The sequence below is a fragment of the Thalia democratica genome, chromosome 7 (assembly GCF_965202585.1).
Source record: "Thalia democratica chromosome 7, ktThaDemo2.hap1.1, whole genome shotgun sequence".
NCBI classification, from domain to species: domain Eukaryota; kingdom Metazoa; phylum Chordata; class Thaliacea; order Salpida; family Salpidae; genus Thalia; species Thalia democratica.
The window spans coordinates 37,539,528-37,683,706 of NC_139171.1; the positions used below are offsets into that span (position 1 = coordinate 37,539,528).

The 144,179-nt window shown below is 26.8% G+C and overlaps 5 protein-coding genes across 7 annotated transcripts in view; 3 read left to right on the forward strand and 2 right to left on the reverse strand.

The window, feature by feature from the left end:
- The first annotated feature begins 31,358 nt into the window (after positions 1–31,358).
- Positions 31,359–45,812, forward strand: LOC145840346 (Fanconi anemia group D2 protein-like). 2 transcript variants are annotated; one of them, XM_082947579.1, is made up of 24 exons: positions 31,359–31,740; positions 32,181–32,310; positions 33,146–33,273; positions 34,911–35,060; positions 35,382–35,513; positions 35,792–35,959; positions 36,313–36,528; positions 36,901–37,164; positions 37,268–37,374; positions 37,863–38,052; positions 38,259–38,458; positions 38,645–38,781; positions 39,313–39,536; positions 40,374–40,599; positions 40,706–40,965; positions 41,260–41,384; positions 41,789–41,958; positions 42,335–42,484; positions 42,749–42,964; positions 43,332–43,447; positions 43,742–43,831; positions 44,715–44,843; positions 45,190–45,337; positions 45,504–45,812. In XM_082947579.1, exons 1-24 carry the CDS (start codon positions 31,402–31,404, stop codon positions 45,590–45,592), a joined length of 4,104 nt encoding a protein of 1,367 aa, XP_082803705.1. In that variant the 5' UTR covers positions 31,359–31,401; the 3' UTR covers positions 45,593–45,812. The 2 variants fall into 2 exon arrangements, with proteins under 2 accessions (XP_082803705.1, XP_082803706.1); XM_082947580.1 differs by having other exon boundaries at positions 41,810–41,958.
- Positions 45,813–55,366: 9,554 nt separating this feature from the next.
- Positions 55,367–69,354, forward strand: LOC145840355 (uncharacterized). The gene is made up of 15 exons (XM_082947593.1): positions 55,367–55,577; positions 56,136–56,319; positions 56,384–56,563; positions 57,488–57,607; positions 57,811–57,960; positions 58,294–58,472; positions 59,218–59,421; positions 59,913–60,023; positions 60,958–61,172; positions 61,544–61,649; positions 61,707–61,840; positions 62,025–62,208; positions 63,403–63,631; positions 68,071–68,282; positions 68,805–69,354. The coding sequence occupies exons 1-15, from the start codon at positions 55,393–55,395 to the stop codon at positions 69,070–69,072; spliced, it is 2,661 nt and encodes an 886-aa protein (XP_082803719.1). The 5' UTR covers positions 55,367–55,392; the 3' UTR covers positions 69,073–69,354.
- A 2,535-nt stretch (positions 69,355–71,889) lies between these two features.
- Positions 71,890–97,026, reverse strand: LOC145840139 (general transcription factor 3C polypeptide 1-like). 2 transcript variants are annotated; one of them, XM_082947280.1, is made up of 46 exons: positions 96,794–97,026; positions 95,126–95,240; positions 94,012–94,091; positions 93,555–93,624; positions 93,110–93,213; positions 92,395–92,481; positions 91,907–92,066; positions 91,371–91,499; positions 90,871–91,003; positions 90,050–90,168; positions 89,567–89,690; positions 89,142–89,337; positions 88,933–88,981; positions 88,658–88,796; positions 87,487–87,596; positions 86,955–87,065; positions 86,726–86,839; positions 86,560–86,666; positions 86,385–86,493; positions 86,015–86,106; positions 85,730–85,829; positions 85,081–85,139; positions 84,491–84,700; positions 84,098–84,212; positions 83,981–84,010; positions 83,080–83,158; positions 82,171–82,211; positions 81,702–81,740; positions 80,954–81,103; positions 80,653–80,822; positions 80,155–80,248; positions 79,741–79,847; positions 79,465–79,606; positions 79,104–79,173; positions 78,546–78,645; positions 78,043–78,170; positions 77,784–77,835; positions 77,679–77,718; positions 77,304–77,431; positions 76,355–76,587; positions 76,005–76,125; positions 75,725–75,778; positions 75,256–75,355; positions 74,225–74,314; positions 73,360–73,517; positions 71,890–72,311 (listed from the first exon to the last, which is right to left on the reverse strand). In XM_082947280.1, exons 1-46 carry the CDS (start codon positions 97,018–97,020, stop codon positions 72,218–72,220), a joined length of 5,079 nt encoding a protein of 1,692 aa, XP_082803406.1. In that variant the 5' UTR covers positions 97,021–97,026; the 3' UTR covers positions 71,890–72,217. The 2 variants fall into 2 exon arrangements, with proteins under 2 accessions (XP_082803406.1, XP_082803407.1); XM_082947281.1 differs by lacking the exon at positions 83,981–84,010.
- Positions 97,027–124,222: 27,196 nt separating this feature from the next.
- LOC145841344 (thioredoxin-like) lies at positions 124,223–124,522 on the forward strand. The gene has a single exon (XM_082948706.1). The coding sequence runs from the start codon at positions 124,223–124,225 to the stop codon at positions 124,520–124,522; it is 300 nt and encodes a 99-aa protein (XP_082804832.1).
- Positions 124,523–143,914: 19,392 nt separating this feature from the next.
- The window catches only part of LOC145841345 (kelch repeat and BTB domain-containing protein 12-like), a 1,431-nt gene continuing 1,166 nt past the window's right edge, over positions 143,915–144,179 (reverse strand). The window contains exon 1 of the mRNA XM_082948707.1: positions 143,915–144,179. This exon is cut by the window's right edge and continues 1,166 nt beyond it. Within this exon, the coding sequence (XP_082804833.1) occupies positions 143,915–144,179 (265 nt within the window).

The following is a 144,179-nucleotide window of genomic DNA, read 5'->3' on the forward strand; positions in this document are numbered from 1 at the left end:
ATTTGTAATTGTGAGTGACTAGTTTAAAAAAATCTAAATGCAATTACAATAAATACAGCTATTTTATTTTTTAAACAATTTTTTTAAACCACGAATAAAAATAAAACTTAAAGGGAGTGTATAAAGTATTGAGTTAAGTTGATTTAAATTTAGTGTTAGACGCTCTTCCGTTTTATAAAAACATCAATATAAACGTCATACTTAAGCTAAAAGCTAATAAGTTTTATACTTAATAGTAATGTAAAAAATTATACGGCTAAATGTTAAACTTTATATTCTTTAGACACGTGTTTTTATTAATTATGCATTTGATGACAAATGTTTTGAAACTATTTGTAAAAAAGCTCCTTTTTGAAAACATATTCAAGTATTATAAAAAAACCTCAAGCTTACTTAAGTTTTATGTAACTAATGTATTTAAAAAAATAGTACTTTATACCATATGGTATTATAACATTTGTAAAACTCTAGCGTTTTATTTTTTTAGGCTAGAAAGTTTGGTAAAACAACGAAAAGCCTTCAAGTATTTGTAAAAAAAAATAATACTATGTTGTTTTTTTAATGACACTCAGGGAGCGTTAGACGATTGTTTATCAAATACAAAATATAAAATTTTACAATATTTGTTTTTATGCTCAGTTAGCCATAAGACCGTGCAGAAGGCACATCAAAATTAAGACGTTAAGACACTAATTGAGTTTACGAACCTTTTTTAAGGACTTTAATTTTATAGGACCTTTGTGTTTACTTGTAATATTGTATTATATAGTGCTCAGTTTAGCCATCTTTGTGCAAGAAGCACATCACAATTTAAGGCACTGTAATATTAGTAAGTTCTTTTTTTTTACGTTTAAGCATTTTAAGAACATTAAAAACTTTTTAACTTGTAGAATATTTGTGTTATTTGTTGTATTAAATCTACTAATATATTAGCTGCTTTATCACTTTTTCAATAAACTATTTTTATTAAATAAATTATATATATTAAGTTTTTTTTACATATTTATTAGTTACTAAGTTAAACCTATTAAGTCAGGTAAATTCAGTAAAAGCCTTAGGAGTTAAATACGCTAAGTTTTTAGCCCAAAATAGGGGCCACACCTTCTTTAGATACTAACAGTAGTTCCCACAGGCCGTTTAGTACTACAAAATTAACTTTAATATAATTAATTTAATTTACCAAAAACTTGAAATTTTTTATATTTTTTTTTGAAACAACAATATTTTTTTCAAGTATTGAATTTGATTTCGTACAACACCATTTTGTTTTAGACTAGATGTAGTCTGTGACTTTCAACGTTAAGGTAAATGTTTAAACTTTTAATTTTAAGTAAGTTCATAAAAAACGTGTTGATGAAATGTTAGTTTTAAAACTTCATAAAAGAAAACAACAAACATATACGAAAATTAATTAATTGTTTATTTTTTATTGTTTTTATTGAATAACATCTTTGATTTTAGTTTTGTTATTTCTGCAACATTTTCTTTATAATCCTTTCATTAAATAATAAAAATATATCAAAATCCGTGAAAAGTGAAAAGAAAGGAGCTCAAGTTTTTTTTATTCTTTTACCAGGAACTTTGATTTTTAAAAAATTGAAAACAAATGTGTCAAGCTAATATAATTTTAAAACATTAAAATAAGTTATTTGTTAAAGTAGTTAATATCAAAACTTAAAATTATACCATCAAAAATTTGTTTACAGAAGTAAATTTAATTTTGCTTTAAGTTTGTAATATTTTTACTTTACAGAACTGAATAATAACTAGAAAATAACTTATTTTAGTATCTATACCAGTAAAGCTAGTTACAGGTTCAAAAAATATTTATAGTGTTTGATTTATCTGTTTAGTTATATTTCTTAATTAAACTTTGCTATATCTACTTTTACACAGTTGTCAAAATACTTATGCACTACATCTTAAAATTATAAATACCATAATAAAATAAATTTGTAAATAAAACTTGAATTTTCTACGAACATAATGCGAGCTTACTTTTAATTTTTAAATTTAGTTTTTTTACACGTGTTTTGTATAACACAAAGTTCTAAATATTTATAATTACAGTTGTATTACTAAAAAGTTTTCAAATGAAGGTTTTCAAAAGGTTTGGTTTGTGCAAAAATTACGCTCAGTGCAAAAAAAAGCTGCTAAAAAAAGACGTAACAAGCAAATACATGAGAGTAAAAAATAAACGGTGATAAAATGACGCTCGGTGCTTAAAACACCGTGCAAAAGTGACGCTACGTGAAAAAAAGGCTCTCTGTGCTAGAGCGATGCCATGCCAAAGTGCTAACATGACGATGTGAAAATACTTACTAACATTTATAAAAAATTATATAATTTAAGCATTTTAAAATAAAAAGTTTTAAACTTTTAATTTTAAGAAAGTTTCCTTACTATATGTTTTTTTATCTCTGGAAAAGATAGATAGTGAGCCAACGATAAAAATCATTTAACATTTTAGATATTTCTTTAAATTTCGGTTAACGTTTTTTTTTAAAATTTCGTTGTGTGAAGTGTATTTATTTCTTTCCTTGTGATGACACTTAGTCAGTGTAAATTGGCTCTTTTTTGTGTTATATTTTGCTATATTTATAACACTTAAAAAGTGCAAGCATTCATTATTAAACCAATAGTCCTAGTCCATTATGGAAGTCTTAACCATAAAAACAACATTATACCACACAATACATTTTAATGCACACATTTTCCCTCTTAGAGTTGATTTGTCAGAAATGAATTGACCGAGCAATTTTCTGTTGCTCTTCCTATAAGTATTTTAGCAGAAATAAAAAACATAATTGTAATTGTTTATTGAAAAAAAAAAACCAAGCGCTCAAAAACTTTGGCTTTAAGACCTTTTCAATTTAAAGTACCTCTTAATTGTTTTGTAGTTTACTTCATAGATATATTTAAGCTGAAAACAACTCTAAGAAAGTAATTTACAGTAATCCATATAAATTATTAAACTTATTTTGTTATTGTTTATGTTAAACGACGCTGTTGTGTATACATTAAAACTTACTATACTGAACATATGTTTATCTATATATTTTGATGCACTTTTTACACCACTTTAGCTTTATAATCGGTTGAACATAATTAGCATAAAAACACAAATAAAAGGTTGCGAGAATAGGTATAACCTATAACCACAATGAATTCAAACTAGGCGTTTATTTGCTAGTATGGATTTTTTAGGCCAAGATTCCTTTAAAATATTTGATACCTACTATTTACAAAAAAAAATTAATAAATAACAACATTAATTTCAATATAGAAGCTTTTAGGTAGCAAAAAAACTTTTAAGAGCTTTAAAAGAAATATCTACAACTAAATCTTAACACTGTTAAAATAATTTTGAACTAAATATTAAAAAGTATTAATAATTAATTTTTTTTACAAAAGCTTATGTTTTACAATCAAAGTTTTTTCAATTTGATATTTTAAAATTTATTTAATGAATAACAAATACAAATAACAGTAGTTTCAGTATAGTATATTAACTCTTTGTAAACTTCTTTAGTCAATAAGTTATTGAAAATTAACCTCACAACTTAAATATCCTTCAGTGAGCTGTTTGCTTTCCATTCAGATTTGTTAAGAAACTAATTTTTAAGTGATATTAAGTGATAAACTTATTGACTAGTATTAGTATTTAGCCAGTGTAGTAATCAACTTGTTAAACAATTAAATAAAATATTTTATGACTTTTTATCTGCTTAAAAGTGAGTTTTTAAGTTTTTATCACCTAGAATAAAGATAAAGAATCAACAAGCATAAACCTTTATTGGAGTAATTTAATATTTTTCACCTAACAACTGTGTCATACATTTCTTAAAACTAAACAGAGCTACATTTTTTGCAGGTACTAGACGAAAACTTTTTTCACGGCCTTTAATGATCAGAACTACTTTTAATTAATTTGATTTAGCCAAAGTGTTTACATTCAACCGAACATGTCTAGCTAACTATTTCAGCATTTTATTACAAACACATCACTTTGTTTGAACAATGAACACTATAGGTTATAAGCTAAAACAAGCAGAATAATTATAAAATAGATTAATTGATTTTCAATTTAAGTGTTAATTTTAAATAATTTGATTGAATTAAGTAGTACTTTTTTATCATACACGTTTAAGACCTTAGCACTAAGTAAAACACAAAAGCTTTTAAAGTTATTATTTTTGTTAACAATTATGGAGTTACTAATCAAACGTAAGTAATTTATATATAGATATGTATATAATCCATAAATAAGCTAATCATCTTCGTAAAGTTTATTTAGAAAAAGAACTAAAAAAATTAAAACCTAGCTGGGAATAAAAAGTTATTATGCTGTATAAGTATTTTCTCAAACAAATTATTGTTCAAAATAGAGTAAAAATAAATCTTCTTAACAACTTCTTTTTAAATAGAAGCTACTTGTAAGGTTAGGTAGATGGTAATTTTAACCATGAAAAAATAACACTTTTATTTATTAACAATTAACGGTATTACAGTAATTTTAAAGTAAAGTTCCAAAGATATTAAATTTGATAATCAACTCAAAAAGAAAAGGTAAGCAAATTTTATGCAAATATTTTTTTTACATATTACTTAAACGATTTTATGTCGAATAAAACAGGACATCTTAAAGAGGTAGTGACGTAACATGAAATTTCTGAAACTTTAAAAATAGTTTCAAAATATATATTGTATATAATTTTTGGGGTGGTTGGGACGGAAAACATATCAAAAACTGCAGTTTGAAGTAAGCAAAGCTGAGACCAAGATCGCACAATCGCGCGCAATGCGCGCTGCAGTTCTTAATTTGCGAAGCAAAACCGAAAGAAAGCGGAGTTATCTGAGGTTGGGAAGTACAAAAAAGCAAAGCTTTCGAAGCATGGAAGTTAAAGCAAGATCGCGCGCTGTTGTGCTTATTTGCGAAGCAAAACCGAAAGTTAGAGAGCTTTCTGAGGCAGGAATTTAGGTTAACGAATTCAGATTTGTTTAAAATTAAAATACTATTTTTTCTATTTTGTAGAGTAATTATCTTTTAATGCTTAGCTAAAACAGTAGTTTTTAAAGCGGGAGTTTAAGTTCTTAAGGCAGGAATTTAGGTTAACGAGTTTAGATTTGTTTAAAGTTAAAATTAGTGGAGTAGTTATGTTTTAATACTTAGTTTAAACGGCAGTTTTAGAAACTTGAAGTACTTTTTAAGAGTATTTAAAAAATAGTACATAATTTAAAAATTTCTAATATTTGTAACATTTTAATTATAATTTTATTTACCTAATTGTTTATTATTAATTATCATTTATTAGTGTTTGCTTTATTTGGCTAGCACAGGGGTCGGCAGGCAGTTGGTGCTCGCGGGCCAAATTTCAAGTTTCAAAAAGCTTCGCGGGCCGCAGTTTTAGTTTTAGTTACATAAAAATAATCTTCTGGTTTTAGTTTTAGTCACACTTTAAGTTAACTTTTATTAAGTTTATTATTTGGATTTGCTTTTATTTTTACATAGACTATTTATTAAAACAAAAAGGATTTACATTGACTAATAAATTTAATTCTTAATAAACTATGTACTATTTTTTTCAGTTAATAGTTTAACTTAATATTTACTTAACTTTTTATAAAAACCAAGCTTGAATTACTTTATGAGTGACTTTTATACATTCTTTTATGTTATCAACTAATTTTTCATATAAAAAACTGTTAATTATTGGAAATAAATTTTAAGTTTTTAAAAATTTGCACTCTTTTAAAAATTCAGTAATTAGTTTACATAAAAATAAAATCTATTTGTATTGAAGAAACCTAAAACTTTTTTTTACATAATTATTGCTAATTAACTAGTCTTTTACATAGTTGTCACTTTAACAACTAAAAATGTTTGAGTAATATAAAACCAGTCTAAGTTTACTAAAAGTTAAAAAAGCTTAAAAATTGCTGTTAATCAAGCTTAAATAACTAACTAAAATATTATCATTATTAATAAGTACAAAATATGTACGTAGCCTAGAATAAATTACAATAAATAAATTACACTACAATCATAAAACTATTATGAGTATTGATAGATTTACTTAAAGTACTTGAAAAATAAATTTCACACAGACCTGAGTTTTCAACAATGTCTTAAACAGGTTTAATTTAGTCTGAGTACACAAATTTCTAAACTAGGCTTTTTTTTTTTGCAATCCTGTTTATAACAAAGTTTACAAAAAAAAAAACGAAGTCTATTAACAGATTAAATATAAACAAAAAAATAAACTTTATAAGTCAGCTTGAATGTAAATTTAAGTTTTTCAAATATTTATAACGAAAAAATGAAAAATTATTAACCCTTTAATAAAAAGAATTTTTTTTTTCAGCATTATAACAAATCTTTATCGCAATAAAAATTTTGCATTTATAAATAGTAAATGTGAAATATAAGACGAACTATAAAAATATAAAAACGTTGGTTAGGAGTTATTGCAAGAAACGAAAAAATGCTTACGTCAGTTTTAACAAAGCGCATGATTATCTTCAGTAACTACGGACTGATCAGAAAATTTTTTCAAGGCATTTATAAAGTAGCAAAAGTAATTTATAAAAAGGAGATACCGTTTGAACTGAAAACATTTTAAACAATAGTCTTAGCAACTTAACTTCGTACTACAAAAAAAACAAGTTATCTATGAAATATGGTGCCATATAATGACACTTGAAACAAAGTCAAAACTTTTGGAGTTTCAGATAAACGAACCTTTGAAACATAAAACTAATAACAGATTTTGACTTTTTAGATGCAAATAAAACCCACAGACAATTTTTTTTCTACAATTTTTTGACCTTCAATAGTTATAAATTAAATTTAGATTCTAAAAAACTTACACAAAAAAAATTAAGTTAAAGTCTAACGCACATTTACAATCAAAGTTTTCTGCGTGCAATAGCTTGATTGAAGTTGTTATTTTTTTTGTAAATTAAGTTGTATCCTAAGTTATCAAATAACGCAAAAAATGGCAAAAGAATTAATAATGAAATTAATGAATGGAAGGATCATTTGAATCACATACGAAAAAATTATATTGTTCATTTATGCATCTGTAGCTTTAAAAGAAAAGAACATTTAAAACTCTTTTTTTTTTAATCTCAATTTCCAGGTTTTTGTAAGCAAATTGTCAAATTCAAGGTATTACATCAACACTGATTGTTCACACTTATAAATTAATATAAATAATATTTCAAAGTATAGCAGCTGCAAGACTTAAAATATATTATAATCATAACCACAACTAAAAGTATAATAAAACATAAATCATAAGTTTGTTTGCCACTCTTCAAAGAAAAAAAGTTTTGAATGAGTGCCAAAAACTAGCCTGATAACTTAGATTTAAATTTTAGAACAAAAAAGCAATTCAAGGTAAATACTAAAAAAATGTCTAAATTAGCCTGAAATTTGAAAAATATTCAATGACTGACTTAGTCCAATATTGTGGCAAAGTTAAGTTGCTTAATTGCTTGAATTTAAACTATTTTGATTAACAACTTTTAAATTTATTAAATTTACCATAACTAAATATAATATATCTTAAATACGTAGTTACAAAAAATAGCATATATGTATATTAGGGTGGAAAGCAAAGAAATAAATTCGATCTACCAAAAACTTTTGTTTGAAAAATGAAACTGTATACCTACCAATTTACATAACAAATAAATTTTTATTTCTGCATATATACTGTTTTAAAAGTGTTTGTAAACACTAAGATTTTCAAGTAGAAAAAAAAATTATATATATGATTAAACTACACTTAATCTAACTTAAGTATTTAAAAAAGTGGTTTAAAAAATGGTTCTAAACATCTGTGTACATTGGTGTTTATAGCAATTAATTTAAATTGCACACAATCCTTCTAAAATTTAATATGTTTTAAATGGAAAATAAAATAAACCTATTTATTATTATGCTATTTCAAATGTTTTTGTGCACACTTAGATATAAATTACTGTGATAAAACATTTATAAAAGAATTTAGGTACTAATTACATGTTAAACAAAATACCTGAACTATACAGAAAGAAATGTTAGTTAAGTACTGTGCATTACATGGAAAGCATTTACGTTTAGTTTGTTATATAGATAACTAAATAAATGTTATATAAACAACCTACTGCATCCAAGCACTTCTTTTTTCAGCTAAAAATTTACAGATGCAATAAGAAAGTTATTGTGAAACTGATAGAAAATCACTTGTCAAATGCTAATCTGTCTTTTTAACAATTTCAAGTCAAAACAATATAGTTTTTAGTTGTTTTAAAATGTTATTCAGGGACTTAAAACGATATTAATCAATCTAAACCAAATTCCCGAAAAAAAATTCACCAAAATTTATTTTTGCTCAGCGGGCCACATTTAGTAGCTCGCGGGCCGCAGAAATTTCTCTCGCGGGCCGCATTCCATAACAATAACATCCGCAAACAACGTGCTCGCAGGCCGCAGATTTACCCTTCGCGGGCCGCTTTTGGCCCGCGGGACGCAGTTTGCCGACCCCTGGTTTAGACTTTAGAGTTAGGCAACGTACGGCCTGCAGGCTTGATCCGGAACGCTAACGGAAATATCTGGTCCGCGACGTGCTTTTTAGTTTAAAACATCTTGGAAATCAAATACAATTGAGCTTTTTGATAATGAATATTTTGAGATGTGCACCAATATGACAATAAAAGTACAGTAATGTTCGTATAATTACTATTTCATTTAAATTTTAGTTATGAAAAGTTTTTTTTTACTTACATATTGCAATTTTCGAAAATAAAAACAACTCCGAAAGAATTAACCCTACTAAAAACTTCATACACCAAATAATATAGAGTAAGTAAAAGATCTATCGAGGGATAAAATTAAAGATCAAAAATTTATTAATCAGGTATATTAAAAAACATGGTAGTAATTATTAAAAATCACCCGTACACATAAGACTATGTAATAACCTTTGTTCTGTATTTAAAAGGTACTTCAAATTTGAAAACTGTTATAGTTTTTAAAAGATACTTTTTAAAGCTAAAGCGACAAAAATTTATATTATTCCAATTTAAAAAAGTACAAATTGATATAATATTTCGTTGTTATAATAATAATATTTAGTCATTTTTGTAATATGAAGTAATTTTACACGTAATCCAGTACTTTATAAACGTTAAAGTTATCAATGCTATAAATCTAATACAAACGTAATATGAACAGAATGACTGGTCTATGACTTTTATTGTATGAGTAACAACTTAATTTATACTTAAACATACTGCAATCAATGTTCAGTTATTGTATAAAAAGAAAGCTAAATGTTTCGTTTATAGGTTTAAACTTTTTTACGAGTATTACAAGTTTATTTTGCTTTTTTTTTGCATATCTAAATTAAGTTGTATAAATTGAGTAGTGTGCAACGAAATTAATAAAACTAGTTCTAAATGTTACAAAAGCTATATTTTTGCGTAATTTTTATTTAAGACAAAATAACAAAATAAAAAATGATCAATTTTTACTATAAATTAATTAGTATATATGCAAGGATTATTCCTTGGGCACAACAGGTCTCGACAATTTTGGTTTTGGAGACAAAGTTAATTTTTAAATTTATTTATTTACAAAGGCAACAATGTTTCTCCCCTAAGGGATCTTCAGGCATGTAAAACAAAATAAACTAAACATAAGACGATGGACAACTTAAGAAAATACAATAATGCAAAAAATTATAATTGAATTCAAATTAAAATTTTAAATTTATAGTGCTATTATTAGATAATTAGTTAACAAAATTAAAAGTTTTATAATAATGAAAAAGACTTTTTAAATTTTAAATATGATTTATACTTACAATAGATGATTTGTTCTATATAGATTTGGATTTAGCTTATAACAACACAAAACAAAATGGCGGTTAACAAATGAGGGTACAAGTAATAACAAAAATAGAATTAAGTGATAAAAGAATTAATACGCTAAGTTTTAAAATAAAATTTCCTAAAGTGCGGGCAGGTGTAGAAGAGCTCTTGTCTTTTGTTTAAAATTTTAAAATTCGTTTCTTATTAGCAAGTGCTATTTCTATTTTTTCCAAATTGCAAGTCTTACAGATTTTACCTATATTCTTCATTTCTCTGATCTTGTGCATTATGCTCCATTTGTGCAACAAGGGAACAGAGCTTTCCAAGTACATCTGGAGACTAAAAAACAATAACACCAGCTACGATTTAAGATGGAGCATAAGCCTTAATCTTATCTATTATGTAGTTTATAACATATTTAACTGATCAAATAGTTGTTTAAAGATGGTAAATTAAAAAATAAATAGATTTTATGGTTATTAAAGCTAAATAAGGTATGTCACGAAAAAGTAAAACTTTTAGTTTAAATTTAAAGTTTAAACAAGTTCTTTAAAACTTTTAGAATATATTCTACATATTGTTTAAATTTCTTTTGTAGGTTATTAAACTGTATAAAACTTTTATTTTTATAATACTTGTAAGCTAACACAATTTTTTTCTTTTTTTTTCAATTTAAAAGGACAAAGTTTATTTTTTATAAATTTATTAAGCTAAAATATATTTGTTAAATATCTAAAAATTCTAACAATAAATTTTGTACTTTTAGCTTACCTTTATAGTATAAGACTAAACAATAGTAATCTTGTGCTTTTAGTTCTTTTTTTTTTATGTTTTACTTCTAAAATATATTTATTCAACAAGTTTTATTCCCATAAACAGAAGTTGTTATAACTTAGCTCACTTGAAATGCATAGAATAATTTTAAATTTATGTACATAAAAAAGTGTTATAGTGTTATGTAACCTTTTAATTATTAATAAAGAGTTTTTAGAGTTTTAAGTTATTTATATTTTAAATTCATTTAATTTTTTAAATACCTATTCTAAGTATCATAAGAAATATAAAGTGAAGCTAATAAAAAAAATTATTTAAAAAAAGGAATTTTAATTGTGTAAGCCTTTATAAGTACACTATTTAAAAAATGTTAAGTGAAACATACTAAAGCATTTTATATTTACAATTAAGGTCACTTAAAAATGAAAAATTATGTAGAAAGTAAACTGTTTATTTTTTAATAACAAAAAACTTATTTTTTTGTCTTGAATTTTATTACTTTTTAAAATATACTGTTCTGTAAAAAAGTTTTAGAATCCTTACTGCAATAACCTTTTACGTACTTTTAATTTATTAAAATTGTAATCGAAATAATTTTTACTAACTTTGTTAAAATATTTAATATCTTTTAGTAAAATACTAATTAAATTAAAGGTATTCCAATGTGATTTGTATAAACTTTCTTAATAAAAAGTCTAAATAACCAACAATTTTTTTACCTTGATTTAAATCATTCTACAATACAAAAAGTCTTGTCCTGGACAAAACATTAAAGGTATCCGTGGTGCGCAAACCGAAAACCGAAAGGTTTTTTCGTCCACCAGGTCCTAGGACCAAATATTTCGAGCGTTTTTTTGTCGTTCAAACAATGATGTTTATCAAATATATAACATTTATATAATAACTTCAGCCGTAAATGTTATATTCCTTATGGTTTATACTATTGTTATTTTACAACTAAAACTGTTATACATAAATAAACAACAAAAAACATCGGCGAAAGTCTGCAGAACATAAGTCCGGATTTTCGTTTGCCGTGAGACAAGCTCAAACTTAACAAAAGGGTTTTTCGGTTGTGACTGACTGATGAGTCCTAATAAGGACGAAACCGGTCTCAGTCTACCGAAACTTGTGGTCTGATGATCGAGTTGGCATGATCAACCCTTTTTTTGCAAAAAAAAACCAATTAAAATTATGTAATATTTTATCTTTTATTAAATTTTGTTCAGCAGGAGTTCAACTTTGGCAACTTGAATCCGGAATACTTTCTGGTGTACTCGCTTTTATACGGGTCTTTTACAATCAGCAGCCTGCCGGGTGGCTTCTTCTCACGAACCCATTTCTCTACAAGCATGTCTCTGTCGTGAATCTTCGAAACTGGAGTTGGTTGCACTGTAGAAGAAAAAAATATATAAAACCTAGCGAGCAGCAAAAACTTAATTTATATGGATAGTTGTATGGATTTAAAATTCAGAGTTGTTTTCTTTATCTAATAATAAGTTGTTTAAAAAATGCTACGTTTTGAAATAATAAAAGTCTTTTTGAATAGCAACCTAATTTTTTTTGCATAGTTAAATTAAATTTGTTTGAAGTATTAAAATAAGATTTTTATACAGCTCAAAACAAAAGTTGTAAATTAGGAATTTTTTTTTTTAAAGAGTAAATTTTTCGCATCCCCTAACAAAAATACCACGCTACGGCACTAAAATCTATTAAAAATTTGTAGGCTTCAGCTCTAAAGTCGCTTCTGATTGGCTAACTTTTACTTATTTTAGTTTTAAGTTTTATTTAAGTAATAAAACATTTTTTCGGTTTATTTTATTTATGAATAGGTAAGGGGGATTATGATTAAGGGTGTAGATTAAAAATTTTTGGTAAGGTAGGTTAGGAATAAAGATAAGAAGGTTTTCTTAATATACTGCTGTATTATAATTTTACCTCATTTCCATAAAATTGCATAGTGCTATGAATGAAAACATACTAGAACCCAGGCACGTGGCTTGGTACGTTTCTGTAAATCTACAGAAACGTATACTTATATGCAAAAGAACTTACTTTTGTTTCAGCTTAAAAAGACTCTGCTTTCTTAGTTTTAAGTATTCATTTAAACTTAGTTATGCACTCCTGAGACTTGAGAGATAGTTTCGACATGTATGTACTCACTAGCATTTTTAGTGTCGTAAAGATTAAAGGAGTTAAATACATCCAAATTGTAACATTTAGCGCGTTAAAGCTTTAGTTTGACAAAAAGCTGCATTGCAAAACTGATTCTAATGGAAGCTGTAGCTTCAAAAATAAAAATCATTCAATTCTATGATACAAAAATTTGCATAACCTTTTGTTACTATTGACTACGTTAAATGTTTGATTTTGAATATAATATAATTGTTTTAGTTAAATTGGGAAAGTAAAGTAGAAGCGCAGTGGGTTTCAAAATAGGTAAATTCCCTTTTTATTTTGTTTACATAATTTTGATATTTATATCAATGTTTACAAACTTATATTCAAATTGTATCTTTACCAGGGCCTAAATTTAAGATAAAAATTTAATAATGTAGTTTATCAAACGACAAAAAAAAACGCACAAAATTTTTGGTCCAAAGACGTGTCATACGATACAAAGAACCTTTCGATTATTGAGTCTTGCACGACGGATATCTTTTGTAATAATCATAACTATTATATAACTGTAATTATTATATATTATAATAATATGCAAAATAAATTTAAAAAAATAAATTGATATATTAAACATTAAATTGCATTAATAGTTTTTAAAATATTGCGTTTTAATGACTATAATATAACGGAAATTGAATATCTCAGTTTAATTTATTTTATTAAGACTTTAGCGGCATGCAACATTAAAACGTAAAATTAAATTAAAATATTGCAATTTATATTATACAGTTTAAATTTAATTTGCTTATAATATAATATTAATATATATAAAAGAAATATACAAATAAAAGTATCTTTAAAAAATATTTAATTGACCTTTTTTTTTATTAAAATTTTACCATTTTTATATGCTGCGAATTAAATTTATAGTTTTAAAGAAATATATTAAAACTTAAGCTGCTTAATTCATTATTATATTAGATTAAATTAAAATATTTCACTTTAAATTTAATTTACTTATAATACAATACTAATATATGTAAAAGAAATATACAAATTAAAGTAACTTTAAAATATATCTAATTGACTTTTTTTTTTATTATTAAAATTTTACCATTTTTACATAATGCCATTTAAATTTATATTTTTAGAGAAGTAAATTTATAACTATTGTAACTTCAGCTGCATAGTACATTATATATTTGATTGAATTAAAATATTTCAGTTCAAATTTAGTTTACTTATAATATAATATTGATATATATAGAAGAAATATACAAATTAAAGTATCTATAAAATATATTTAATTGAACTTTTTTTAAGTTATTAAAATTTTACTATTTTTATGTAATGCGATTTATATTTATAGTTTTAGAGAAATACATTAAAACTTTAGCTGCATAATACATTATATATTTGATTAAATTAAAATATTTAAGTTTAAATCTTATTTACTAATAATATAACACTAATACTAGTATTATTTTCATATTTCTATTATTTATTTAAAAATACAAATAATATAAAGTAATCTATCGCATATAATCATTTTATTTAAAACATAATAATATGAAAACAAATAGACAACTTTAGTTTTTTATATTTAATATTAAATTGTTTGTATTTTTTACAACATATTGCATATAATCACTTTAGAACAACGAAAATTGCATATATAAATTTAATTAGCAATATTAAAACGTTAGCAGCAAAAAAACATTAAGACGTTAACCTAAATTAGAATAATGCAACTCAAACTTAATTTACTAGTAATATGATATAATATCATTATATAAAAAACTATACAATTTTAAGTAACTTTAATAAATATTTAATTCCGTATGTTTTATAATCATATTGCAATTAACATATTGCAATAAAACTAAATATAGAAATTTTAATTTAATATAGAAACAATAAAGTATTAATTAACAACGATTATTAAACTTATTGTATTAATGATTTGATAAAGAAACAATGAATATTAATCTACGTTAAAGTATCATTTTGAAAACAACTTTTGAAATCAATAATTACTTATTTTTATTAATATACATAAATTTTACTCAAGTTTTATAATTTTATTAAGAAAATAAAATTTTCACGTTTGAACTCAATCAAACGAAATCATCAGTTGAAAAAGTTCTGTAGTTTTTTTAATATAAACATGTAAGAAGGCATTAGGCTAAACTATTCATACAAAATATAAACCGTCAACCTTTGGTACAATATACTTTAACAAACTATATTTTATTGAAGTATATTAAAGGGGATAACATATACAAAGTACAATTAATACTATCTAAAAAATAAAGCTTAAATCATGTTTTTTAAAATTAAGTTCATAAAAGTCTTCACATGTAAAAATATTACTTGAATGAAACTTAAACAACATTATTTAATGTATGATTCAAACTGGTACATTTACGGTGAATATATATTTACGTATTATACAATTTAATTCACATAAATCTTTAACTTTGAGTATGTTTTAACCAAACTATATTTTGTTCAAGTTCTTTAAACATGACCACATTTGTAAAAACAGTTAATATTATCAAAATTTTTGTTGTTGATGTTTCAGATAATTTCAAGTGTTTTTTAATGTGATCACTACTTATAAACTAAGTAAAACAAAAAGATTTCAAATTTTTTATAAAAATTTTATCTTTAAAAGTTTTATTTAAATTTCGTGTTTCAAACCGAACTTATAATTATAAATTAAAATAAGTCATTATTTTTTTTAAAAATTGTGCACAAAAGGATAATAAATATAAACTAACTTATATTATTTGTATATTTAATATAATATACTCATTTAATCTGCTTTATATAAACAGGGTTGCCACTTGTTTAAAAATTCCAGGATTTTCCAGGTTTTTTAATAAAAATTCCAGGTTTTTCCAGGTTATTTTTGCCTAAATTGTCGAATTCCAGGTTTTTCCAGGTAAAGTGACAACCCTGTATAAATATTTTTTAATTGCAATTTATCTTAAAACATATGCCAAAATATCTAGTCAACAAAATTAAGAAAATTGAATTAAATTTATATTTATTATGTTAAGTTAATAAATTAATTGCAACATTTTAGTATAATTAATTAGATAAAAAAACTTAATTTTCGTTCTATTTAAAGTGACAGAATTGAAATATGTTGTCAAAAATACGGGCAATTTAATTTTTAATATAAGAACTTAAAATTGTATATTCTTTATATGTTGATGTAATATAAATTATATTATACTAATATGTTAACTTTAATATTAAATTTACGATTGGTTTATAAATAATTTGAATATAAATTTGAAAAATTTAATATCAATATCAAAATATAATATATAACTAGAAATTCTCCTTTGAAAAAGTTTTGATACTGAAAAAGCGTTTTTCTCTTAAGATGGCCATAAGATAGGGGTGGGGAGAAGGCTAATTTCAGCTTGATATTGGTCAAAATCAATAATAATTCAGCAAATATCACCAATATTTCATATTTAATATAACAAAATTGTTTTTAATGCGCTAAATTAATAGTTTACTTTCCACATGTGATGATGTGACAAAACAGAGTGCTTGTATTCAAAAAATATTTTACATAAAAAATACGTTATGAACACATTGCAGCCTGAATTATCATGTAATAGTGTAATGGTAATCTAACTAAAAATTCATTAGGATTAATTTTATTTTTGTACTTACAAATTATAAATTTTTATACACTTTAATTATGATTGAAAATAAATCAATTATAATTTCAGCTTGATATTAGTTCAACATCATCTTAGGTAATTACTTATATTATAGTTTATAATCAATATAATTAATTCTGGTTATGGTTAACTTTAGGTGAGCACCAATACAAATTGAAAATATAATATATTCAATGTCTAATTGAACCATAATTGTTGGCTAAAATAATGATTCTTTGTTTCAAACAATTTATATAAATACATAGAAAGAAAACTAAAATAAAATACTATAGACTTAAATATTTGACCAATTTTATTTTACAATATTATAATCAATATAAATTATGTATTGATATAATTATTTTATATTGTAAAAAATAAACAATTAAATCTTAAGTTTATTAGTTCTAAAAGATCAATTTTTAGCCTAAAATTGTGACTAAATAAGACATCAAATGTATTATAACTTCAGCTTGATATTGGTGCTCATCTTAAGTTAACCATAACCTTAATTCTTCCTATGTATTTATATAGCTTGATTAAAACAAAGTACCTTTTAATATTAAACATTTAAGTCTAAAATTTTTGATTTTTAGCTTGAAATTATGGTAAAAAAACATATTGATTATTATTGAATTTCAGTTTAATATTGGTGCAACATAGTACTAGAAAATTTCCTAAAAAATCTATCTGTAACAAAACACTTTGAAAATAGTTACTCTGACCTGCAACAGTGTTACAAAAGTTTCTGTGAAAATGATTGTTAATGTGTGGTCTGATGGCATAGGGGCCCTAATGACAACTTTAAAACCAGGGTTGCCACTCTTTTAGCCAAAAAATCTTCCCTGAGTGACCAAAAATTTCCCTGAGTGACCAAAAATTTCCCTGAGTAAACTTAAATTTCCCTGAGTATTTTTTAAATCTTAAAAAAAAAAAATCTCTTCTAACACAAGTTATTAATACCTCATTCTCATTTTTCTTCTTTAATAATAAAAAGAAGGTTGTATGTGTATGCTTCTGCATTAAATTTATGAAAAAAACTGTTTTCAAAAACTCAATCTTAAAAGGTTTAAGCCAATTAAAAATTAAAAACTAAATTTTTGCACAACTTTGTGTAAACTTGTTAGTTAACTTTCTACATAAAAGAATAAAGTTTAATTTGTTTGACATTTTAATTGACAAAAATTAATTATACTATAATAATAATTTCACATGAAGAACTCACTTAAATGCATACATAATAACTTCATTATGACTTGTATGTCTTTATTAGCAACTGTTCTGAATTCAGTAAATAAAACTTAAAAGCTTAACATTATTGTAAAAAAACCTGCAAAAAGAAAGTTTAAAGAAATAGCTAAAGAAATATCTCATATCAAAGTACAACTTAATACCTAACAACTGATACAAAATTATCTAAAATTAAAATTTTTTTTTTGTCTTTTAGATGTTCATACACAATCTATTTTAAATAACTGAAAACATAATTTCCTTGAGTTCCCTGAGTGTGTGGCAACCCTGTAAAACTCTCTGAGTTGCACTGGAAGATTGAAACCTAGTGGTTGACAATAAAAAAATTTGTAGTATCTAATCTATTAATAGAATTATAGTGATTTTCAACTGATATCAATAAAAAATGTATATAACATTTGGTTATGCTCCAGGTCAGCACCAATATCAAACTGAAAATACAATCCATTTGATGTGTTATTTAACTATAATTATAGGCTAAAAAAACAATACTTTGTTATAAACAAGCTATATAAATAAATAGAAAGAACTAGACTAATATGTTATAAACTAAAATATTCAATCAATTATATTTTATATTTTACAGTATCATAATCAATATAAATTATTGAATTGATATAAATTAATTGTAATAAATAATTATAATAAATTGTAAAATAAAAGCAATTAATTACTTTAGTTTATTAGTTTATGAAATATAGATTAATTTTATTCATGTATTTTTAAAAGATAAATTTTTATCCAAAAACTATGATTATATAAGACATCAAATGTATTATAATTTCAGCTTGATATTGATAGTCTACATAAATTCTTGTATTGAAATAATCATTTAATACTGTAAATTAAAAGCGATTAAACATTTAAGTTTTATTGGTTTAAGATGAATATGTTTAATTTTGTTTATTACTTTGCCTAAAATCATGCTTAAAAAACACATTGAATATATTACAATTTCAGATTGATATTAGTGAAACATCATTCTTGGTAATTACCAAACTACAAATTAAAACCTAGTAGTTGACACATATACAAAAAATTATTTAATTGTATCTTATTTCGGATTTAAAACTATTTTGTGTATGTAAGTGATAATTTAGAACACTTACATATTGACTTATAGTAATATTACTATAATATTAGTAATAGTAAACATCACCATAACAGATAAAAAATTAGTAAAATCTAAACACAATATTTAAAACTCTTGTGTGTAGCTATTTGTTTCTTATTTCTGTTTTTTTGTTGATTTCTAAATATTTGAATTTTGAGCACCTTTCTCTAGCTTGCATTTTTTCAACTGAAAGCGCAGTGTATTACTGACTAAAACTAAAAACAGACTGCGGGTACCCTTTAGTTGCCATTATTTATCGTACTCTATTTGAAATATTTCAATTTTTATTGATAGTATCCTTGTAATATTTCGTACAGCTAATCTAATAAGCCTTTTCTCTTTGGATTAAAAGTTTCAAAAAATAAAAACAATTATTGACGTCATAATCGGCTGTTTAAGATGAAAATGTTGTATAACCATTATTTATCGTACTCTATTTGAAATATTTCAATTTTTACTGTTAGTATCCTTGTAATATTTCGTACAGCTAATTTAATAAACCTTTTCTCTTTGGATTATAAGTTTCAAAAAGAAAAAACAGTTATTGACGTCATAATCGGCTGTTTAAGATGAAAATGTTGTATAACCATTATTTATCGTACTCTATTTGAAATATTTCAATTTTTATTGATAGTATCCTTGTAATATTTCGTACAGCTAATCTAATAAGCCTTTTCTCTTTGGATTAAAAGTTTCAAAAAATAAAAACAATTATTGACGTCATAATCGGCTGTTTAAGATGAAAATGTTGTATAACCATTATTTATCGTACTCTATTTGAAATATTTCAATTTTTACTGTTAGTATCCTTGTAATATTTCGTACAGCTAATTTAATAAACCTTTTCTCTTTGGATTATAAGTTTCAAAAAGAAAAAACAGTTATTGACGTCATAATCGGCTGTTTAAGATGAAAATGTTGTATAACCATTATTTATCGTACTCTATTTGAAATATTTTAATTTTTACTGATAGTATCCTTGTAATATTTCGTACAGCTAATTTAATAAACCTTTTCTCTTTGGATTATAAGTTTCAAAAAGAAAAAACAATTATTGACGTCATAATCGGCTGTTTAAGATGAAAATGTTGTATAACCATTATTTATCGTACTCTATTTGAAATATTTCAATTTTTACTGATAGTATCCTTGTAATATTTCGTACAGCTAATTTAATAAACCTTTTCTCTTTGGATTATAAGTTTCAAAAAGAAAAAACAATTATTAACGTCATAATCGGCTGTTTAAGATGAAAATGTTGTATAACCATTATTTATCGTACTCTATTTGAAATATTTCAATTTTTATTGATAGTATCCTTGTAATATTTCGTACAGCTAATCTAATAAGCCTTTTCTTTTTGGATTATAAGTTTCAAAAAAAAAAAACAATTATTGACGTCATAATCGGCTGTTTAAGATGAAAGTGTTGTATAACCATTATTTATCGTACTCTATTTGAAATATTTCAATTTTTACTGATAGTATCCTTGTAATATTTCGTACAGCTAATTTAATAAACCTTTTCTCTTTGGATTATAAGTTTCAAAAAATAAAAACAAATATTGACGTCATAATCGGCTTTTTAAGATGAAAATGTTGTATAACCATTGTTTATCGTACACTATTTTAAACATCTCGCTTAAAAGTTTCTAAACTTTTTCTTTAATATAACAAACTAATATAAAAGTTTATCACCTTTCTCTTACGAGTTTAGGTTATAGACTTATTTGTATTAGACGGATTTCCAGGAACTTTAGATATAAACTTAGTTTTAAGGACGGATTTTAAGTCTAAGTAAAAAAAAAATACGGTTGAAATTAGATCCGGTTCCATGTAGTAACATTGGTTTAAAATTATTGAACAAAACTCATATAAAACAATTTGTACTATTTATTTTGTACTATTTAATTTGTACTTATTTAGTCTAAAGAAAACCAAAGTAAAAGTAATGCTGTAGTTCATTTGAAAGTAGTGTGCCATTTTATGTACAGTACAAAAAGTTATTTTCTTAACTATTTTACTAAATTTTTTTTTATTATTACGTCATTATAGAAATACTAATATTTCCGGTTTACCATAAACTAAATGCTACATAAAAGTTATACCTATCAAATACGGCTACTAAAGGGTACCCGCAGTCTGTTTTTAGTTTTAGTCAGTAATACACTGCGCTTTCAGTTGAAAAAAAGCAAGCTAGAGAAAGGAGCATATTTTTATGGTCAGTTGTTCATTAAAGTTTAGCTCAAGTAAGATTTAAATTAAATCAAATATATAATGTATTATGCAGTTAAAGTTTTAATGTATTTCTCTAAAAATATAAGTTTAAATCGCATTACATAAAAATAGAAAAATTTTAATAATAATAAAATAATCAATTAAATATAATTTATAGATACTTTAATTTGTATATTTCTTCTAAATATATTAATATTATAAGTAAAATAAATTTGAACTGAAATATTTCAATTCAATCAAATATATAATGTATTATGCAGCTAAAGTTTTAATTTATTTCTCTAAAAATATAAAATTAAATCGCATTATATAAAAATTGTAAAATTTTAATAATCAAAAAAAAGTCAATTAGATATATTTTAAAGTTACTTTAACTTGTATATTTCTTTTACAAATTTTGTATTTTATTATAAGTAAATTAGATTTAAAGTGAAATATTTTAATTTAATCTAATATGATAATGAATTAAGCAGCTAAAGTTTTAATATATTTCACTAAAACTATAAATTTAATTTTCATTGTATAAAAATGGTAAAATTTTAATAATTAAAAAAAAAAGGTCAATTAAATATTTTTTAAAAATACTTTAATTTGTATATTTCTTTTATATATATTAATATTATATTATAAGCAATTTAAATTTTAAATGTATAATATAAACTAAAATATTTTATTTTAATTTTAGGTTTTAATGTTGCATGCCGCTAAAGTTTTAATAAAATAAATTAAACTGAGATATTTAATTTTCGTTATATTATCGTCATAAAAATGCAATATATTAAAAACTATGAATGCAATTAAATGTTTAATAGATCAATTTATTTTTTTAAATTTATTTTGCATATTATTATAATATATAATAATTACAGTTATATAATAATTTTTATATATTTTAATAGCTATCCGTCGTGCAAGACTTACTAATCGAAAGGTTCTTCGTATCGTATAACACGTCTTAGGACAAAAATTTTGTGCGTTTTTTCTTTTGTCGTTTGATAAACTACATTATTAAATTTTCATCTTAAATTTAGGCCCTGGTAAAGATACAATTTGAATATAAGTTTGTAAACATGGATATAAATATCAAAATTATGTAAACAATAAAAAAGAGGGAATTTTACCTAACCTGAAACCCACTGCGCTTCTACTTTACTTTCCATAAATAATGGTTATACAACATTTTCATCTTAAACAGCCGATTATGACGTTAATAATTGTTTTTTCTTTTTGAAACTTATAATCCGAAGAGAAAAGGTTTATTAAATTAGCTGTACGAAATATTACAAGGATACTATCAGTAAAAATTAAAATATTTCAAATAGAGTACGATAAATAATGGTTATACAACATTTTCATCTTAAACAGCCGATTATGACGTCAATAACTGTTTTTTCTTTTTGAAACTTATAATCCAAAGAGAAAAGGTTTATTAAATTAGCTATACGAAATATTACAAGGATACTATCAGTAAAAATTGAAATATTTCAAATAGAGTACGATAAATAATGGTTATACAACATTTTCATCTTAAACAGCCGATTATGACGTCAATAATTGTTTTTTCTTTTTGAAACTTATAATCCAAAAAGAAAAGGTTTATTAAATTAGCTGTACGAAATATTACAAGGATACTATCAGTAAAAATTGAAATATTTCAAATAGAGTACGATAAATAATGGTTATACAACATTTTCATCTTAAACAGCCAATTATGACGTCAATAATTGTTTTTATTTTTTGAAACTTATAATCCAAAGAGAAAAGGTTTATTAGATTAGCTGTACGAAATATTACAAGGATACTAACAGTAAAAATTGAAATATTTCTAATAGAGTACGATAAATAATGGTTATACAACATTTTCATCTTAAACAGCCGATTATGACGTCAATAATTGTTTTTTCTTTTTGAAACTTATAATCCAAAAAGAAAAGGTTTATTAGATTAGCTGTACAAAATATTACCAGGATACTATCAGTAAAAATTGAAATATTTCAAATAGAGTACGATAAATAATGGGTATACAACATTTTCATCTTAAACAGCCGATTATGACGTCAATAATTGTTTTTTCTTTTTGAAACTTATAATCCAAAGAGAAAAGGTTTATTAAATTAGCTGTACGAAATATTACAAGGATACTATCAGTAAAAATAAAAATATTTCAAATAGAGTACGATAAATAATGGTTATACAACATTTTCATCTTAAACAGCCGATTATGACGTCAATAACTGTTTTTATTTTTTGAAACTTATAATCCAAAGAGAAAAGGTTTATTAGATTAGCTATACGAAATATTACAAGGATACTATCAGTAAAAATTGAAATATTTCAAATAGAGTACGATAAATAATGGGTATACAACATTTTCATCTTAAACAGCCGATTATGACGTCAATAATTGTTTTTTCTTTTTGAAACTTATAATCCAAAGAGAAAAGGTTTATTAGATTAGCTGTACGAAATATTACAAGGTTACTATCAGTAAAAATTGAAATATTTCAAATAGTGTTGAATATGAATCTTTGCCTTCGAATATGGAGCCAACTATAGAATCGTCTCAAACTCTACCCCTTGCAATAAACGTTTTCTTGGGAAAAGTAGTATTATATCATATGTAATTTTACCTGCCCCATTAATATTTAACTTTAACTATCCAAAAATAAAATAAACAAAAAACTATCTTTTAAACAAATAAAAAAAACCTTGGTGATACGCCATTTGGAGAACACTCACAAGGCTAAAATCTCAACACTTAAAACCACTAAGTGTGGGAAAATCATGAAGCTCAAATTCTTAAGTAAGTGTTCACCGGTGCTACAACAAAAAAATCACACCAACAATCCAATTATGTGATCACTGCCACTATTGTGAACCCACAATCAGTTGTTGAACAAATGCATAAAACTAGTATTATAACGAATACATTAGCATTAAATAACTGTCTTAAAGCTTGATATTTTATCTATTTTACTGAAATGGTACTCAGAAAAAAAAATCTAAAAAAAAAATCTAAATTAGAAAAAAAAATAATTAAAAAAAAATAATAATAACAAAAAAAATAAAAACTATTAAGAAAAATGTAGTTTCTGAAACTTGTATTGGTAGAATTAATTTTAGTCTAATAAAAGTAAGAAGAAAATAACTTATATTTATGCAATAATAATTAATATATACAGCTAACAAATAAATATAACAAAAATATAATAAATACTGGATAGTAGCAAATAAATAATCACGCACAACCATATAATATATTTCCCCATCAACAGACCAAAACCAGTCAATCATGATCAGAGTAGACACAAACAAAATTGACCATACATATATTTAAGAGAAACAGATAAAAATAACAACCAAAAGCAATTAATTAAAATCTGCATGCAACACAAAATACTCAACCACAGCACTCTAAACCTACTCAGTATACTGGCTCAACAAGAATTTTTTGTAACTATATTTAAACTGATCCTTTTTTAGGTTTTTAAAAATTTCAGGAACACTAGACCACAACTTTGGGCCTAAATACTTGGAGGAGTTTAGGCCAAGTTGTGTTCTAGGTCTTTCAATAACAAAATTATTATTTTTTTAATGCCTCGTATAGTGTGTATGAACCATACTTATTGTAGTAAAACAACTGTGGTCAACCTCAAATCCTCTCAAAGTATTCAGCATCAACTTACAAACTTGCAAATTAAACACCTCATTAAATTTCAGAGTACCAGTTTTTAAAACAATGAATTTGTTGGAGTCAGTGCAGGTATGCGACAAACATATCTTACAATTCTTTTTTGCAAACAAACAATTGGTTTCAAATGACAACTAGCAGCACCACCCCAAACAGATATACAATACAGGATATGAGGATAAAACAAACTATAATACACCATTTTCAAAGTACTCGTATCCAAATAATATCTTAATTTTGACATCGTAAAACAACTTCTTGAAAGCTTAGACTTGAGGTATTTTAAATGTGCCTTCCAATTTAAATTAGCGTCTATTACCACACCTAAGTATTTAATATTTTCACTCTGCTCAAACACAAAACCATTTACCTTAACACTAAATCCATTCTTTTTTGCAGTTCTATTAAACAGCAAAAACTTAGTCTTTGAATAATTAATAAACAATCTATTTTTACACAGTCATTCATCAATTTTTTTCAACTCCATATTTATAACAGCATTAACATGGTCAATATCACGATGTCGATAACTAGAAAAGCATCGTCTGCAAACAATCTCAATTTAATATTTGTAGCTGAAAATATGTCATTTATATATACAAGAAACAACAATGGACCAAAACAGGAACCCTGAGGTATTCCAACATTTAAAGTTTCACGCTAAGAAACAACATTATTTACAACAGTAGACTGACTTCTATCTTTTAAATAACTTTCAATAAAATTTAACATTGAGCATTTTATATTATAACATTTAAGTTTTGATATTAAAATTTGATGATTAACAGTATTAAAAGCTTTAGCAAGATCCAAGAAAACTGAACAATTTACCTTTTTTTTCACCAGCCTCAATTAGTTCCTCAACAATCTGATTGACTGCTAACTCAGTCGTACTATTTTTTCTAAACCCAAGTTGTTTGCAGTGCAGTAAATCATTTGACAGAAAATAATCACTCAGTCTCTCACACACCAATGACTCAAAAATTATAGAAAAAGGAGACAAAAGAGAAATAGGTCTATAATTATTTACATCGTTTTTTTTACCATTTTTATAAATTGGCACTACCTCAGCATGTTTAAGAGAAGTAGAAAAAGACACCATACTCAACACAACTATTATACAACATAGAAAGGTAGGGAGAAATTATTTTTGCACTAAGCTTCACAAAACGAATACTAGGGACATCAGAACGCACACTCTTGTTAGGGTTCATTGTTTTAATATAGTTTTCAATTTTGCTTGCTGATATATTCTTAAAAACAAAACCATTTTTTACAGAACCTATTTAAAACTCATCATAATCACAAGCAACACGTGTTCTTTTTTTATTAAATCATCAGCAATTGACACAAAAATTTTATTCATAACATTACCAATTATTTTTGGTTCAACAACAACATTACCATGCACATCAAGAACACCATTGATTTTTGAATGAGAGATTGACTTAGTAGCAACAATATTGTTAATTATTTTCCTAAAATTTTTATTGTTTGTTTTGTTTTTGTTTACAACCTATTTAAAATAAAGTATTTTAGATCGTTCAATAACCCAATTCAGAATATTTCTATATTTTTTGAATGTATTTGAAAACTTTTTTGTTTTATTTTTGATGGCAGACTTTTACATTAGATTTTTCTTTTTAATTTAAACAATAATCCCCTTTGAAATCCAAGGTTTAGCTTTTAGTTTTTGATCTTTTTTATTTAAAATTTTAATTGGTGCTTGATAAAACACTGTGCTACCAAACACACTCTCGAACTCATTCCAGCACTTATTTATATCCTCACCTTTTGTAATACTCATTTTCAATTTACCAAAGTTCCTTCTTAGATCATTTAAAAAAATTCCAACATCAAACTTACTAAAATCTTGAACTGATTTTTGATAACACAATTCATTTTTATTCATTAAACATTTAATTTCACAAACAACAGGCATATGGTCAGATATATCATTATCTACAACATTAACATTTAGCTTCTTACGCCCAAAACTAGAATAAACATGGTCAATCAAAGAACTAAAGGAGCAATCAGAAGAAAGTCTAGTTGGGGAATCAACAAATTGTTTAGCACCAGCACTAGAAACACAATTCAAATAGTCACAAGTACGCTGATCTCTATTAAATAAGTTTATATTTACATCACCACCAATTATAAAATCTTTTTTCTTTTCATTTAATATATCTAAAACTTTAACAATTTTTTTTTTAAAGTATTAAATGTAGAGCTTGGGTGTCTGTACATATTACCAAGTATAAGATGTTTATTGTTTCCAAGTTTAATAGAGATCCACAAATCATCTACATCACACTGTTTAAATGACACACCTTCTTCAACCTCATAAGAGTGACAAGCTCTTACAAAAAATGCAACACCACCAGATTGATTACTATTAGACAGCTTATTTACAAAATCATACCCATGCAGTTTACCCATAAAAGGTCTCAGACTAGTCAACCAAGTTTCACAAACACAGATTATATCAGGTACATTTTTCACTAATTTTAAAAATTCCTAAATTTTATTTAGATTTGCATTTATGCTTCTAATATTCATGTAAACAACACTAGTATTTTCTTTTCCAAAATTCACACAATTTAAGTCTAAATATTGGTCAACATCTCTTCTATTAATATTCATCTTAATAGGTTTATTAAAGCAATCATAGTCAAGATCATCAACATTCTGAAATGGAAAAACAGATTTTTCACATAGATCACAATAAAATCTAAAACTATTGCTTTTAAATTGGTACAGAACATTTTTACTAGTTGTACATTCAAAATGACATTTTCTATTACATAAAAAATAAATAAAACAATTTTCTGAGTTTTTACAAGCTAAACTACATCTATAACAAACAGACATGTTCAAATCACTATTTTTACAAAAAAAAGGTAAATAATTTTTACATATCTTATTAAGACTCTAGTTTGGTATACTGACACATTTGCAATGCATCCATTTAAAACGAGCTTCACAGTACACACGTTTATATTTAGAGGAAAATCTTTTAAAACAAATTTTACAAAAGTCTTCACTCCCAACAATGTCAAACTTAAAGTTATTTGTACAATTTTTACAATAAAATAAATCACTGTTATAAGAGTAGAAGTTAAAATTAAGCTTAGATAGCCCAGAACAATTTAAATGTATCCATCTTTTACACCCATCACAATATATGGATTCAAAATTTGGAGGTTTAAAATCATTTTTACAAACTCTACAAATCTCAAAAATAGCAGTTTTAACTAATTTTGTCTTATATGAGCTCATTTAAAGTACTAAATAAAATCTCAACAAAAACTTAAATATAAAAAAAACAAATAAATACATAAAAATATTAATATTTAGAATTAAGTGATAGTTTAACAATCAATTTTAGAATATTTTTTTAACTCATCTACACAATGAACTACGACAGCCTTGCTTGTTTCCTTCTCTCTCATCAAAACAACCCCACCAGACGACCAAGAGAACTTCCAGCCATTAGCCTTTTGGAACCTTCTTGTAGGGTAAAGAAGGTCCCAACTAAATTGTGATAGGTTCTTGTTGATGTAAATCTTCTCAATATTTTTACATATTGAGTTAAGATTAGCATTTGCAAACTTTTCTTCTCTTTCATGATCTTAACCTTCTGCTCAAAAGATCGGATTAAATACTTTCTTCCTATCTTCAGCCTTTCCAGTTGGTTTCATCCTTCTTAATGAAACAATATCCTTTCTATGAATCAGTGGGTCAACTATTTTCAATGTGTTCATCACTAAACTTTCCAGATTCTCATTTTCTGATACCGGTATCCCTTGGACTTCAGCATTTGACCTTCTAAGAAAGTTGTCCATCTGGTTGACTTTTTGGGACAACTCACCACCTTCTTTAACTTCATTAGCAATCTCAGATAATTTTACATTATCTGATTTTAGCACTTCTATTTGATTTTTCATGGCTCTGTTTTCCTTCTCCAGCTTGTCAAAACCACCACTAATAAATTTCACAGACTTTTCAAGCTCAACAACTCTATTCTTCTGGATCATTAGCTCCTCCTTCAGTTCCCTCATATCGTTTGAAAGACCCCCCAGACCTTTTGCAAAGTCCGCCTTCACCTCCATGATCAACTTCTCCATCAATTTTTACAAACTCTTCAAGGTTGTTGTTTTTTGCATTGACATTTAATTTAATAAAATTACACCTTATTCAAATAGAATGTTATAAATTCTATAAAAATTAAAAATAATTTGTAAATTATTTTGTTTTACAAAATTTATTTTGAATCATATAGTTTGATTGAAATAAAATTGACAATTTAAACAAAACAAAAATGCTAAAACTAAAAGAGTTTAAACTTTTAGTCAAATAAAATGTTAGACTTAGATTAAATTATTATTATATTTAATAAAAATATTAATAGCTATTAAAATATTACTCTTGATTTTTTTTTACTGTACTAGTAATTTAAAGTAAAGCAAAAGTATAATTAAAATTGCTACGTCCTATACTAAACCAATGCCATCTAAAACAAACCAACATTTAAACACAAACTAGCCTTAAAGACAAAAGTAGTTGTGCAAACACCCTATACTAATGCAACTATTTACATTTTATTTTTCAATATGTATTTTAGCAAAATATCCCTCAGTTTAAGCTTGAATAATTTAGATGCCTTTAGTTTTTTGAGTCAATAGGTAATTCAGTCTATTTTAGATAAGCTATAAAAAAAAATCATCATAGTTATTCTATTAGTATATAGTGATTTAAAAAGTACTCAACATAAAACTTTATGAAAAAATGTTAATAAAAAAATTATCAGATGGTTATGCTCATAATATTAAAAAATATTGTAAATAGTTATGTGTTAACACTTTTTGGAAAACTTATGCATAAAGCATCTAATTCATTCATTTAGCATTTTATAATTTAGTTTGTTTTTTGATTTTTATGCTATCAGTACTTTCATTATAGCTACTATAATGTATTTAACTAAAAGTTTAAATATCAAAGTACTTTATAAGTTTATTTTTTAAATTTTTTCCCCAAAGCAACAATCTGTATCTAATAAATTTTTTTTTGAAATATTTCTTTGCCTTAAAAATATCATTTTTTTTTTCAAAAATTAAGTTTTTACATGTTAGTAATTATACTAATAATTATTTCTGAGCAGTTAAGATATGATCAGTTATTATTAGTGGTCTACAACATCTTAAACATTTTGATCTATCTCATTTAAGACTAAAAGTCTGGTCAGATTCAGATCCAGCTAATTTATGATTCAAAATTGACTGACATACTCAAATGAAAGATAAAATTCTGTGAACCCCAAACTCAAAACTCCCACAAATATGCTGAAAACCCGTTTATTTTTTGCTCTTCATCATAAATTCAAGAATATCTAGTGTAAGTTTCAAAAACTCCCTGGAATATCTAATGTAAATTTCAATACTAAAACAAATATGCTGAAGACTTTTTTCTGCTCTTCATTATGTACTGTCTAGTGTAGGTTTCAAAATTGTTTTTACACCCCAACTTAAATTTTGTGCCATCTAATTTGCATTGGTGCTCTTTTTTGAATCATGTATTCAATTTAAGTATTTGCAGAAATTAGTAGTGTCCTACAGGATCAACAAAATAATGATCCAACCAATTTTTAATTTGGCTAGATCTGTATCCAGATCCATTTAGATTAATTCCAGATAGATCCTGGTTTAAGTGACTGGATCACAATCCATTTTAAATTAGGGTCCAGATGGAAAACCATTTAATAGAAGTTTGAAAATAATTTTGCTACTTAAACAGTTGGAAGTTCTACCATTTATCAAGTAATAAAAATTTGAAAAAAAAAAAAGTTTTATTAATTAATGGTTTGGGAAATTGTACTTTTAAATGGGGTTGCCACCTAAACAGGGTAGGCCACCTAAATAGGGTTGCCACCTAAAAAACACCTTTTAATTTTTTTTAATACTCAGGCTAACTGGGGCTAATTAAGGCTAGTTTGGATGTTTTTCTTAAATCTCAGGCAGTTAATTAAAATGCTTTAATTTCTAGTTTTTAAAGATTGTGTTTTTTATAAATAATTTTCTTATCAATTTAATATTTAAAGTTTTTAAGCTAGATTTTTTGTTGTTTTTTGTTTGCTTCTGGTTCATAATAATGTTTTTTTTTTTAATTTTCTCTTACACTTAGGCTGATTCAGGGTAGTTTGAATGTGTATCAAGCTGTTGGTCACTGCTGGCTTTTTGTTTCAAACTGGCAAAACTGTTAAAAGCTTATTAAAAGTTGAAACTTAAAAAAAAAAGTATGAATTTGTTACAAAGTAAATTAAAATGAGTTTTCATACAAATACTGTTTACACCTTTAAATAATTCAGATTGCAAGAGTATGTCAACCTTAAACAGAATTGAGTAAAATTGTTAACAAAAAAAAACCTTAAACGTTTATATAAGAAATGTTTCAAGTTGTTTATAAAATATTTTTATAGTATTTAAGTAAAATTTATTTTGGATATTAATGTACTTTAATTTTTAATTTTTCTGTATTAAAATAGGTGAGCTTATTTTTTCAAATACTCTAATATCTAGTTGTAATTTTATAAGAAAAATACCTTATTACTGTAACTAGACTTATTAAAAAAAATAATAAGGAATATATTTATAAGTAAATTCAACAATGCCTAATTTAAAACGAAAGTCTGGTGCTGGGAAGTATGGCAGCACCAAACAGAGAAAACAGTCAAAAGATGATGAAATTAAAGATTGTTTGTTTGCTAGTGTGATGAAAAAATGTAAGATTTGTCTCGATAAGAAAGGAAATAAAAGTGATGTTGAAACAAATATCGTAACTAAAAGTTTTAAAGAAGAAACTTCAAAGAACAATTTTGACCTGCAAACATTTGTTGAAAATACTGAAACATACTTTGACATTGATGATGATGTTTTTATATCAATGTTACTGCCAACTTCAGTTGAAACTTTTGATTATCTTTCACAGTCTGTTTCACCTTTGCAAGTTTGTCAAGAATTTATTTTTTACAATTTTTAGTAATTTCCGTTTAAACTACAAACAAAAGGAATTGTTTAACGATTTTTAAGTAATACTTTTCAAGCTTTTGCTTTCTAAAAAAGACTAACAATTCATTTTCATGAAACTCTGACTTTAAATTATAATACTTTTAAAAATTTAATAGTTTCATAAAAATTAAGAGTACTGGTATAAATTAAATCTATTGCAGATTTTTTCAAAGAATATAATTTATAAATCTCTTTAAGAGTGATGATTGAGTAAATATACAGTCAGGAACTTATGGGTTACCATAACAGAGGAAACTGTATTATAATTGTATTTTGTTTTTAAAATAATGTTAGGCATACTTTCATATTTTAAACTTTTCAACATTCAGTTAATTTATTACATTAAATATGTAAATAAATAGTATTGATTTTTGATAGGATAGTATTGTGACAATATTACTTCAATGTGACCAAACTCAAATTCCTATCATTGAAATTCTTCTGAAAAAAATGCCAATTTATGCAGATGAAGAAACATATCATTTTAAAACAAACCCTATTTTAACAGGTAAACTTATAACTCTTTTTGATCACTATTATTTTTTAATTTTTCTTTATATTTATTCACTAACAATATCAGTTATGTTAAATGTTGTTTTCCGAGTAATATGATAGCTTTCATTAGTTTTTATTGTCAAATACTTCTATTATAAATTATTATTTAATCACGTTTTTCTTTAATGTTTATCAATATTTAGCTTCTAAAAGTGTGAGTTTGATAAACAAATTAAAGTCTGAATTGTTTTAGGTATTAAAACAACTAAACATTGATAGTACACATTAATTTTCAAACTATTGTTTGACATGTTAATTTATTTCATTTTTGAAATGTCTGTACACTCACAGCACCTTTATATATACATTTACTGTATATAACAGGGTTGCCACACACTCAGGATATTATGGATATATTTTTTAAACTCAGGCTTACTCAGGATAGTTTTGTTTTTTCATAAAAAGTTCAGGATATGATTTTATGATTTTAAAAAATCTCAAGACAAATTTAGCTGATCCGATTTCAATGTTTTTATTTCTATATACTCAATATTGTTTAAGAAATTGATTTTGAATTTTTTTTTTAGCCATTCATCTAGTTCTTTACCCACTCTAAGAAATAACATTGTGTTTGCGCCAGAGGCAAACAACTTTTTTAACGATTTTGAAAAACTCAGGATGGATAGTTCAAGGTCACTCAGAATATAATTTTTGACTCAAATATTGGCAACCTTTATTTAAAGTTTATTATTAAATAGTTTACAAATCATCTAAGTAATTAAGTATATAAAAATCATATTAGTCTTAGCGCTTTATTTATTTGTGTATAATGTGTAAACTTATTTAAGGTGACCAGAACGGAGTAGTGAATGTACCGAGATTAATTTTAAACAACATGAGGTGGGTCAACTATTTTGTTGATCCAAGCAACGTTGCTAATCAACTTCTTGAAACTTGCCAGGTCATGCAGCCGCAGGTAGTCCTTTAAATTTAATTATTGTCTTATTGCTTTTATTACCTAAATTAGTAGTTTTGTTTAAAGTAATTTTTGATTAGAATAATGAGCAGGGGTAGTTTTATCTTTTTATGATGTATTGCCAAGTTGATGACCAATATTACTTAAGAAAAAAATTATAAATTAAGATGAAATAATAAAAAAATACAGTACAATTTGTTATGAGACAATAAATGTATTTGATATCATGGTCTGGACAGAATAACAGTTTTGATTTCTTATTAATCTAACTAATTGGTGATAGTTAAAAGAAGAAAGTTTGAAATGTAATAAATTTTTAAAAAAATACTGTTATATTCAAAAAATTGTGAAAAATTAACACAATAGTCAAATTAACTCGAATCTGGATATTTTTAAACTCTAGAATACTCATGCAAAATAATTTTGAAATTTTTAGGTTTGCTGTTTTAGTGACTTTCTTATGAATAATTTTAGTAGAAAAAATTGAAATAAAAACTATTAGTAGTACTATTTTTATCAATATTTAATGTTTTTTTTGTATAACTATGGATTAAAGAATAAAAAAAAAGTGTATAAGTTTAAAAGAAAACAAACAACTAACATTCTCTTACCTGCAACTTTTTTTTATTTTAAAAAAATTTTACTTGTTAATTTTTAAACATTTTTATGATATTTTTTGCCTATTTGAAAATTTATTTTTTATTGGTTGATTTAAAAGATTTTCTTGTTAACTTGAAGTTTTAAAAAAATGACTTCTTTTTTAACAGAATAAGTCTAAACTTCTTTGAGTAACGTTTGTAGTTTTACTAATTTATTATACTTTTTACAGTTCAACTTATATATCATTGAAATGTTTTAGCATTTTTATCACTTTAAATTCTTTTATTTTATATTTAGTTCTTGGTACTTATTTATTTTGAGTTCCTTTACTTGTTGGTTAACTATTTAAAATACGGAAACTATAGTATAATTTTTTTTTAAATATAAAGTTGATTGAAAATCTTGTTTTTTTTTGTAAGCAGTTGGAAGCCGATGATTTAAAACTAGTTTGTCGAGTTTAATATTTCACCAACACGTTTTTAGCTAAGTACTTTAAATTTTATATAAAACTTTCACAATATTTATTTATTATTATTGTTAAGGATTTGAAAGGACTGAAATATAATAGTAATGATTAAAAATTACTTCAAATAAAAGTAAATGGTAAAAAGTTCTAAATTATATGCACTAATAAAAATTTAATGCTGATATATACTTGTTGATATATGAAAATTGTAGTAGTTGTTCTGTTACTCTAAAAAAAACTGTTTAGTCGATATCATAACTAGGTTTAACTTTACACCTAAAGTTAAACCTATTTATGAATTTAAAACTGTTCTTCTCAAAAGTCTTTTTCAACGATATCTCTAAAACCTTCTAATAATAGTTTATATTTTGTTTTTGATAGTCAAAGAAAAGTATAAAGTCGAGTGGTATTGAAAATTAGTCTACTTCAATTAACTTTTATTTTAAGCTTCAGTTCCAGTAACCTTCTGGACATACAACTTTCAATCTAGAAGTAAAGCAAGAATAAATTTACAACAATCATAAATTAAATATCGGCCTTTAAGTTTTCATTTAAACATGAAAGTTTACAGATAACTTGCGACGTGATAAGCTTCCTGCCCGATGTCCTGATGAGCGTCGGAGATCATTCGGAGTTGGCGGCCAAGTTGTGCCAAATGCTGTCCAGTTGCGAGGAACAGCAAACACAAGCTTCGCTGTTCGAAGCGCTTTCAAACTTGCAGGTGCTTGATTAAAAAAAAGTTGTGCCAGTTTTTGATTGATTTACGAGCAGTTTTGTTTGTTTTAACTTTATAATACGCCTGTGCGTTTTTTGTAAGTTTGTACACGTGTTCTGAAATAAATAAGTTATTTTCACATTATGTAGTCCTAAACATATGATGTCAAGTTTATTAAAATTTGATTTGACAAAAAAAATGATCTTATATATAAATAAAAATCTAATATCAAATTTTAAAATGTCTTTATCATACACTAATTGTGTTGAAAATTCTGGCCAAGTGTATACTTATCATTTGAATAAATTTATTAAATATTACACTCAGGTGAACGACGACGGATGGGAGGAAATTCGTTGCGCCGCCGTGGAATTTCTCTCGACCGCCGAGAGCTCGCACGTCTTTCACGCGGCCAAGTTCCTGCTGGACAGCTGCAACGACACCGATACCGCTAAAAAGGTTTAAGCTGTTGTTGTGAGCATCTTGTTTTGCAGTTTGTTGATCTGTAACTCTAAACAAACTAATTTAGCTACAGTTATGAGCTTGCATCAGAGATGGCATAAAGCATTTCGATTTTACATTTTCTCCTAGCTTTTCAAGGAGAACACAAATGTATTTTTTAATTACAAGCTTTCGATTAAAAAAACTAACAAATTAAGTCAAGGCTGAGTAAAAAACTCAAACAAATGATTTTCTACTCCTGACAAGTATGGCTTATATTATAAGTTAATATTCAGATCATAATGGAGTTGAGGCCACATTTGGACTACCCGGAGCTGATGGAGTCGTTCGAAGAGGACGCGAAATCGGCGCGAATGGTGACCAAGAGGCTTTCGTCGCAGGTGTTCAGCTCAATCAACACCAAGAACCACTTGTTCACATCGTGGCTGTACAACCTCGAATCTGTTAGTAATATTATTCGTTATGAAACCCTTACGACGTTTTGTGCACATTTGATACGTAGTCTTAAGTGTTAAATTTATATTAAAACTTATTGAATATGTGATTGAAAAAGTTTTGACAAAGGAGTCAATACGAGATAAAGATACATGTATTAAAAAAAATATTGTAAAATTCAAACAGAGTTATAATTTTTATTGCACTTTGAAAAAACACTTTGAAAAATCCGTTCACGCTAAAACTCAAACTGTCTGAATTTATAAATAAAAATTTTAATGTTAAAACTTATTTAATTTTCTGCTTTTGAAATAGTAAGACTATCATGTAAATATAAAAAATTAGATTCGCTCGCAAACAGCTGAGTAAGGAGCAGTGGAATTGCGGTGACGTCATATCGTCGTTCCAACTTTGCGACGTCGTGAGTGGTCAGCAGCGAAAGCAAGCAGCCAATCAGCTCATCGGAAAGTTCAAGTCGATGCACATCAGCAAGTCGGTGCTGACGAAGTGCTTCACAGACGCGGGCCACATCCTGCAGGACCACCACACTTGCATCGCGAAAATCGCCCAAACCATGGTCAGTTGCTTTTTTATAAAAGACTTTTAACCTGGTTGTATGAATTCATTTGTTAGTTTGTTTACTTAAACTTTTCGGATAAATTAACTATTTTGTTTTACATTTTAACGACTAGTTACTTGAAAAATTATTTGTTTCGAAACCTGTTTGTTGTGTTAAGAAATTAAAGAAAAAATTAGAGTAAATGACTGAAATGTTTTAAGACATCGTGTTAGTTATGCTATGCGTATTTAATTTCTAAGGCACTAAAATGGTTTCACAACCATTTTTCACATTTTAATATTTGGTTTCACATTCACATACAAAACATTAAGACTGAAGAACTAACAAGCAGTTGTTTGAACTAATTTTGCACTCAAACTTAATTTGCAGCTGTGGAGCCCCGACTCTAGACTGAAGTCGGTCGCCTCCAAGCTCTACACCCTCCTGCTGACCCACGTCCCGCCGAACAAGACCAAGCAGGTCCTGCTGGTCGTCCTCGACCACGTCACCTCCAACCCGCGCCCGCTGGAGGTCGACACGGCGCTGAAAGTGCTGTTCAAGGTGTCGCGCGACAAATGCGAGCTGCTGATTGGCTACTGCGAGCCGCTCGTCGACATGTTCGCGAAACACCTGGTGAACATGAACCTCGCGCAGGTAATGCTGGTTTTGTTAAATAATGGATTTTTTTTTAATTTCGACTGAGTTAAACAGTGAACTAAAGGAAGAGAATTATTTATTTACAAAAGAATTTAAACAGGTGAGATTGTGCCTTTCAGTTCTTGCCACGTTGAGCTGTTTCAAAAGCTCGAAAACTAACGATTTGTATGCTAAGGTTAAAAACAAGCTGCCTTCATTTACTAACAGGTCAGTCATTGAATCAATCTAACACTTAATGGTTTAAAAGTAGCTGTATTTAGTTTGAGTTGAAGTTTGTTGCTGATTTTTTCAGATGCTTATTGTTTATTTAAGAAAAAAATTATGCAGTGAGGGATAAAAACTATGGTTTTCAAATAAAAAAAAACTTCTAAAACTAAACTTAGTATGTTTTGCTTGCAACTTTTTACTTAGATAAATATTTTTTATAAACATATATCTCCTGTTTGAATTAAGTACTGATTTTTTAAGTGATAACATTTTTTTAGATTATAATCTCCAAAAAATTTACTTCAATATTATTTATATCATAGTTTGCCAGCTAAAATAACTGCTTATACCAAACTGAATCTGTCCTGCTCGCGATTATTCAGTTATGATAGGTAACTTTATTTAAAACTTATCTCCTGTTTGACTTTAGAACTATTTAGTTTTTCAATTTAGTTATTATTTCATCACGCCATTATGACGCAACACAGCAAGGTGAACGTGATCGCGGTGTGGAAGTGCATCAGCATGATCACCAAGTCGTCGTCCACGGGCGTCGGCAAGATGCTGAGCAACCTCGGCTTCGTCTACAACCTCGACGTGCACCTGTGGAGCTTGTTCCTGCAGGAGTTCTGCGTCGCTTGCGTCGACGAGCAGGCGTACCACCGGGTCGACGAAGAGGTTTGTTGGAAAGCGAGAGAAGTTGATTTAATTTCAAAAGCGTCTTTTCATGTCATGCAGATTTTTTGTTTTGTACTTGTGTCTGAAAACGTTATTAAACAAGTTTAATTTAAAATAGTTCATTGTTATGCAGTTTGTTAAAAATATTTATAGAAATATTAATTTAACTCGTATTTATCTAAATGGTATACACAAAAAAATAACAGGTGATTTCGGCCGTTAAAGATTTTGCAGTGGACAAGTTCAACCAAATTTTAGCCAGTATGAACCAAGATCAGCCCTCGCCGTCCCAATTAGACATGACTTCCAGGTACGAAGGTGGCGAGTCTTTGAGGACAGTGTGTTTCCATGACAACAGCGGGAGAGTCGACACCAATTTGCTCGTTGCTATGTGCAGAATGGTTAGGTAGGTAGTCAGATAATTCTTTTGCCGTTTAATGTCATTCTTTGAGCTACTGCATTAAAAATATTATAAACTAAAGAGTGTATATGCATTTTTTATTTTATTTTAAAATTCAGACAAAATCAATGAGTTGTATTTTAGAAGCTATTTAGTTGTTGCTAAGTTTAATTTTTTTTTCTTGTTAAACAGATGCGTTGCCGGTCTGCATTCAGGTGTTAGCGGTAACTTAGACGACTTCAAATGGTTGTTGGACCATCCGGTGTTGATGCACAGTGAAAAGTATGAAAAAGACGACTGTTTCGAAGATTTAGACAAAACTGAAACCGGTAAGAAATGTGTAATGTTCAAACTGTGGCTAACAAATTTTCTTAGTTACAAATAGTCTTTTAAGTCATGGTAATTCGTACATATTCCTGAGAATATTGAACTTCAAAGTTATAACATGTTCGAGTTAATTTTGAAATTAGCTTTACAGCTTGCTTATAAAAAAATTAAAATCGTATTCATAACTGAAAAAAGTTTTTCTTTTTATAGGTAACTTTGTACAAAAATTTTACCGAAAAAAAGTTGCTTGTAATATTTCTCGCCCCTGTTATAAATGTACATTAGTTTATTTTCAACTGATGATTATAATTACCAACTTTCAAAGTTTATTTAAAGTTCATTGAAGAAGGGTTTTGAACCTGAAAGCTTTTTAAACTTATACCTTTTTAAACTTAACCTGCAATGAAAGTTTGTAGACTTTTCTAAACAATCAAATGATTTTTTAAATATTATTGATACCGTATAAAATCACAAACAAAAAATTGACTGTGACTGATTTAAGCGTCGTGTTCAGTTTATAAATCTTTACAAAGGCATGGTCCTCGACAACATGTTCGCCGCCATCAACTGGTACCGGGAGCTCGTGTCGGTGTTCGCCGCCGAACAAGCGTGCTTGGGTCACGTGCGGAGGGTTTGCGCGCTCCAGTCGAGGTGTATCAGGCTGCTGCTGAAGAGCCAGTACCATTACACGCCCGCGCCCCTCGACGACACCAACCACTACCCGACCGGGCAGATGTGCTCGAGCATCAAGTCTCAGGTAGAGAGTTTTCTTTGCTAGCTTAGTTGTGCCGTTGGAATTTAAACGTGTTAAACTGAAAAGTAGCATGAGTAAGAAGCAGTTAAAAGTAATCTTTGCAACATTGTACTACATGATGGATTTGACTTTCAAAATTATTTTTATAATTAAAACAGTTTTTTTTTTTATGTTATAAAATTCTATAAGTGTTTTAAGAAAGTATAAATAAAAGTGTATGTAAAATTTCTAAAAATTTTTTCACTTACTCAATAAACACTATGTTCCTAAACTTTAGTAGTACATTTTTGTATGAAGTTTAGAAAAAATAATAAAGTAATACTTTTGACAAGAAAAAGTTGTATTATTTTTCTATAGGTAATACAACTGTTTAAAAGATGTTTAACATACCTTTTTTGTTTTAAAAAACTAAAAGCAATAATAAATTTTCTGGTTTGTTAACTTAAAACAAAAAAAAAGACGAGTATATTTAGTCACTAAATCGTCAATTTATTCTAGAAAAAGCCTTAAAAAGCTGAGAACTATGCATTCTTTCTCATGTTTAACAATAATGTTTTGCTATTTTTTTTTTTTTGTAAAAAACTGAAATGTAAATTCAAACCTAATAAAAGTGTTGCATTTTTTTTTCTGTGCAACGTTGAATACATTTAAATGCACGATTTGTTTTCTCATTGTATAAATAAGTATTACTTTTTATCTAATAGTTTCGATACATTCAAAAATAGTTAAATACCTCTTTTAATTAGCAAAAGTTTAGCTCTAAAAGTTTGATTCTTTATTATTATAACATGCTTGACAAAGTACACATGTTTTACGAGTTACAAAAAAATGTCAATACAGAGCAAAGGAATGATGGAAAGCCAGGAAAGCATCAACGGGGACTTCACCATACTCGGCTCCAACGCCAGCTTGAGCTCTTCTGCGAAGAAAAAACCGGGAAAGAAAACCGCCAAGCAGGAGAAAAACGAAAAGTTCGGCTTCTACTCGTACAACGAGCAAGTTTGCCTGACCGAGTTCAACATGGACGTCACGGCACTTTTAAAAAGAAAACTGGATCTTGAAAATGGTCAGTGTTCGTTAAAACAATTTTTATCAAGCAGTTTGCTTCATTAAAACAAATATTGAAATTTTCTACAAATATGGCTATAAAAAAGTTTGAACTTGCAATTCAGCGGCCGCCGAAAACTCGATCGGGCTGAAAGAGCTGCACCTCCTCCTCTGCGACGTCACCAACAAGATGAGTCACGTGGGCAAGCGCGCGAACAAGGCGTGCCCGTTCCAGAAGAGCGCGGACGCTTCGAAGGCGTACTTGAAGCTGGAGTCTGTGAAGAGCGAGGAGTTCTACCGGCGGGTGATCGATCTGACCGCTCCCCTCTGCCGCCACCTCGACTCCCTGCTGGAAGAAATCAAGTCTCCCGATAACGTTGATGAGGTGGATATGTATATATAGTTATTTGTTATATATATAAACATACAGTTATTATTATTATAAACTTACAGATATATGTATATTTATTATTCATAATTTTAGTTTGATAACTATTTTACTTTGCCGTAAATTTTTTTTTGCTTTAATTATTATACGTATTTAGATTATAAAAATGTAAACTTTGTTAAAAAATTATTGTTATTTAATTTAAATGGAGTTTAAAGAAAGTTATGCACGAAGTTGTTCATTTCTAAATAACTGCCATAATGATTAAGTTACAAAAAACAAATTTTACAGGATAGTGAGAACAGCCAACCATCTTCAAAAAAGCTCAACAACGTAATAATAACCCGGTGTTACCAACTAATCTGTGATATATTTTACAATCTTATGCTTTGGCTAGAATCTGATAAACAAAACGGGTACTTTTTTTCATTCGAATAAACATTGGAATTCTAGTTAAATTTTCATATCCACAAATTTTTATAAATTATATTTGAAATTAGTTCCCCACGTATCAATTTTTAACAACAACTCTAACATAGCTCAACTTCTAGTTTCTTTTATATCTTATAATGTACGGCAATCAAAATGTAGATTAGTTTCGTACTAAAAAAATTTGTAGTATGTCTCTTTTCATCAGTTAAATAACTAAGTTAAATATTTCTAATACTTTTCAAGTGTTTTTTAACAACATTCTGTTTGTCGATTAACTTATCAAAACTCATGAATTAATTTAAACGTTTTTTAAACGAAAAAAGATAATTTGATTGCAATACAAGGTAAAACTGACACGATTTTTTTGTACTGTGCTCTTGAACTGTAGATTTTTACTCACGCAAAATAGGCTGACAAACTTCAAGAAGTTTTACAAGCAAGTGGCTGCCCACTACAACGAAAAACTTTCAGAGGAAGATGAGAGTTACGAAAAGGAAGCGGACTTGAAAGTTTTCATGGCCTACCTGCAAATACTGCTTCAAAATCTTCCCACGACCGGTAATTGATTGAAATTTGTAGTGGTTTTCTCGAGCTTGTTAGTTCCTTTTTCAACTATAAGTATAATACATTGACATCAGAACATTGCTATTTTTTGGGTTAAAAGGTACAACTGTTGAATTTTTTGGTTTTTATATATATTATAAAAATAAATTTACCTGGTGTAAGCTTAGAATTTACCTTAAACATTATTTGAGAGACTTAAACCATGAACAATAATAAAAGTTATGAAGATGTTTTAAGCTGGAAATTAGACAATAAAATTTAGCTTGGCAAAAGTACTTTAACTTGGCATTAAACATAAATGAAGACAGTTTGACCATAGAAAAATAAAAAAAAATTGTAAAAAAGTTTGAATTGGTTACATTGTTATCAGGGATAGCGTCGAGTGTGATGCAGCTTCTGTGCAGCGTCCTGCGAGTTGTCGAGAGTTTCGTTGAAGGGGGCGCCGATAAAAAGTTCAAGAAAATTGTCTGCGGCGGCTGCCATTCGATACTGCAGAAAGACTGGTCCAAGCTCGACACGGGTGTGTTTTATTGATATGTTTTAGCCTGCATGGGCGCTATTGACAGCTGTCAAAATATTTTTAACTTTATTTTATTTACCCGATTTAGTTTCTTTTGATTATAATAATCTTGTATCAACAAAACTGATTTATTGCGCTATCACATCGTATTTTTTCGCATATTTTTTTATAATACACCGTTTTAAAATTTAAAAGACATAGTGTAGTGTAAAATACTTACATAGGTTTATAAATATTATGTACACAAGTCTCGTTTCACAACAGCTTCATCGATTACTTCAATGATGGCCAGCGTCTTCGACGTCATGCTGCAGAGTAGCCCGGATGTTCTCGACACGGTTGAGCGCACATTGAAGATTACTTTGTGCTCGCTGCTGCCGTCCAGCGGTAACATGTTGTTCGGCCAGGACGACGACGAAGGCGCCGAAATTCCGGTTTACCCGTGCGTAAACAAAAACAACTTTCACGTTGTTCACTCAAGTCGGTGTTTTTTTACGTTTCAAAAGTTTGTAAAAAATATAATTGTAGTAAAGTTCAACTTATACTTTATAAGATGTGTTTTAAAATAATTAGATATTAAGTTTACTAAATCAATTTAGAACTAACTGGCTAATTTAATAAGAAGTGCTTAAAAAGGTTAATAGCGTGTTGAAATTAAAATTTCTCAGAATAAAACTTGAATTTATGTATTGTTTTTAGTAAAAGTATTAACTTAATTAAAATATCTATAAAACTAGCTTGTGATTTTTCCAAAAGTAGTGTGGTAAAAACAGGGCATAAAATCAAAAGATTTCTAAAAAATTATTGTTGTAATGTTTTGAGTTCACAAACTTTTAACAAAACACAGAAAGCTTGGAAGTTATTACAAAAGTATCATCAAAGTTCGCGCAAGTGAAACAAAGTACTAAACCTAACAGTGATTTGCTAGTTGATCTCATATTACAATGGAGTGAAGTCGTAAAAGTTTCTTTCTGTTATTAATTAAAAAGTTATGTTAAGTCGGAGCTTACAGCAGAAAATTATTGTTAATTAAAAAAATTAATTAAGATGAATATTGAAGCAAATACATGTAATATATATTTCGGCATTTCGATAATTTTCATTCGATAACTGTAGTTTAAAATAAAACAGCAATTTATAAAATATGCTGATTTTTTTAAAGCTCTATGTTAGTTAAATGCAAATGTTTGAATTTAACAAACTTTTAATGTTTTATTAAGTTTTTTTTTATGTATTAGCTTTTTTTTAAATTTACAGGTGTTCGATTTATTGATCCGAGTTTTAAAAGTAATATCAAATAAAAACATGTTGTCTCCGACGCTGAAACATTCCCACTCATTTATCGAGGTTAGTTTATCAAGTATTTTATATTTCTGTTTTGGGCTGTTTCTAATTAGTTGAAAAATATGTTAATATGGTTTTGCCAATTATGATTCACACCATTGAATTGATCAATGTTTTCTGATAAAAAAAGTAATCAGTTAAAAGTTTAGGAGAGTAGAACTTATATATGCAGAGACCAATGCTAAATAAAATATATTTATCTTACTAATGTTAATATTCTTTACTTTTAAAGTTTTAGTGCAACTCCATAAAAATAGTTATATAATACTTAGATTTTACGTTTGTAGCTTAAAAGTATTTTAGTATTATAGAAATAAAGTTAATAACATTTAATAACATTAAATAATATTAACAAAATTGTAAATGATAGTTTATATTTCAGAAAATACCAAGATAATACATAATTTCAATTTCAGTTCATTTTTATAATCAAATTTAAATGAAGTTTATGTTTACTTTAATTTATTTTTGAGTTTGTGAATAAAACTTACAAGCTGCATTTAGTTCAAAAAAATTATTGATTTAATCATAGGTATGTAGAGTTTTAATGTTTGGTAAATTTTTGAGCTTTTTTTAAGAAAAAAATCTATGATCAACGCTAAAATTTTCATTAATTTCTCAAATTTCGATTAAAATAAAGGTTTGTATAACGTTAGATAATACTAATCAAGTCATAAACAAATAATTAGTCTGTATTTGAAAAATCTTTTGAGTTTGTTTGAACATAATATGCTCTATTGAATTTAAACAAAGTTGTTAGTCTACTTACAGATGTTTTTTTTTTGAATTCTAGTAAAATTAAAAGCTTTTAACATGAAAAGGGTAAAAAAGCGCCAAGTTCTTCAGCAAATCTTCAAATATAAAAAAAAAATTTAAATGACAACAGAACTTCATGAAGCGAGGGATACTGGTGTGCGAGATCGCGTTCAAGCACCACCAGGATGACGTCATCAGGGTTTTGAAGAGCATACAGAGCGCCACCAGGCAGCTCCAGCACCTCACCACTCACTCCAAAGTTTGTTGTTATCAGCTGTCTCGTTGGTGAAATTTTTACATGATTTCATTGTTTGTCGTTTTAGGTAAATGTGCATTTTGTTAAAGGTTTTTCTAATTTACTGAATTTAAAAATTGTTTAGTTTTTTTCAATGACAATTTTATTATCATCCGCACACTTTATATTGAAATAGCTAAATATTTACAACTAACTATAAAACAAAAAAATATAAAACCGTAAAATTATATAAAAAGGAATTAAAGTATGTATTCATAATTGATTTAGTACATCTTATTGACAATGCAAATTGTGTACAGTTTAAAAAAGAAAAAATATTTAATTTAACCATCATTTAACATGAAATTAGGTAACGAAAAATGCAGCATTAACGGCAAAGGTGCCAGCTGTAAAAAGAACTTTGGAAAATTTCGTATTCAGAGTAAAAGCTCTTCTAACATTCCATAACTGCCATCAGGCTTTCTGGCTTGGAAACCTGAAAAACCGAAATTTAAAAGGTGAGTACTTTAAAATCTTATTTAATTAAGAGTTATTAGTTTTTAATTTTTTATACCAAGTACATATTAACTTTGAAACTAATTGACAATATTTAACTGTATAACCTTATAAGAAAATTCAAAAATCAACTAAATAAACTGTATTTTTCCACATTTTTTGTTATAGGCGATGAACTACCTTCGCAAATAATGGATAGCTCTGATGATAGTGATTTGAACAATAACAGTGAGGAAATTATATCTGACAACTTTTAGAACAATATTTGCCAACTATTTTAAGCTTTTTTTTTTTATTTTTTGCTTTAATGTTCAACTTTTATATCTTTTAAAGTAGTCTTAAACACTTTCATGCAATTAGTTCTTTTACTTTTACTGACGTTTGATTTTAATAATATAAACAAATCGAAGTTATTTCATATTTGATTTTCTAAAAGTGTTTTATTTTTATGTCCACCTCTAAGACTGTTTGACTTTTTAGCTCTTACTTTTTCGAAAATCATTGAAAACTGTTCCATATAGTTTTGTTAAAACTATAAGGTTTATGAAGCTTTTGTATACATTTTTATTTTTATACTGTATCATAAAATATATTATTTGATTCTGTGTAACTAAATTTAGTAAATTTTTGTTATAGAGTTGTTACAAATTAAATAATAGTCAGGGTTGCCACTCGGTCAGGAAAAGTCAGGAAAAATTTAAAAAAATGAAAAAAGTCAGGAAAAAATAGGGGGTTTTGAAAAAAAGTCAGGAAAAGTCAGGAAATTTGATTAAAAAAAAAAGTCAGATTTTGTCAGTTTAAATTTACAAAATTCCTTGTTTTCCAAAGCCTTCAAATGGTAAAAATTAATTAAAAGTCCTTTAAAGTCAGAAAAAATTCCAAAATTTTCCTAGAAATTTACAAAAATATTTAATTTTATTTCCAATGCCTTCATCATGTATAAATTATTAAAATATCCTTTATAAAACTGCAAAAATTTTCTATTAACATATTGAACAAGTACACTACTTGAACAATTTGAGTATCAGATTTTGTAAGCTTTTTAGTATTGATGATCTGTAGCAAAGACACTTCCATAGTGAAATTGTGATATATACACAAAAGTTTATCTAGCATAATTTTAGAATCAAAGTGTTTTTTGTTTAAGTAAATAATTGAGTTCTTTATTACTAAGCAGTTAGTTTAGTATTTTATGTAACAAGTTAATGTTTATACTGAAGCGGAATGCAGACCAGATGAAAGAAACCATATCTTAATTAGATGAAGAGGTTGAAGTGCTAATAAAAAAACGGAGAAAACAAATTTTAGTACATACATTTAAAAAACAGTATTTGATTAAGTTTTTTATTGTTTTAACTGTAAAAGTTCGTTATTGTTTTAAGGTTTGAGTTGTAAAAAAGTCTTATTGATTTAAGGTTTTAATTGTAAAAGTTCCTTATATGTCGTTTTGTTTAATCAGATACATTTATGCTAGGAAATTCTAAAAAATTGTGTTCTTTATTGTTTTAAGGTTTCAACTGTAAAAATTTGTTATTGTTTTAAGATTTTAATTGTGAAAGTTCGTTATTAATTAGTTCAAGGTTTTAATTGTAAAAGTTCCTTATATGTCGTTTGTTTATCTAGATACATTTATGCTAGGAAATGCTAAAAGATTGTGTCTTTTTTCAGACAAGCTGTGTTTATAAGGTAATAAAACAAGTATTTTGCTGATAGAGATGTTTATTACAAACATCAATCATACACAGATGGTTTAAGTGATGTACTGGAAGTTTGATGATAGAATTGAGCAAAAAACTGTTGTTTTTAACCTGTATTAAAATTAGATTGAAAGCTTTATATATTTTTAAGTGTTAGATTATGTATTTTAGAATTAAGTTTAATTTAAGAGTTTGATTTAGAAAAGTCAGGAAAATTTTCGTAAAAAGTCAGGAAATTTTTCTCAGCTTGATCAGTGGCAACCATGAATAGTTCGTCTTCTTATAATATTGAATGTTTATTAATGGTTTATAGACTATTCATAATTTATATGCCTAAATAAAAAAAAATAAAATCTAAGCATTTTTCTCAGGTGTTTAAGGTCAAACCGTAGTTTTAGTTTTAAGGATTTTTTAAATCAGAGCAATGACTAAAAAAAAGAAATTAGTTTATAAAAAGTGATATGAACGAATTATTTTATTAAAAGCGTAGTTAAATTTTTTGATATACTTAAAGTTCCTAACTATTTATATAAAATATAAACTGTAGTATTTCTTGTTCAAAGCTTTGTTTGAACTCGATTGAATATGTCTGAGTTTTTCGTTGAATCAAATATTTTTAGACAAGATTCGTTTTACATTTCGGTTAAAAGTTTACTTTCTAAGCTTTATTTATTATTTTCAAGAAATTGTTTTAATTAAGATTGAAGTATAAAGGATAAAAGATATATTTGAAATTAAATATTTTTTTTTTATAATTAAACAGTTTAGTTTTTATACCAATAAGTTTATAGTCACAATACTTAAGAGCGGACCAAGGTGTTAACTTGATAATTTTTTCAAAAAAAAAGTATGTGTTTGTTGAATGAATGAAGCTAGAAATTCATTTTTTGTACAATAAAATTACAAGCGACTCTAGTCATTTTAATTTGAGGTAGAACGACAAGCAACCTGACATTTTGCGACCTGATTTCCTCCTCATTAGGACTCGCCAGGCTGAAATAGTCACGGTGATGAACCGTTGTGTTGAAGACTGCTTACTTTTGTTATATAAAAAATAACTTTAAGTTATGATAGTTATCTTTAGAACGCAAAACATTTAGCTAGAAAGCACTAGTTTAAGTCATGCGCATTCTGTAAGTTAATCTACTAATTTATAGGTGATTTGTGTGTTTTTAAGATATATTTTTTAGATTGTAGCAACTGTTTTATAAATCAATATATAGCCTTTAACTAATTATTTTTTAGTATCTGAAAGGTGTCGAAAAAAGAAGTTCACGAAAATAACCTTAAAAAATCAATTACAGTTTTACATAAAAAACTAAAAATAAAAAATTATGAATAGTAGATTCTATAAATACATTACTAGCTCATTTTATTGAAATTAAAATTTTGTATAAAATAGTTCGTTATTTTATATTGCTAATAAGAACTGTTGTTGTTCTGGTGTATACTGTTAATGTTGTTATTTTGTAAAATATGCAAAAACTTATTCTGTATCTTCGGAAAAGTAGTTTTAAAAACATATTAGGTTACTCTATAAACAACTTTTTTCTAAAAAACGACATTTTAGGTACAGTTGCGTTGCATACTTTGATTAACAAGCCAAGTTTGATATTTAAAATACAGGTAGTTTTTGAAAAACTACAGTTTTCTATATGACTTTAGATGCAGTTTTAAGTAGTGATCTACCGGACCCACTATTTAGGATGTGACCGGTTCCGGATTTAAGATCCTAAATAATTTATGTAGCTTCAATAGACAACAAACTTATAAAATTTAGTTATTTTATACCAATAATTAGTAAAAACTGTTTATTGCAATTATTTTGTTAAAAAACACAATGTTATTGTCTAAATATTTTATTTTAACAATAGGAAAAAAAAACTATTTGTATGAAATCTCACTTTAAATGTCAATTTCAAGCTACTTATACGACTTAACTTGAATTTTGTACCTTTTATGACGTTATAGAAACTTATTGTAGCAGTGCTTTAAAAAATAACGAACTTTTTTTTTGATTATTTTATTAAGTTTTATATAATACTTTTATTTATTAAAGTTCAAACTATAAGATGAACAATAACTTCTTTAACAGCTGTTGATGTTTTAAAATATAAAATTAAGTAATTTATTAAATAACATTTACTCATATTAACGCCATTAAGCTACAAAGAAACTTTTTCTTGTTTTTTCAAGTTGTATAAGTTTTTTCGCCAGTTTTTGGAAGCAATCGATTTAGCTTTTGTTCGTAAAGTTGCCAGCTTCTGAAAATAACCTTTCAGAATAAACAGAAGATGCTGACGCCGAAAGATATCTTCTTGCATATCTGACAAAATGTGTGTATTTTTTCTCGTTTGATTTCCACCAAGACAAGACTTCAGCTTCTTTAACTTCTTCAGCAGATAAATGTTTTTCAGCCAAAAAAAAAATTAATTTCTGTCACAATCTCTTGATCAACTGAATCTTGTTGCTCACTTTCGTGAGTGTTGCACTTGCTTCCAATTTAAATGTAGAATAGAACAAAAAAAAATTCGGAACATCATTTTTAGGTAGTTGAGCTTTAAGTTTATTAGGCGGTACTAAAAGAACTTGACCACCTTGACCAGTCTCATGACAATTATGATTTTTTAAATTTAATTTTAGTAGCCTTAAAACCTTCTGTTTGAGATTAGCAGGGAAAATGTTAAGTCGATAGTGCGGATGAACAGCTGATGTGAGTAAAAACAAGTCGTTATCATGAAGGTTTATTAGTTTGCTGGTATAAATAGTTTAAAACCTTCTTTCAAAAGCCTCTTCTTTATTTTTGCTAAGGCTGTAGAATTACTTTGACCAGGTGGACTATAAGCTTTATGATTAAATTCTTTTTTAGTACTGCTGCATGCGGGATTACACTTGACAGCAATGCGTTGTTTTTGCTACACTGCTGCGTTACTATGAAAAAGGGTTCAAGCAGCTCATTAAGGAGACTAAAAAGTTCCCATTAAAATTTGTTGTTAGCCACACAGTTCTGGACACTTGTTTATAATTTGTCTAGTCTTATCAGCATAAGGTAGGATGAGTTCCACCTTGTTTTAACATCTTGCACAAGTAGCATAATTTTTACATTGACACTGATAAACCTAATATGACTTGGGTTTTTTAGTTTCCTGCACGCTGTAGAAGAATGATTTAAGTTGCTAACAGTTTGACGGACTTTGGCTATTAACACACTTATGTTATTTTCTGAAAACAGTTCGTTAATTATCAGTTATAGCGTGTGAATGAAATAGGGTGCAGAAGAGATGCTTAGAAGAACATACTTCATCTTAAATATATTGTCGCGCAAAAAATTTGTTAAACTATTGCTGTCTCTTAAAGTTTTAGTATCCACAAATTTAATGAGCTGTATTTGTAGAGTTTTTGCATTATATAACATGATTAAATGGGAATAATAAAGTTAGAATAAAATTGTAAAGACTTTAAACAAATTGAAACACATCAAAATTTAAATGCATGTTTTATATTAAAAAAGAAAGTATTTAAAGTTTGTAAATAGAACTAAATTGTAGAGTCAGTAGAATCAGTAGAATCTGCAAGAAACTTTAAATTAACAATTTACTACTTTTACTTCAATGGATTTATGTACCTGTATGTTTACTAAAAATAGTTGAACTACTTGATTAGTCTGTTTCGCTTGACTAATTTTCTAAACATTAAATATTCAAAAAAAAAATTATATAAAATTGAAAGAAGCTAATCGTGGAAAATAAAGTCTTTCCGAACTAACTTGATCCGGAACTGGCCAAATCTCAGCTAAGATCCAGCCGGATCCGAATCTTTTTTGAAATTTGGAACCGGCCGGTTCCATTTCCGGTTCTTTTTTTAAAACAAGGATCTAGCCAGTTCCGGATCCCGGCAAAAAATAGCCGGTACCGGGCGGGTCCGGATCCGGACCTTGGATTTGGTAGATCACTAGTACTAAGTATAAACTAGATCCGTTCCATTAAAAAGCTCGTCAAAGGTGTATATTTTCAGTTATAATATTAATCGTTTTTATAAAGCATTTAAGAACTACAAATAAATTTGTTTGATTTTAAGATATTTATTAATGTTTATATATCTTCATAATGTGTTACAGCTTAACTTTGTAAACTAGATACACATTTATAATATTTTAGGTAGCGAGTTATAGAAGAAAAAAAAAAATTATTTTTTTGACATTAGTAGAAACAACTTTAAAATAATAAGCGTAGAAAATATATTTCACTGTTAATCAAATAGTTCACTATAATTAAAAACAACACTTGCGTACCAAACTGATAAAACTTAATTAATGACAAAACTTAAACTAATTTGTTAATATTATCATAAATAATTAGTAGCTTTTAAATATACAGAAAAAGTACTTTGCTTAGTGAAATGGAAATATGACAAAAATAATTAAATATTTAACACATAAACAAAATATTGTTAGCGGTATATATTTATAGATAAAAAATATATACCAGTTTTAATGAAAAAAAACAGTTAGATCAATAATTTTACAATACAAAAAAAATCAGAGTTTGAAAAAAAACCTAATATTTAGTATTTACATTTATTTTCTTATAACTGAAGAGCTTTAAAAGTTTTCAGATTAAAAAAGTAATCCAACAAAACGGCAGTTTCATACAAATAAAATTGTTTTAAGTTTTGGTAGCTCCTGATGATACTACGGACTATTTTTCATTTTCAACAACAAACACAAATGGTACTTTATCTTGGAAAACATAAATCTTAGACCCAACATACAGTGCTTTTCTAATATTTGATAATATCGATAAGTTTGGATAATAACAAAATTTGCAAAAAAGGTTAGGGACGAATGTTAAATGTATGTGTAGCAAAGTTTAGACTAAAGTACTTTTAATTATTTTTTAAAGCATGAAATACACAAAAATATGACAAATTTCGAAAAAAGGTATGTGCAATTACTTGTTTAAAACCATTACACTTAATAAAAAAAAGATTTTTTTGAGGCTTTAAGTATAGAAAATGTTAACTTTTTTTTCAACGTAAAAAATTAAAGGTTAGACAAAACCAAATGAACAAAAGACAACATATTTACAGGGTTACCAAAAAACCTGGAACTTTAGAAAATTTGAAAAAACCTAGAATTTTGAACAAATATCACTAAAAAACCTGGAAAGATTTATAATTTTAAACTATTTTTACATGTTAAGATGTGAAATGTTAATTTGACTCGAAAAATCTACAACATAGATAAAACATTTTATATAATGTTATCATTAAATATTTTTCTATTAAAAAACACATTTAAAGTAGCTTTACATTATCTTTTCAATGTTGTTATAATTTGTACTTAAAACAGTTTTTAAACTTAGCTTTAAACTAATAATAGACCCAAAAACGTGTAATTTTAAAAACTTGGAAGAAATTCAGAAAGCCTGGTAAAAACTTTAAAAAAATTGGCAACCTTGTACTTAGTAAAGATTTATTAGATAATTTTTTTAGATAAAAGCAAAAAAAAAAAAAAAAATTAATTGAAATACCTTCTAAATTCTTGGTCAGTCCTGAAGTTTGTTTGTCCTGGACAAGACGTAAAAAAGTATCCAAGTGGTGTACGACTCGATAATCGAAATATTTTTTGTACACTAGTGCCTATGACCAATTATTCTAAGCGCTTTTTTGTTGCTCAATAAAATGTTATTGTTATCTTAATCGTTGTATAATTTAAAACTTTTAAGTGGATCAGGTTTTGATGCCTGAGTCTAACATTGCACAGTAAACAACATAGTAATAATAAGTCTGTTGATTAACATAAAACAAAACTAAACATATTTTGATTCGATAAGTACTTCTGCAGTTGAAGAATTAAGTTAAATGTTTATAATCATTATAACACAACAAAAAATATTTGTAGTAACATATATGTTATTATCTAACTTCTTTATTTTTATTTCACCTGGAAAAATTAACAAGTTTTAAAAAATTGAATGATATATTTATACACATTTATGTTATTCTATGTTTTACTTTTATATCGGAATATTTCAATACTTTTAGCTTTAAGAAAAAAGTTGTAAAAGTTTAACCTTATTTTAAAGTGTTAAGGAAAACAATAACCATTAATAAATTTTTCTATTAACTCGTTAAAAGATGTTATCTTTTTTTGAAAACAAAAAAAGAATTTGAAAGCTTTCTTATATTTTATCACTCATAAATTCTTATTTGCTTTCTTAGAACATATTAAAATCGATAGCAGTTTTTTTTTTAATAAGTATAGTAAATAAGTTTTTGATAAATTAACTATTACTCGGGTGTTTTTGAAACTTTGTATTGTACAATAAATAAGCACTTAAACATTTTGTCAAAGTATATATTGTATCTTAGATGCAAAAAATATTTTTTATGAAATCTGTGCAGTCCATGGTGTCTTTTTTTGTAAAATATAAGTTAGTAAGATTCATTTTGTTTACAAATTTTTATAGTTGTTTTAATAAAACTAGTCAGTAAGCTATAATAAATTACAGATTGTTGTTTCTTTAGTCTTTAAACATTTAATAAAGTTGTTTATTTTAAAAAGTACAAAACCTTCAAAAAATACCTTTGGTGTTTAAAACAATAAGTATAAAGATAACAGTTTTAAATACCAAAGTATTTATTTGAAATAGAGAAACATTTAAAAATGTTTTTATTTGAGCGTCGTTTTTATTTAATTATTTTTTTAAACTATCTTAATGCTTATTTTGGCAGTACTGATTCTTTTTTATTAACAAAAAATAAAAAAAGCTTATCGTAATTCAAAAAAAACATTTTCATTTAAATGAGTGTTTGCTTTAGTTTAAAGTAAAATTAAAGTTGTTTTAAAGAATTCAACATAATTAATTGGTAAGCCCTACTTGGCGAAACATTGTGTTATAAGAAAATTAGAATAAACAATATATCGTTAGGATATCTTTGCATATTTTCTAAGTAGGTGCGTAAATATTTTCCAGAAGTTCAAAATTTCCTTACATATAACTGGCTAAATATTATTCTATTAGTTTGTGTAAGGTAGAGTATAAAATAAAATATAAAGACATATTAATTGAATAAGATGACAACCAAATTTTAGTTTATATGAAAACAGCAGTTATTTTAAAAAACTCGAACTATTGATTAACTTAAATGTGTTAATGTACAAGACTATAACCTCTCAAAAATAAAATTAAATACATTTCTTTATTCATATCAAAAATGTAAAAAAAGCTACATTTCCAAACTTCAATTAAATTTAGTAACATTTTTTTTAAACGTTTAAGCAAATTTGTGAAAGTTTTCATGCTTTACATACTTTTGTATCGTGTGTTTTATGTAGGGTAAATTTAAATTTTCGTTTCTTGAATTAAATAATTTAAAACTATGATACCAAGAGACTAAAATTATATTAAAACAAAAAACAAAGTAGTTTTTTTCATTAAAGTAATCAGTATAGTACTATGGGAAACAAATAAATTTATTTAAAAAATACCGTTTAGTTTGGTCGAGTAGTGAAAATTTTTCAGCTTTTTAACTACATTAAATATAAAATCATTATTAACCTACATTTTTTGGTTTTTAAATTTATTTGGTTTTTGAACTCAACATAACTGATATATATAAACAAGTAGATATTTAAATAGGTAAACATTTTTAGGAACTGATACCTTAACTTTGCTTTGATAAACATATAGGTAAAACTTTGCTTAATTGGGTTTGTACAATGAGCTATGTATCCAGGCAACTTGAGTACCTTATCATGACGTTTACTATTGTTTGGCAATTACTACTTTGTAATTCCGTTATAATAAGTTTGAAGTACTTGAAATTAAATTTGACCGCCTTTATAAATTTATATCAAAATTTATTTGGTCGCGAAAACGTGTTTCAATTTTGCAATAGTATTAGAAAAGCTGTAACATTTGACTTGCATATATGTTTTATTTTGATAATTAAACAATTTTTATATAATTGAATTTTTATTTGTTTTTATTTTGTAGATGTTTGATACAGAAGGAATTTTGTTTAAAAATAGATTACTATGTATAAATATTTTTAACAAACAGCTTGTTATGTGTTATTTCTAAGCAAGTGTTTTCAACTAAAAGCACGTAAAATATATTATCTTAAAAGTAAACTAAAAACAAATTAGTTGATATACTGCCAACAAAACCAACTAAAAAGAAAGATAAAAGTCAGTGCTTAAGCTTAAATGATTTTTTTTCCAGCTGTTCGTTGTTTTTTGATAGTAGACTATAAATAACAAAATAAAAGTTACACAGTAAAGTTAAGAAAAAAATGTTTTATTAGCAGGGAAGATATAAAATTAAAATTATCATTGTAGCATACATACAAATAAAATGGCACCGTGTATTCAACTGCACAGATTTATACAGCTACAAGACAAAGAACGAAGTCATGTGTTCACCTTCCTCATTGAGAATCCTCACGAAATTTCAACTTTTGACGTTAGATCGAGGGAATTCAATTTTGCCGGCCACAGGTGGTACGTTTACACGGGAAAGCCAAACAATGAATACTTTAGGTTTGTTTTGATATTTTTTTATATATCTAATCAAAAGATTAGATATAGTTCGGAAAGTTCTCATCAGAGGAATACAAAGCTAACATAAAATAAGATTTTCAAAACTTATAAAAAAAGACGAATCTTTAGTAGTTTAAAATAACTTATCTTATAGTATCTTTGTGTTCTACTAATGGGAATTGCTCGAAATACATCTAGTTTATTGTATTATGTGTCCTGATTTTTTAATTATATTTCGAGTAAGCAATTTTTCAACTTATTAAATTTGTCTAAATATTTTATTACGACATTTAAAAATAAAACATACTAAATGAAACTTAATTTTAGTCAGTTTTAATAAAACTCGAATATATTGAGACATTTTTGTATACATGCTGATATACGTTTTCAAAATGTTTCGATGGCTGATAAAACAGAATAGTGAGTTGATATTTTATAAAAACTACACGTACTGAAAAAACACACACTTTTTACCGTCTACCAAAGATAGTAAACTCTTAAATCATAAAAACGAAAAACTATTTGTCATGCGTAATAACGTACCGCTTCACTTTCCAGCTTCTACCTGAGGATAGTCAACCTGGGCAAGGACGTGCGAGTGCACACGGTTTACTCCTTCAACGTGATCAACCTCATCAATGCCGACAACAACTACATCTACTACAGCCCGCCCCAGGGCCGCATCTTCAGCCGCAACGATGACGCGTTGTCGTGGGGATGGAAGGAGTTCATCCGTAGAGAGGTAAACTCAAAACATCCACAGCTCGATTAATTATTTAAAAAATAATGTGTTCATTTCTTTCAAGACTCTACTGAAACCGAACGGGGGATTCTTGTTTGATGGAAACAAGGCGTTGGTCGAGCTTGAATGCAAGAACTTCAAGACAGTCATCGAGGAAACGGTGCAGTTACCTCAGCTGTCCCCGTCACACCCCTTCCCCATGGTCCACACTTCTCCTTTCAGCGTCGGCGGTTTCGCTTGGCAGGTGAGAATTTTCTGAAAGCTTTTGGGTGAAATTTAGACAAAAGTTGCCGTTAACTAGGTCTTCTATGGATTTAGCAGTTCAGCATGTTTTACTTTAACTTTATGTTTTCGTATTCTTTCACAATAGATTAACGAAATTCAAAGTTTAAATCTGCTAGGTTGGGAGAAATTTTTGTTCATATGACCTCTGATTAAGAGCACTCAAGTTGATGCCAATATTTTAACTATGATTTATTTAAGACAAAATTTAAATTTTTTTACGCATTTATAACTTTTTAAAGACAAAATTATTAGAGTTTTACCATTTTATACTATTGTAAGCTGACGATAATATTAGTTATGGTTATAATATAGTTGTTATTGCTTTAACTCGTATTTTTTTAAACAACAACAAGCTGTCCCACTCTTTTATATATAAAGGCAGACTACCGACTAACCTTTAACTATCATTATATTGTGACAAGGTTACTTAATAGTAATGTTATTCATTGTTTAATATTTAAAAAAAATTAAGAACTAACATATTTTTACATATACGGCACGGCGTATTTTTACCTGGGAAACAAATTGTACGAAACAAACAAAGTTGACAGTTTATAAAATAACTGTTTAAAAGTTCGCTTTTAATTTTATTTTGAGTTATTAGTAGCTCTTAGCAAATAATTATTTTGTTGCAGTTTTCTTTAGTTTTCTTTTTTATATAATTTTCAAGCAACATTTTTAACTATGGTGGATTACGACGACTTTTTTGTAACAAACCTAGCCTGAAAAAAACACTTAATCTAATAAGTTTGGTCAGCTACTTGAAAAAGGCTGCCGATCCATGACATGTAACTTTTAACTACAACAGTGATATATATCAAATCTTGAGTTTAGATAAATACCAACCTTTGAAAATTTTAGGTTGACTAAATTATATTGACAGATCCGAGTGTTTCCTGATGGGCCAGACGAAGAAAACCAAGGAAATGTCGCCTTGTTTCTTCACGCTACGACGGCTAATCACCTCGTCAGAGTTAAAGCCCGATTTTTGATTGAAGGACAGGTAAATCTTGTTTTTGTTAGCTGACATCCATTAGCTTTTTACTGTAACTTAGATCTTTAATAATCGGATTGCGTAAGTAAAGGTTTAAATTACTTATAGAATAATTTTTTATATTAAATAAAGTTATGTTTTTTAGGATAAAATATATCAATCTAAGACAATTAAAGTATTTATATTAAAATATAACATTAAATCTTATACAGCCGTCTCCAGTTGTCTACGAGCACACTTTTCCTCCGAACTGCATCAGCGAAATGCCGAGCGGAGTGGCTTTTCCTAACGACAGCGAGTTCATGTCTTCGCTGACGGACAACAAGTTGAGGGTGGGAGTGGAGTTCATGTCCGTCACTGAAGTAAGATGCCTGTTTTAATATATATATATTTATTTATTCATATTTGGCTTATATTCATACAAGCCAACCAGCTTCCGTTTGTTTAGTAACGGTTCAAAGTTGTATAAATTAAAAATTGAAAAAATCTAACCTTTCAGTGTTTTGGTTAATAGCTTCTAATTTTTAACTAGAACCAGTTAGGTTTGGGAAGTTTGTTTTTGTTTTGGCAAAAGTTAAATTAATTGCAAGACTCTTGAAGCAACATAACTTTAGCACTGTTGATATTTTCAGCCGAAAACTAAAAAATCACGCAAAAATAAGATAATTTTGAATTAACTCTACATTAATTTATAGGTAAACGAAGTGCACATAACGCTTAGTGAGCCAACGAACCTACCGACGGTTTGCGTCACTCCTTTCGAAGATCTCACAGGGTGTGCCTGGGTAATAAAAACCTTGCAAGCTAGTAAGCTGAAGTTGAAACTCGACCAAAACGAAAAGACAGTGACAGGGCTGATGGAGTTTTATCACAGGTATACTTAAGCCACCTTTCATTGAGTAAGATAATACTAAAAGAAAATGTTTCTTCAAGAAAATGTTTAAAAGCGACAAAATAATTTTTCAAACAAAATTTAATTTATATACAGTTTATAAACGCTAGTTTTTATATTTGTATACGCTTTTAAAGAAATGTAAAAATATTTTCAGTTGTTTTTTGATCTAAAATAACTTGAACCAAGTTACAAACATATGCTAATCTAAAAATAGCATAAATAATTTTTGATTCTACTAAAACAAAAACCGATGTTTTAGTTTTACTTTATTTTGTTTTGATGGAATAAAAGACTTAATTAAATCAATGATTCATTATCTAAAACAAAATTAAGCTATTTTAAAATTAATCTTTTAAAGATTTCATTAATGGTGTGCTTTCTCTTTTATAAAAAAACATAGAAATATACTCGATCTTAAATTCTTGATAAAAACAACTTTTACCTATAAAAATTTTGTAAAATAAACATTAATCGATTTCACTTGTTAAGAAATAGTCATACTGTAGTTTTTTTAATTTTGAACAAAACTTATGTAGAGTATTTCTAACTATAAATGGGCTTTAGTATAAACCGAACATTGAATTTTGAAGTCAAAAACAAATAGAAATATACTAAACTTTATAACAACTCAAGGTAGATAAAAGCTTAAATGTACAACTATTTTGTCGACATCAATTTTTTTATTAAAAAGTCAACTTAAAATTTAAAACAAGTCAATAAACAGACAAGTTGCTTGGAATGCTACTTTGGTTTCTCCCGCCTGCGATGACTGCAGCATGAATATCGAGCTGAACAAAAAAGGCGTCCTAATTGGCTATTTCGGTGACCATTGGAGCGATGCTGACGTCATAAAGAGCGAAATAAACATCGCGGAAATGATAAACGACGACAACTTGTACCGAACTGACGTTGATGACGGTTACGAGAGGTAAATATAAACAATTTTGTCCGATAGTGTATGTTAAGTGTTAAAATATTTATAACGGTTATATCCTATTAGATAGGCTTTATTTTTACTTTTAATAGCAAAATGTTACATTTGGTTTATTTATATGTAATCCTTTAACCTCACCAACTTCTAAAAGTACTTAGCATAGTCAAAAATTGTACTTGAGGTTAAAAACTAAAATAAAAAGTTCCTTTTTTCTTTTAAAAGTTACATTTGGTTCATTTATATATAAACCTTTAACTTCACCAACTTCTAGGTGTACTTAAGCATAGTCAGAAATTGTACTTGAGGTTAAAAACAAACTTATCAAACATATTTTTTTAACGAATTTGTTTTTACGCATAAATTAGATTGGAAATATTTAAAAAATTAGTATTCAACTGTTATGCGCACTTTTGGTACTTTAATTAACAAAACTTACATAAATGTTTAAAGTTTCATTTATTTTATAAAACTAATGAAATTCCCAGGTATTCATATATATCTGTTCACGTAGAAATATTGTCAAATCACCTGCTTTACAAGACTCCGGCACCATCACCTACTGGGGACAGGGAGAGGAAATTACTCTACAACGCAAGGTTGTTTAAAAAGTTTTAGTTTAAAAATGTTTGGTTATTTTCATTCTAAGACAATCTGTTACAGCATTGCAATTATCCAGAGTTTGTTTTACTTTTGTTCGTAATTAGTTTGTAATAATCTAAACCTTATTATTTAAGGTACATGAATTTAAAACATCTCTTTACTTGTTTGTATATAATACAAATTCTAGTATGTTAGCACTAGTTTATTTGTTGTTATGAATTTTACCTAATACCTCTGATTGAATTATTATGTATGAAAACAACTAAAGAAAACACAACTAACTTTTGAAAATAAAACTAAAGTTTAAAAGAACAAGTTTTAACTTAATATAAAAATAACTAGGGATGATAATAATTTAAATTCTCATAATTGCTTCAACCGCACTTATTTTATTTTTTTTAGCCAGGATTTATTTCGGCCATCATCAACAAAGTTGAGATGTTTTATGCCATCGATAATAAATAGTGAACCGCACGACCAACAACAACAGCATCTGAGACAACCTACGACCAGTTTCGTCTTAGGAACCGTGAAGCTTATTATCGATGGCATAAAACATCTCAACTTTATTGATGATGGCCGAAATAAACACTGGCTAAAACTGATTAAACGAGCGTAGAGACTAAAATCTCACATTAAGCTGACAATGTCTTAGACGTTGGGCTGTGAACAATTTGGCGGCGTCAATTTTTCAGACTTTACCCACAAACGGTCGCTTTAGTGCATATGCACTTAAGCCTGCTCGGTTAGTATCACAACAGCGGTTTCACACGACTATGCCTGCCTGATGAGTCCTAAAAAGGACAAAACCGGTCGTAGGTTGTCTCGGATGCTGTTGTTGTTGGTCGTGCGATGAATTTCAATGTTTATTATTTTATTTCTAAAATAAAATGAGTTGTTAAAAAGTTATTCAATGTAAATTTGTCACAGAAAAGAAAAAGGACAAATTCAAACTAAGTATCAGGAGCTTCTGCGGCAGAGGGCAAGTTTGGAGCACAAGTGTCAGCATCTGGAGAGAGAAAGGTCGGAGTTGATGCACAGGACTGAGGGCAGGACCGCAACTGCCGAAACAATAACTCCTGATTACACGAAACTCTTGTTCGACATGATGGCAGAACTGTCTCGTCGCGCTGGATTTCAAAACAGTCAGTATTTAGAATTTTTTCATGAAAAAACATCAGTTTATTGCAGTAGCATGATTAAAACAATTATTTTGTATGTAACTAAAGGGAGTATTAACTAAAAGTGAAATATATTTCTATTATAAAAAGTATATAAACTACCTTTATTATGTTCTCTTACAGATTTTTTTTTGATTAATTTTATTATATAAAGCATCCATCATTTTAAATAATTCAAATGATTGAAAGTTGTTAAATATAGACATTAAGTTTATAAAAACATTTTTTTGTTTACACTAAAGAACTAATGTTTACGAACTGCAATAAAACTGAGCATTTAAAAGTAAACTGTGCAAACTTAGTAAAACTAAATAATAATAATAAATTCAAAACAGTGGTACAAAACGAAGAAAATTTTTCAAAGCAATATCAACCACCAAATAAAAAACCAGAAAAAGAATTGCAAAATGCTTATGCAGTCTATAGAGCTAATTTCGAAATGTAAATGTTTTTTTTTTCAAAAAATTATGGTCAAAATTTTAACAAAATTTCTTTCAGGTTAGTAAAAGACTCTAGCTTTGATGAAGATAATGTAAAAATTCTAGAAGAAAAAGTAGAGTCTTTAAGTATAAGTTTAAAAAATTACTTGCAATCGAAAACAGGACTACGAATAACCAAAACTGTTATAGGAGGTAAAAAGAAAACAGACATTTTTTGGTATAAAAAATTTAAATGTTAAGACTTTTCCATCATTATATTTTGATTTTTCCACAGACAAAAATAGGTTTAACTTAATTTGTTCTAAAACAAAGTCTAATTACTAGTTAGTTGTAGAACCTATTAATTTGTTATAAAAAAAAAAATATATATAAACAGGTTCAATAGGAACGGGCACTTGTACTTGTAACAGAATCGATGCAGATATTTACATCAGCTCACCGGACATTCCGTACAATGGTCACTCTACGTGGCTTCCTTCTTTCATAGTTGCCATCATGACTACGTTGAAATCCGGGTGTGAAGACGGAGTGTTGAAAGATTTAAGCGAGTTTTATTGCAAGTGAGAAACGCATTAGAGAAAGTATTAGTTCAAATATCTTGATATCGGTTTATCATTAACAAATTATTATGGTAAGTTAACAAATAACATGGCACTTCAGGTTAAGAATTAGATGTTTGAGTTAAGTATGAATATATTGAAAAATGTTAATATTTACTGTTTTTATGTTAGAACTGACTATTTTCATTTATTTAAAGATTAATGTTATCTAAACTTGCATTCTTAGTTTAATGCTATTTAATACTACTTTGATTTTGTTTTTGATTGATGATATCAAGTTTTATTTTATTAGTTAATATACTATTAAAATGTTATTTATCTTTAAAAAATTAACGTTACTCAATGTCTCAAGTTGTATAACAGGGATAATCATACTTAAGTGTTATTTATAACTTAATATAAAACAATTTTAAACTTATTTCTAAAAGTATTTGCAAAAAACATTAAGTTACAAATAGAGCATTTGAAAAGTTGACAAAAAATGTTTAAAAAACATAAACTTTTGTTAAGCATAAGTTTCACAACTTTGCTTTCAAACCGTGATAAAAGAATAATAGCAGAAAAAACTAAGAAATACTGTTTTTAGTCCATAGCTGAAATAAACGGTACGAGTTTTTACAAAATTACAACGTTTGTAACTGTAAAAAGTGCTTTGTAATGAATGTATTTTCATACGCAAAATTACGTCATTTGTTTTATACAGTTGTTTTTAGCAATATACTTAAAGAAACTCAAAATATTCAATGTTTGTTACGAGTTATAATTGAGTTACACCATAAAAGTTGACTTAAAAATGCTCATTTTTACCATTTAGAAATCGGAATAGTTATAAAACCCGCCAAAGAATTTAAAAACCTTGCTTTGGAAACCAAAAAGTACTTTGAAAAAAAAAAAAAACTTTTCATGCAATTCCTATACGGTTGCTTAATAACTAAATTGTCTATATTTAAAGAGTTTTAGTAAATAAGCAATTGTTATTGAAATTTTATTAGTATTCAACAGGCTTATTTTTTAAAAGAGTATTAGATATAAATTAACAATAAACGTTTATTAAGTGATAAACAAAAAAATGTTTGCAAACACGTGTTAGAGTACACAAATATTTAATTTATTTTCAATTCGCTTGATTTTTAAAAAAAAGTCAATACCTACTGAAAGTTAAACACAGTTTTTAAAAATAAACAAACGAAACAGCGATTACTCGATACAAATGATGCTGGAGGGCACGATAGAAATCGACTTGTACCTCTCCTACGACTGGACGCACCGGTCGGAAAGTAGGGGCGACCAAAGTCCGACGGGGTTCGGGTACGAAGTGATGTACGAAGAATTGTTGCGTCAGAGGACTTCCGACAACTTGTGCTGGTTCGCTTCGGACGCCGCCGAACTGCAAGTCAAGTTCGTCAACGAGCAGAGTGAGGAGGTTTTGTTTTTTTGTTTTATAAAGTGCAAAGCTTCGATTTTATTTTATATAAACATTAAAAAAAATTTACTTTACAACCCAACAAAAAATTGCGCAAAAAAAATTGCACATGTTGATAAAAAAAAAACTAAATAATCTCTGGCTTTGAAAGTCTGTAGTATAAAGGATTTTGTCTTAAAGTATCATTTTATTTGTTTTGACATGTTTGTATTTATGAAGTAATAACCAAAAGTTTATTTGGAAAAAAAAATGCCAATTTTTGTTTTATTAACTTTTTTTTATGTAATAAATTTCACATAAATGTTAAACATAACTTCATACTTGCAAAAATTCATATTGATAAATACTAAAACTATGACTTGAAACATCAGTAAAATTTAAAACCAAATTACATTAAAAAAAGGCTTTTTTACAAAAAAAAAATTGTAGAATTTCCAGTAAAAAATTTACAAAATTTTGCAAAAAGTCATTGTAAACTTTTGATTGTTACGTCACTCATTTTTTTAGTTTTATTCTTCTTAGGTTTTGTTTTGTCGGGGTAGTAAGAGACATCTTTTTAGTATATTAATTTTTAAATAAAGAAATAGATCGACATATAATTTTGGTAAGATATTCTTAAAATTTCTAGTAGTTTAAGTAGATAACTTTGTCCGTGGACGTGTTAGCAAAATACGTAGTTTTTTTGCATTTTTATACATAAATGTTTTATCGCATAAAAGTTGTAAAGCAAAAAACAATAAAAGTTTCAGGTCTTACCTACTTTAATCAAGTCCATTGACCATACAAACTTATAAGCTTCGAGTGTTGAAAGTTAAAACACTCGTGTCAACAACAAGCTTTACTTTTATTATACTCAACACACAATTTACTCCCCGTACGCGGAGTGTATGATCCTCCAAAGCTCCCTGATCGGATCGTCAATGCCGACGTCGTTCTCTCCCGTCCCGTTTCCCTGCTGGCCCCATATAAGCGCGCCCGTTATCGTGTGGCAGTTGTAATTCTCAACACCTTCCACATCGCCCTCCTCGTAAACAACTTCATTTTCAAAACCCACCCCGTCGTCGTTCCTCCCCACCTGCACAGTCGAGTTCTTCCCCAAGTTCGTGGTCACGAACAGCCGGGCGTCGCTGTAGAACCCCTCGGTCGACCCGCTGTGCCCGAACACCTTCGTTATCCTCGCCCTCAAACCTCTGGTGCACATCCACTCATATTCCTGCTCCCACCCCATGCTGTACCCCGCGGTGTTGCTCTTCGTGGCGTTGCCCTCACCATCTTGCGTGGTCATCAGCATCTTCCGGAAGTTTTGGCGGGAAAGCGGCCCGGCGAAGTCGTGGTTCAGGTCGCGGTGGTACATGGTGGCGTAGACGTCGAGGAACTTTTGCAGGTCGCCCGACGTCGAAGTCACGCCTTCCGAGGGCTGCTTGTAGCCGAAGTCGACTTTCTCGGCGTTGAAGGCCTCGAAGTTCCTGGTTTGTTTTTTCGCGAGAACGGGCACGGAAAAGGTTTTGTCGACTTTTACTTTCGGGTCGTACTCTTTGTTTAGCAGTTCGGAAAACTGCTGGGCCTTTTCGAGTTGCCATTTCTCGCTGACGTTACCACTTTTCAGAGGTTCGAAAAACCCGTACGGGACTTTGAAATGATTTGCGTCATAATTTGTGTTCAGAAGGCCGATGTTTAAAATTTCTTTTGTGGCCAAGTCCGTGAAGCTCTCGTTTTTTATGTGGCTCAAAATCAGGCCTGCCAGGTTGAAACCGTTGTTGGAATATTCAAACTTTCCGGGTACTACTTGCAACTTCTTGTAGTCGAGCATGGACATGAGCTTCTCCTTCTCAGATTTGCTGAACAGGTTTTGAAGGTGCCAGCTCTCCTCCTGGTACACGAGCCTCGCCTCATCGTAGTAATGCTCCCACCCGGACAAGCACGACGGCAGCAAGCGGTAGGGCCATCTGTTTCTATCAGTCCACACTCTTACACGGTTCTCAGGTTCACTGCCGTCCTCTTTTTCACCCTCGTCTTCCTTATCCGGTGGTGGCAAAATTTCCACTTCATTGAAAGAATTGTCCTTCAGCTCTTTGACGTACCTCCACGTGTCTTGCTGCAGCAAACCGTTTTGGCACTCCTCCTCAACCCTTCCAATCACGTGACTCGTGAACGGCTTGCTTATGCTGGCGATGTTGCCCTTGAAGTCCTTGTCGGCGCTCACGGGGTTCTCGGCGCTGTGGTAGCCGAACCCCTCGTGCAGCACCCGCTTGCCCTTGTTGGCGAAGCAAAGGGAAAGTCCCGGACCCGCGAACTTGTTCCTCAGATGCTGGGCGAAGAGCTTGCACGAGTCGATGCAGTTCCTTCTCTCGTGCTTTATGATTTTTTGAAGGACTTCGTCGTTTGCTTGCATTTTGGGGCGGGCGATTTTGGAGGTTTAACTTGTGCTACATAAGAATAAATAATGTTGTTTAGTAAAAATAAGTGAAAGTTTTCAACTGTGGTATTGGTTGTCAGGCGCGTTAAATTACGTGTTTACTCATTTTTTAATGAAAAAAAGTATTTTACAAAATTAACAGATTTTCATTGTCAAAGGAAATATAGCTGCTAACTTTTTTTGTCAAAATAAGTGATCAAAATAATTTTAACTTAACTTTCACACAGTTTTGACATTAATTAAATAACGTTCTTTTATTACTAGTTAAAAGTATTTAAGTCTTTTTTAATAAGCATTGAACTGAATGTTTATAAATTTATGTTTCTAAACTCTTATTGAAATTAGTTTCAAAACAAGTTCTCTTCAGAAAAGGTCTCATTCTACCCAATACCTTATCATCTGGTGATCAAAGTGGTACGATCGAACCTCTGTGTTATCTTGAGCTTTTCTCACGACAGATTAAAGGCTAGGATTTGGTTAAATATTAAACACAACCGTAATGGTTAAAATACTTTTACAAAATATAAGTTTCGCTTTGCAATACTTAAAGTTTTGAAACTGAAATTGACTAGTAATACTTTTAAAATTATTAAAAAAAAACTTTGCTAACTAACAAAAATAACTTAACTAGTATTTGTTTAACGGAAAATTAATGTTGAAAAAAGTAACTGCATTATGATAAAATAGTTGTACTAACTGATATCCTTAATATTTTTAAGTGAACAAAATAAGATTAACAAGTACTTTCCGACAAATTCATTAGCCAACAAAATAAAGTAAAATTCAATCTAATGATTTTTGCAAAATAAATACTACTATATTTAAGTTATGACCTTTAATTTTACCTTAACTGAAATAAGTTAGTCTTTTTTTAAATATTCTGTCAAAAAACTATTAAAAAGTTGAATTACTTTAAACAAACTCAAGATTCTTTATATTACAACTACATCAATTTGTAGATGTAAAGAAATATTTTGTTTCTAAAATGGTCAAAATAAGTAAAAAAGTGTTAATGTATAAAGTTACAATTTTTTAATAATTATAACTACTTTTTATCAAAAAAAAAAGCTATTCTATTGCCTCTGCTCGAGTTGCTCCCGCTCGAGTTATTCCTGCTCGAGTTATTCCTGCTCGAGCTCAACTTCTTACTACCTGTCTTATTGTTCTCGCATTGCAGTGAATTCTATACAAAGATCGTGATTTTTAACTTACATGGTGCTGAAAGTTCATACAGCTCCATCATTAAGCCATTCAACAAATGTCTGTATTGAAAAATTTCTACATATTTAACATGCAGGTTGAGCTTGCAGCTCCAATTTTACAAAAATTTCAAATATAAAATATAAAGATTAAAAAATAAAATAGTAGCAGAAAAGTATAGAACGGTCATTTCTACATTTTGCTGTATTTTTTGTACAAGTTCTTGATTATATATCTTTCTTGTTTTTTAAATTAAATATTAAATTTATATATTAAACATATAAACTTAACCGTTTGTTAACAAAAGGTTCTAGCGTAACTAGTTCGCTGGAATATATAATAATAACAAGTTATACAGTAATAAAAGAAGGATACTGTAAGCGTAATAAAAGAAGGATACTGTTTAATTTGTTATTATTATGGTAAATTTTTTTATTAATATCTATAAATTTAATTGAAATAGTTTCAATTTAGAAAAAACTATTAACTAATAAAGCAAATTTTTAGGTCTAATCGTTTACTGATTTCAAAATTAACTAAATTTTTAAAGGTTATTGCTTGGTTTTATTTGTTAAAATTAAACTATTAAGTTTTACAATGTATTTAAGCTGTAGAAAAACTGAAATAATTTAGAAATAAAAACAAACTGTGCATTACAGTTACAAGTATAAAGCAATGAAAATACATAAAGAAAGAAAAAATGTTATTACTCGTAACTGCATCCTAATTATTACATATTTCACTATTAAAAACAACAAATGTAGCATTTATTAGAAAATCAACATGAGTAAAAATTAATTCATAGTTCAATTAAAAACAACAGGTGAAGGATGTCATAAAAATACTGAAGCAGTGGCGCAACTCGTGCGACTGGAAGCAGGCCAAGTGGAAGCCACCAAGCTACCTCATATCCCTGCTTGTCATCCGTTGCCATGACAGCATGATGACGCACAGCTCTTCGCCAAGGAGCAACTTCAGAAGATCGCTGCTGAAGAACTTCGTCAAGCTGGTGCTCGCGACGTCGAACAGCAACAAGTGACATTTTATTTTTATTAGAAATAAACTTTTAATGTTATGTAAGTAAAGAAAAGCGTCTACTTTTTTTTAAGGTTTTTCACTAATAAATTTTTATAATTTTTGGTTGCTTGTAAATTAGAAATTTGAATATTAAAACATATCATTAACTTAGGTTGTACTTTTTATTTCAATTAATTGAAGGTGCTTGAGACCAAATAATGTTTTCAATAAGCCGCCTTTATCCCCACACAAAAACTTTACTTTCAAATGTTACTAATTTGATACTTTTTATAACAAAGTTTTACGTCTAACTTATATAAGCATAAAAGTTTATTGTGTGTTAAGGTTGAAAGTGTTGTAACTAATCGACGTTTTCAGTCGTACAAAACTTTTGTTTCATTCAGTATCAGTTTAAAGTTTTTCTATAACAATCATTTATTTTTGATAACTCAATAAAAAAATTACTTTATATAGATGAAAGTTAACTGTATGTCTGTAAAGTTATCATATTATTTATTGAACAAACGTTTTAACTCCCAGCGGCTCGTCGTCGGTGGTCAAGCTTTCCTGGTCCCGATTCTACGACACGGACGACTTCAACATCGAGTACAGCGGCAACACCGGCCACGACTGCCCGCCCATCGTGCAGGACCCGGCCAACCCGGCCAACAACGTCGCCGAGCGGCCCGTCAGCTGGATACCGTTCAGGAAGAACCTGGAAAAGTGGGCGCAGAACCTGCAGCTGGTGAAGGAGCGACCCCAGATGAGCTCGGCGTCGATAGACATAAACCGAGTGAGGATCAAGTGAAGGTTTTGATGAAAGATGCTGGAAGAACTTTTGAAACAGGGTTGAAAGGATGGGGATTTACATTTGTTTCTTTCATTCGTTGATTGTTTTTAACAGAGGCTTATCTACGTTTTAGTTAAAAGTTAAAAAAATGTTATAAATGCTTAACACTTTTAAAAATTTTTAGTTAACAGTTTAGTAAAAAATTATTGAAAAAGTTCAGTTTAAAACATAAAAACTTAAATCTTTTATTAAAAATTACTCATTATACTACTTTCTTTTAATAGCAAGTATTTGATAGAAATTATGAACCTCATATTTTGATAAATATTTTATTCTAATTATTTCCTTAAACAAAACTTTTCTATATCCGAAGTAAACAATTTAAACTTAGTTGCTTCGATTTTGATAACGCTTAATATTCAAAAATGTAATGCTAAAAATTTTTCAATTGATTTTTATCAGCTATAGTAGTATATACTTGAAAAATAGATTATCTTAAACAATTTATAGTCTTTATATTACAAACCTTAGTAGTTTAGTAAACTGTTATTGCTACAAAAGATTGTTACAAGTCTATATATGACTATATACTGAATGAAAATTAGCTAGTCTGAATGTCAATCAAAATTAAGTACTTTTATTATTAAAAAATAAAATACCATTTATAAAAGTTATTGAAGTAAACAAAAACAACTACTTAAACTTATACTTGTCTTCGTACTTAAATTGTGTTTTTATTTCAATACTTTTTAAAAAGTTTTATTGTCAGCAAATATTAGGTAGTTTCACCATCATACAATATGCATAGTACACCGAAAAATTTATCAAGTTTAAATTTTTGAAATACGAGTTACTCTGTATACGGTGTAGCGTTTACGGCTTTTACTAAAGCTCTTTAAGTTTTCAACCGCATCCTTATTTTTACTTCTACAACAATGCTTTGTACATAATTTTTAAGCTCAATGTATGTAGTATCCAAACTATATATATTTTTTTAATATTGGGAAAAAATAGTGATGTAGCCCATAGTAAAGTGATAAACTATGGCCTTTTTTAGCAAATTTGACGATAAAATATCATTTATTACTTAAGTATCATTTATTAAACAACAAAAAAGCGCTTAAAATGTTTGATTATTAGCGGTTATCAAGTCGCATACCACTTGGATACAGTTTAACGTCATTGTCAAGTACAACAAATATTTTATTAATCTTATAAAATAACGTTCTACATATTATTTCGGCTCAAGTTTTTATAAAACTAACTATTTATAAATAAGTCGTTGATTCACTGATCTTTGTATATCAATAAATATTAAAAATAGGAATTACAGTAAAACTAATTAGTATGCATTATGCCGATGCACAGTGTTTTTTTACAAATAAGTTTACTTTTTAGAAGTAAAATAATTTAAGTAAACTACAATTACTTTTTCAAAGTTGTAGCATTTTTTATTCATTAATGAACTGAAAATTTAAAGTATAACTTTTACAGATTTTTATAAAAATATTTAAATTTCACCAAACTAGCTTCTTTATTTTAAAACAACTTTTTTCACATCATCTTTTAATTTAGTGTATCTTGTTTCATAGTTAATATTTCTTTTTACATTAGTTAGTATAGGTGGTGCTGCGGACCAGAGAACATTGGTAAATTTTGTCCATTTTTCAGTAAATACAACAAGTCTTTCAAAAAGTAGTTCTCTTTAAGATATAGTTCATTTTATTTAGCAAAGTATTTTACTGGTGAGGTCAAACTGGTGATAATAAAAAAAAACCGCAAACTGTTAAATTTTTGTACTTAAAGTAGTTAATCATTAAAGTTTTCTAATCAGTTTTCAAGTTAGAGAAATGTAATATGATAAATAAGTAGATAAAAAACTGCTTTAATGCTACTCATATAAAAAAATAACAAGTTTTAAAATAAAACATCTGAAAAACTTAAATAAGTATTTTTCCTTATAGTCAACTAAATAGTTTTTTAATTTAAAAATCCAAAACTGATGATTGTTTCTTTTAATTTATTTAACTAAGATAGTAAATGTTGTCCCAACCATCTAGTTTTAAACTATTAAAAAAAAATATTTTATATTATATTACAACCTCTAATTATACTTTAACCATAGTTTACTATAACCTAGTCGCGACATTGTATTTTATGATATTATCATTGATATATTACAGAAATATTTAATCACTATTCTCAGTTTAAATTAAATATAAAGTTCCTATTTAATTAGTAAGTATGACTTTGGTCAAAGTTAAAAATACACATACATCTATACTTTTCAGTAAAATATGTTAGCAGCTTATAAGTTTGGTTATTTTTACTAACAAAAAATTGCTCGTGTATTACATTGTATAGAAAAAAGTCTTTGCGGACCGCGGTAACTTTAAAATTTTTTCATTAATCAACATAAAAATACTACATGAAAGAAGTGCGTAAATTTACAAATATAAACTAAGATTCTAACTGAATACTTAAATCAAAAAAAACTTTTAATGTTTGAAAAAAGTATGTTTTCAGCCTACAGTGGCCGCAGATTTAGTTTCAGGGCCAAATTTGGCCCGCAAATTAGCTCAACAATTTTCAGATATATAAGCTTCATATGCAAATAACTACTTAGAAACATCAAATAACTTTGATAACTTACTTTAATTTTTTACCTTATGTAATCTTTCAAAATAATACTTGCTTGTAAATACTATACTATTCTTTTGAAAAGAACTAATTTATTTATGACAAAAAAAAAGATACTTTTCCATATTTTTAACAGAAAATAAAATTCCTTTGCTTGTTTTTGGTATGGACAATAAAAAACATTATCGCTTTGTGTATTTAACCTTCGCATAAAACTAAAAAACCTAACTGAAAACATTATAAAAAAGTGTAATTTATATTAAAATTAGATAATAGTTATACAAACTATATATAAATCAATTCATTTTCAAACAATAAACCTTTATAACTGAATTAATAAGAAATTCATCTTAATAAAACGAAAAGTGTTAAGGTAGTTCTCTAAAAAATAATCAAACTAGACTACATTCTTCTTTTTTAAGTTTTCATAGTGTGATAACTTCTACAAATGCATTTTAAAGTAAAAAAAAAACACTTAAAACATCAACATGCTTGTCAGCAAAAGCTCATCCAACTTTTCGTTTTAACGAAAAATACTGATAAAGTTGTTGGAAGTGCAGTGCGGGTCGTTGTGGCTTTTCTCCATCGATTCGCACTTCATCAAAAAGTAGGACAACCTGGAAATAAAATTTCATGAAAATAAAAACTAAAACAGGTTTTAGACGTTGCTTTACTCTTTTACTTTAAGAATCAAAAGATTATAAAAAAAAAACAACTGCTGTAGAAAATTTTAAGACATTTATAAATTGGTGAGATAAATATGGAAATAACATGAAAATTAAAATTCTTTGTAATATGTTTATGGAGCCACATTTCGAAAAGTGATACTTTTTTTTAAATAAATATGCTTATGCAGGTCTTAAGAATAAGATTATGATGGTAAAAACTTTAAAAATATATTTATAGAAACAGTTAAATAACTAAAAACTATCATATTTAAGTATAATTTAATTGTTATTTTAGCCATATCTAAAGAAATTGTTTAAAGTTTTAGAAATAAAAAAGCTCACGTGAGTCTAATTAATAAGTTTATAGTGATAGAAAACTGTTTAACATTATTTATTAGATAATTAAGAGAGATAATTAAAATTATGTGAGATAATTAACAATAGTTTTGACATTTAAGTTGTCAAAATTTAAAAAGTCATGCACCCAATAAATATTCACATTATAACTAGTTAACTAAAAAAAGAGAGTTGATTTTATCTGCTCAATGTTTTAAAAGAATTATAAATAGTTTCTTAATTTATTCTAACATATCATTACAGCTTATATCGAAAACAAATTCAAAGTAATCTTTGTAAGTTTAAAATTTTTTTTTTGTTTCTTACAATAAGTAGTTATATAATTATCTAGTTTGAATAAACAAAATTCTGAAAATATAGCTGGATAAAATTGAAAAAAAAAACATTTTAGCTTTTAGTTTAAAAATTTTCTCAAACCAATTTAACAAAAAATGAGTAATTTTGGAATACATACCAAAATTAAGCATTTTTAAAACAATTTAAGTCGCTTTTATAAAAAGCAAATAAAAACCAATCTCACTAATTATACTCTACAACATACAAAAAAAACTTTATGTTTCAAATTTATACTAAAAGTACACAACAAACAATCAACGTAATACTAGTGCAACGTATTAAAAGGCTATTAAATATTTTAAACCTGGGTATGGCTTCTCTAGAAGGCTTCAGAACATCGTCGTTTTCTGAAATGTAACATCGTTTTTGGAAATGCCTGGAAACTTTGCTCTTGAAGCTCTGAAGATATTTGTCTTCTTCTCGACTGCACTTTCTTTCAACAATCTTCAAGTCGACCAAAACCTGTAAAAAAATGTATATTGATACTTAAACATGATTATTACACATAAACTTAAGATTATCAATAAAACTGGTTTTTGTAGATTATAGTATTAGTTAGAAGTAAAAGTAGTTTAAAAACTTAATTAAAGAACAAATTGGGAATAGTTAAATGGGCTTTGCTGTTACAGATTGGTACTAATTTGCTTTAACAGATTGCTATAATTTTTAGGAAATTGGCTTTAATAAATAAGTTCTTTATCATTATTTCAAGCGTAATAATGAAGTAATACAATATTTTCATTAAAAACCTACTTTGTTCGTAAAAAACACTCTAGGACAAATACCAAGTTACTTATAAGTAAAAGTTATGTTGATAGCAAATAAATAAAGAATAGTATGTAAATAAGGTATTATAAATAGTGTTGTTTAAACAAGTAAGTGGCAATAACTTGACCTAAACTCTCTTTGAAATTAATAGTTAGAAAAAAACTGTAAAAATGTCTTTACACCAAAACTTTGACATTAATTTTGTAAATTAATAAAATAATGGAAATTTGATTTCCGAATTAATACATCAAAAAAAGAAAATAAGCAACCAGAAATCTAATAAATTTAGTAAGTAGCAGTTTTATCTGCCTTTTCAAACATAAAAACTTATTTATGGTGAAGTAGAAATTTAAGACACATTTGTCTTTAAACTTGTAATAAATAAAAAGTTAAGAACTTACATCAATCATTTCTAACACCACAACTTTTTGAGCCATACTTGGCATTTTCCCAAACAGATACTCGATTGTACAACTGGGATTGTTAAAAATCTGCAACATTTATTAAATTCAGTTGTTGATGTACAATTAAAACTTTGAAAAAACTAATTAAATTTAAAAACTAAACAGTTAAATATAACTAACTAAAAAAATATTTTAAAAACAGCACACTAAACGTAAATAGTATTTAAAAAGTTAACGTATTGATAATATGTTAATTAAAGAATTTTAAATAGAAATGTAGTATTAACATATTAAACAATAACTATTTCGCGTATACTCATCACGACAGTTCAAATAATAACAAGTTTAATTCTCATAAAAGATTATCTAAATTGAAAAAAAGTCTGGTTAATAAGATTAATTTTTTTTTTTTTAAGTTAAAAAAGTACTTGTTAAAAAAGAAAATTCACAACCAATAAAAAATAGCCACATTTTAGCTAGTAGCTTCTTTTAAGCATATGTGTTTTTAATTTTGAAGAAAATAAAATAGTTCATGTAGGTGTACTTAAAAAGATTATAATAGTAAAAAAAATAGTAAGAAACATTTGTAAAATCATATAATTCACAATAATTACTAATTATTAGAATTTGAATTGTCGGAATTAGAATTTCAGTTACTCTTATATAGTCGTGCATCCGTGTATATTATGTTATGAAATGTTAAGAAATTGTAAAAATACATTAATTTTGTTTTAAACAAATTACAGCTAGATTTAGTTGTCATATAAAAGTTATATTAATCAACTAAAAGCGAGTAAATAAAATTCAAAAATGTAGAGTCTAAAAAATAAAAATTTACGTCAGATTTCGTTCAATTTAGACATATTGTAGTTTTATTACTTTTGACGAAACCTTAAGCAAAGTTGACGACATATATGAGTCTTTTACATAATTGATATAATAAAAATCAAGTTAAATTTCTTTAATTAATCAAACTGATACAAGATATACTTGATTAAGACTTTAAAGATATTATTAAGACAACTAACATGTTCAAACAAAGCAGCAAACATTTGCTTGGCAGGTCTGTACTGCACTTCACCCGTGTTCAGAACGTGCCACGGCCGGCATATAAACTTGTTTTCATCTCTGCAAGCATTTCGTATTTTTAAAAAATAATTAATGACATTGTTCAAAAAAACGCAAATACTTTTCAACAGCGAGCCATTTTCACTACTACATTTTTTAAATAAATTTTCAATTGAATTTTTAAGTTTTGTTTTTCGATGTTTATTTTCATAAAACTAGTTCATAATTTTCAACTTGAAACTTAAATTCAAAACAACAAAATCAAGTGAGAAAAAACTGTTTAAGTAAATTTACACTTTAGACTTCATACAAAAAATTTAATTTCTATCCAAACTGATAGGATTTAGTAACATTAGTTTATGTGATGTTATATGCTGTACGCAGTTTATTAAAACATTGCAACTATTATTAAAAAAATATATCGCTAACTTGTTTGGAGACACAAACCAAGCTGAAGCGTGTTCGTTCAATACAAGTCTCCGCCTGTTGTTTATTGTTCATTTATTTATTACTTTAAATAAACTAAATATTTTAGAATAACTTTAAAAATATACTGATCAAAAAAAAAAAATTAAAACTAAATATTTTTTTAAACAAATCTCCGAAACCTGATTAAACTCTTGAAATAAGAGATCTAGAATAAGGGGTAAAGTTTAACTAAATTAAAACTACCACGAACTACAAACCAAAATAGAATTTAAATACTCACACAAAATTTCCAACGCTGAAAACGGCTTTTGATTGGACGAGCAGGTCTATGGAACGTGTGACGTCGTCGCGGAAAACACCTCGCTTCGCAATTATATTCACCAGTTTGTACTGCGGATAACCTTTTTGCAAAAATGTTTTTTTGATAGAACCGTTTTTTCAATATTTCAAAAGTTCTTCACCCAGAACAACGTTTATTAATAAAGACATAGCAATGAATACACAACACAGACCACTTTGATGATAAAAAGCATTTTTTTAAGCTAAAGCTGGTATAGCATTTTTTCCAAAAGTAACATAACGATGACCAAAAAAACGGTCAACAGCTTCTTAATCAACTGCACCACTCACCGATTTCCGGCTCGTCTTTCGTTTTCCTCTCGAGAACCTTGAGCAGGAGCGGGGCGACGTCGTCGTGCTTGTGCACCGCACCGTCTTCCGGCTCGTACTTGACCGCGCGCAGCTTCTGCAACGCCTCGTCGGTTAATCGAAATAGGTCGTTGTGCTGGAGCATGCCGGTCGAGTCGGCGCCGCACAGAACTCCCTCCATGCCCGACAAGCTGAACTCCCGCTTCGTAGTCGAGCTGGAAATTTACACTTTAGTGTTTGCAGTAGTGTTTGAAATGCATTCGTTTCAGTTTTTAGTTGTCAAAATACTTTTACTTTATTCGTATAATTAATAAAAAAAATCTTTGCTCCACTTTTTGCAATTACATTCGATTACTGATAAAATGTTGCGGAAGATAAAGTCGTATGACACAAGTTAGAAAACTTATGGTCCATAATAAATAGTTAAGATTTTTGAACTTTAAATTCTTATTATCAGGCACAAATATTAGTGAGCATTGAAACATAGCTTTAAAAGACGTATATATTTTAATATATATATGTAAAATACTTTTTATTCTATATGTTGCCTATAATTAAAACTTTTTCTAGTATTACAGACAATCTGACTATTGAGGTGGCATTTTTTTCAAACTATTTTTGTCAAATATGCCTTATGATCTTATGAGCACAGATATTTTGACAATCACCGATTTATTAAGACTGAATCAGCCTAAAACCATTTTTATCAAACAGTTTGGACTGATAGTAGTATTGCTGGTATCAATAATTAAGTTTAAAAAAGAATTAAATTTTGTAGCATCTAGCATTGTAAGATTTATATTAAGATGATATTTTACTCAAAACTTAATAAAATACCAGAGCTTGGCAACAATATCAACTGATAATTGTAAATAAAAATAAATATACTTATTAGATAGATCACACCTACTTTTAAATTAAAACAACTAACCTATAATGCGAGCATTTGTTGGTTTTTCCACGCAATTTACCCGCTTTCTTGTTTTCAAGATAAAGTTCAAAACTGTGAATTGGGGGTCTCTTGTGATTGCCTTGTAATTCCTTTGGCCATTCAGGCGTCTAAGTAACAATTTATTTTGTTAAGAAACTATGCGACTTTTAATTAAAATAAATATAAAAAGAAATCGTTTAAGCCAGTAGCTTATTACTTTACATGTTTTATGTTAAGTTTTGCAGTGTTTGTGAGTTTTTACCAGATAGTGAAGAAAGATTTAATTTAACTAATACTTACTCAAAAAAAAAAGTTATATACAAGTGACTACAACAAGATTAAAAATTTCCATAATATTTTTAAGTGAAAACTTACCTTCTCCTTTAGAATCTTCTTTTCCAGCTCAGAATTATTTCTAAAATAATTTAAATTTGTTAACTACTTGTGTTTTTAGTTAAGGTAATACTTTTATGTACTTACTTTTTACTTTTGAAGTCGATGAAAATATTCAGAGCTTGTGAAAAATACAAACCTGAAATAAAATTAGTTTGCAAGGTATACAACAACTCTGACAAAACTGCTATCTAATAAAATATGTTATTTAATGAGTACAAAACAAACTAAAAAAAGGGATTAAAAAAATAACTTGTTTATGATAACGTAATAAATTGTTAACCACTACTACTCATAACAACTTGTATGTTATAATATTTTTATTTCAATATTGTAACATACTAACCGACAGCAACCGGTAAAAATCCTGCATCTTTGCTCCTATGAACTTTAACGTGTTTGCGATCGTTCATCAGGTTCAAAAACTTGCTGGAAGCGAAAACCACGTCTTTTATGACGTCAAAGTTGTACATTCTGGTGTCACAATAACTATTTAGAATAAACAATAGACCCAAATAAATTAAGAACTATTTAGTTCATTGAATTAATCTTAGGTTTCTTAAATTGTGGTTCAATGAATATTTAAAACAGTCGATATTAAGTTATAAATTGAGTTATTTCAAAAAAAAAGTATTAATATTTAAATTAAATTAAGCGTTTATTTATGATATTTCAAATCAACTTAAGTAAATAAACTGTCTATTTTTTTCTTTATTTAACTTTAAGCAAATAGTTTAAATTTAGTTACAACTAAAAAAATGGAAGATCATCTACGAAAACTCCCAAATTAGCTTCGTTTAAATCAGAACCAATTTTATTTATATAAATAATAGCTTTAAATAAGCATGCCTGTAAAAGTTATAGAGTGGGTATGATCTTCTATGGAAAGGAAGATAAATTGCTTTTTTGTTTTCTTCGGTAGATTTGGGCTGCTTTTTCGCGACAACACCTACAATTATTAATAACAATAAAAATTCTGGCTTAAATAGTTTGTACCAAAATTTATTACTTTTTTTAGTATAACAATTTTCTATTTTATAGTGAATGGCATATTTAAAAAACAAACTATAAGTTGACCAAAACTAATTATAAATTTTAGTAACAAAAAATTATTGTACCACAACATTTCTTTATATATTTAAAAAGTAATGAGGTAAATGAGTAATTGAGATGTCTTTTAGTGTAAAAACTAATTTTAATTTTGAAAAATGATTTGGATTTAATTTTAGACAATTTAATAAACTTAATTTAAAAACTTTATTCAAAAACTAAATAAATTAATTAAGAAAAATTTTGCATTGTGTACTATCTTGAAATTAATAAAACATAAATGACATTGAAAACAAAAGAACAGTTTAGGAATTCTTTTTAGAAATGAAAAAGATACTGTACGGTATATGAAACAACCTTTTGCCTGTAAATCTTTAAAAACCTCTTCTATCACTACGTCTGGAATGTTCATAGCTGAGTTTAGGGACTGAAAAGTATTTTGGTAATTACATCATAGAATTTTATTGAAAGTTTACAGAGTTACCTTGTACTAGTTTTTTTTTTGTAAAAAACTTTAACAACAACAGTATATCCTAAATCAGATGATGGAAGCTAAAAAACTTGATCAACATAGTAAAACAACAAACACTGGTAATTATTTTTTTGCCCATTTGTAACATGCAAACTTTCTAGTTTAGAAAAGGCAAACTATCAAAAATATTAAATTATCATTAAACTATCAAGTATAAATTGCAAAGTATTTATTTTTCTGCCAAACCTTCCTGGCTTTGTCGTCCATGAAAAAGCAGCAGTACACGACGTTCTCCGCCACCCCCTTCAGCACGCAGTTGGTCGTCTTCAGCCCGGTCAGGCTGTGCTTCGGCTTCGCTTGGTTGACGTACACTCCGGATTCGATCAGCCTTTGTTGTGTTGTTAAAAAAATATTACAATTTCAAACTGAGCCAAAAAAAACCTGACTGTTAATCTTAAGTTTATCTGTCGTATAGCGTTGAAATTTATACAAATGTTTGTTATTTAAAAAAAAAAACCTAACCTGTTTTTGATGCAGTTAACAGAGTCGGGAATGTCGTAATTGAGCTCGTTCCCCTGGTTTCTTTCCCTGACAAACTCCAGCACTCTCACGTACAAGTTCTCAATTTGCTTGAATTTTTGAATATGAGGTATAGCAACAACAAAATATACATCAAACCAACAAAGCAAATGAACGTAAAATAAAATTAAAACTTTTAACCACAAGCCGAGTGACATTTACAAAACTTTTCACTGTTTAAAAATTAACTTTTAGTCAGTTCAATAAACTTTTAAATTGAGCTAATTTTTAAAAATTAGTGACTTGTAAATCAGGCAATTAAATGCTCACATTTTTGTCGTTAGAGAGTTTCACAAAGTCTTAATAATAAATAAATTTATATGCTTTTATTCAAACTATAAAAAAATAACAAAATACCTCTGGGTTGTTTTTATCTTGAAACCCTTCAAAAAACTGTTGCTTTTGTTCTTCAGTTACCGAAGTGATGCAGTCGTGCATGAGCATGCTATAACTAAAAAAAATCAAATATATATTTTAAATAACTATTTAAATATTAATTTTACTAATGTTAAGTTTTAACTTACACTTAAAACTCGCTTAACTTCAGTATAATTTTTATATTATTAATTTCTTGTCTCTGGCTATATGTCTTCAACATAATTTAAACAACCTCTTATAAAAAAGTAAAACAGCATCTGATAAAGTATGAAATTTCCTAAAAAATAAATACATGTAGATTACATGTATTACTTGTGACCAAGAAACGTTTGTTACCTTCCTAATTGTTGTTAGTTTTATGATGGGTTGCTTATGGTGACTACAAGTTATGATAAACTGTAAAAAATCTGATCTAACAATTTACAATCAAAAACACACACGAAACATTTACTACAACAAAATGCAACTTTTAACTACTTGAAGACGTGAACTTTGTTAGCGGATTTCTGCATGAGGTGGTGGCTCCTTCTTCGCAACGAGTCGAAGTTGACGAGTTTCGCGTCGGGAAAATTTTGAAAGTACAGCTTGCAGACGAACGACCAGGAAACGACCGTCAAATGTCTGTTTTTCTGCTTTTCCACTTTCAACTGTGCAAAACAAGAATGCGTCGACAACAAAACAACATTGAGAACAGGAAGCATTTTAATTTTTTTTGCACATTGTTTACTGAGCGCTTATGCTTAAGGTAGCTGGTAACAAGTTGTAAAAAGCAGCTAACAAAGTTTTGTATGAGGCCGGAGGTGACGCAGCAGTGAATGAGGAAGTTGTCCTGATCGTAGCTGCAAAACTTGGTCCTTCTCCTTCCAGCGCTTTCGGAATTTTCAATCATGTTCTTGCCTATTGTTTTCTGTATTTCCTCCCTCCTTCGCTGTTAACGTGTAATGTAAATTTCAGCAGAAATGTTGAAAAAAAAAATTAAACCAAACTTATTCCAGGCAGAGCATTTCGACTCTTACCTTGTAAATTTTATACTGAATTTTTACAGCATATAAAACAATAATATTTTTATTAAGTTTAATACAGTCTCTAAAAGATACTTTTAAAATTGGTAATAAAAAAGTAATGTAAACAATGTTTTTTGTTGTACAGTAAGAAAATTTTATCAAACATTAAAATAAAGTTTGTAGTTTAAAATATAACTGCTGTAGATTTGTTTAACTTTTAATTTTGTTTTTCATCTTTAAACTTCTATAAGAAGCTTACATTAAAGAAGTAGTTAGACACTTTTATTTTCGTTTGACAGTTATCAGGAAGTCATTATCAAAAGTTTCTAAAAAAACAAAAATATTACAAAAAGTTTTAAAAATAATGTTAATTTTGTTACATTTTCAAAATTAAAAAAATTGAGTATTTAAACTTATTTAGACACGTCAAAGCTTTTTTGGTTTAAAAACTAAAAAGAAGTTATCTTTACCAAACAAATGAGTAACAATTTTTCTTCAAATTAAAAACAATAAAACACTTACTTTTTTAATATCCAACTTGTTTGGTTGCTTAGGCTTTTTCTGTGATAGAATATTTAAATATAATAAAGTAAATGTTAAGAAATTAAACAAATCAAATTTAAATAAATTATAACTTTAAATATTATAACTTGTTAAAATAAAATAATCATTAAGAAAAATTAAACCTATTTATAAAATCTTCCATTTAATTCCCATTGTAAAAATATTTCAAGATAATATTAACAATAAAGTTATAAACTAAATTGCAAAATTCCAAAACTGAGTACAACTTTAAGATAAATTCAAGAATTCCAAAAAAACTGTATTGCTTTTTCAAACTAACTATTTACTGTGTTTATAGAATTAAAATAATATATCAATTATATTAAGTTCAGTATTTAACACTATCAACTTTCTCATTATTTCTAATCAGTTATAGTTTTTTTCCGGTCACACAAAGTTAGTTTTAAGAAGATAAGTTAAAACTAACTCGTTTCAAAACTTTTGATTGATTTTTAACAACGGCTCCACCTGGAAATTGAATACTGTTTATATAACAATTTTCTTTTTTTTTTCTCAACTATTATTATCAAACTAACTTGTAGTGGGTGAGTATAAAAAATTTAAGCAGATTATTTTTTTTCTTACAGGTTATAAAGTTAGACTAAGGTAAAGAACAAGAAGGTTTATTTATGTTTACAATTATTTCATTATTAAGTATAGTTTAGATAGGAAATAAATAAATAAAAAATAGTAAAAAATGTTAGAAATAAAGTTAAAAAAATAAAATATTACATTTCTTACGAACATGGTTGTCACAAGGATATTACAGTCAAAAACTTATCAACTATAACCTTGATTTTTATAAACTCTGATGTTTTCAAATAAATTGAACAGTAATATATTTTTGCTGTAAATAAGTAAAACCGAAAAAAAAGTTGTACATTTTTTGAATTAACTATCTTATAAGTTTTATGTGATGCCAGTAAACTTTTACGAGAATTTTTTTGACAGCCTTATAATTATTTTTTTGAATTTAGTCAATAAAAATATTAAAAAAGTTATTAGTGTATTTATTTCTAAACTTTTTATACTGACTTTAAACTTATCTTAATAGTTTAATTTTGTTTTTCATTTTTATGCTTTAACGCCAATTAAAGATTATAATAAAACATATTGAAAAATACCAAATTTTCATCAAACTTGTCAAATTTAAAAACTATGCTTTTTAAAAAAAACGGTTTTAAAAAAAATGAACTAATCGTTTTAAACAATCATTAAGACATTAATAGAAACATTAGTATAAGCCAAAATCTTAGTTTTATTTAGACAACAAAAATTTCATCACGGACTACTTTTTTTTCAGCTAAAATACTCATTATAAAAGTTGTAAACTTACAGTTAAGCCTTTTTAACTTTGCTTCTTTTTTAGTTGAATCAGTATTTTTCCTTTTCAGATTTGGTTTTTCTTCAGCAATCTATTTTAAAAACATTTTAGCGAAAAAATAAAAAACTTTAAAGACGTAAAAATCGTGATGGATTTCAAAACGCTCAAAACTTTAAAGCAGGACTTCCTAAACTTTATTTTTTCTAAAGGCCCCTTTTGAACAAATTAAAAAGCTATGCCTCCCTCCAACAAAATTTCTCAGAAGAATACCATTAAGACAGCCTAAGACCTTTATTTTTCTTACTCATCATCAACTCAAGAAGTGTAAGTTTCAAACCATGACCTCATGGTCCCCTGTGAATTATGTTTCATGCCACCCCCTCCTTTAGCCCCATAAAGTTCTGTAATGGCCCCCAAGGGCGCCACATAGCCCAGTTTGGAAAACCCTGCTTTAAAGCAAACTTGATATAAAAATATACTGCGTTGCAGCCAAATTTATTCAGGTGTATTTGAAAATGATAATATTTTTGAGTATTTTTGGAATTAAAACATAAACATAAGCGAACATGCAAAATTAATTAATTGAGAAAGACCAAACAGCTAATTGTTTACTAAACATTAGTTAAATTCTTTAAGATAGATCATAAAAATAGTACATCAAACAAAGATAGTGTATGTAGCAATTGAAAATTTGCAGACAATTTTTCAAACATTAGTGTTGATTAGACTTCAATTCCCAGGAGTTGTACAAACAAATAACACTCGTATAAGTATTTAAGTGATGAAACAATCAAAAATACACTACAAATTTAATAAAAATATTAAATATGCTAGCTTGTGATAAAAAAGCACACAATCAAAGTTAGTCATTTTCACGGTACAACATGCTCACAGACACGATGCGAAAACTAACCTTCAGCTTTATTTTTAGAGCGGGTTTTGTCTGTAAGGAATAAAAACAATAATAGTTGTTTAAATAATTTAAATAAAAACATTCAACAAAACAAAAAAAAAAATTATACAATCCTACCTTTTTGCCCACGCGTTTCCAGTTTCTGTACAAATGCACGAAGAGAGATGAATCCAAACCGGCAGCCCCAAGACCATCGCCCGGTTGAGTTCCATCATCTTCTATACTTGTCGTCCTGTTTTCGCATAAATAAGTAAAAATTGAAAAAATGTTTGTAAAACTTGCCTTGCCTATTGTTAAAAACTTTAAAAGTTTTTACATATCATTATAGCATCTCATGTCACCCTTTTAAGCTCTTCATATTTTTGTAAGACGGTTCTAATGATTTTAACCTTATGTTAAACCCACAAACCCATATTTTAGCGATTTTTAAAAAGTGTATAAACATCCTTCCGAACAACAAAAACTCACAATGCTACGCTAACAAAACTTTATTTGCAAACGAAAACTCACAGCTTTATGTGCATGCTGACGAACTGCTTCATCTTCGCCTCCTTCCGCGCCGCCTTCTCCTCCAGGTTGGCCTTCAAATGCTCCCGCCTGTTCAGCTTGGTCGTCTGGCTGTACTTCTGCAGGTCGTACCAGTAGCTACGGACGTCCTCGTACTCGTTCAGCCGGTACCAGGTCACCGGGTACTCCTGGTCGGTGGATACCTTGCTGTAGCTGCGGTTTTGTTTGAAAGGGTTTGTTTTGGTTATTTTTTTATAAGAAATCGGCTGTTCACCTAGTAGCTGGGGTAAAATCTAGCTTAAAGACTTACAGCAACTTTTCAATCTAACATTTGAAACCCTGTTACTTAAAAACTTAGTAGCGCTCTTTTTATAAAACGATAAAATAATTTTAATTAAAATTTTAGTTTTAATGTCTATAGTACTACCGGTTTAATAAACAACAGAACTTTACTTAAACTAGAATATTTAGAATTTTAAATACTTATTGTTTTATTAATTATTATAAACATCTTATTGATTGACTTTTTCTTACAATTATGCTATAGAAAAAGCAATCTACTTAAATATTTATGCCAAAAAAAAACAACAAACTTTGGCTTAGATGTAGAAGTATCCTTCAATTTCAAAGTTTTGTGGACATAGACCTTCTCCTGATTAAATAAAACTTAAAGTTGAGTAACGTATACATCTAAGAATTTAGAATGCAGTGCGGTAAATGTAGAAGTGCAAGTTTTAAAGTTTAGAAATATTTTTATCTATGACTACAAAAGGAAAAAGAGTAAGTGAAAAAAATAAAATATAATTTTTTTAATTAATTAGTAAAACACCGATATTTACAGCAAAAATAATCAAAAGTAGCTTTGTTCTATTTCAAATAGTAAGATAATATTTTTTTTAATGTTATTAGGTAAAAGTATTAACAACTACGTTTATATAAATAGCACTTTTTTGCAGAAACTCCGAGCAAAAATTATTTTTTAAGTGTATACAGTAAGGACCGTATAAAGCTACTTCAGCTGTAAAAATGATTACTTTTGGTTTACAGCTAAGATTTATTATACTTTTAAAAATTACATTTTTAGAAATAAGACAAAATTATACATAAAACTTATATTTTAACTGAGATAAGAAATAAAAAGAAATAAACTTAACAAACAAAAAAAGAATAAAAATAATTGTTTTAACTTTGTTAGCAGCGCTTATTTAAACTTGCATCAAGTTGTTTGTTTATCAAACTAACATCTACTGTGTTGCCTCGGGTTTTCCTGTGGGTCCTCTGGGTGATCAAGCCCATGAAGCACAATCGGTCCAGTGTGTCGTAGAACGAGCTCAGGTAATCTCTAAAATTCCAACTGATATGATAAACAACTAACCACTTTTCTAAGTTTAATGTTAAATGCAAAAAAAAAAGTCACAGATGATTAAAAATTTTACTTCATCAGAAAAATAAAGTTTAAGAGCTTTAATAGAGCTTTCTAGCTGCCAATATAATATATTTTTTTTTAATAATCAAAGTTATTAATACCGGCTTGGAATGATATTTTCAGTCCTAAGGGGAAGTTGACGTACCAAGTAGTTTATTTTTTCCGGATCAGTCAAATACTCCATCAGAGCAGTCTGATAAAAAAAATGATATAATTACAATTTAGCAAAATAGTATGAATGCGTACAATTTATTTTTCTAAATATTATTAATTTTTTTAATAAGATTTAGACAAGTACACTGTGTTGATTCTGCATTTGGGAGTAGAGATCTTTGTTTATTGTCTTTAAAAAACTATTTCTATAACAACATATTCAAAAAACACAACTCTAACTTTTATCTAAAACTCACACAAACATTAATAGCATGAGCAATTTAGTACTGTAATTCAATTTAAACCGTAAAAACTAACAGAAACGTTGATGTCGTGAAAGCTGCACAGTATCGAGAGCGGAAGCTGCGCAATCAGGTCTCTGATGGTCAGCCAACCGGGCTCGGCCGACGGTATCGGCGGGAGGTACCTGCAATTTGACAAAACAGTAAACTCAAAGAACGGCAGTTTCAGTTGAACTCTGCGCGACTCTTACCTTTTCCAGCCCCGGAACTTTGCGTTCGTGTATATCTCGTTGAAGCAGTGCATGCGGCTCTGGTCCGGGTGCCCGTAGGCCAGGTACCAAATGTACTCGTGGATCAGCTGAAAGTTTAAAGTTTGCAACTAAAAATGCATAAGGCGATATTTGAAAATTGAGTTACCTGGGCGCGGCCAAACTTTGCTTTGCGGCACAGATCTTTGTCCGTTATGAGCTTGGACATCTTCTTGAGGTCTTCTTCTTTTACCAACGGAGCGGGCTTGTTACTCGAGATCGGCTAAAATTACTTATAAGTTATTATGCTTTCGAGTAAATCAAAAATTGTAGTTGGTATTTGTAAATCAAATCTTAATTTTACCAGGCTGTCACTGCTGTGTAAACGCGAAACTAACCAATAAATCACTTTGTCTTCTGTAGTCGTTCATGTAAAGTTTAAATTTGCTACTGTGCTTTGCTTGCTCTATGTCCTTTTGAGTGGCACATTTCGATATGACATATTCAACCTGAGATTTTTCAAGTTACTTTTAGCTAACTTTAAGTTTTATAAATTTAGACATACAAAGTTAAGTTTAGTAGCCTTCAAGAAATAAACCAGACTAGTAAGTGAAAAATTTATCAGTCTAACAGTACAAAATTTGCTTATCTTTTATTATTTGATATAATTATAATCATATTAATAGCAACATAACGTTCAACTAATTTATATTTTAGTTGGCTTTGTTTCAGTTTTATGTATAAATTAAAATTAATGTTTACTATTTTTAAAAAAACTGCGTTTGGTGGTATTTCGGACACAAACAGAAATCTTGTAGATGATCAACTTTAATTTTTATTTGTTCCCATACGAACTATACTTTGTAAATTCAATTTTACACGCGCTTTTTTACAGTTTTTACGATTGCAAACAACAAGCAAAACAAATACCATTTCTCGAGACTCTCCGAACTCAACTTCAATTTTTCTGCGCTCCAAATGGCCTTGATCTTCCAACTTGTCCAAATAGCGCTTCAAAGTCTTCTTGTCTAGTTTTTCCTCTAAAAAACGTATTGTGAAAGTTATTTATTTTGCTACAACTTTTTAAAGGATTTTGTACTATTTACAACTTTTTAAAGGATTTTGTATGTTTTATAACTTATAAAAGGATTTTATATTTTGTTGTAACTTTTTAAAGGATTTTATATTTTCTACAACTTTTTAAAGGATTTTATATTTTTTATAACTTATTAAAGGATTTTACATTTTTTATAACTTATTAAAAGATTTTATATTTTGTTATAACTTTTTAAACGACTTGTATGAAAATGTTAAAAGTCACACTTTTGCTCTTCAATCAATATTCCGTTATGAGTTTTGCTTTCAAACTTTCTGCCCTTTACACAGACGAAGTTATTTACTCACATAAATTGAGATTTTTTTCAGGATGGCTTTATAAAGACCATAAATAAACTTTTAATAATAAAAATTATAGCTTGAATAAATAACTTTTTTAACGGACTCGTTGGCAATAACATGATTTTATTTGTTTTTACCAAAAAAATCTTAACTGATACAAACTTCAAAGTTTTAATTTATAATGCCAAAAAATGACTACCAGATTTGATACGTATTGTGTTTTAGCTTAGTGCTACCTCGCAGCTCATGGCTTTCGATAAATACTCTATAAAAGCGATATAAACGGCTACAAAAAATATAAATTAGCAGTAAACTTTTTCAGTGGGCAGTAGTATACTAAACTATGCTTATCAACCATGAAAACGCTGCTCCTAGATTCATCAATTTACTATACATATCTATTAAATGTATATGTGTATATCACTTTTAGTTTCTGTAGCAATTTGTGTAAAGAATTTATCAGCAACAGCAATTTATTACAAATTTTCACTATACTCACTATAGTTATCACTGCTTGACAAAGTTCAAAGTTACGTACAATGAGGAAAAGTAGGGTTTTGATAATATCAATGAAGGTGATATGCTGTTTTGAATGAAAAACAAAGCTAAACGCTTTTCAAAAGCTGAATTTATTAATGCTTTAAAACTTTAACAAACAAAACTCTGTTCAAAAAAAAAATCATAAGAAACGTAAAACTAGTACTTCTATCTGGGAAAAGTTCGAGCTCCTTTTCTTGACATTCTTTCTTGATCAATGTTGTTCCTTCGACGACTTTGTGCTTCTTCATGAACTGAAGAATATATCCTTGTCTTTGCAACGACTTGGCAGTTTGAACTTTTCTCTGGAACAGTTATTTGTGTTTAGGTAATATAATCACAGCTGCAACAGTTAGTATACACTCAAAAGTATTAAAGTTATCACATAACTAAAACGATACTTATAGTTTTCAGTGACGCGTTTGTTAAACTTTAACTAACCAAATCACTTGTTGTTGTTGAACTTTTTTCCGGTGACTTTGTGTTGTTTCTGTGAAAAAAAAAAGATTAAAAATTGTCAAATATTTTACACTTAATACTTTTTTTAACCTAAAAAAGGTAAAAATACAAGGAATACTGTTTTTTCTAGCCATGTCAAAAATCGAGTGGTTAAAAAGTACAAACACTTTCAAAAAATTACAAACACGCACACTAAGGCAACAGCCATTTCCGGTTCTTCGGGTCGAGCAACTTCTTCGGGTTCGTCATGGTCGATTTGCTTTGCGAAATCGTCGAACGTAACAGACGGCAGCCTGACGTTTTTCAACTGTTTGCTGCCGCTGCCGATCTGCGCTTCTATCTCAACCGCCAACTCGGACTCTTGCTCCCTGATGCTTTCCTCAGTTTCTAACAAAATTTAGAAAACTGTATGAATTAGAGTGCTCTATACATGAGATCTTAATCATTAAAATTATATAAATTTTTTTTTAAGCTCTGTAGATCTATTCAGGAGAAACAGTTTCAGCCAAAGTAAAAATCGTTGAATAAAATTTTGAATAAAAAAAAAATTACAAAAATTTTTCAAATAAATTTCCTACACACATGTGGCAATACAACACGAAAAAAAGGCCCTTACTTTTTACGATTTCGTTGTAGTCGGTTTTCGCTTTGGCCATCTGCAACGTTAAGAGGCTCTTGTGGGCCACAGAGTTCGGGATGAGCCTTTTTTCGCGCTGACTTTTTTTGTCGACTATCACCGACTGTTAAATAGTTTTTGGGATTTAAAAAATCCATAGAGATTTTTTTTCTGGAACCAAAACTTGTTAAGCTAAATTAGACAAAAGCGTTAGGATTCCTATAAAGAAGTAATAGTAAAATAAATTAAAACTTCTCTGCATCAGTTTATAATTTTAGCGCTACAAAGAAATTTTAATCAAATTGTATTTACAAATCATCAGTTTATAAACCTATATTACTATTGATGCTTAGCTTTTGCTATTACTTACTTATCAATTAGCAAAAAGCGTGTTATATAAAAAACCAAACCGTAACAAAATATAAGAAGCTACGCTAGCGAGTTTATATAAAAATGCAGTTTATACGTTTTTAGTTAACAAACTTTGAACAGTTTGGTTCTGTCGAGCACTCGGAATATGTGACGAGCTTCCAACTTTCCGAACAACCGAATTAAATCTTGCAGGTCGTTCTGACTGCAGCCGGCCCCCGCCTTGGTCATCACTGCAAAGTTTATTTGTTTAAAAACGCACCTCGATTTTTTTACCTGTTTAACTTTGTCCCGCGCTAGTGTTTCTTCTAGGCTTTTGAAAAACTTTTTGGGAATTTGTTTTTCAAAACTGAAAACAGAAAAACTTTTAAATATGTAACAGCAACCTGAATAGAAGCTAGTATACGTACTAGCTGGACCACACAATCAAAATTAATGAACAGTTTTTTTTTCAAACCGATGGTTTTATTTTATAATTAATTGTTCTAAAAACCAAACCTTCAACTTATTTTAAGTTTTAAATCAGAGGTTTTATAGATTTATGGTGTTATTAAATAAATTGAGAACTTAAAAAAAACTTTTCTTTACAATACAACAAAATGAATTAAAAAGAAAGTATTTTATTTACTATAAATACAAAAATTAACTTTTTAATATGGTGAAAACTTTACTTAAAAAATCCTTAGTACTTTTTTTATCAGTATCATGTCAGTATTAAATCAAAAACTTCTACTCATGTTGCGTAAGTACCAATGATAAGGTACTTTAGCAGCATAAATAAAATTTGAAAGAATGTTTATAAATCTTCATAAAACTAAGTAGACCTGGACAACTATATCCTTATACTAGTTTAATTCTTATAAACGTTAGAATTATTACGAAATAGCGTGAAACAGTTCAACCTACGCTTGTGAAAATGAACAGTAAAAACGCACCGTATCTGTAACACTGGGTGATGAGACTGAACTCTCTTACGCAGTCGGGCGCGTCGTTCGCTTCGTCGTGAGAACACCTGACGCTGCTGATGTCTTTCACTCCGTTACTGTTGCTCTGCTCCCCGCCACTTTGCTGTTTGTCGATAAAAGAATAAGAAAAAAAAACAAGAAATTTAATTCTCATGTGAGTAAATTTATGTTAATACTTTTTTGAAGAATTTCCATGTTGTTAGGTTTGTTTACTTTTTGAGAATACTTCTACTTTTTCTATAAAGTTTGTACGTATAAAATAAAAAATATTTATTTAACTCTATACTGTAGTGCTAATTTTTTTTTTGCCTTTCTTATGTTTATTTTAACTTTTGTTTTTTTAGGGATTTCTTTATACATTCTTCAAAAATAAGTTATATTTATATCTACAAAACTAAGCAGAAACAGAACAAATAAACTTTAGTAAATAGACCCTGAAAAATTTACAGAGACAATCGAATCATACTCACATCATCATACACCGCATGCTGAAACATTCTGTTATTGCTAGAATATTTCAATTTTTTCGAGACATCTTTTATTTCGCCTTTAGCTACTAGTTTGTTTTTCATTTTCTTGAAACGAGCATCTTTAATATTCTGAAAACATTGAAAACAATGTAAGTGACGTTTTTAAGTAATCAAAACAAATAAAATCTTATAACCCACATAAGTGCTTTTGATGAGAATAAGAAAAAACAATTAGTAGCTTACACTGTATATTTTAAGTTTAAATATAAATGACGAGCATAAGAGAAGCCCCTAAGTGACGGCAAAAGTGGGCAAAAGTGATAAAGCATGGTTTTCATATTTTTATAGAAAATCAAAATACTTGAAAAAAATATAAAAAAGCTTAATTTTTACTATTTAAGTACTAAATTTGATTTGAGAAAACTCTTAGTGCCAGCTTCTAAAAATACACTTGAAATAACGTAAGGTATGCCATCATCCTTGTTACACAAAATCAAACACATATATATCTTAACATAAAACAGCACTCATCAAACCATTATTTTCTTCAGGTTCACCCAGGACATCGACCCGTCTTCCGTTTCCTTCAAAATTTTCTTCACCCTCTCCCTGAACAGCTGGAACGGGTTGGGCAGTTCCCGCCATTTCGTGGCCAGCTGGAAGAGAATCTGGTGCGTCATCTTGCCCGTCAACGGACTGTGAAACGAATTGATCGGAATATAAAATTATGCATGTATTGTCTTAGTGAGTAAACAGAACTTCTTACGGTATTTTGAAACTACTTGGGCATATTGCTTCAAATAATAGTAGGTGTGAATCATTTAAAAACTAGTGTCTAAAACAAAAAATGTGTTTTAACATTTGTTATTTGCACAATAAAAAGTTTTTGAATAAATGAAAGTTTGTGCAGTTTCTTTTTTGACTTGTTTCTTATTACACAGTAGTTTAGAGCTTTTTAGCATGATGATTATTTTATACCTCAAGTTACTCTTTTAAACTTATTATTATTGAAAACCAAACAAACTTCATGTAGTCGTGACTCTGCTTGTATATGAGGTTGCTTTCCACCAGCTCGTTTGTAATAAAACTTGAATGAGAGTTGTTTGAATCGCTATTAAAATGAAAATATTTTTTAAAGGTCGTAATATCAAACAGTACTGTTTCAACTTACTACTAGGGTATAAAAATACTCAAAGTTGTAAAAACTTTTTGTATGTCTAAGATCATTGTAAAATGGGTGCACGACTATTCAAATTCAGACAATTCAAAATCCGGCAATTCAATTTTTAAAATTAAATTGAAAGGGCCACAGTTAAAAATGTAATGTATATTTGTCAAATATAAAAAACACATATGTAGGTCTTATTAATATTCACAAGCCAATTTTGCTTTTTGCAAATCATTATATATTTTTTGAGATATGTCTTAAATTAAGTAAAAAACATATTTATTTCTAGTAATTTTAAAATATCTTAAAAAATATTTAAGATTTTGTAAGAAAGAAAAAGTTGCTTGTAGATATTAATAAGATCTACATAAGTTTTTTTTTTTTTTTCAAATTTATATTATTTTTTAAGATATAGCCTTTAAAATATTTTTAAGAACTTGAATCGTCGGAATTTGAGTTGTGCGAATTTGAATTGTCATGTAACCATGTCAATGTGATGTCAATGTAGTTTGTAAGAATGTAAAATCATTGTACCAAGATAATCTAACATAATTATTAAATGAAACTAAACCAAAGACGAATTGAATTTAATTTGCTTTGAATTTCACCCTGAAACCTGGACCTTCCAATTCTTTCTAATAAGCAGTACTGCTTGTCTTTTTGATTGTCGGCAAACTGCAACAAAAATTAAAGTATTTACTCTCAACATAAATGCGGTTTTAAAGATTGTTTCAGTTTGTATAACCATGTTGTATACCCAAAAATGTACAAAGGCGATTACAACATACATAAAACTTCAAATGACATGAGTTTATTTAAACATATAGTTTTATTGTTAGTATGTTTTTTAAGTAGTTTAAAAAACCTATATATACAAAGCGTTTTTTTAAAGCAGCACATTTCAGCTTAAGCTATTATGAGTTATTTTTTATAAAACGTTACTAGAAAATTCACCTTCTTTCTAACATTAAGTTGGCGTTTAAATTAAGGCTGTAAAAGTGTGTACAAAAACTTACTCCATAATGTCCAAGGACGCTACTTCTAAGGTTTTGAGATGCAACTATAACAATTTTTCTCAAACCAAATCTGGTTTCAAAAGTAAGTAGTAATATATTATTTTATTCACTTTTTACTATTATACACTTTTTAGTAAAAACAAATAAATACAGCACTTGAATGTTTTATCTTAAAACATTAATTTAAAAACCATCAAATTTACAAAACAAAGAATTATTTAATTTTCAATCTAAAAAGTTTTATCTACACTAACTTACTAAGAATTATCAACAATTAGGTTAAAATATTTACAATTTTATGTAAACCTTTCAAAAAAAAAAATTGTTATGTATGTAGAAAGTTTAAAAATAATAATTTTGTTAAGAACACTACACAGCTGATTTTTTTTTTTCATTTAAAAAAACTCATTTCATTAATAATATAAAAAACATCAAAACTTATGTTAAAGTAAAAAACCTTTCAATAGCTACTTCCATTGACATACTTTTTACATCAGAATTTATATTCTCTCTTTCTTTAAAATTTTTACACGATCCCTGTAAATAGTTATACAAAGCATTAATTTCTTACGTAAACTTTGTAATTTACAGGTAATAAGTGTATATTAACAAAAAGATAAATTAATATATTTTATTTTGAGTCTATAGATCTTTTAACTTCGGTTTCTCAAACTTGTTACGAATTTGCCATAAGATCTATTAGGAAATAAAACTTGTTATATGTAAAATCTCTAGTTTTAATCTATAAATTAAAATACTTTTGTAAACAAAACTTTTATTCATAAATGACTTAAAACTTTTTTAAATATAGTCTAAAGTTTTATTACTAAAATAATATTTTCTTAGCTGTAATATAGTAACTATAACAATAGTTACGCTATGTATACTTCTTTGTTGAAGAGATGATAAAATTTTCATTAGTTGACAATTATATCTATTATATTTCTAAATATTTATAACAAAACAATATTTATAACTGCACGACCACCATCAACATTCTATGCGATGAAAAACGCAGAATTTCGCTTGGATTGTTGTTAATGATCATGCAGTTAAGTATAAATAAAACATCTTGAATTTACTGACTATGGTCATAAAAATTACTACTACTGAATATTTTGAAGTGAAAATATGGAGTTCGAAAAAGAATATCATTAAAAGAAAATTATCAGCATTTACATTTTTTTATTTTGCGATGCTATTCATTTAAAACCATTTTAGTAATTTTCAAATAGTTAACTTTATGTAATTGTATCCAAATTTTCTGGTTCAAAAAGAATAGTAAAAAATACAATGTTCAGAGTTCAAACTTTTTTATAAAATAATTCCTTTAAAAAATAAAATACTATAATTTTGTTCATTGTCATGATACAATAGTTACTTGAATTTTTCAACAGCTTCGCTTATCTGTATGAAATAAAGTTGAATTTTTTAAATCTAATGCAGTATAAAGGGTATAATATTACTGTAAAAATAATATAAAAAAGAAGCTAAAAGTTTGAACGTGCTTAAGTTAAAGTTTTTTTTATGTACAGATAAAAAATTATAGACTTGTTATAAGAAAATCTTACCTTCACAGGAAAGTTGGAAGGAACGGGATGAACAGGGTAGATTTCATCCAGCTGATCCAGCTCGTCAGGGGCACAAGCGGTGTGATACGCAGCTTTCTCGTCAAACCCCTGGAACCTTTATAACAAAACTCAGATTGTAAACTCAGTTTTTGTTATACATTGTTTGAAGAAATCAGTTGTTTATTGCTCATGCTTTGCAAACAACATGAAAAATAATACAGTACTGGATGGGGTACATAAACCTTTGGATAACAGTTGAAAAAAAGTTTTAGATTATATTAAACTTTATTGACAAGTTTTGACACAGCATTAGTCATTATGAAAATAAAAGTTGAAAAAATAAGTAAAATAATGTCAAAATCTTTAAAGTACACATTCATCATACCAAACAAACATTAATGTAATAACAAAATAACTGACTTAAATAAAAAACGAACCATATAAACGAGTATGTATAAGTAACACATTATTAACAAAACAAAAGTAAAGAACTAATCTAAAACTTTTAGTAGTTGGTTGATTCCGATTTAATTAATTGTTTATTTAAAATAAGATTAGAGTACTTATTATAAATTGGTATAGCTTTATTAATACTAGTCTCAAATTTATTACCTTAATTTTTTATTATTTCTAAATTGTCAACTATTTATCTTTCATTTGTACATTAAGTACAATTTATAATGTGATCTGACACAGCTGTTGAACTTGTATTTTTAGTTTTTTGACACTTTTTTACTTATTTATTTCTAATTTTATTTTGATGTTATAGTTTAAAGTCTCAATAAAGTTTAATCAAATGTTAAATTTTATATATCTCTGTTTAAAACAGGGTTTGTGCGCGAAATTTTTTTCATTTAGCCTGAATGAGACCACTTTAGCCTGACATTTTTTTAAAGTAAGGAAAATCCCCTTTAACAGTTATCTTAGGTATTGGGGGGTCTTGATTAAAACTACTGTAGTCTCTGACTTTAACCAGCTTTATCTCAAAAATATTTTGAGCTTTACAAATCTGAAAAAAGTTAGCTTAGTTACAACTCAATAAAATAAGACTAAGTTGTGAAAAGGGTGATTGAAAATTTTAAGAAAAAAATTAAAAGAGTGACTGTTTCAAATACAGTCTACATCAAGTTTTCCAAACTTTTTTTTCATAAGGACCATTTAAAAAATAAAAAAAGTTTAAAAGTTTTTAATAAACTTTAATAACTAAACTATTATTATTGTATAAATACTTATACTAAAAATAAGTTGATCACTCTCAATATCAAAAAATGTCTGAGCAAATCAGTTAAAATGAAATTATTTTTTTAAATTGAGTTGAATTTTTAGTCTTAGAAGATAAAAAATAAAGTCTAATTGTTTTTTTATTAAATTTGAAATTTATATTAGATAAAAACTCATTTAAGTAAAAATTAGTAAAAATGTACTAAATTACTTGTAATTTTTTGGATGATTATGTAAGCAAACTTGTAATAAAATGTACAATTATTTAGCATTATAGTAAAGAAAAATTATCAAAAAACTATCTAAAAAGTTAAACATAAATTTAATTAATTTACTCATGTAATGACATATAAGCTTAATAAAAACTAGTTTCAAATAATTTAATAGTTAAAAAATAAAAAGCAATACAAATTTAAATAAAATAACATTAACTTCTTTGTCTAAAACCTGTCAAAAATTTGAGGCTCTCTTCTGGCTTCTGGTATCTTGTAAAAGTCCATTTCATCATGTTTGCACAAGTAGTTCCAAAAGACTGGCTCTATTTTATTTTGTTGGGGAAGGACAATTGCTTTTTCAGAGTCCCTTACTTTTAATCTAAGCCAAAGTGTTGGTAGTGTGATTCCATCTAACCCTTCAAGGGATATTTCTTCCACAAGAACTTCAAACAAATTCATTATCTACTGAACTTAGTTTTTTAAAACCCTGTTATGTCAGATATGTAAGGTTTTTTGAATTATCCTCAAAGATACTTATAACTTATAGAACCTAGTTAGAATTCTAAATTTATAATGCAGATAATGATTTTGTAGACAAATGAAATGTAATAAGGTTACTTAATAAAAATTTGTATATGAAAGTTGGAAAGTCTATTTGACAATTTAATATGCACAAAAACATCTTTTTTTTACAAAAGTTAGTACTTGTTTTGTTTTGTATAAGCAATTTTCTTTAGGTTTATTAGCAATAAGGTTTATAAGTTCCATTCAACATTTGAGATACAGTCAATAATGTGAAAACTTTCTGATACAAATGTATAGAGTGAAATTTTTACACTTTGAACTTTCTCAGAAACTTAAAAATTCATTATAATCTATTTTCTTTTTTACAGTTAGGTCTAAAGAAAAAAATCGGGAAATATACCTTTATTATATCATATTTAAACTTCTTTCTGTTTAAGTGGCCTTGGTTTTGATGCCTAGGTCCATCATATGGACAATAAACTTGCAGTAATGATAATTAGTACAAAAACTTTAAAGTTCTGGAGCTTAAAGGTGCTAAAAAACAAGATTTCAATTGAAAACATCTTTACTTACAAGAATTCCTGCATGTAGCTTGTTTAAAAATTAATAAAAAAACACTTAAAAATTTATAGCAATTTGGCTATGACTAGTGAAAAATATATACTTTTAATGAACTAGTCTTTTTCATATTTTTAGTTTGCACTTCCCATGCAGAACCTATTGAACTCACTAACTATAATTCTATATATTTATAAAATTACTTTTTTTTAAACAGGTAAACAGCATCTAGTAGCTTAGAAAAAACTACACAAATTAAAATCAAGTAATAAAAAGAGTTTTTCTTTACTGTTAAGATACTATAAAATAAATAAATAATAACTTATAGCATTTAAAACAGAGTTGCACTTTATTAAATCCAAAAAAGTTACTGTCATGAGTCAGCCTGCGTTTGTGAAATAATTGAAAAAAATATTAAGAGTCACCGAGTGAACAAATTTACTGCAAATTAATCTTGAATACTAAAAAATACAAAAACAAAAGGAGTTGATATTAAGAGAAAAAACATAATTTTGAAAAAAAATGTTATTAGGGTTCCAACACTTTCTTAGTACAAAAATTAACATTGTCTCTTATTTAAAAGCTTTTAGGATATACTAAATGATACCAGATCAAAAACACTGAACTAACTATTGAGATACAGTTAGCTTTGTAAAAAACCTGATGGAAACATATGGAGCAAAAATTTCAAGGCTAGTTTTCTAGGAATTTTCAATAATTCACTAAAACCCTATCTTATATTTAATTTTTAAAGCAATATACTTAGAATTTTTAGGAAATGTTCTTTTTAACATTACAAACAACTTGTAGGACACAGATTTATGATTGAAAAAATATGACTAAATTTTTTTTTTAATTTTAACGTTATATATATACTTTTTTTAATAAAAAAGTGTGTTTCCTACAAAAAGCTAAAAGTTTATTAAAGATTACTCTGAGAAAATTAAAAAATAAATTATTCAAAACTAAAAGAGTAGATAGAATTTTTGTGAAATAGCAAAATTTTGACTTTTTAGTTTGTGCCTCCCATAAAGAACCTATTTAACCCTCTAATTTGAGATTGCCTATATCTCAAAAGTTACTTTGAATTTCTACGAGCGGTGAAAAAATAACTAGTAGCTTAATTAATTGTGTAAAAGAGAAGACTTAATTTTTTTTTTTAAATGTTTACCCACCCCTTTCTATACTTTTGAGTCTTAAATTATAATATGATTTTTTCAAAAAACTTTTACTTGCCTGAGTTTTTTAAACAACTTGAAAAAGTTTCCATTTAGTCTTAATGGACTGAAAATGTGGCAACCTTGTTAAAATAATATTTAGTCTATCAAAATGATAACTTAATTGTTATTTCGTACTACTTTTTAAAAACCTAGATTGCGTTGTACAGTCTATGAGATCATTCTAGCCTGAGCCTTTTTTAAGCTTCGAGTTAGCTTGAGTTACACAAAGCTGCCAAAAGTTTTTTTTTAAACCAGGTTCTCTGGGTTTCTTCAGAGTTGTTTTGAGAACAAGTTTTTTAGTCTATTAAAATTATACTTAGCTAAAAAACTGTCTGGAGAAGTATAACAACATTGAAAAAATACTTACAGCTACTTTAAATGTGCTTTTTAATTTTAAAAAGTGATAAAAAAGGTTATCTATTAAATAAAATTTTTGTATCTAATCAAATTTCATTACTTTACATACAAAATTGTATAAAATTCCAGGTTTTTTTACCTAAACTGTCTAGCTCTAGGTTTTTCAGTATTTCAGGTCTTTTGGCAACCCTATTTAAAATTATTCAAAAATTTTACTAAAAATTCTTCAATTTATTGCTGATTTCTTTACAAACTGCATTTCAAAATTAAACATATTTAAAAGATAAAAAATCATTATATTTTCTGAAATGTAAAAATTTCACATAGTAACCATAATTTTATTTTCTTATGTATCTTTTTGCCAAATTATTAATTAAAAAACAATGATATCAAATAATTTATGGCTTAAAAATTTACAGTTAAAAATATTTTACAAAACAATTTTAGCTTCATAAATTTATTATTAAGTATGTAGTTGAAAGTACTGCTAAAAATTCGCCATTTACTTCTTTTTAGCTTGGTAGTTCTTGTGCTGTGATCATACTGAACTTTGAAGTTATAGGTTCAAAACTCAGTGGAGGCACATTTGTATGAGAATATTTACAAACATTCAGTAAATAATTATGGAAGATATGATGGCTTCAGAATAGTAACTGGATTGACAAAAATATAGCCTGAGGTACAACAAGCCAAACTGAGTTTATAATAAAATTTAAAAAAGTAAATTTAAGCAAAAAGCGTTAAATAATTGCTGTTTATTAAGCTTAAAAACCTAAAAATATCTAAGTTAAAAGAAAAGGACTTAATAAAATCACAATAAAAAAAAATTCAAAAACTTACATCAGGTTTAAGCACAATACAAATGCTAGCTTGTATATAAACATTATATTTGAAAACAAATGTTCATAGATACCATATAAATATATTTTGTAAAGTTGTCAAACTTTCAAGGTAACTGCTAGTATATCTACAAGTACTTGGTTTAACTATTATGGTGTATACATGACCTTATTAATAAATTTAAATCAGTTTTAATCAACTTTGCTATGTAAGTGACCAATGCTGGGATTGATCTTGTAACATTTGGATTACAATACAGGATGCTTTACCCTTGAGCCAAGCAGGTACAAGATAAGATTTAAAAAAACTAGTATATAAACTACAATTTCTAAAAATATAACTAAAAAGTGAATTAATTAAGTGTTTCTAAAATGTATACCAATAAACATTAGTATGTACATTTTGCAAACAAGTCTGCACAGTGGGCTTTGGGAAACAATGTATTAGTCAACCAATTACAAACTTTATAAATTTATTTTATTCCAACTCTAAATTTTTCTTCTAAATACCTGATAAAATGTTACTAAAATTCAAATTGGCTTTTTATAGGTTTTTTTTGACTATTGTTAATTTAACTAACAAATTAAGTGACAATAGTGAGTGTTGTACTAGCAACATCTAGATTACAATACAAAGATGTGTAAATGAATAATTTCAAATTTTATTTTATTTTAAATACTTTAACATGAATTAATAAATCAAAATGACTTTTTAACACCGTAAATCAAGAAACCTTATAGCTAATTATAGTAAAACACAATAAACTTTTACAAAACTTAATCCAATTGCTGAATAGACCTTAAATAAAAGCTTAATAACTAACTTATATTTTCCCCTTATACTATGCTATAAAACTTAGTTAAGGTAATTCAAAAATTTACTTAAATAATACTCAGTAGTTTTTCAAATTACCTTACCTAAATTTTATAGCATAGTATAAAGGTAAAGTGTAAGATAGTTACTAAAATATTATTTGAGATCTTTTTAACAAATAAAGCTTAAATATATTTTTTTCCACGATAAGTTATAATATTTTTTTTACTTTGATATAATTCAAAAAAAATTTAAATGTTATTTACATAGTTAGTTATCTGTAATAAAGGACCCACCACACCTAGACATGAAAAAATATCTGTGTTCTTATGATGTTTTAAACTGTGTTTCCTTCAACTTTAATTGCTTTGTATTTCCATAGTTTTACATTATTTTTGTGGCAACGGGAACTGGTTATGCACTACAAAATCATAAGAAAAACAATCAGAAAATAACTTACATATAAGTAATATATAAACACACTGCAATATTAAATCAAATATTTAACTGCAGCTTTATAAATGACTTGTAGTTCAAGTAATTGAGACTGGATTTTATACTGTTCATTCAGTATTCAAAAAATAAAGGAAAATTACATAAGGCTGTAATTAAAAATAAACAAGTATTTGTCACTGGTTTTCTATACCTATAGCTTTATGTAAAATAATTAATATTAAAAATTAAAATTTAAATAAAAATATTTATATTTATCCCAAGTATAGAAACCCTTATGTATCAAGCATAAACTAATATTAATTATCTTTAAGTAGGGTTGCTAGAAATAGAGAACTCTGAACTCTGTATAAATATTTGTTTTAACGTTTAATATCATGCTTGAGTAAGTTTTGGCAATTGGCTCATAACCAATCTGGCAACTATGACTTGGACCACTAAGCTATTGATGTCACTAAAAAACTTTGAAACTGTAAAATTAATATTTACAGGGCTGCTTAAGGTTTTTCAAATCTTTTTTCCCTGTTTTCAAAATTTATTTAAGATTTTTTAAAAACAAGTTTTTTGATCCATTCTTAGTACAAAACTAAATTCAAGGTTGAAAACTTTCTTAATTGTATAACAACATTTTTAAGATACTGTAGAGCTACTTTAAAAAAATACCATAAAAAGCATTGTTTTTATAATTAACACTTTTAAATAAGAAGTCAGTCAAGTTCACAATTTTTAACTACTTTTATTTGTAGGTAAATAATTATAAATGAACAATGCTTTTATTTATAATTTTATTTCTTGAAATTTACTACTTATATACATTAACAAAGTTAATGAAATTTTATTTTCAAAGATTGTATTAATATTTTTCTCTTTGATTGTTGATATTATATACTTTTATTATATACATTAGTGATAGTTTTACTATAATTACCTTTATCAAACAATTCACAGAAGTGTAGCCTAATTGTCTGGGGTCCTAGTTAGGGCTTTTAAAACTCTTTAGTTAAATGTTGCAAGTTAAAAATTCAGTTATTGATTCATATGAAAAAAACAATCAATTTGTATTAAAATCCAGTTTTCTAGTTTTAATATAGTATAACAACAACTATTTTTATTATTTAGAAAACTTAATACAAATTGGTCTCTCTGAGTTGGATGTGCAGGATTTAATTTTATAAACTGTAATACAATTTTTAAACTGTTTCATGTTAAACTTAAATATTTAAACCCACTAAAAACCTGGAAGCCTGGAAAAACCTGGAATTTGTCTATTTAGGCGAAAAATACCTGGAAAAATCCAAGAATTAAATGTTTGGAATTTAAGAATTTCTTTAAAAACCTAGAATTTAACAAAATTCAATATAAAACCTGGTTAAGTAGTAGAATTTTGATAATATGCGAAAAACTGTAATATTGGAAAAAATTACCATTATTTTATTTAATAAAAAAAACACATTTATATATTTACTTTTGATTTTAAGATTTAAATACCAAAGACTTACCATTTAAAAAGTTTTCAGATTGATGCTTTTTTTGATTACATGTTTTTTAGTCAAGTTTTTTATTTAACTTTAAAAGAGCTAAAAAATAATAACTTGTAACTGGTGACCATAATTTTTTCAGATACTTTTGCCATAGTTGTGAACTTTTATAATAACTTTTACTATTTTACTGAGAGATAATTTACTTGAAAAACAATCAGTAAAATATCAAGCTTAATCTTTTAATGCCATTAGTTAATCATATATATATAGGTTATTGGTGTTTGTACTTTTTTTTGGGCTGATTGCTGTTGGTCTCATAAACTGGGTGTAAGTAGAGCTTGATTGTTATAAGTTTGTTTTATTATCATTGTTATTATTATTATATTTATTTACTTTTTTTTTTGTGTTTCTCGTATCTAAAATTTAATAGTGTTGTTTCATCCTTATTGACAGTGTGATTAAACTAGTAGGTGTATATTTTCTATTATATGTGTTACTAGATCTTAAGTGTTATATCTGTTTCAGAAGATAGAGATCCTAAATTTAGTTGTAAAAACTTCATATCTTTTTTACAATTATTTTGGTTGTTTAATTTTATCTGTTAAAAATTTTATTTTTTTGTTTACTTACAGTTTATTTACTTACTTAATATACTTTTGTTATCATTTTATGTTTTCAGGATATTTGTTAAGTTTATTATTTTTATTTTCTGAGTTTAGCTCTTCAGTATTAGAAGTGATTTTATTTTATGTGGTACTTTATTTATTACAAATTTAATCAAATAATGCTAGAATCAAATCTAAAATCAATTGTTTACAAATTAATAAAACAGTTAAACAAGTACTAAACAATTTTAAATTTTTACTAACCTACTAGCACATATACTAGAAATTTATAGACCTTATTTGAAAATACATAGTGATCTTACAGTTTTTTGATTATAAAAAATATTTTATGTATAGTGACATTACCAATTCTCCCTTCTTTTCAAGTTTTGACTTATTTGTTGCATTTTTTGTGGTTGCTCTTGTAGAGAGAGCAACAAAGAAAATGTGAATGTAAATGATCATAAAAAGGGTGCCTACAATTTTCACTTTTGGTTGCTTTTGATAGCTCTTTTTTAAATTTTTCATCTGAACCAACATGATTCAAATAAAATATAAAAAGTCCCACAAAAGAAAACAGTTTTACCTGGTACACATAGATTCTAAGTAGATCATACTTGCTACAAATAAAACTTCATTAATTTTAGCTATTCAATAATGCCAATAATGCCAATAATTTTTATTTTATTGAAAATTAAAAACATCAATTTTTATGAATAAAATTATTTTGATATATTACTCGACCGTGACATTTCAAGTTAAAACAAACAAATGTTTTTATATGCATGTTTGTATGTATACGTATTTAGTAGTTAGTTGGCATAGCAACGATAGCAATTTGGAAACTCTGCTACCGAAGGTCAATCCCGGCTGGGTTAAAAATTTATGTAACACCAAAGGTAGTTTTACTTACTAGTTAAAATCAAAGATTCGATTTGTACAGTGATCGAAATTTGGCAACCGATTTACCGCCCGCTAGGTATTTTTCAGCTAAAACATACATTTTTTAGACAACTAAAAAATATTTTTGTTGTATAGACTAAATATTAAGCTTTTATTTTAAAAATTTAAGTTTTACCTTTGCTTTACTATTGCTTATTTTAATGGTCTTTAGAAAGTAAACGGAATTCTTTTTCGCGTGCACTATTTTAAGTCTTAAACTGTATATTCAGGAGTTTCGGATGAAAGTTAAATAATTACTCTATAAAAAGATAAAATTTGAGAAATCCTTAGTTTAATATTTTAAACACAAAGCTTATTTTGTTCTTACAGAGTATTTTATACTGAATTTAATGGGTAATTATTAATTATTTTGATATAGAGTTAATTGGGTTCGTACTAAAGCCGTAAAAAAAGTGAGATAATTAAGTTTTATTTTTAACTTAAGTCTTATAAATCAAAAAACGACATGTTTTAACTTATCTTTTTATAATACCTTAAGTGGATTTACTTGATTAATAATTGTACTTATTTTTAAAATAAACTTAATAGTTTTAGAGATATTTGTAATTTTTGTTTTTTTTAATTTTTGTTTTAACCAGGATGTTCATGCCTAAAAATGTTTTGTTTTAATAACATCAATATTAACTAAATTTAAGATTTTTTGTTGTACATTTTAAAACAGAAACAGTACTAATTTAAATTTATTTAATTTTCTTACCATAACTTAAAGTTTATTTCTCTTTAAATTTCTCAATTTTAGTAACATATTAAAAAGAAAATGTTAGAATTAGCTTTTTTTATATAACAATGATAAAAAATATCTCAATTGCTTAGAGAATTTAGGTTTTCTCAAAACAAAATATTTTTAACCAAGCAAAGAGACCCTAACAAAAGACCAAAACAAAAAAAAAACCTAAAATATTAAGTTTGTTTTTAAAACAAGACCAGTAAAGAATAGCTTTGATAAATTGAAAAATTAATTTTTTTATCTAAATTATATTACTAAAAGTAAAAAAATAGCAAAAAAATCTCACTTTTTCTATGGGCTCTAACTTTAACCAAAATAACTACATATCTACCGATCCAAAACATTAGTATCCTGCCGGATTTGAACCTAAATCTTATTTAAAACGATTATCCGGTTCGATCCGAATTTTATATGAAATCAGTGTCTGGCCAGAACCGGATCCTGATTCTATTTAGAAATTTGGATTCGGTCGGATCCTACAACTCTTTCAAACTTTCCCGTAATATTCAATATAAGTTTCAAAACAACTCTAAAATCCTCTTAGGACTTTTTTGGCTCTTTATTATGAACTCAAGAAATTCTAGTGTAAGTTTCATGTTTTCTCGTTATATATTTTCTTGAGTTCATAATAAAGACCCAAACAAGTCCTAAGAGGATTTTAGAGTTGTTTTAAAACTTATATTGAACATTACGGAATGTTTGAAAGAGTTGTAGGATCCGGCCGAATCCAAATTTCTAAATAAAATCAGGATCCGGTTCTAGTGTAATTTACAAAGACTTTTTTAGAATATGTATTACAGTTTAAAAAAAAAACCCTGTCATATCTAGTGTAACTTTTAAAGCTACTCTAAATTACGCCTAAGACTTTTTTTTGCTCTTTATCATGGATTCCAGAATATCTACTTTCTAGAATCTCTAGAATATCTAGAATGTAAGTTTTATGTTTTCATAGTTCAAGATTTTCCCGTAATATCTAGTATAATTTTCTAAAACTACTCTAAAATACGCCATAGAACTTTTTTCGCTTTTTATCATGAATTCCAGAATACCTAGTATACCTTAAAAAGCCTTAAATATGTCTTATACCTTTTTTTCGGAAAGACACTAAAATGATAAAAGTATATTCAGTGATCTACCGGATCCATAGCATTAGGATTCAGCCGGATCAAGTTAATGTTTTCAAAATTAGGTTCGACCGGATCGGGATATTTTTTCAAATTAATATCCGGCAGGACCCAGATCCGAACTTCATTTTAAAGTTTTTAAAAGATCCGTATTCAAAAAGGCATCATCCGGCCGGATCCCAATCCGAGTACTAGGATCCGGTAGATCACTACAATTTACCCTATTTAAAAAAACATTCGTCATTTTAGCTTTAATATTTAGTTATCAAACTTTGCTTAAAATACAATTTATGAACAAAAAAAAAAATTCTTTACGTGTTAGAGTTGTTAAGTCAAGAAAAATTTCACTAGTTTCCCCTTATTTTAGAATGACTGTTGTTGAGGAGCACAAGACAAAAAAGTTTAAGGTATAGTTTTTGGTATTTTTGAAACTAGCACTAGATATTGTGGTAAAAACTCACTCGATATTCTAGAATTTCTGACCAATAGCTAAATAAAATCTTTGTATTTGAGTAGATTATAATCAGAAAATGAAATCATTCAGCAAGTTTTAAAAAGTCGTGTTGCAAAGGTAACTTAACTTGAGTATGGCGTAAGTCTAGCTGTTTTTAAAACTATATTTTATTTTCTAGTTTGTTAGAAAATATTAGATTGTTTATCTTCTAGTTTTGAAACTTTAAGATAAAAAAGTAAAAATTTTACAACAGCTCTACTTTGAAAAAAAGTTTAATCTAATAAGTTAAATTCTAAATCGTTTTGTTAAGTATGTTGTGTGGCTTAAGCAAATTATTTTCAAAGTTAACATAGAAAAAAGTTTAAGTTGCACCAGGCACATAGGTAGTCATTTGCTGCATATCTGCAGAAAATATTAATTAAAAAAAAATAAAATATTGTTTTTTTTGAAGAAAGTCTTTGCTTTTCCAATTGATATATTTATATGTATGTTTAGTATTATTTCTTTAGATAATTCAGAAAAAAAAACGATTTCTAGCTTTTTAATGCTTAATTGTTATTGGTTGTAAATAAATCAGCTTTTAATATTGTTGTTATTTTGAATTTTAGAAATTTTAAGTTTAGAATATTCAGAACATTTATTCTTTTCATTAAAACATGAAGTTGTTTAAATTTAATCAAATTTATAAACTTATAAAAAAGAGAGAAAAAGAAAGTATAAGATAAATAGAAAGGGTCTTCCCATTTCGTTAGAACATAGAGTTGAGTTTGTTTTTGAGGAACAATAAAATTACTGAATTTTTAAGTAAATGCACTATCAAATTTCTAACAAAATTTAACTTTGTAGTGTTCTTCGATGTCGTATTTAAAAATATTTTTCCACTTGATTCTAAACAATTTGCAGACATAAAAAGTCAGAACAATTGATCAAAACACAACTAGTTCACAAGAATTATGAAAAAAGTTCTCGAAATTATACAAAAAAGTTATAAATTTTATTAAGCAAACTTTCTTGTTTCATTTAAAATTGTTAAGACTTGTTAATTTATAAGTTTTAATAGTATTAACCACATAGAAGTTTTATTATTAATTATTTACTTATAGACTTTTTTTTAAATAACAAGATGATGTTAAATCATTTAAGTATGTGAAAGCTTTTAATATTTATAGTTTAAAAATTAAAATAAGTTTAACCAGTTCTGCTAATTAATATTAACACTTAAATCAAGTACTTTTAAGTAATTCTTATAAACTTATTATTAAATATAATGAGTAATTGTTATTAGTTTATTGATTTATTATGTATGTACTTCAAAACTTTAAGGTTTATTATTGTTATGCACATTTCTTTTATTTTTAAGTTTAAAGTGTAGAAAGTCTCCGCAGTTTGAAACAAAAGAATAGTGTCTATTTTTTTACTAGTATATTTGTATATAAGTATTTTATCAGTTTTATTTTTCTATTTTTTATTATCTTATGGTGATATTATTTCCACCAAACAATAAAAAGGTTATATTTTCAATATTAGTTGTTAGCTTACTGCGTAAAATGTTCAACCTTTTAGTTATTCCGTAGAGCTGTTCATATTTTATGAGTGTTTGTCAGTAGGGTATTTTTCGACAAAAACCGTCTTTATTATACTAGCAGTTAACACTTTAATACTGTTTGTATATAAATAGAAATATGTCTCAACTTAGTGTAATAAACAGTATTAACTGTTGAGAATTTACGAAAAATTAAACATACTGTTTTAAATTCGTATATTATAGGTCCTGAACAAGACATTAAACTGTATCCAGGTTGTATGACTCGATAATCCGAAACTGTTTTCTTACACCAGGTCTTTAAACCAAAGTTTTTGAGTGATTGGTTTTTTAGTTTAATATAAACAATTACAATTATATAATTTGTTTTTTTCTTTAATACTTATAGAAAGAGCAACAGAAAATTTCTCGGTCAATTCATTTCTGACAACTCAACTCTAAGAGGGAAAATGTGTGCATTAAATGTATTGTGTGGTATAATGTTGTTTTTATGGTTAATATTTTCAGCTATTGGTTTAATAATGAATGCTTGCACTTTTAAGTGTCATAAATATAGCAAATTATAACACAAAAAAGAGTCAATTTACACTGACTAAGTGTCATCACAAGAAAATAAATTAAGTTTTATTCATTGCAAACTAAACAAATCTAGAATTTTCAATGTCATTTTGATCAGGGTATTTCCTACAAAATTAAGAAAAATGATATGTATTGACCAGGACAAGTTTTGAAAACAGAAAAGTTTATTTATACAGTATAATAGTACCATACACAAATGTTTGCAAAAATTTCTATATCTTGATAATTATTTGTAAATAGTGAAAAAAATTGAAAAAAGAACCAGTAAAAAAGAAGAAATTGTGATTCAAAGAACTGCTCAAGTTGTACATTAATACAGAACTTATCGGCAAAGTAATACACTACTGGTCAGAATCCTAATCGAGTTCCTTCAAGCTGTTTTCTGTACAAGTATTTTCCATCCGGATTACTACTACGTTTCAGTCAACGACAATTAAAGATGCAATTGTTCAAATTTCGACATTTTTTCTACAAAAAATCAAACTTTGGCTTAAAAGTTATGACAAATAATACTCCACGATTCAAATTACGACGACTTAACAATATACATGATTTATTTTTTGACATTTTAACTTTAACTAGTACGTTTTAACTATTGCTTATAAAACGACAAAAAAGCGCTTAAAAAATTTTGTCCAACGACTTGGTGTACCGTAAATCCTTTCGGTCATCGAGTCATACACCAAGGATACTGTTTAATGTCTTGTCCGAGAGCTTTAGTGTTTTTTTAGATAGCATTTAAAACTTGCGCTATAAATAAACTTAAATTTTTAAGTAGTGATTTTTTACTAACTTTAACTTATTAGTTTTATATTTTTCACTCTTTAAATTCATTTTTTGTATCATTAAACACATTCTTAAAGTGTATGTGAGTGGGCTAAGTTTTGTTAACAACAACATAACAATTTTAACGGAAGAGTTTTAAATCAAGTTCTCACTAAATTGTCAAAAGAACTTGTTTTACTGCACAGTACAGTATTTACGTTTTTTATCCTTATTCTAGTAGTTAAAATAATTAATTCAATTAAAACTAAAGTTTTTTTATATAAAGAAACTGGCTAATTAGTACGTACTGTATTTAACATTGTTTTTATAAAATTTTTAATTTGCATTAATTATTGATTAATTTTTATTTTTTATTGGTACCAGCTACATAAATTAATACGTAATTATATCATACATTCTTTTATAGTATTTTAAACTTATTTTGCTGTGAAAGTAACTAAAAAAACCTTTAGCTAATATAAAAAAAATATTTGGAAAAGTATGTTTCGGAATGAAAATAATCTTGCTGATACGATTGAACAAAAAGAGTTGAAGAAAGTTGAACTAATAAATGTTTTTGTACATGATGATTTTTCTTCTTCAAATGTAATATTTTTTTTAATTTAAATAACTATGTTAACTTAACAACAGTTTAAAAGTTTAAAAAATTAGTTATGAGTTTTTTTGAGTTCTCTACATTTGAAATAAAAGTATTTTTAATACGAAGCTTTTTTTATTAGAAAATAAAGACATTCAAAATAAAACTTAAAGAACATAAATTTTACCACAAGCCTTATATGAAATTTATATACAAAATATTTTTCTAATCCTTTTCAGTTATTCATTAAATTGCTAATACTTAAAATTTTAAATGTATTGAACTATTATACATGAAATATGTTTTAAATTTTATAGTAGACTTAAAGATTCTCATTCTGTTTTTTGAATTGTTATAACAATAGTATCTTTAAAGATTACTTAATAATACGATATTTAAAGTATATTAAGTCTTCAATAATACTTGATAAAGGTAAAGAATGCTCATTTTGAATTTTTTCGAACACAATTAGACAATGAAAAATAAATCAGAGAAAATAAACCAACATAAAGTTTAGAATTTAAGTTACTTTTGTAAACTTTACCATAAAGTATTTAATGTATAGATTAATTATAAAAATGCTTTAACTATGAGTACGTATAATATGTTTTACTAGTACTAAAAAGTAAATTAGTACTCAATTCCATCACTATAAAGCAAATTTCCCAAATACTTTTTTGTAAACTTCCATTAGGTAGAAGTTTAAACGAAATCATTTAAATTTACTAGACATTGCCCCTTTACTAGTCTATTACCTACTAACTAACTCTCCCTGAAAACCAAAATTATCCCCAAAGGCCCTGCTATTGAGTAAAATATTGTTTTATGTTAAATAAATTTCAACAAGAACAAGAAGTCTATTAAAAACAAAGGACTTTAAAAGAAGGTAACTACAAAAATGCATTGTAGTAGAATTTGAAAAATAAAAATTATTTCAGATCAACCCAATTGTAGCAGAAAGAATGAACAAAGCTATCAAACAGTTCTCTGAATCATACAAAGAGTGTAGAACATTTCATGTTAGTATTTTATAGTTTATCAGTAGCTAAAATTTTAAACACTATCTTTCCTATTTTGGCTATACACCAAATAGGCTGTGAAACCTGTATCGAATGGGTCTAGGTCCAAGTAAACAATTAGTTTGTTAGTAAATAGTTTAACAAAACTTAAACTAAATTATGAATAACTTAATTTAAAAAATATCCTTAACTTCAAGTAGTATCTGTCTCACACGACTTTAAAGCTTTGTTGGTTTTTTATAAGAAATTATTTCTTTTGAATTATAATAATGAAATTTGAATTTTTAAACGTGTTTATACACTAAATAAACGTTAAATTAAAACTCAATAAGAATCATTTTAAAAAGAAAATTATCAATTTAAACTAATATAAATTTTTTCATAAACTTTATCTCAATGGAAGCTACTACTTAGTAATATATACTTAAACTTAAAACTTTATGAACTATCATACAGGTGGTTGTAAAATCATTTATAATTCAATTATATTTTTCTCTAAATCTGAAAGTATTAGAATTTTTAAGGTTTATAAAACATTTAAATCCTTCAAAGTTTAATCATTTGTTAACTCTAAAAAAATCTTTGACCAAAATAAGGGAAATTTGAAAAAATAAAATCTTAATAAATTATGTTTAGTTGCATAGGATGTATTGAAAAAGTAAACGTAGAAAAGCATCACATTACTTAAAAATTACAATATACCCAAAAGTGCCTAATTTTGAAACTTTTTAGTATTTAATTGTCGTAACATATACTTTAGTTGTTTTTTAAATAATAAACAAAGTATTATTTCTATGTATATTAAAAATTTATAAGTTTTCTGCTTTCTAAAAAAATCATACAATATTTAAAAAAAAGAAATACAAAAAATATAGTTTACAAACTTTTGTTATTTAAGTTAAATGATAGTTATGGTAAGTATTTTTGCCAATTGATGGCGTTTTGAAGAACTTAAGAATTGTGAACTAGTTATAGCTTATTTGATTCGATAAAAAGATCAAAGGTCAAAACTTTTGGTCAAATGACCTGGTGTATAGAATGACTTTTTAGACATCGAGCTACACACCAAAATGAAAACAGTAAGACATACCAAAGTTTGTAGACCAGGAAGTATTATTCAATTTTGTTTAGCTATGTTTCTACTTACTAATTAAAACAAAAACTAAAAACAGTTTGATGATGGCGTATTTATGAGGGATCTGGCAAGGTTGAGCTCCAAGGATGAAATTAGTTTCAACGCTGATGATATCATGGTCCTGTGTGATCACATGATACAAAACAAGATGTATGTACTATCTTACTGCTTTCTCAATTCTATAGTCATGTGTTTGAACATCGACGTTAATCATCGATGGCCAGCTACAAAATTTATAGACTTATTTGAACTGCTTGTAAATGCCTTTGGAAAGGTTGAATTTATTTTTGTTATAATAAAGTTTATTACTTACGAAAGTAAAACTTGATCAAACTGTTATTAAGCATATGTTATGTTCTTATTTTAATCTGCTAAATTTAGAATTTTCGTTTAGTATGACTGTTAATATTTTTAAAGATTTTACAACACGGGGACAACATTGAAAAGGCAAAGGTTAAAGATCAGTTACCACGACTGATCAACTACAGCATGCAGCTTTACGAGCAAGGACACGAAACAGCCGACCCCACTAGAATCGTCAACAATTACTGCTACATTCTAGCCTATTTGGCAACTTTCTTGGTCAAGAAACATCTGGACGCACAATACATTTCCTGCTACAAGACTAACAGGCTGTACAACTTTTCCATGGGTCTGGAGATGCTAATGGGATTTATAATGGCAGCAAACGGAAAAGTCGAAGAAGCGCAGTTCAAGATGATGAGAGCACTGAAGCTTGCTGAAATGAGACACTACAGCATGTTTGAGTACGAAGAGACGATTTGTCAGTTTTACGGAAAACTGGTGCAGCAAGAACAACCTGCTAGGAAGCACAAAAGCCATCTTCAGTTTCCGAAAAGAACTTTCTAAAACTTTTTTTCAACGTCTAGTAAACTCTTTTGCTTTAATATATGATAGTGTGTTGCATATGCAAAATTTACCAACTAAAAAATAACTTTACTGTGCAGAGGGTAAGTAAAAACATTACTTTATTATATCTATAGAATACTCTTATCTCTTTTGATTTCTGCTTTTATAATGCTATTGAAGAGTTTTAGCACACTTTTTAAAAATTACAATTAAAACATAAAGTAATAATTTTTTTTTCAGAACAAATTTAACTTTGTAGTTAATATTTACGGTTTTAAAACTTAGATTTTTGTTGTGAATTTTTTAATTTAGGAAAATAATTCTTTACACTTCTCTTAGAGAACTAATTCTTATTAATAAATTTGGTCTAGCAGTTTATTTTATATAATTTGAAATTTTGTAATAAGTTTAAAACTTTGGTCGCAAGAAGTCAGTTAATTTTTAGTTTATTAAAAGTATTTTTAACGATATGGTGTAAACCAGGGGTCGGCAGGCAGTTGGTGGTCGCGGGCCAAATTTCAAATTTCCAAAGTGTTGGCGGGCCGCAGTTTTAGTTTTAGTGACATTTGAATAATCTTTTGGTTTTAGTTTTAGTCACACTAAAGAAAAGTTTTACTTTTATCCACCTCATTATTTTAAATGACTTTTAGCTATAAATAGAATGCCTATTTAAATTAATGCTTATTAGAATAAAATTTACATTGACTAATATACTTGAGTGTTAATAAACTATGTACTTTCATAAGCACTTAATAAGTTAATACTTTTATAACTTTACTTACAACCTTACTCTCTATAAAAACCAAACTTGAAAGATAACTTATGGGTTATTTTAATACATTTGTTATGTTATAAATCCTTTTTTAATATTTTTAAGAATATTTACTTAAAAACAAGTTTTTGCGCGTTAAATAGTTTACGTTCAATAAAAAAATTAGTAATTAGTTAACTTAGTAAAATTAATACCTGTTTCTATTCCAGAAAACTAGAAAAAATTCTTTAACATAAATAATTCTCGAAAACTTTAATAAAGTATTTTATTAGTATTTAGTCTTGTACATGGTTGCCACTTAAAAATCAAAAATGTCTGAGTTGTATCAAACCAGCCTAAGTTTATTAAAAGATGAAAAAAATAATAAATAGTTGTTAATCAAGCTTAAATACCTAGTAAAAATATCATCATTATCAAAAAGTACACAAAGTTTAAGAAAACAAGAAAAAATTACAGAACTGTCTTAAAAACTATTCTTAGAATTAAAAGATTTCTTTAAAGTGTTTGAAATAAAAGTTTCACACATACCTGAGTTTTTAAGCTTTTGAAGTAGCCTGTTTGTGTAGCAACCCAGTTAGGATAACATAAAGAAACAACGAAAGTTATTAACATTGAAAAAATTAAATGCCAAAAAAAATAAGTCAGCTGAAATGGAAAATTAAGATTCTTAAACAAATTTAACAAAAGTATAAAACTTTATTGAGTCATTACAGAAGTAGAAAAACTTATTTTTCATTAAGTATTATAGCAATTTTTATGTGCAATAAAATATTGCATTCAAAAATAAAAAATGTAAAATATAAGTAAAGCTACATAAATAAAAAAAAACGTTAGTTAGGAGTTATTGCGAGAAACGATAAAAAAACAAATCACCAAAGTCAGTTTCAACAAAGCACATGATTATCTTCAGTAACTACAGAATGATCAGAAAAAAATTGTCAAGGCAAGTTATAAAGTAGCAAAATCTATTACTTAAAATGAGATATCGTTTATAATTAAAAACTTTTTCAAATAATTTATGTTAGTGGTAATGAAAAATTTTTGTTTATTTCTTTAACGACAACAACTAATCGTGTTTAGGAAAGGCATTAAGGTTATAAATTTGCATGAATCAAATTAGTACTTTAATCAGTCTGTTAACATGAGAGCACTGATAGAAAAACTATTGCTCATCTGAGAATTTTTATTAGAGATGTTTTTAATAACTTTGACATTTTAGTAGAATTTATTGGTTTAGTTCCAACGCGAAGCACAACCATCGGTGAAATTTTACAAGTAGAGGTGCAATGCACCAATACAAAGTTTTTGGAAGTATAATTCCTTCTTTTATTTTTAGTATAAATTTTAATTAAAGTTTTAAAAAATGTCTTTAAAAAGATTTTAATATTAAAAAATACTGTTAAGCTACTTTAATATGTTTTTTAATAAACAAATGTTTATTTGCTAAATTTTTTGTGTCAAATCGAAATTTCATTACTTTATATCTAAAAAATGTTTGACATTCCAGGTTTTTCAAAAATTCTCAAATTCAATTTTTTTTCCAGAATTTTTAGTCATAAGTTTTCAAATTCAAAGATTTTCAGGGATTCAAGTTTTTTGGCAACACTGATTGTTCACACTTAAATGTACACAATAATATAAATAATATTTTAAAATATATCAGCTGCAAGACTTAAAAAATAACATATTTTATAACTCAAACTAAAACTGTGGAATCCACAGTGTGGATTGAGCAAAACATACATCATAAGTTTAATATGCCACTCTTTCAAGCAAAAAATCCAGCCTAAGTCAACAAAAACATTCCTGATATTTTTGTATACAAAAAGCAATTCTAGCCAAAAAATTATAAAATGACTTAGTTGGCCTGAGATTTAAAGTCTTCAAATATAGATAGCTGAGTGTGTGGCAATGTTTAGTTGTTCATTTGCTTGATTTTGAACTACTTTGAATAACAATATATAAACTTAGTAAACTTACAATCCCTAAATCTAGTTTATATTAAATAGGTAGCTCCAAAAAACAGCAATTGTGTGTATTGATATGCAAATGTAAAAAAAAACTTAAATTGACAAAAATAATGTTTAAAAATGTTTGTATACCTAACAAAAACTATATTAATTTATGTCATATATGTTGTTTTAAATAAGTCTGTACAAATTTAGATATTACATGTAGAAAAAAACAATGTTAGAAAATTATGCATAAACTAAACTTAAACTAACTAATGTATTAAATAAAAAGTGGTTTAAAATATAAGCATCTTTTTAAGTTGGTGTGCATAGGAATTAATTTAAAGTGCAAGGAAAACTTCTAAAAAATTAAAATGTGTCAAAACAAAAATCAAATAAACATCATTTCTTATTACTATGTTATTTTAAATGCTTTTACACTAAAATATATCATTTACAAACAAAAAATATATAAAAGAAACTTAGGTATGAAAAATATTCAAAAAGAATATCTAAGCTATAAACAAATGACTCTTAAGTTAATTACTGTGCATTACTTTTGTACAAAATGGAAAACATTTACATTAAGTTTATTTAATAAATAGGTATTACGTAACTAACTTAGTAAATTTAAGCACTCTTTACACTTTTTTTTTCAGAAAACTATTTGCTGTTGTAAAAAAGAAGTTATTATGAAACTGAGAACAATATCCTGTTAGAATGCTAATCAGTCTTTAAAAAACTTTTAAACTAAAGCAGTAATTTCTTCTTATTATTTTAAAATTTTATACAGAGACTTAAAACCAAACTGATTAAGTTCAATCGAGTTACCGAAAAAATTTAACTTGAAATATATTTTTGCTAAGCGGGCCACATTTACATGCTCGCGGGCCACAAAATTTTCTTTCGCGGGCCGCATTCCATTCAAAAAAATAACGTTCTCGCGGGCCGCAGATTTACCCTTCGCGGGCCGCAATTGGTCCGCGGGCCGCAGTTTGCCGACCCCTGTATTAGACAGTTGGTAGTTTGAGAAACAGTGCTGTACACGAATGAAGACTTAGTTTTTGCGTACTAAAGCATACCAAATTTTTATCTTTTTAAATATAGTTTTTAATGAAAGGTATTTATTTTTGTAACAAAACTTATCTTAAAGTTTTGTTTAATAAGTTTATATAGATTTTTTGTCAAAAAATTCAAAAACTACAATAAATAAGTTTTAATTTGAAAAAAAATGTAATTTTTTCACATTTTTTAGCTTTTAATTTTAAAACAATAGAAATTAAAAATTAACGTTTTATCCTCAATAGCTGGATATGATTATGTTCATAAAATTTAAATAAAAAATCAAGCTTTTAGGACAATAGGTTAACTATTTAATAAACTTGTATTTATTTAATCAATATCTAAATATTCTTTACTAAAGTTAATTTTTAGTAAACATTTCAAGTTTGATTGCTAAAAACAAGAATTTTAGAGTTATACATTATTAAACATATTGAATTTAATAGTTTTAAAACATTTTTTTGATTTTTTTTTCAGTTTTTTTCATTTATTTATCATTTTCTACTTATCATTTTCTATTGAACTCACCATGATAAGTTTTTTAGAAATAATCAATAAACTGTATCCTGTTAGATACATAGAGTTTTAAATGAAACAAATATCTTGTATAACCAAAAGAAAAAAAATGTTTAAAAAAGTTAAAGAACTTGTTTAAACTTTAAATTTAAACTAAAAGTTTTACTTTTTCGTGACATACCTTATTTAGCTTTAATATCCATAAAATCTCTTTATTTTTTGGTTTACCATCTTTAAACAACTTTTTGATAAGTTAAATATGTTATCAACTACAAAATAGATAAGATTAAGGCTTCTTTATAAAAGTTTCATTCGTTACATAAGCCTATGTCTAGTTCAGCGCATTTCTGGTCCACTGCGAGTCTTTTAAAAGTAAACGGCCAAATTCACTGAAAAAAACATTCATGAGCTGGGTTTGTTGAAGGCTGGCGTAAATAAACAAAAAAAACTTAACATTAAAATAATCATCGAAAAAGCAATACTATGTACAAAAACAAAAGTATAGATCACATATGTAAATATTTATTAAAAAAGAGTTGATGTTGGTTAATTTTAACAAGTTGTTTTAAGCTCAAATAATACATTCCTATTCGGATATTTCTGCTGGGGCAGGCATAGGTGCTCCCCTAGCCGCAGTTGGTTCACCCCTGTTTAAAAGTATTTAGATAAAGTTAAAATAAAATGTCTTAACTTTACTAATATTTTAGCAACAGCATATGGAAACTAGCAATCTAGAAACACTACTTAAAATAGTAATTAAGTATAAATTTACCATTACCTTTATTTATTAAGATTAAAATAATATAAATGTATGCTTAGTTTACTACCTGTGTTTTACGATAAGATTTTCCAGTTCTATTTTTCCTGCTCCTTCTAAACTCGCTACTTTTTTCCTGTTTTTGTAAAAATAAAATGTGGGAAAATTTGTTACTTTTAATTTGTTTGAAACTTCGCTGCCGTCGTCTTCTGTGATGTCGACTTTTAACACTTTAATTTCATACTTTTGTCCTAATTTATCCAGTACTGGTGAAATGGACCTGCACGGGCCGCACCATGGGGCCCAAAAATCGACGACCAGCAAAGTTTCACCAGCTTCTTTCACTGTTTTGTTGTAATCTTCCATTTTTTTATACAGTTCAAAAATCTTTAAATACAAAAAAAGAAATTAAAATATTTAAAATTAGCTCTCGTTTTATACTTTTCAAACTGTGTGCTTTGTTTAAGCTGGAAAACACAAATTACTTTTTGTGTATCTTCAGTTTTTAGGAACTACTTTGTTTAAAATGATTAAAAAGAGTTAATCAGATAGTGTAAATGTTTTAACAAAAAAATGTGTTAAAACAAAAAATGAATATTTAAACTCCTTACACCAAAATATTTAAAAATTTTTTTATAAAATTAATTAAACTTCAATTGAAACAAAAGTAAGTTTTTTTGCATATAAGTATACGTTTCTGTAGATTTACAGAAACGTACCAAGCCACGTGCCTGGGTTCTAGTATTGTTTTCATTCATAGCACTATGCAATTTTATGCAAATGAGGTAAAATTATAATACAGCAGTATATTAAGAAAACCTTCTTGTCTTTATTCCTAACCTACCTTACCAAAAATTTTTAATCTACACCCTTAATCATAATCCGCCTTACCCATTCATAAATAAAATAAACCGAAAAAATGTTTTATTACTTAAATAAAACTTAAAATTAAAATAAGTAAAAGTTTGCCAATCAGAAGCGACCTTAGAGCTGAAGCCTACAAATTTTTAATGGATTTTAGTGCCGTAGCGTGGTATTTTTGTTAGGGGATGCGAAAAATTTACTCTTTAAAAAAAAAATTCCTAATTTATAACTTTTGTTTTGAGCTGTAAAAAATCTTATTTTAATACTTCAAATAAATTTAATTTAACTATGCAAAAAAAATTAGGTTGCTATTTAAAAAGACTTTTATTATTTCAAAACGTAGCATTTTTTAAACAACTTATTATTAGATAAAGAAAATACTCTGAATTTTAAATCCATATAATTATCCAATTAAAATAAGTTTTTCTGCTCGCTAGGTTTTATATATTTTTTTCTTCTACAGTGCAACCAACTCCAGTTTCGAAGATTCACGACAGAGACATGCTTGTAGAGAAGTGGGTTCGTGAGAAGAAGCCACCCGGCAGGCTGCTGATTGTAAAAGACCCGTATAAAAGCGAGTACACCAGAAAGTATTCCGGATTCAAGTTGCCAAAGTTGAACTCCTGCTGAATAAAATTGAATAAAAGATAAAATATTACATAATTGTAATTGGTTGTTTGTTCATTACAGTATTAGTTGTAAAATATCAATAGTGTAAGCCATAAGGAATATAACGGCTGAAGTTACTGTATAAGTGTTATATACTTGATATATATCATTGTTTAAACGACAAAAAAACGCTCGAAATATTTGGTCCTAAGACCTGGTGCACGAAAAAACCTTTCGGTTTTTGAGTCGCACTCCACGGATATCTTTTAATGTTTTGTCCAGGACAAGATCTTTTTGTATTATAGAATGATTTAAAATCAAGAAAAAAATATTTGATGGTTATTTAGACTTGTTATTAAAAAGTTTGTACAAAATTACCTTTAACTTAACTATTATTTTACTAAAAGTTATTAAATATTTTAACAAAGTTGGTAAAATTTATTTCGATTAAAATTTTAATTAATTTACGTAAAAGTACATTGCAGTAAAGATTCTAAAACTTTCTTACAAAATAGTATATTTTAAAAAGTAATAAAGTTAAAGACAAAAAAATAAGTTTATTGTTATTAAAAAATAAACAGTTTACTTCCTACAAATTTTTCATTTCAAGTGACCTTAATTGTAAATATAAAATGCTTTAGTATGTTTTACTTAACATTTTTTAAATAGTGTACTTATAAAAGCATGCACAATTAAAATTCCTTTTTTGAAATATTTTTTTAATAGCTTTATTTTATATTTTTTATGATACTTAAAAATAGGTACTTAAAAAATTAAATGAATTTGAAATATGAATTAACTTAAGATTCTAAAAGTTCTTTATTACTGATTAAAAGGTTTCAAAACGCTATATTACTTTTTTATGTACAGAAGTTTACAATTTATTCTACGCATTTAGGTGAGCTAAGTAATAACAACTTCTGTATATAAAACTTTTTGTATAAATATATTTCAGAAGTAAAACATAAAAAAACTTAACTAAAAGCACAAGATTACTATTGTTTAGTCTTATATTATAAAGGTAAGCAAAAAGTACAAAATATATAGTTGGAAAACTTAGATATTAAACACATATACTTTAGCTTAATAAATTTACAAAAAATAAACTTTGTCCTTTTAAAATTAAATTGAAAAAAAAGAAAAAAAATTGTATTAGCTTACAAGTATTATCAAAATAATAGTTGTATATAGTTTAATAACCTACAAAAGAAGTTTAAACAATATGTAGAATATTTCCTTAAAGTTTTAATAATAACAATTTTGAATAGGGTTTAAATATATATTATGATATGTATTCAAACTAAAACAATAAAAAGCTACCAAAACAGTAATCAAAACGTAAAAATGACTGCGTATTCATTTATCAATAGCCATTAATCTATGAGTAACAATTAATCTATGAGTTATTATTAAGTAATAAAAAAATGTTCTATTGTAGGTCTTAAACTTTTACTAGGAAACAAAACTGAATGGTTTTATAAATGAAAAATGTTTTTAAACATGTTTTAAAAAGTTTATAGAACTAAAACAATTACCTAAAATTACTTACAAGTGTTTCACTGTTTATTTTATATTTTATTCAGTTTCAAAAAGTTATCTTTTAATATCATAAAAGTTGTAATGTTTTAATGGTAACTTCTTTTAAGATTAGTTAAAGTTATTACATTAGAAATATTTTTAAATTTAAAATTATCAAATGTAAAAAATAATGTTAAAAACAAATGTTTAAAAACCTTAGAGTCAATGAAAAAAAGTATTTAGTAAAAGATAAATTAATTGACCGAGTAGTAATCGCTAATAGGTAAATACTTTCACATATTTTCATGTATAATAATTTTACTTATAGGGTATACGACTCGATAACCGAAAGATTCTTTTGTACACCAGGTCCTTAGACCAAACTTTTTGATCGCTTTTTTTTGTCGTTTAATAAACAATATTAATATTAACTGTTTAAATATTTTTTAAAATATTTTGAAAATTATATAAAATTAAGTATTAAAATAAGCTATCGAACAGTTTTATCATTTTAAGCGGTTTAGTTATTTACTATTTAGACTTAAGTTTAGGTAAAATGAAACACAATGAATATTGATATCATCAAGTCTACAAGTATCAAAAATTAATGAAATAGAAAATTAGAATTTAATTAGAAAATGTAGACGAAACAAAAAAAATATTTATAAGTTAAATAAAATCTCTGAAAAATATTCGTTTTTATCTTGTTAAGTTAAAACTATTTTAGCAGGGTTAAGCTTACATTAAAATTGAACTAAAATCATATGGTATGATAAAAAATACTGTTATTGATAGAAAATAAAACCACAACTATACTATAATTTAGAGTTAGGCAACTTACGGCCCGTAGGCTTTATCCGGAACGCTAACGAAAATATCTGGTCCGCGACGTGCTTTTTAGTTTAAAACATCTTGAAAATCAAATACAATTGAGCTTCTTGATAATAGATGTTTTGAGATTTGCACTAATTTGACAATAGAAATTCAGTAGTGTTCGTAGAATTACTATCTCATTTAAATTTTAGTTATAAAAAGTTTTTTTTAACTTATGTAGTGCAATTTTCAAAATCTTATACTAAAAGGAGCTCCGAAAGAATTAAGCCTACTAAAAACTTCATACATCAAAAGGATATAAGGTAAATAAAATATATACCGAGGCTTAAAATAAAAGATAGAAATTTATTAATAAGGTATTTAAAAAACATGGTAATAATTAGTATAAATCACCCGTACACATAAGACTATGTATTAACCTTTACTCTATATTCAAAAGGTACTTGAAGTATGAAAGCTGTGATAGTTTTTAAAAGATATGTAAAACGCTTTTTAAAACTAAAGCAACAAAAGTTTGAATTATTCCAATTAATAAACGTACAAATTAAACTATTATTTCGTTATTAAAAGAATAATACTTAGTCATTTTTGTAATATGAAGTAATTTTACACGTAAACCAGTACTTTATAAACGTTTAAGTTAACAATGCTGTAATTCCATATACAAACGTAATATGAACAAAATGACTGATCTATGACTATTATTGTATGAGTAACAACTTAGTTTATACTTAAACATACTGCAATCAATGTTCAGTTATTGTATTAAAAGAAAGCTAAACGTTTCGTTAATAGGTTTAAACTTTTTTACTACTAATGCTACAAGTTTATTTTGCTTTTTCTTGTGCTTATCTAAATTAAGTTGTATAAATTAAGTAGTGTGCAACGAAATTAATAAAACTAGTTCTAAATGTTACAAAAGCTATATATTTTCGTAGTTTTTGTTTATGACAATATAAAAAATAATCAATTTTTACTATAAGTTAATTATTATAAACACTTAGCAAAAAAAAGCTTTTTTATTAATTTATTTAGCTTAAATACTTAGTTTCATATAATATAGTTTTAAGTAACTTCTTTCAAAATATTAGTAGAAAAGTTTTGTTACAGTTAAATACTAGTTAGTCACTCTAGTTAGTAACACAGTTATATCTAACTATATCTTAAAAATTTACCATTAAACAGTGATCAGCAGCAGCCATCTAACCTAATGAATTTTCATATAATTAAAGCGTTTTTCTAATCACCATTATGTTAAAACAATTTAAGTATTCTCAGCAGTTTAGAAGACAAGACATTAAAAGGTATCCGTGGTGTACGACTCAATAACCGAAAGGTTCATTGTGCACCAGGTCCTATGACCGAATATTTTGAACGTATTTTTGCCGTTCAATAAACTAATAAAACAAAGAATGTATTTAACTAAGAAGATAATTTAATTTTTTGTAAAATTAACTGAATATTAGACATAAGACGAAACTTTACTACTATTTTTTAAAGTGTTAGATTAAGTTTCTTAAAATAAAAAGTATTAAACACATCATATAAAGTTTATACAGTTTGCCCTCACAAACTTTTTAAGATATATGTTTCAAATGATTTCGTTTTAGTACACAAGCTGAAAAGTATTTAAATTAGAAGATGTTTTTTAGTTTTAAAGTTAAGTTTTATAAAATTTCAAACTTTTTACTATATTTACCTATATATTTGTTATTTAAATACTAAGTACTTTTACAAATGTTCAGTAGACAGAAAAGTCATTTAAATATAAAGTACTAGTGGTAAAACTTTTATGATAAATAACTACTTTTTTTTTAACTAATTTGTTTAATTAATTTTATAAAAATATTTTGAAAAATTTTTGTGTAAGGAGTTTAAGTATTCATTTTTTGTTTTGAAGCATATGCTTCCAAATATTAAATTTCGAATTTAAATATAAATAACATTATTGTTTAAACGTTTACACTATCTGATTAACTCTTTTTAATAATTTTAAACAAAGTTGTTCCTAAAAACTGTAGATACACAAAAAGTAATTTGTGTTTTCCAGCTTAAACAAAGCACACAGTTTGAAAAGTATAAAACGAGAGCTAATTTTAAATATTTTAATTTCTTTTTTATTTAAAGATTTTAAAACTGCATAAACAAATGGAGGATTTCAACAAATCAGTGAAAGAAGCTGGTGAAACTTTGCTGGTCGTCGATTTTTGGGCCCCATGGTGCCCCCCGTGCAGGTCCATTTCACCAGTACTGGTTCAATTAGGACATAAGTATGAAATTAAAGTGTTAAAAGTCAACATCACGGAAGACGAAGGTAGGGAAGTTTCAAACAATTTCAATATAAGAACCTTTCCTTCGTTTTATTTTTACAAAAACGGGGAAAAAGTAGCGAGTTTAGAAGGAAACCAACCAGAAGAACTAGAAAATCTTATCGTAAATTACAGGTAATTTTAACAAAACTGAGCATAACTTTACATTGTTTTAATCATAATAAATAAAGGTAATAGTAAACTTATACTTAATTAATTTTTTAATTAGTTTTTCTAGATTTTTAGTTTTCATATGCTGTTGCTAAAATATTAGTAAAGTTAAGTTATAGTACTTTAACTTTATTTGAATGCTTTAAAACAGGGGTTAACCAACTGCGGCTAGGGGAGCACCTATGCCTGCCCCAGCAGAATTATCCGAACAGGAATGTATTGTTTAAACTTATAACAACTTGTGAAAATTAACCAAAATCAATTGTTTTAAATAAACTATTACATATGTGATCTACATTTTTGTTTTTGTACGTAGTATTGCTTTTTCGATGATTACTTTTTTTTGTAGCGCTTTTTTTTTTTTTATTACGCTAGCCTTCAAATACTTTATTTAACAAATCCAGCTCACGAAAGTTTTTTTCTGTGAATTAGGCCGGTCACTTTTAAAAGACTCGCAGCGGACCAGAAATGCGCTGAACTAGACATAGGCTTATGTAACGAATGAAACTTTTTATAAAGAAGCCTTAATCTTATCTATTATGTAGTTTATAACGTATTTCACTTATCAAAAAGATGTTTAAGACGGTAAACCGAAAAAAAACAGGTTTTATGGCTATTAAAGCTAAATAAGGTATGTCACGAAAAAGTAAAGCTTTTAGTTTAAATCAAGAATTAAAAATTGTTCTCTAACTTTTCAAAACATGATTTTTCTTTTGGTTATACAAAATATTTGTTTCATTTAAAACACTATGTGTCTAACAGGACACAGTTTATTGATTATTTCTAAAAAATATATCATGGTTAAGATTAAAAAAAAAAAATGAAACAGAAAAAAAAATCGAAAAAATGTTATAAAACTCTTAATTTTAATATGTTTAATAATGTATAACTCTAAAGTTCTTGTTTTAAGCAATCAAACTTGAAATGTTTATTAAAAATTGATTTATAGTAGAAAAAAAATAAATATTAAAATTAAGTAATTAACCTATTGTCCTAAAAAGCTTGATTTTTTATTTAATTTATTTTATTATGACCAATATTTTAAGAATATTATACATAATTATTTACAGTTATTAAAGATAAAACTCTAATTTTTACTGTATTAAAGGCTAAAAAATTCATCTTTAATTTTAAGTAAAAAATAATAACATTTTATAGCACTTGTATTAGTTTTCTTGAGATAAAGTAACTTTTTTACGTACTAATTGAAATTTTAAAAGTAAGGTTTGAATGAAAAAGGAGAGTTCAAACTATTTTAGAAAAATTAAACAACAAAAATTTTGAAATACAAAAATTAGTTTAAGTATACTAAAAAAATTTAAAAGTTTTTTAGTTTAATTGCCTATCTGTATTGTTTTGTTTATATTAATTTTAGCTTGTAGTTTATTTGTCCATTTGCTTTCCAAAAAATCTAATTCTGTTTGATCTTCTGATCTGTCCAAAAAAGTTATGTGAAAGCATTTTCAAATTCTTTAATTGTAGTTGGATGATTTTTATTATAATGTAGTTTAAGTGCAGCTCGATCGCTAACCTCGTTCTTATCCATGTTTTTCCAATTATATCTATGCGAGCACCACCTTTGCAAAAAGGATTTTATCTAAAAATAAGAATATTTAAAGTTGATAAATTGTAAGTAACTTGTAAGAAACAGGTTTTTAATTTTATATCAAATTTTTTTATCTAAAAATATAATAATTGATTTTTTTTATTTTGGTTGTAAACTTTCAAAGTGTTATTTTTAAAAGTTTGCGTTCTTAAAAAGTGTTTGTGATACTAAAAAATTTATTGTTTAAAATTTTTAAATAAATTGATTTTAAATAAAAGAAAAATTATATTTTTTGCTGTCCAAAAAAACTTATGTATATTTGAGATAAAAATTAGTATATATATATAAAAATATAATTTCAAAAATAGATAAATATTTTTTATAGGTTGTTATACACCAGGGTTTCTGAAACTTTCTTACAAAAGGCCCCCTTTAATGAAATTTTAAAAGCTATGGCTTCTCCAACAACATTATTAAAAAAAAAACCTAAGACCTTTTTTTTTACTCTTCATCAGCAACTCCAGAATATCTAGTGTAAGTTTCAAATTATGACCTCATAGCCCCCCAGTAGCTCCTTTACTGCTCATGACCCCCTGAAAATCTGTCCAAGCATCCAAGGGGGCCACTTGGCCCATTTTGGGATACCCTGTTTTACACCTTCAATTTTCTTAGTTTGCAATTAGTGAGCTGTTAAATAGATTTTGCTATATTTGTTAATTCTGTCTATTCAAAGCAAAGTCTGACTAAACTCCGTATTTTATTTTTTATTTGAATTGAAACAGAGTTTTGCAAATTAAATATTTTATTCACGACCGGTTTCGGTGGCAAAAAAATTGCGACCTTTTCAAGCAAATAAAAATAATAAACTGCACATAACAATGTTAGTTTTCTATAATGTTATTTGAAAACTTATTCATGCGTAAAAAATATTAACAAAAACTAAAGTGTTACATATTCGAAAATTCAAGCATGTCAGAGTATAATTAGGTAAAACTGATACTAGTTTTTAAAACGAGTTGAATTCAATTAAGATTGATATAATGAGTCAAAGAGAAAACTGAATTAAAAGCATTAAAAAAAAAGTTAAAAGATATTTATACCTTGAAATTTATCTGAATGGAATTAAAAATTATCTAAAATTGTTATTTTAAGCCAAGAGTCAACAAAACATTATTAAAACTCAAAGTCGCTGATAATTTCAAAATCTATTTTGTGTTAAGTTAATGTAACAGTCAAGATTTAAACGGATTTAAGAACTATCTAAAAATTTGTATTCAGAAATTTTTTGATTTTTTAAATGGTATTACATAATTTAGATAAGTATTTATCGGTAATATATATTATTACCTGTAGAATTTTCACAAACTTTTTGCTAAGCTTGACTAAACTTTTTTTTTCTAATTATCTGAAAAATTATTTAGCTGTTTTATGTAAAAAATTTTCTTTATAAGATATTAATAACTTCGGTAAAGTTTTCCTAGTTACTTCAGAAATATTCTATTTGAATATAAAAGTTGTTGTTCATTACCAGTTAGTTAAGTATTATTTTTATGTTAGTAAGTTTTTATTTATCCAACAACAGAAAACTCCAATAGAGTTAAAAAAAAAGTAGCTATAGTTGTTTGAAAAGTGCTGCTTTTTGAAACAAATAAGTGGTTTTTTGAGCAGTAGTTTAATATTTTTATATAGCAAAATTATTTCAATTGAAGTACTTCAAATAAGATTTTAATATAACTTAAAAATAAATTTTTAAATTAAATACTTTTTATTTAATGAGTAAATTTTTCGCGCTTATTATCAAAAATACCACGCTACGTCCCTGGAATTTACTAAAAATGCGTCTGCTGCAGCTTCAAGGTCGCTTCTGATTGGCTATTTACTTATTTTGATTTAAAGTTTTAAGTAATTTTTTTTTGATTTATTTTTCATATATTTGGGTAACGTGGGTTAGGGATAAGGGTAAAGATGTTCTTAATATACTGTTGTATTATCACTTTACCTCTTTTTCATAAAATAACATAACTTTATGAGTGAAAATAATACTAAAACCTTGCTACTGCAGACGACCTACTAAAAATAGTTACAAATAAGACCTGTATATGTTTGCTACTTTGCTTTAAAAACCAATTTTTTAGATTTATGCTTGAGTCAATTTAAGTTTAAGCTCTATGGCTAGTAATAAAAATAGTTTATTGAACACAATAAATGTATATTAAACATAACAAAGACAATTGATGTAAACACTCATAACTGTAGACCTGGTGTGGATAAAGTTCCTTCGGTCATCAGCTACACACCATTTAATTGTTTTAATTATTTTAAACTACTTCGAAAAAAAAATTAAACTTCAGGCTTCATGTGCATAACCCTTATGATTAAATAACATTATTGAAAACTATGGTCCTCTTTTTCGACGAACTTTTCTAACAAGCTTTTGCTAATTTGCATATATCTAACCAAACTACTGACGAACTTTATAAAACTTGTCAATTGATAGAGATTAACTTTTTTTTTTAATTTAAAGTTTTCTTTTTTGAAGCAAAGATGATAAATTTAGAACAATCACACAAAAGCTAACCCTCTAGGGCAGAGTTTCCCAAAGTGGGCGATATCGTCTCCCTGGAGGCGATTTTAGTAAGTCGGGGGGGCTAGGTGCGAATTTTAGTAACTTTAGTTAACTTTATAACCGAAGTAGAATATAATTTTCAGGGGGTCATGAGCAGTAAAGGAGCTACTGGGGTCCATGAGGTCTTAATTTGAAACTTATACTAGATATTCTGGAGTTGCTGATGAAGAGCAAAAAAAAAGGTCTTAGGTGTTTTTTTGAGTAATGTTGTTGGAGAAGCCATAGCTTTTAAAATTTCTTTAAAGGGGGCCTTTTGTAAGAAAGTTTCAGAAACCCTGGTGTATAATAATCTATAAAAAAATATTTAACTATTTTTTAAATTGTATTTATATAGATATTAATTTTTATCTCAAATGTAAATAGTTTTTTTTGGACAGCAAAATATATAAGTTTTCTTTTAATTTTAAAATCAATTTATTTATCATTTTTATGCAATAATTTTTTTAGTATCACAAACACTTTTTAAGAAAGCAAACTTTTTAAACCAACATTTTGAAAGTTTACAACCAAATTAAAAAGAAATAAATTATTATGTTTTTGATAAAAAGTTTGACATAAAATTAAAAAGCTGTTTCTTACAAGTTTTAAAAAATTATCAACTTTAAATTTTCTTATTTTTCATATATTTTTTAACAGAACTCAGAGAACCTTCTTTAGTAATGGTGGAATTTATCGACTTATTTGATTATGATTTTTTTTCTTTTATTCATACTCACTAAATTTTTAATCCTTTAGCAACCAATAAAATGTTTAAACTTTATATTTTTTCAAATATATATCTACATAAAATAAAAATTAATTAACTGATAGAAATTACGAGTCTTAGACAAAATATAAAACAAAGTGAAAAAAACTAGTAGACTAATTTGCTACAAAAATTGATGAATTTTTCAATTCTACTGGCTGGTACAATTACAGTTTTTGAATTGTTCACTTTTTAAGTAAATCAGAAACTACTTTTATTAAGAATTTTAATTTCACTGATGTTTAACTTAGTCTTTTTGTATAGTGAGGTTAACACTGTATTCACAGTATGAACTTTTTATTTATTTTTTATTTCATTATGTTAAATTGTTATTATTAATTACTTTTTGTTTATTTATGTTTTTTTTTACTATTGTTTATACATAATTTTTTTTTACTTATAATTACTATTACTTAAAATTGTTTATTCTTGAATCATTATCATAAGACAGGTTTAGCTTGATGGTTTAATTACAACATTTTACTATTTTTCCGTGTGATAAAATCAATTACAAGTGTTTTACTACCACTGTGCACAAACACCACTGAGTGTTTTTTCAATCTTAATTTATATGGAGTTATAAATGAATAAAGAAAATATTGAATAAAGAAAAAAATCCTTGTTGAATTTTTGCATCAAAGGTGGTACACAATGCTGTCTGCGCACTGGCTACGTATATTTGAACTGTATATAAAAACTGTTAAAAATTAATGAATGTAATTTTTGATTTGTAAAACAAGTATAAATTTGAAAGTTTTATGTTTGATGTCTTACATTTGATTCACTTGCCAGTTTGAAATTAAGTTTTGTTCGAATTTTATTTTTTATAAAAGTCTAATATTTTCAATGTATCCCTTATAGATGCTAAAACTTTAAATTTACGTTAATTAATCTTTAGTTAGTTTTATTAGACAGTTGGTAGTTTGAGAAACAGTGCTGTACACGAATGAAGACTTAGTTTTTGCGTACTAAAGCATACCAAATTTTTTCTTTTTAAATATAGTTTTTAATGAAAGGTATTTATTTTTTTATTCAAAACTTATTTTAAAGTTTTGTTTAATAAGTTTATATAGATTTTTGTCAAAAAATTCAAAAACTACAGTAAATAAGTTTTAATTTGAAAAAAAAAGTAATTTTTTCACATTTTTAGCTTTTAATTTTAAAACAATAGAATTTAAAAATTAGCGTTTTATCCTCAATAGCTGGATATGATTATGTATAATATTGGTCATAAAATTTAAATAAAAAATCAAGCTTTTAGGACAATAGATTAACTATTTAATAAACTTGTATTTATTTAATCAATATCTAAGTATTCTTTACTTAAGTTAAATTTTTAGTATACATTTCAAGTTTGATTGCTGAAAACAAGAATTTTAGAGTTATACATTATTAAACATATTGAAATTAATAGTTTTAAAAAAATTTTTTGATTTTTTTTTAGTTTTTTATTATCATTTTTTATTGAACTCACCATGATAAGTTTTTTAGAAATAATCAATAAACTGTATCCTGTTAGATACATATAGTTTTAAATGAAACAAATACTTTGTATAACCAAAAGAAAAATAATGTTTTAAAAGGTTAAAGAACTTGTTTAAACTTTCAATTTAAACTAAAAGTTTTACTTTTTCGTGACATACCTTATTTAACTTTAATAACCATAAAATCTCTTTATTTTTTGGTTTACCATCTTTAAACAACTTTTTGATAAGTTAAATATGTTATCAACCACATAATAGATAAGATTAAGGCTTCTTTATAAAAGTTTCATTCGTTACATAAGCCTATGTCTAGTTCAGCCCATTTCTAGTCCACTGCGAGTCTTTTAAAAGTAAACAGCCAAATTCACTGAAAAAAACATTCGTGAGCTGAATTTGTTAGATAAAATATTTGAAGGCTGGCGTAATAAAAAAAAAAAAAAAACTTAACATAAAAATAATCATCGAAAAAGCAATACTATGTACAAATACAAAAGTATAGATCACATATGTAAATATTTATTAAAAAAGAGTTGATGTCGGTTAATTTTCACAAGTTGTTTTAAGCTCAAATAATACATTCCTATTCGGATATTTCTGCTGGGGCAGGCATAGGTGCTTCCCAAGCCGCAGTTGGTTCACCCCTGTTTTAAAGTATTTAAATAAAGTTAAAATAAAATATCTTAACTTTACTAATATTTTAGCAACAGCATATGGAAACTAATAATTTAGAAACACTACTTAAAATAGTAATTAAGTATAAATTTACTATTACCTTTATTTATTAAGATTAAAATAATAAAATGTATGCTTAGTTTACTACCTGTGTTTTACGATAAGATTTTCCAGTTCTTTTTTTCCTGCTCCTTCTAAACTCGCTACTTTTTCCCCGTTTTTGTAAAAATAAAATGTGGGCAAATTTGTTATTTTTAATTTGTTTGAAACTTCGCTGCCGTCGTCTTCCGTGATGTCGACTTTTAAAACTTTAATTTCATACTTTCCTCCTAATTTATCCAGTACTGGTGAAATGGACCTGCACGGGCCGCACCATGGGGCCCAAAAATCGACGACCAGCAAAGTTTCACCAGCTTCTTTCACTGATTTGTTGTAATCTTCCATTTTTTTATGCAGTTCTAAAATCTGTAATTAAAAAAAAAAAAATAAAAACTGTATGATTAGCTCTTGTTTTATACTTTTCAAACTGTGTGCTTTGTTCAAGCTGGAAAAAACAAATTATTTTTTGTGTATCTACAGTTTTTAGGAACTACTTTGTTTAAAATGATTAAAAAGAGTTAATCAGATAGTGTAAACGTTTTAACAATAATTGTTATTTGTAATTTAATTTGACATTTAATGTTTGGAAGCATATGCTTTAAAACAAAAAATGAATATTTAAACTCCTTACACCAAAATATTTAAAAATTTTTTTATAAAATTAATTAAACAAATTAGTTAAAAAAAAAGGTAGTTATTTATCATAAAAGTTTTACCACTTGTACTTTATATTTAAATGACTTTTCTGTCTACTGAACATTTGGAAAAGTACTTAGCATTTAAATTATCAAATATTTAGATAAATATAGTAAAAAGTTTGAATTTTTATAAAACTAAAAAAATCTTCTAATTTAAATACTTTTCAGCATGTTTATCCGTAAAAATTCATTCATTGAAAACATTTATCTTAAAAAGTTTGTGAGGGTAAGTTGATAAATTTTATCTGATGTGTCTAATACTTTTTTTTTTAAGAAACTTAAACTAACACATTAAAAATAGTAATAAAGTTTGGTTATATGTCTCATAATAAATTAATTTTACAAACAATTAATTTATCTTCTTAGTTAATTTTTAAGTTAAAGAAAATTTTAAAATGTCTACTAAACATTTTAAAAAGTACTTAGTATTTAAATTATTAAATATTTAGATAAATATAGTAAAAAGTTTGAATTTTTACAAAACTTTACTTTAAAACTAAAAAAAATCTTTTAATTTAAGTACTTTTCAGCATGTAATTTTATCTGATGTGTTTAATACTTTTTTTTAAGAAACTTAAACTAATACATTAAAAATAGTAATAAAGTTTGGTCTTATGTCTCATAATAAGTTACTATACAAAGAATTAATTTATCTTCATAATTAAATACATTCTTTGTATTATTAGTTTGTTGAACGACAAAAATACGCTCAAAATTTTTGGTCCTAGGACCTGGTGCACAATGAACCTTTCGGTTATTGAGTCGTACACCACTAATACCTTTTAACGTTTTTTCTATGTAAATTAATGAGAATACTTAAATTGTTTTAACATAATGGTGATTAGAAAAACACTTTAATTATATGAAAATTCATTAGGTTAGATGGCTGCTGCTGATCACTGTTTATTGGTACATTTTTAAGATATAGTTAGGTTATAACTGTATTACTAACTAGAGTGACTAAATGTATTGAAACTTTTTTATTAATATTTTGAAAGAAGTTACTTCAAACTATATTATATGAAAATAAGTATTTAAACAAAATAATTTTTTTTAAAGCTTTTATTTGCTAAGTTTTTACACTAATTAATTTATAGTAAAATTTGATCATTTTTTATTTTGATATTTTGTCTTAAATAAAAATTACGCAAAAATATAGCTTTTGTAACATTAAGAACTAGTTTTATTAATTTCGTTTCATACTACTCAATTTATACAACTTAATTTAGATATGCAAAAAAAGCAAAATAAACTTGTAATACTAGTAAAAAGGTTTGAACCTATAAACGAAACATTTAGCTTCCTTTTTATACAATAGCTGAACATTGATTGCAGTATGTTTAAGTATAAATTAAGTTGTTACTCATACAATAAAAGTCATAGACCAGTCATTCTGTTCATATTACGTTTGTATTAGATTTATAGCATTGATAACTTTAACGCTTATAAAGTACTGGATTACGTGTAAAATTACTTCATATTACAAAAATGACTAAGTATTATTATTATAACAACGAAATATTAACTTCATTTGTACTTTTTTAAATTGAATTATATAAATTTTTGTCGCTTTAGCTTTAAAAAGTATCTTTTAAAAACTATAACAGTTTTCAAATTTGAAGTACCTTTTAAATACAGAACAAAGGTTATTACATAGTCTTATGTGTACGGGTGATTTTTAATAATTACTACCAAGTTTTTTAATATACCTGATTAACAAATTTTTGATCTTTAATTTTATCCCTCGATAGATCTTTTACTTACTCTATATTATTTGGTGTATGAAATTTTTAGTAGGGTTAATTCTTTCGGAGTTGTTTTTTTTTTCAAAAATTGCAATATATAAGTATAAAAAAACTTTTCATAACTAAAATTAAATGAAATAGTAATTATACGAACATTACTGAACTTTTATTGTCATATTGGTGCACATCTCAAAATATTCATTATCAAAAAGCTCAATTGTATTTGATTTCCAAGATGTTTTAAACTAAAAAGCACGTCGCGGACCAGATATTTCCGTTAGCGTTCCGGATCAAGCCTGCAGGCCGTACGTTGCTTAACTCTAAAGTCTAAACTATAGTATATTTATGGTTTTATTTTCGATCAATAACAGTATTTTTTATCATTCCATATGAAAAACGTATTTTTTTTAATTGTAAGCTTATTCTTTGCTAAAAATTATTTATACTTAAAAGAAAAAAAAAACGATAATTTTTCAGAGATTTTTTTTAAATTTTTTAATAATTATTTTGCTTCGTCTATCTTTTTAAATTAAACTTTAATGTTCCTTTTTAATAAATTTGATACCTATAAACTTAATGACATCAGTATTCATTGTATTTAATTTTACCTAAACTTGAATGTAAATAGAAAATAACTCAAACTGTTCAATAGCTTAATTTGATATTTAATATTATAAAAGTTTTAAACTAACTTAGAAAATATTTAAATAGTTAACAACAATTAGTAAAATTATTATACATGAAAATATGTGAAAGTATTTTACCTATTAGCGATAAATCATAAAATTATTACGACTCGGTTAGTAACCTTAACTTTTTCTTTATAGAATTTTTTTCTTGATTTATGATTTTAAATACTTTTTGTTTCTAATGTGATAATTTTAACTAATTTTGAAAGAAGTTAAGATTAAAACACTACAATTTTTATAATAATAAAAGATAACTTTTTAAAACTGAACAAAATATAAAACAAAAAATGAAACACTTGTAAATAATTTTAGGTAACTGTTTTGAAGCTAACAAATTTTGTAAAACATATTTAAAAAACATTTTTTATGTATAAAATCGTTCAATTTTGTTTCCTAATAAAAATCCAAGACTTACAACAGAACATTTTTTTGTTACTTAATAAAAACTCATAGATTAGTTGTTACTCATAGTTTAATGGCTATTGATAAATGAATACGTAGTCATTATTACGTTTTTATTACTGTTTTGGTAGCTTTATATTGTTTCAAAATAAATACATATCATAATAAATACTCAAAACCTTTTCAACATTGTAATTATTAAAACTTTTACAAAATATTCCACATATTGTTTCAACTTCTTTTGAAGGTTATTAAACTATATAAAACTATTTTTTTGATAATACTTGTAAGCTAATACAATTTTTTCTTTATTTTCTATTCTAAAAGGACAAAGCTTATTTTTCATAAATTTATTTAACTAATATATATGTGTTTAATATCTAAAACTTCTAACTATAGGTTTTGTACTTTTAACTTACCTTTATAATAGGGGTGGGCAACGTACGGCCCGCGGGCCGGATCCGGCCCGCAGAGTGAAAATGACCGGCCCCCAAACCTTTTTTAATTTTAAATGGAATCCGGCCCGCGGACAACATTGATCCGGCCCGCAAGTGGATGATCCGGCCCGCTAAGCATTTTCAAAATTTATATAAAATCCGACCAGCCAATTTAATTATTACAAAACTTGTACAAAACCGTTTTTGAACTATTTCATTAAACAAAACTGTAAGACTTTGACTAAATGTTTGTTAAAATGGCTTATTATTTTGTGGTGATAAAACACTATTTTGTTATAGTATCTTATTCTCTTTGAAGTCAGTTGAAGTAATCCTTTCTCAAATTATCCAAAAGCAATTGTTTGCTGAACTAATTTTGATAATCTTACCTACCATAATGTTTTCTTAAAAAAAAGAAGTGTCAAAAATTGCTGTCTTTTCCAGATAAGTATTGAGTTGTTTTTTAAATGTTTAAAAAAGTAAAAAACATATCTTTTTAAACATCGACAATTTTTTTAGGTCAAACTGCTCAAATTTAAACTTTTGTCAAATGTTTTAAGTTTAGACTACCATTTGCACTTTTTCTGCTATTGTTTTTTCATAAAGGACTTTTTGATTAATTATATGGTTAAGTTTAGTGATGACCAATTGATGACAATAGTTCCACTTGATAATAAGTTTGGTCGTCTTTTTGCAGACTTTTAACAATTAAGTGAAGAATTAGACATTATTTCATCACCGTCGACGTTTGACACCGAAAATGTACTTAGTAATATTGTTAGAACTGTTGAACTTAAATGTGGCAGTACACAAAAAGAAAAGTTCAAAACTGAAAAATTGACAGATTTTAAGACTTACTTAACAAGTAAAAGTTTGTTAATTTAAAAAAGATGACAATGAAGTTATTTGTTCTGTTTTAGTCTACATATTTTTGCAAACAAACATTCTTAACCATGTATATAAACAAAAGTGTGCTGTGTTCAAATCTTACTTATACGAATTTGCAGTCATTACTGAGAATATCTACTTCAAATAAACTTCCAGATTTTAAACAACTTGTTAAAAACTTTTATGATCCAAAAATGTCTCATTGATTTCTTTTTAGTGTAATTATTCTTGCTAAATTCTTTAAACTTAACATTTAAAGTATAAAGTGACAGTTTTATGTTTTAGTTTTTCGTTTAGTAATATTTTCACTAGTGAAATCGATCTTAATCTAAAAGTCTACTAAACTAAAATGTTTGTTATGTAAAAATATATATTTATTTCTTTTTTGTTTCAATATTTCGTTATTTTATGTCAGTACTCTTATTAAAGTATTTTAGGTGGACTGTTTGATTAATATTTTTAAAGTACAGAATTTAGTTAAATTTCGTAAGTTAATTATAACTTTTTGATACTTTGAAAGTAAAAGTGTTAAAATTTCAAGCCAAAGTAATTTGATATCTAGGCTTTACTGTTTTTTAAATAAGTTAATAAGAAAATTTGAAATCAAACATATAGTTTTTGTTGCTTTTATAAGATTTTTAGATAGATTTTATGTATTATTTATCGAGTCAAAGTTTGTAAACTTCTAAAGATGACCATGGAACTAGTTGTGTTGTTCGATACTTCATACATTTAAAAACAAACATTTCCGACCATAAACATTAACAAGGATAAGCTATCTTCAAACCTAATCGGTTTTTCAGTGCACTTGCAGATTTTCCAAAACTTTCATGCAACTAGATTTAAACAACTCTAATACATGATCAACTTTAAGTGTTTCATCGAGATCTTTTATTTATTTATTTTTTGTTTTTTATGGTAAAACTGTTTATTATATCAGAATTATTTTTTGTTTTGTTTCTTTTATACATGCAAAAAAATGTAATGAATCTTCTTTAGCTTAATTAAATTAAATAACAGTAGTTTAATATTGAATTGTTTGTTAATTTTTGAACAAATATTATCAATATAAACTCCAGGTAAGGATTTCCAAAATTAATTAATTTTAAATAGTTAGCAATTTTTTTATGTTCTAGCTTGAAATTTTAGGCTCGAGTAACTTTTAGTAACAAAATTATAATTTTTCTAGGACTAACTAGTATTAATTCGGTCCAGAGTTATAATATATATAGATTTATGAATACTTAACTAAATTTAACATAAAATTTCATACTTGAGAACCTTGGTAATTAATGTATTGATTCAAAATTCTGAAACACCCGATCAATAAGAATCTAACCGGATCCAAGTTTTTTTGAAATTAGCTTCCATTCGGATCCAGATCTTTGTCTGAAATTAGTATTTAGCCGGATCCGGATAATATGTTTAAAATGGGATCCGGATCTAAAAAAGGATCCAGCTGAATCCAAAAGATCACTAACTTGAAATGATCCGGCCCGCTGAAAACTATATTTTTCTGGATCCGGCCCGTCAACTATTTACGTTGCCCACCCCTACTTTATAATATAATATTAAACAGTAGTAATCTTGTGCTTTTAGTTCAGTTTTTTTTTTTGTTTTACTTCTATAGTATAATTATACAAAAAAATTTATTCCCATATACAGAAGTTGTTATAACTTAGCTTGCTTGAAATGCATAAAATAATTGTAAACTTTTGTACATAAAAAAAGTAATACAAACCTTTTAGTTAGTAATAAAAAATTTCTAGAATTTTAAGTTATTTATTTATAAACTCATTTAACTTTCTAAGTATCTATTTTTAAGTACCATAAGAAAAAAAAAAAATGTTTTTAAACAATAACAAAAAGGAATTTTAATTGTGCTTGCTTTTATAAGTACACTATTTAAAGAACGTTAAGTAAAACATACTAAGGCATTTTATATTTACAATTAAGGTAACTTGAAAATGAAAAATTTTGTAGGAAATAAACTGTTTATTTTTTTATTAATTATAAACTTATTTTTTGTTCGAATTTTATAAATTTTTAAAGTATACTATACTTTAAGCAAGTTTTAGAATTTCTTACTGCAATATAATTTTACGTAAAATCATTTTATAAAGATGTAATCAAAATAAATTTTACCAACTTTGTTAACATATTTAATATCTTTTAGTAAAATACTAATTCAATTAAAGGTATTCCGATGTGATTTGTACAAACTTTCTTAATAAAAAGTCTAAATAACTAACAACAATTTTTTTTTTGACTTTGAATCATTCTATATTACAAAAAAGTCTTGTCCTGGACAAATCATTTAAAGGTATCCGTGATGTGTGACTTGAAAACCGAAAGGTTTTTTCGTGCACCAGGTCCTAGGACGAAATATTTTGAGCGTTTTTATGTCATTCATACAATGATATTTATAAAATATACAACTTTTATATAGTAACTTCAGCCGAAAGTGTTATATTTCTTACACTATTGATATTTTACAACTAATACTGTAATGAACAAACAACCAATTACAATTATGTAATATTTTATCTTTTATTCAATTTTATTCAGCAGGAGTTCAACTTTGGCAACTTGAATCCGGAATACTTTCTGGTGTACTCGCTTTTATACGGGTCTTTTACAATCAGCAGCCTGCCGGGTGGCTTCTTCTCACGAACCCACTTCTCTACAAGCATGTCTCTGTCGTGAATCTTCGAAACTGGAGTTGGTCGCACTGTTGTAGAAAAAAATATATAAAACCTAGCGAGCAGAAAAACTTATTTTAAAATAGATAAACTTAGGATAAATAAAATGATTGCGACATTGCTTTGTAGCATTTCTAGGACGTAGACCTTCAATATTATCACCAAACTAATGCACAATAACTATAAGCACTCAGTTTCAAAAACTCACAGTTATTTTCTTTATGTAATTATAACTAGTAATTTTTTATAGCAAAAAATTTTGATTTCAAATGTTAATAAAAACAAGTGACTTTTTAATAAAGAAAATAAAAACATAAGATAGCTTTATAAAATGCTAACTTAAAATAAAATTAGTTTTTTATTGAAAATAGTATTTTACTGTTTTTTTTTTCTGTTTTAAACGTTTAAAACACTTCAAATAAATCTGTAATATTTATAGATTTGGCTTAAGGTAAAGTCGTTTACTTTTACATTTTGTTATAACTTGTTTTACCATCAAAAACTAAGCTGAGATATAAGTATTGTTCGTTTATAACTTTTAGCAGTTTTTGAAATTGTAAAGTAATTTGTTAGAAATTCTATTTAATTTAATATTAAGCTTAGATTCAGCTTATCTAGTTTTCTTTCAAACTTACACTTTTGCAAGCAGTTTCTGCCTTCAAAAAGTCGTTCCTTTTCTAATTCATTGAGCTCTTTTGGATTTGGAAGACGCAAGTGCCAAAACCTTTTGAATGATAATAAAAAGTTAAAAATAAACAAAAACAGAGCTTAATAGTGTAATGATAGTCTAGAGTCTAGACATTTAAGTCATCTAGGCCTAATCAGACTGTTTAAAAACTTGAGAAAATTTAAAGTTGATTCAAGTCAGCTAAGCTAACTTTTTCTAAATTGCTAGACTGCTCAGGCTAGATGATGTTTTAATTTAATAAAAGCAAAATAATCTTCTTATTAATTATGATACCTATGTTTTATTACTAAATAAAGTTTTATAGTTTAGCTTTTAAAACTTTTATGTTAATTTATGAGAGACTATTTGTTCTAAGGTTATCCCTAATAAATTCTTTATTTTTGAATATATTTAATCAATCAATCAAGTTCTGAGGATATGCACAAAACATTGAAGTTAAGTAAAGGATTCGAAAATTAGTTGTTTTTTTATTATTATAAATAATCAATCAAGTTATATGGTTATTTCAAATCACTTGAGCTCCTAAGGGTTACGGCAAGTAAAATGTGTGCAGTAGCAAAGTATTTTAAAATAAAAGCAAACATTTCAAAAACTTGCATCAAAACAGTTGTGCTGTAATAAAATTCAACTACTAAACACGGTTATTCTCAAAAACTGCTATGATCTAGTTTAAAACTTCAATTAAAAAAAAATATACGGAACTTTACCAATGGTAACTTTTATCATTTTTTGAAAAGGTATTCACATACTGCTAATTTTTACTTTAGCGTTCAGAAAAAATAAAATAAAATGCAGATTTAAAAAGTCTTAAGTAGTTTTTAAAATAAGCCAAAGATTTTTTGGTTTTGGTACAATTCAGACCAAACTCTGCTAGTTTTTTTTTAATTTTTATGCACTAGTTTTTGTAGTTTTTTAGATTTTTTTTTCAGTAATTGCGAACAAGTGGTTTTTTAATTAATGAAACTAATATACTACTTTGCTAAATTGAATTTCCCACAAACACAACTCATAATTCTTTCTTTACTTAAAAAAAAACTTTATAATACTACATTAATATTTGTCGTTTACTTGAAGTTTAGCTTTGAAACCAATCGTTAAGTGGCGCTAAATACTAGTTTCATTTACGAACAATAAACTTTACTGATTAATTTGAAATTAAACACAATTTCGCTTGGCTACTTCTCAAGCACTCACGAGCATTTCCCGTAAAGGTCTTTGCAACGGCGGTAGTCCTCTGTTGTCGTTTCGCGGCTGCCCTTCTCATTTTGCGGCCGGTGGGTGTCGTTGTACTCCGTTGTCATGGTCAGGGGCTTGACCAAGCTCGCTTCTACGTAGTCGTACGGGTAGGGTCTGAAACGCATTGAAAAAAGTTATGCGAAATTATTTTACGTTTTGGTATAAAGAGTCAACTCTACTAAAGTATTAAAAACTAACTTTTTTGTTTCATGCTAAACTGCTCAATGTGTTTAATAAAAAGTACGAACATTTAACCAGTCTCTACATTTTAATCAAAAACAAACAAGTGGCAACAACTAACTCTCTGTTCAACGAGTCCAGCGGCACTATCATGCTCATGTTGAACCTGTGCCTCCTTTCGTACGGGTTCCTGCCTTTTACAGCTTGCTGCGTGGCGAGCTTGTTGATCTTGTAGTAGTCGCCCTCGGGATGAAAGTTGTACGGCATCTCGACTGTTTTTCACCTTGAGCTGCCTCGTACAATTTTTGCGACTGCTGAGTTAGTTTTTGTACATGAAAATTGAAGTTAAAGTTAAAAGTATTACTGTTTTTATTTCTATAGCAACAGTATTTGTTTTTTTTTTCGAACTTTTTTACAATAAAACTGATTCTAATCTGTTTGAATAAGAACTATTTTAACAACTGATGATATCTTATACCTTTTATGGGTAAAGTTAAAAAAATGACACAGCTAAATCATCCACAGCCCAACGTCTCGGACATTGTCAACTTATTGAGAGATTATAGTCTGCGCTCGTTTGATCAGTCTCTTATATCGTTTGATCAGGCTCTTATATCTTAATATAAAAGTGAAAAGTTGTTTTGTTTACAATAAACTAAAATAAAATCCAAATTAAAACGTTAAAAAAAAAATACAAAACTGTTCTAGATTATTTCAGGAGTCAAAAACACGTGTCCTGAAAGAGTAAATCTGCAGCCCGCGAGCATGTTGATCTGGCACACTAAAAGTTCTATTTGGTTGAAAATTTGTATTTTGACTCATTTCATTTTACGTCCCTGATAAAATGTATTCTACACTTATACTGCTTAAACTTAAAAATTAAAAATACAGATTGTCTTTTTGATTGTTTTTCTTCACAGTAGAAACGTCATGGCTTTTTTTTCTACATCTGTAAGTGTTAACTAGTTAAAATTATTTAACACTGTTGTATCTAAGGATCTTCTTGATTTTGTAAGTCTTTTATTTATTACTTCTTCAAAACTTTTGTTACTAAACATTTTAGTAGTAAAATGTAAACTTAAGCTTTGCAAAGTAATTAACTTAAAAGTTAGTTCTAATCACCCAAGTATTTATGAGAACAATTATTTTATATATAACTTTTTATACAAGTACAATTTTTTTCACTGAGTTTTATAATCGATTTTTAAAGAAACATTTCAAAAGTCATAAGAATATTGTTAAGGTAAAACAGTAGGTAGTTAAGGTTTGAACTATTCTTGAAGTTTTGAAGAAAAATTTTAAACAGTTGACGATTTAAAAACTTATAAAGTAGTTAGATTTCAAAACTGCATTAACTAGTTGCAAAGTTCCTAAGATATAAAAAAAAAACTTGCAATCAATTTCGCTCTTTGTTTGTTCGAAAAACGAAAATGGGATTGAAAGAAATCTTAGTTAAAAAATATACATTTAAATGTGTGTAAACAAATTTAAAAACATATTATGAAATTAACTCATAACTTTGCTTGTTTTGAAGAAAACATTAAAGTTTTCTACTTTCAAAGGGATAACAAATATGCTAAATATACATTTATGATTCATTCTACGAACAATGTTTCGCTCGATGAGCTCATCAAGGCTTACAAAAGTAAATTTTTATTGAAACAAAAACTATCTTTTTATTTTTATAAATATTTTCTTAACATGTCTTACTAAAAAAATTGTTAATATTTAAAGTCTAAACAGAACGTTTTTAAACATTAAACAGTATTTACAAACAAAACAACATAACTATTTTCTACCATGAACGCGTGCCTTGCTTAGACTTTTTAACTTGGGTAGTACATATCTTAGTTGCTCAAAATTGATATTTTTCAAATTTGCTTTGAATAAACACATTATAAAGTGAAGTAAAAGTCTTGTTTAAAGTTTTATCTTTTGCTTATGTACTTCAGACTGATTAAACTAAATAAATTAGACAAGTGTAGAACGTTAACTTTAGTTCTTATATTTTCATTATTAAGTTTAAATACTTTTAGAAATTAATTTTTCTTTAAATAATTATTTTTCACAAATATCAACTATTGTAATGAATTAAATAGTTTATTAATTATAAACGATATTTTTTTGTATTAGTATGTTTTTATTGTACTTTTGATACAAGGTTATCCGTACACTTTCACATTCTTAAAATGCAGATTAAAAAAAAAAATAGTTTGGTTTAAAACAAAATCATCAAAAATAAATAAAGTGTTTTCTTAAAATATCCTAAGATTAATTGTCAAAATACATTTAGTCTAATTATCTAGCATTTCCAAAATCCAAACTTATATAATTTTAAGCATAAGTTACATTATTGTTTATTAAACGAGAAAAAAAGGGCACAAGTTATTTGGTCCTAGGATTGGGTGCACAAAAACCTTTCGGTTATCGAGTCGCACACCATGGACACCTTTTAACGTCTTGCCCAGGACATACGAGTAAAACAACGCTTGATTCTTTTACCCCAGTACATTATTACTTACATCAGTACCATGGCACTTTAACGCTTGAATAGCTTTTTAAGTACGTTGTGAACTCACAATCCACTTTTGACCAATCGCCTTTATCGGCATCGTAACAGTACATATACTCGCACAATTCCTGGGTTATCACCAACTTGTTTCCCATCAACACGGCTCTGTTTGGTTTGACGTGCAACGGCGAGTGCAAAGCGTCAAACCTCTCGCCATCGAACACTTCGCAAGCGTCGGCTACGTACCCGATGACAAACAGCTTGCCATTCGAAGCG

Excerpts from the sequence above, each read along its gene's own strand:
- LOC145841344 (XM_082948706.1), top strand. The coding sequence starts at position 124,223 with ATGGAGGATTTCAACAAATCAGTGAAAGAAGCTGGTGAAACTTTGCTG.
- LOC145840346 (XM_082947579.1), top strand. The coding sequence starts at position 31,402 with ATGCCTAATTTAAAACGAAAGTCTGGTGCTGGGAAGTATGGCAGCACC. Across the intron at positions 40,966-41,259 it reads CTCCCGATAACGTTGATGAG|GATAGTGAGAACAGCCAACC; the intron begins GTGGATATGTAT and ends CAAATTTTACAG. Across the intron at positions 44,844-45,189 it reads ACCTCACCACTCACTCCAAA|GTAACGAAAAATGCAGCATT; the intron begins GTTTGTTGTTAT and ends ACATGAAATTAG.
- LOC145840139 (XM_082947280.1), bottom strand. The coding sequence starts at position 97,020 with ATGAATTTGTTTGAAGTTCTTGTGGAAGAAATATCCCTTGAAGGGTTA. Across the intron at positions 82,212-83,079 it reads AAAGTTAAAAAGGCTTAACT|GTGGAGCCGTTGTTAAAAAT; the intron begins GTAAGTTTACAA and ends TTCAATTTCCAG. Across the intron at positions 76,588-77,303 it reads AACAAATGCTCGCATTATAG|CTCGACTACGAAGCGGGAGT; the intron begins GTTAGTTGTTTT and ends GTAAATTTCCAG.
- LOC145840355 (XM_082947593.1), top strand. The coding sequence starts at position 55,393 with ATGGCACCGTGTATTCAACTGCACAGATTTATACAGCTACAAGACAAA. Across the intron at positions 60,024-60,957 it reads AAATTACTCTACAACGCAAG|AAAAGAAAAAGGACAAATTC; the intron begins GTTGTTTAAAAA and ends AATTTGTCACAG. Across the intron at positions 61,841-62,024 it reads AACCAAAACTGTTATAGGAG|GTTCAATAGGAACGGGCACT; the intron begins GTAAAAAGAAAA and ends ATATATAAACAG.